Source organism: Argentina anserina, chromosome 2, assembly GCF_933775445.1.
Source record: "Argentina anserina chromosome 2, drPotAnse1.1, whole genome shotgun sequence".
NCBI lineage: Eukaryota > Viridiplantae > Streptophyta > Magnoliopsida > Rosales > Rosaceae > Argentina > Argentina anserina.
In genome coordinates this window covers 21,916,726-22,038,621 of record NC_065873.1, presented here as the reverse complement: position 1 = coordinate 22,038,621, position 121,896 = coordinate 21,916,726, and the positions used below count along the sequence as shown (strand labels likewise).

At 38.5% G+C, this 121,896-nt stretch overlaps 20 protein-coding genes, 1 long non-coding RNA gene and 1 other non-coding gene across 29 annotated transcripts; 12 read left to right on the top strand and 10 right to left on the bottom strand.

Annotated features, from left to right (window-relative positions):
* Positions 1 to 962: 962 nt before the first annotated feature.
* On the bottom strand, positions 963 to 3,645 carry LOC126785009 (endoglucanase 17). Its single transcript, XM_050510576.1, has 8 exons — positions 3,248 to 3,645; positions 2,923 to 3,129; positions 2,627 to 2,827; positions 2,453 to 2,545; positions 2,203 to 2,364; positions 2,010 to 2,115; positions 1,754 to 1,917; positions 963 to 1,663 (listed from the first exon to the last, which is right to left on the bottom strand). Exons 1-8 carry the CDS (start codon positions 3,509 to 3,511, stop codon positions 1,331 to 1,333), a joined length of 1,530 nt encoding a protein of 509 aa, XP_050366533.1. The 5' UTR covers positions 3,512 to 3,645; the 3' UTR covers positions 963 to 1,330.
* Positions 3,646 to 5,760: 2,115 nt separating this feature from the next.
* Positions 5,761 to 11,354, bottom strand: LOC126785008 (pectinesterase-like). Its single transcript, XM_050510575.1, has 3 exons — positions 10,513 to 11,354; positions 10,234 to 10,394; positions 5,761 to 6,641 (listed from the first exon to the last, which is right to left on the bottom strand). The coding sequence occupies exons 1-3, from the start codon at positions 11,343 to 11,345 to the stop codon at positions 5,947 to 5,949; spliced, it is 1,689 nt and encodes a 562-aa protein (XP_050366532.1). The 5' UTR covers positions 11,346 to 11,354; the 3' UTR covers positions 5,761 to 5,946.
* Positions 11,355 to 23,083: 11,729 nt separating this feature from the next.
* LOC126785007 (probable pectinesterase/pectinesterase inhibitor 20) lies at positions 23,084 to 25,121 on the top strand. 2 transcript variants are annotated; one of them, XM_050510574.1, is made up of 3 exons: positions 23,219 to 23,277; positions 23,899 to 24,005; positions 24,430 to 25,121. In XM_050510574.1, exons 2-3 carry the CDS (start codon positions 23,915 to 23,917, stop codon positions 25,119 to 25,121), a joined length of 783 nt encoding a protein of 260 aa, XP_050366531.1. In that variant the 5' UTR covers positions 23,219 to 23,277; positions 23,899 to 23,914. The 2 variants fall into 2 exon arrangements, with proteins under 2 accessions (XP_050366529.1, XP_050366531.1); XM_050510572.1 differs by having other exon boundaries at positions 23,084 to 24,005.
* A 3,755-nt stretch (positions 25,122 to 28,876) lies between these two features.
* Positions 28,877 to 30,902, top strand: LOC126785331 (probable pectinesterase/pectinesterase inhibitor 41). Its single transcript, XM_050510985.1, has 2 exons — positions 28,877 to 29,889; positions 30,026 to 30,902. The coding sequence occupies exons 1-2, from the start codon at positions 28,902 to 28,904 to the stop codon at positions 30,718 to 30,720; spliced, it is 1,683 nt and encodes a 560-aa protein (XP_050366942.1). The 5' UTR covers positions 28,877 to 28,901; the 3' UTR covers positions 30,721 to 30,902.
* Positions 30,903 to 31,906: 1,004 nt separating this feature from the next.
* Positions 31,907 to 33,713, bottom strand: LOC126783535 (uncharacterized). 4 transcript variants are annotated; one of them, XR_007670879.1, is made up of 4 exons: positions 33,531 to 33,713; positions 33,214 to 33,312; positions 32,389 to 33,126; positions 31,907 to 32,268 (listed from the first exon to the last, which is right to left on the bottom strand). It is a non-coding gene; the product is annotated as an uncharacterized LOC126783535 (long non-coding RNA). The 4 variants fall into 4 exon arrangements; XR_007670882.1 differs by having other exon boundaries at positions 31,907 to 32,879; positions 32,993 to 33,126; XR_007670880.1 differs by having other exon boundaries at positions 31,907 to 33,126.
* A 2,110-nt stretch (positions 33,714 to 35,823) lies between these two features.
* LOC126784177 (uncharacterized) lies at positions 35,824 to 36,360 on the bottom strand. Its single transcript, XM_050509660.1, has one exon. It carries the CDS (start codon positions 36,358 to 36,360, stop codon positions 35,824 to 35,826), a length of 537 nt encoding a protein of 178 aa, XP_050365617.1.
* Positions 36,361 to 37,711: 1,351 nt separating this feature from the next.
* LOC126784419 (RING-H2 finger protein ATL5-like) lies at positions 37,712 to 38,872 on the bottom strand. The gene has a single exon (XM_050509885.1). It carries the CDS (start codon positions 38,560 to 38,562, stop codon positions 37,855 to 37,857), a length of 708 nt encoding a protein of 235 aa, XP_050365842.1. The 5' UTR covers positions 38,563 to 38,872; the 3' UTR covers positions 37,712 to 37,854.
* A 5,434-nt stretch (positions 38,873 to 44,306) lies between these two features.
* On the top strand, positions 44,307 to 46,359 carry LOC126783176 (uncharacterized). The gene is made up of 3 exons (XM_050508592.1): positions 44,307 to 44,857; positions 45,621 to 45,859; positions 45,969 to 46,359. The coding sequence occupies exons 1-3, from the start codon at positions 44,393 to 44,395 to the stop codon at positions 46,213 to 46,215; spliced, it is 951 nt and encodes a 316-aa protein (XP_050364549.1). The 5' UTR covers positions 44,307 to 44,392; the 3' UTR covers positions 46,216 to 46,359.
* Positions 46,360 to 46,785: 426 nt separating this feature from the next.
* LOC126782425 (60S ribosomal protein L18-2-like) lies at positions 46,786 to 48,445 on the bottom strand. The gene is made up of 4 exons (XM_050507666.1): positions 48,385 to 48,445; positions 48,213 to 48,302; positions 47,823 to 48,134; positions 46,786 to 47,115 (listed from the first exon to the last, which is right to left on the bottom strand). The coding sequence occupies exons 1-4, from the start codon at positions 48,385 to 48,387 to the stop codon at positions 46,957 to 46,959; spliced, it is 564 nt and encodes a 187-aa protein (XP_050363623.1). The 5' UTR covers positions 48,388 to 48,445; the 3' UTR covers positions 46,786 to 46,956.
* Positions 47,264 to 47,370, bottom strand: LOC126785527 (small nucleolar RNA snoR100). Its single transcript, XR_007671060.1, has one exon. It is a non-coding gene; the product is annotated as a small nucleolar RNA snoR100 (small nucleolar RNA).
* Positions 48,446 to 60,415: 11,970 nt separating the features above from the next.
* LOC126784176 (embryogenesis-associated protein EMB8) lies at positions 60,416 to 65,134 on the bottom strand. Its single transcript, XM_050509659.1, has 5 exons — positions 65,110 to 65,134; positions 61,262 to 61,464; positions 61,035 to 61,163; positions 60,801 to 60,941; positions 60,416 to 60,544 (listed from the first exon to the last, which is right to left on the bottom strand). The coding sequence occupies exons 1-5, from the start codon at positions 65,132 to 65,134 to the stop codon at positions 60,416 to 60,418; spliced, it is 627 nt and encodes a 208-aa protein (XP_050365616.1).
* Positions 65,135 to 66,545: 1,411 nt separating this feature from the next.
* LOC126782178 (exocyst complex component SEC15B) lies at positions 66,546 to 70,004 on the top strand. Of its 2 annotated transcripts, XM_050507367.1 has the most exons (2): positions 66,546 to 68,967; positions 69,526 to 70,004. In XM_050507367.1, the coding sequence occupies exons 1-2, from the start codon at positions 66,571 to 66,573 to the stop codon at positions 69,532 to 69,534; spliced, it is 2,406 nt and encodes an 801-aa protein (XP_050363324.1). In that variant the 5' UTR covers positions 66,546 to 66,570; the 3' UTR covers positions 69,535 to 70,004. The 2 variants fall into 2 exon arrangements, with proteins under 2 accessions (XP_050363324.1, XP_050363325.1); XM_050507368.1 differs by lacking the exon at positions 69,526 to 70,004 and having other exon boundaries at positions 66,546 to 69,172.
* A 168-nt stretch (positions 70,005 to 70,172) lies between these two features.
* Positions 70,173 to 71,330, top strand: LOC126784813 (uncharacterized). Its single transcript, XM_050510322.1, has one exon. It carries the CDS (start codon positions 70,653 to 70,655, stop codon positions 71,157 to 71,159), a length of 507 nt encoding a protein of 168 aa, XP_050366279.1. The 5' UTR covers positions 70,173 to 70,652; the 3' UTR covers positions 71,160 to 71,330.
* A 959-nt stretch (positions 71,331 to 72,289) lies between these two features.
* Positions 72,290 to 72,789, top strand: LOC126784175 (uncharacterized). The gene is made up of 2 exons (XM_050509658.1): positions 72,290 to 72,395; positions 72,461 to 72,789. The coding sequence occupies exons 1-2, from the start codon at positions 72,290 to 72,292 to the stop codon at positions 72,787 to 72,789; spliced, it is 435 nt and encodes a 144-aa protein (XP_050365615.1).
* Positions 72,790 to 73,442: 653 nt separating this feature from the next.
* On the top strand, positions 73,443 to 74,163 carry LOC126784401 (uncharacterized). The gene has a single exon (XM_050509866.1). The coding sequence runs from the start codon at positions 73,521 to 73,523 to the stop codon at positions 74,016 to 74,018; it is 498 nt and encodes a 165-aa protein (XP_050365823.1). The 5' UTR covers positions 73,443 to 73,520; the 3' UTR covers positions 74,019 to 74,163.
* Positions 74,164 to 78,862: 4,699 nt separating this feature from the next.
* LOC126782568 (protein SENESCENCE-ASSOCIATED GENE 21, mitochondrial) lies at positions 78,863 to 79,706 on the bottom strand. The gene is made up of 2 exons (XM_050507834.1): positions 79,436 to 79,706; positions 78,863 to 79,310 (listed from the first exon to the last, which is right to left on the bottom strand). Exons 1-2 carry the CDS (start codon positions 79,495 to 79,497, stop codon positions 79,076 to 79,078), a joined length of 297 nt encoding a protein of 98 aa, XP_050363791.1. The 5' UTR covers positions 79,498 to 79,706; the 3' UTR covers positions 78,863 to 79,075.
* Positions 79,707 to 85,051: 5,345 nt separating this feature from the next.
* Positions 85,052 to 87,580, top strand: LOC126783022 (U1 small nuclear ribonucleoprotein A). 2 transcript variants are annotated; one of them, XM_050508402.1, is made up of 4 exons: positions 85,052 to 85,374; positions 85,778 to 85,871; positions 86,379 to 86,467; positions 87,025 to 87,580. In XM_050508402.1, the coding sequence occupies exons 1-4, from the start codon at positions 85,117 to 85,119 to the stop codon at positions 87,310 to 87,312; spliced, it is 729 nt and encodes a 242-aa protein (XP_050364359.1). In that variant the 5' UTR covers positions 85,052 to 85,116; the 3' UTR covers positions 87,313 to 87,580. The 2 variants fall into 2 exon arrangements, with proteins under 2 accessions (XP_050364359.1, XP_050364358.1); XM_050508401.1 differs by having other exon boundaries at positions 87,019 to 87,580.
* Positions 87,581 to 90,898: 3,318 nt separating this feature from the next.
* LOC126783281 (poly [ADP-ribose] polymerase 2) lies at positions 90,899 to 95,659 on the top strand. Its single transcript, XM_050508722.1, has 18 exons — positions 90,899 to 91,031; positions 91,113 to 91,404; positions 91,496 to 91,620; positions 91,730 to 91,811; positions 92,090 to 92,322; positions 92,566 to 92,692; positions 92,862 to 92,917; positions 93,153 to 93,226; positions 93,315 to 93,361; positions 93,512 to 93,561; positions 93,750 to 93,812; positions 94,073 to 94,153; positions 94,283 to 94,393; positions 94,524 to 94,599; positions 94,713 to 94,855; positions 95,039 to 95,112; positions 95,273 to 95,375; positions 95,468 to 95,659. Exons 1-18 carry the CDS (start codon positions 90,948 to 90,950, stop codon positions 95,558 to 95,560), a joined length of 1,914 nt encoding a protein of 637 aa, XP_050364679.1. The 5' UTR covers positions 90,899 to 90,947; the 3' UTR covers positions 95,561 to 95,659.
* Positions 95,660 to 103,147: 7,488 nt separating this feature from the next.
* Positions 103,148 to 107,467, top strand: LOC126782158 (uncharacterized protein C57A7.06). The gene is made up of 11 exons (XM_050507341.1): positions 103,148 to 103,534; positions 103,653 to 103,767; positions 103,888 to 104,369; positions 104,591 to 104,812; positions 104,911 to 105,243; positions 105,388 to 105,750; positions 105,847 to 105,927; positions 106,057 to 106,140; positions 106,233 to 106,619; positions 106,792 to 106,923; positions 107,051 to 107,467. The coding sequence occupies exons 1-11, from the start codon at positions 103,220 to 103,222 to the stop codon at positions 107,207 to 107,209; spliced, it is 2,673 nt and encodes an 890-aa protein (XP_050363298.1). The 5' UTR covers positions 103,148 to 103,219; the 3' UTR covers positions 107,210 to 107,467.
* Positions 107,468 to 109,078: 1,611 nt separating this feature from the next.
* LOC126782993 (gamma-tubulin complex component 4) lies at positions 109,079 to 114,501 on the top strand. Of its 2 annotated transcripts, XR_007670829.1 has the most exons (17): positions 109,079 to 109,333; positions 109,421 to 109,694; positions 109,785 to 109,921; positions 110,086 to 110,184; positions 110,279 to 110,393; positions 110,586 to 110,858; positions 111,035 to 111,115; positions 111,186 to 111,269; positions 111,469 to 111,555; positions 111,657 to 111,712; positions 111,797 to 111,976; positions 112,169 to 112,394; positions 112,506 to 112,594; positions 113,159 to 113,312; positions 113,704 to 113,826; positions 113,919 to 114,053; positions 114,189 to 114,501. XR_007670829.1 is itself a non-coding variant. In XM_050508367.1 (16 exons), the coding sequence occupies exons 1-16, from the start codon at positions 109,176 to 109,178 to the stop codon at positions 113,985 to 113,987; spliced, it is 2,205 nt and encodes a 734-aa protein (XP_050364324.1). In that variant the 5' UTR covers positions 109,079 to 109,175; the 3' UTR covers positions 113,988 to 114,501. The 2 variants fall into 2 exon arrangements, 1 of the variants encoding a protein (XP_050364324.1); XM_050508367.1 differs by having other exon boundaries at positions 113,919 to 114,501.
* A 157-nt stretch (positions 114,502 to 114,658) lies between these two features.
* LOC126782994 (O-methyltransferase 1, chloroplastic) lies at positions 114,659 to 117,027 on the bottom strand. Its single transcript, XM_050508368.1, has 7 exons — positions 116,742 to 117,027; positions 116,450 to 116,601; positions 116,230 to 116,350; positions 115,812 to 115,936; positions 115,552 to 115,680; positions 115,308 to 115,472; positions 114,659 to 115,068 (listed from the first exon to the last, which is right to left on the bottom strand). The coding sequence occupies exons 1-7, from the start codon at positions 116,929 to 116,931 to the stop codon at positions 114,997 to 114,999; spliced, it is 954 nt and encodes a 317-aa protein (XP_050364325.1). The 5' UTR covers positions 116,932 to 117,027; the 3' UTR covers positions 114,659 to 114,996.
* A 1,857-nt stretch (positions 117,028 to 118,884) lies between these two features.
* Positions 118,885 to 121,264, top strand: LOC126782470 (blue-light photoreceptor PHR2). Its single transcript, XM_050507723.1, has 4 exons — positions 118,885 to 119,928; positions 120,381 to 120,598; positions 120,693 to 120,779; positions 120,999 to 121,264. The coding sequence occupies exons 1-4, from the start codon at positions 118,957 to 118,959 to the stop codon at positions 121,078 to 121,080; spliced, it is 1,359 nt and encodes a 452-aa protein (XP_050363680.1). The 5' UTR covers positions 118,885 to 118,956; the 3' UTR covers positions 121,081 to 121,264.
* Positions 121,265 to 121,896: the final 632 nt, after the last annotated feature.

Sequence of the window (121,896 nt, the reverse complement as noted above, 5' to 3'; positions counted from 1 at the left end):
GAAATATCTTTTGTAAAAGTAGGAATCCATGTACTGTTTGCATCTTCATCTGAATCATTGACCTTAATGTATTGAAATTGAATGAACTTAGCAACACAACTTGAGTTCAACATGAATGCTAATGAACCCGAGCAGATTTCATATCAGACCTCTCGTCACTCAAACTATCATAACTTCCTCTTAATGTATCGAAATCAAAATATGTAAAAATCCTATAAAAAAATATACTTGTGCATCTTTCCAATGATATATGGCTCATGGTTTGATTCGATCTACAACTCTCACAGTAGCTCAGCAAAGTTAAATATTCTGCACTTGCAGATTTTGACAATGAATAATATAATTGTCATCTAATCTTTGTTAGTGTTGTAGGGAAAATAGAATTGGTCTACTCATCTCATTGATATTTCCCCTTATATAAGGTTCAGGATTACAATAGGAATAAATGGTAATTAAAACTACATAATGCTGATTGATCCGTTACATCCGTTGATCATAAACGTCATAAACTCATTTCATTATTTACTTTAATGAAGTCACAATAATGGTGTTTTTTCTTCAACAGTTGCTAATTTTAGCTTATTTTCTTCTCTCTTTGAACTAAAACCTATAAACACTAAAATAACATAAATCAACCATAAATGAGAACTAAACATATAAACTATGGATATGATGTATAGAAATATATCACTTATGGTCTTCAAGTATTTGGCTTAGGGGGTTTAGGGTAACGGAATGTCTACGTTAGAACTCGGGTTCATTTACTATGGAACAGTCCAGTACGGTCTATGAGATAAGTTTGATTTGGATATGAGATACATGGAGATTATTTGACAATTTGCTCTTGAATTATACCATTTCGAACTAGCTTTTCATGGGGCAGAACATCCGACATTTTGTAGTTTTATCTCCGGAGAACTAATTCGAGCCAATTGATTGTGAGTTAAACAGTGGAAAGCAAATAGACCAACAAGCATCCATTAGAATAGTTGGGGAGATATTAAGCAACCCCAACGGACATTAATAGAGCCCATAATCTTTTACACAATAATAAACACCGTTACAGGCACGAAGCTTTCTCTCGCGCCAAGGGTCTTGAGCTCTAAACTATTAATACTCATATTAAACCTAAAACAATATAGAACCAAGGCCACCATCTTTCATCATCTAGACCTTGACCACTGTGCTTCGTAGTTCGGGGCCTGGCTGGACCATCTTGGTCTCGGCCTCATCACCACGTGCACTTTGCATCCAAAAAACTAAAAAGAAGCGCTTAATAATATTCAAACCAAACACCTAACAACCTGGAGAACAGATGATGGGCTTTTATTTAGATTTGGCCAAATGAGTGAGCAAGGTAGGCTAATGCTCCTACGAGGGGTGCGTTAATGTAAGTCGCCGGCTCCGACTGCTCGTAATCGGACCGGTCATCGGGAAACCTGTCGTTCTGGTCCGGTCCGCCGATCACAGCTCCCATTAGGATATTAGGATTTGGAGACTGGGACTTCATCACACTGAAGCCTGAGGAGCACTGGATCTTGGCCGGGTGTGAGGCCATGCAGGGTAGTGATGATCCCCTGTGGTGGATCCTCTGTGGGTACCTTGGGCCATACCCCACCATGAAGGACATCTTCATGGGGTTGTCCCCTAGTAGATAGTCCACCTGATTATATAAATCAAAAATGTTAAGAACACAACTAAACAAATTAATTAAGGGAATAATGGTCTGGATTAGTTAATGAGGTTATGTGACCTGTCTTTTAGCCATGGCTTTGAGTTTCTTTGGGGTGATAATGTTGCCACCACAGTTAACCACCTGGTGGGAAGAGGTCAAGTACTTAGCATAGGCCAAGATCATGAAAGAAGTAGAGGTCACATATTGCATGTTGCTATCGTTCATTTTGAACAAAAGGCCTCCTGCAAACAAAGAACCAAGACTGTTACCTAGCCGTTACAAGAAAAAGGACCACTGGAGAATATCACAATAAAGTGAGAGAGAGATAGGGGACCTGGGGTGTATTGGGTCGATGCAGAGCCTGGTAGGATGGAGCATATGAAGTTATCAGAATGCCCTTTGTATTCATGGAGGGCTGGTAGCTTCTGGACTAGGAATGCCTGTAAAAAGGTCACATTTTTCATATCAGAGACTAATTAGATATGAAGGACTGGACATGAAAGAATCAAAATTTGAGAAATTTGGACCTTGGAGAGAAGAATTCTTGCTCCAACATGCTTGTTATCCCATCCGAATGTGTTATCGAACTGCGCCGCACCTAAAATCTGGCCATTGCTTTGAATATAGCCCAGGTATAATGGGTTCTTGGTGGCCTTGTGTAGCCAAGCAGCTCCCCATAGCAATTCATCCTAGCGTTATTGAAAGAGAACAAAGATATTAGCTTTAGCTACTGTTTATAGAAACAACATAATTGAGAATTTGAAAAGTGAGCCTTACCTGATAACCAGAGTAGTCACAATAGAATGGGCATACAAACTTCTTCAATCCAGTGCTGTACGCTCCCCTGTGCTTGTCAGCAAATTCAAACACCTAGTAGACCCAGAAGAAAAATCAGTGAGAGATCAAATCCACTGTTTGTGTATGAAATTTGCATTCTTAATTTAAGCTTACCCTCATAGCCCTCCTGACCAAAAGCTTGGAATAAACAGGGTCACTTCTCCTGAAGACCAATGAAGCAGCTGCAAGAGCAGCAGCAGTTTCTCCTGCTACTTCAGACCCAGGGGTATTTGCGTCAATCTTGTAAACACTTCTTGGTGTGTCCATGTCCTCTGGTCTCTCCCAACAAGCATGGTCACTGTTAGCATCTCCAACCTGCCAAACAAAACCCCCCAAAATCAACCACAGCACTCAAATTTTGCTCATTTCTGAAATATGAACAATGCAAAGCAACTGCTTTGAATACAAACCTGGACATAAATGGTGCCTGGGTGGGCTGTTGCTTTGAGAAGGTAATCAGTGGCCCAACGAACGGCTTCTTTAGCATTCTGCAACTCACCCTTCATCAACCCACCAAACTCAATCACACTCCATGAAAGCATGGTGGTCGTGAAAGCCATGGGGAACCCAAACTTAACATTGTCCCCTGCATCATAGTAACCTCCAACCAAATCAACCTGCATCGCACAAATCACACACAAAATGAGCAAAATCCCACTTCAAATTCCAAAACCAAAAACTGAAAGAACCAAAATGAGGGTGTTATTGGGTCATAGAGGGTTTGTTTTCGCTTACATGCACGGCTGCGCCATCTGAGAGACCAGAGTCTCTCCTCCAGTTAAGCCTCTGGTTAGGAGGGAGCTTCCCAGACCGCTGGCCCTCAAAGAAGAGGATAGACTTGGTGAGGGCATCTTTATAATTGTGACCGGCGACGCGGGAGTGGTGGCGGTGGCGGTGGACCGGGTTGTGGTAGTGGCCAGTGGCATTGCAGAGAAGCAGAGTGGTGAAAATGCAAGAGAGTAGGAGACCAAGTGTGAAGGAGAAAGTAGAGGAAGCCATTTTGGGTGCCCCAGAGTAATGGAAAAACCCAACCAACCAACCAACTAACAACTACCAAAGCTTTAAGCTAGCCAAGAGTGGTGAGTTGAGGAAGAAGACCTATCACTGTATTTATATACTGTAAAGCTGCAACTGCTACAGCCTCTGAACCATGCTTTCTCGTATAAAGAAGTAATAATATAAGCTCACATCCTCCAATCAAGGGTTGCCTTTTCTTATTTGATTTGTATAATTTTCACTATGAGACATTTGTCACACTGTTTTTGGTTTCTTGTGCGTTGTCCCTTTTGATATGTTGTGTTAATTTCTTCCTTTCTTTATAGTGAATAAGAATGACAATGCTGAATTACCCTAGCTCCTATTTGCGGAAGCCCTCACATGGTTACTTGCATTCCTATAGCATTTTTAGTAGTTACATCAGAAAACACTATTCTGACATGTTTGTTCATTGCAATGACTAGTTATTTGATTCGTTTTGATTGCAAAACCTCTTGTTTAGCTCAGAAAATACCATAAAACACATCAGAACTTAGTAATCTTGGATCATAAGGTTGCCATTGTTACCGAGCTCCTGGAGGAGCTGTTGCCCATAATCTGATTCAGATAAACGCAAAAACTGAGGTCAGTCACAGTGACGAACATATAAAGATGGGTGCAAATACATGAAGGGGAAATTTGCTATTGGAGAAAAGTGTTGATTGAACACCATAAACGTGGTTTGCTTCTGAAAATCTTTGAGTTCTGTGATCGAGTCACAAGACGGTCAACAAACGCCCATGCAAAACTAGTGCTCAGGAATGGAGAGCACTAGAATCTCAGATTAATAAAGGTATGGAGCACTTGGATCAAGAAGTATGGATAAGCCAAATTATTTTCCCGTTCTTATGTGAATCCCCCATTCACATAATAACAGGAAAACACACTTCAAATCACACCAAAAATTTATGGTTCCTTCTGTACTAGTAGGTCCAGTTCCATTTCCTTCTTGTATTGATACGCACCGAATAACCAACCCAATAGTGCCTCAACCATTTAGAGCTGAATACTTGGCACACGAGCCCGTATGTTTTTGCAAGGGAAAAGGAGAAAGTAGTAATTAGGCGGAACTTAGGGGTATGTAGCGAAATGAAGCAACTATTTCGCACTAAAAATTCTTTAGTTACAACTTACCAACACAGTGAACACTCACTCTCTGACTATAATGCAAGTTGAAACTATAGTCATATTCCTTCAAAACATTATCTAGTGGGGATTCTTTATCAAATACTTGGCTTCGGAAAACAAATATAGGAGCAAAGAGGAGCCGGATTAAAGCATGTTACCCAAGAAACTAGTGATTAAGTTTGTATACAGAGAATAGAACCAAGGAATAAAAAGCAGGACCCCAAAACAGGGATCGAGGGGAGGAATTGGGCATTATTAAACCCCGAGGGATAAAAGAGGCTAGGAATTAATAATGCATCGAAGAATACTACGGATTATAATCATTTCCTTGGTTGAAGTTATGCTGAGAAAGCGATGGCCCTTGAATATTTGACAATAGACCATGTTTGTGAAAATGGCCAATTCGGATCATCATGTGCTTCTCTGAGTACGTGGTGCCCAGCTCTCACATAGTCACATGCAAAGAAAGCAAAGAAAGCTTTCGTTCATGTTCTTCTTCAAGAGGCCTCTCTGTAAAATAGGGAACTAGTTTTATAAAGCAGACAATGACACCCTGCATTTGCTTATCTGAGTAATCTCTGCATTATTATGCAATCAAATTTATACCAATGGAGTCATGTGTTTTAGAAGCTTATTCTAGTCTTCATATACAGAACATTCTCCTGCATTACTAATAATGCATTTCATGTGCTATATGTGCATGTGTATAAACATAAGTCTTAGACTTCATGAGTTCGTGGATAAAGTAGAGCATGTGTTAACCCTTCTCATCACTAAGGCTTACACCCCCTTCCAAACTTTTAGGTGTCAAAACCCGACGTCCCCATATGCTCTTTCTCAGTTTCTTTCATTATCTCCGGTTTGCATATCCTTCCATTTCCGATGTTTTTGCAGAGCGCGCCATGATTATCTATGGACTAACACGTACGTGCCATTTCCCATTTAAAAAAAAAAACACGTACGTGGGAATCCAATGTGCTACCAAAACTCTTGAAAATTATGAAATTTTTCAATCCCTACGTACATATGGGATTGCCTTTCACTTTTCGAATTTACATCCTGTACGTACGAAAGCATAACATACATTCTTTTTCATTTTGAAGATACACTCAAAACCCTATCTATGTACGTAGCCGTGTATGAACGTAGGTAGGCTGATAAACGTGTCGTAACAATCATGTAGCTAGCTTATTTTTCACTGTTGCGAAGTATTTAATAACTGAATACTACTTAACAATGCTGGTACCGGAGATATACAAGAGTATCTGGCATTAAGTTAAACCGGCAAAGTACGGAATTCCGGTAGAGTTAAGCCACTCATTCCCTTGTATAAACGGCCCAACCGTGAACTGACTCGCCTCCGTGGAGCTATTAATGACCCGATAACCCGGCCACGTCACTCTCTTGGTCGTAGTCGATCCGTTTCCACGGTTCAAATACTCCCCATAATACAACGTGCTCAATGCAAACGACCCATTCCACTCCAACCAGCCGACGGGGTCTACCACGTCGTCGATATTCGACCTCATAAAAACGGTCCGGGAGTACTCCTTCCAGGGACGGCCGAGATAGGTCTTGAACGTTGATTTGACCGGAAGGAGGTCTGACGCGGCGGTGACCTTGCAGTTGAGGATGAAGATACCGGTGTTCTGGTTGGGGTCCTCGCGGCCCTGGGCCGTGAAGATGTTCTTCTGACCGTTGTTGGGTTTCCTGGCGTATAGGTTGCAGTTCTGGAAGACGACGGCGGCATTGCCGAAGATGAAATCGACGGTGCCGTAGATGTCGCATTCACGGTAGAACTGGCGGAGGGAGTGGACGTAGAGAGTGTCTTGGTAGCCGACGAAGCTGCATTGGTAGAAGGCGGAGAGGTCAGAGCCGGAACGGAGGGCGACGGCTTGGTGCTTGCTTGGTCCAGCTGAGTTCTCGAACGTTATGCCTTTGGCGATGAACCCTCCTCCCACCACGGCTGCAATTTAGTTCAGAAACATTGGAGGGATTAGTTGGGCTTCATCACCACACAAATGGGCCATTAGAAACAACAACCCGAGTCCATCGACCATAACAGCGGTCTCCGTGAGCTAAAATTGTCAGTTGTGAATATGGAAAAAAAATTTCTCCTTAAGAACCATGTATTAGTGTTCGGTGGTACTTCTCACATGTTATATTTTGACACATGAATTTATTATTTGTGAAATGTCATTCATGGGTATTGATAATTTTGAATTAGAATTTTTGGTTTAGAGTTTAGAGTTTAGAGTTTAGGGTTTTAGAATTTAGAGTATTAGAGTGTAGGTAGTAGGGTTTTAGAAAGAAACCAAAAATAGTATTTGATAAAATAGCTTAAATATGATTTTTTAAATTAAATCATAAGTGTCAAATTTTGATTATAAAATAATATCACTAGACATTGTCACGTAGTTCTCCAGAATGAGTGAAAAATTACTCATCAATATGGGAGAGTGAACTGACAATTGTAATAACAACAATTATCAGCTATTCAACAATTAATCCACCTTGTCAAAAAAATCAACAAGTTAATCTAAACTAGCCTTGCATTTGTACGGATTCAACTTCTATTTACCCACTAAAATAGGGCTAACCACAACACTTATTTTTCCTTTTCATCTCTTGAAATTTTTTTTGTTTTTTTATTACTATTTTACGTTTTTAATTATTCTGTATATTATTACTTTAATTTATCATTCTCTTTAGCATGAGAGTATTTTTGACAAACCTATTTTTTAATGTAGTTGTTGACACTAAATGAGGGTTTCTAGTTATAATAGTGAAGATGAGCGCTCCTAACTATTCGGTTCTCGTTAGACTACTTTTTTTTTTATTGATGGTTAAGATTTGAGGAGAACCTTACTAGCCTCCATTCAAAGAAGAAAAAAAGACACAGGAACGAGCTCAAAATATTTTGCGAGCTCAGCTCGTTGCTGATAGCCCTATACGAACAAATTATAAAGTATTCTTTGACAACCTACAACTGTTTGGGAGTTCATGCATGTGAGTTTCGTTTAAAAAAGTGTTACTGTCAAAGACCACGAGATTGAGTTATGCTGCAAGTGCAGGGCAATGGAAAAAAAAAAAACAAACATACGAGATGTGGATTGATACAAAGATTCTGCATAATGTTCAGTTATTGTAAACTAAATCAAGAGTAGGTAACCCTGTCTTGCGTTGAATCGTGGAAATTATTAATTGTTTCTGCTCTTAATAATAGTTGATATTATAAACACAATAATAGTTTCTTCAAGTATATATATATATACGGTTCATATCCAGAGTGAAAACTTCATTCTGAAAAATTAAATCTAGAGTGAAACTTAACTCTGAAATTAAATAGTGAAGTTCCAATTTTAACACATTTTTCATCCAAATTTTTCACCATAAGCAATTCAATATGTATGTATGTTATTCAAGATCATCTCTACAAAATTTCATCCAATTCGGACATCGTTAAGATATTAAAATTAGATTAAATCAATGAATGAATTAAAACTGTTCAACATGAACCGTTCGTGTAAATCTCAATTTTAAAAGCTCAAACCATTGTGGAGTTAGATGAAATTAGATTAAATCAATAAATGAATTAAAATTGTTTAACATGAACCGTTCGTGTAAATCTCAATTTTAAAAACTCAAACCATTGTAAAGATTGAAAAACATGTATTATTGAACCTAAACATGATTGAAATGGGAATGGGACCGATGTATCATTATATCTATATCAGAGAACATGAACTCAAGTAAAGTAAGCAGGCAGGTTAGGAGACCCGCGCGCATAGCATGTGAAAGTGCCAATTATGATTTCAATTTGGTTAGTCTAAAATCGTATGGTCATAATTGATATATCAATTATAACTAAGATCTTAATAAACTTTTCTATCTTGTATATATATTATGACATCTCAAGTTATTTTCTAATTTCAAATGTATGTTTCATAATTTTCCGATCTTAGGAGACGAGCGTGTTTACTTTGTATCAGGCTCACTACACGTGAGCTGATTATTTTGTTATGAGTTATTCATGTATGAGTAAGATTTGGTTATCCACCCATCAAATACTTATTCAACGGTATTGCAATTCTCTCATCAAATTTTGACAGTTGATCATCTAATAAATTCAACAACAAAAAAGGTATAGTTTTTAACATAATTTTTTTTTATCTTGTATGCTTGTATGCGGGTGATGTGACAATAGAACTATTAGGGCATGTCTGTCACGTTATACTATCATAACTAGGCTTAAATCCTAGTAGAAGTCTACTCTCCTCAAGCCTAGCTTATCTTTCTATTAGACCACACTCATGTTTGGTGGAGTTGGTACTAATTTGTAGCTTGGAGTTATTGACCTCATATGCAACACATCAACAGAAAAGAAGCATGAACTATAACACAACCCAGAATAACAAGAACCATAAACACAACTCCACCCACCTGAAAATAACTTGATATTTGATACCTACAATTCAATCTAAATTAATTCACCTATCAGATTCTTCTATGCCAAAATACCCTTTATTTCAGTTTCTTATATTTCACTGTTCATTATCTCCTTCCATTAGCCAATTATCTAGCTAGCTTTCAATCATTTCATTCTTCCTTTCTACTCGTCTATCTCCCTCAACAGAGAGATCCCAAATTGACCCAGCTGCCACCGTGTAGTAATCTGGCATTGGCAGCCTCAAATTGAACTCGAGCACATTGCGGTCGCACCGATCGGAAATCGGCAGCGACATTGTGGCGGGGAGAGCGGCCATGGTTGGCATGGGGAGGAAGAGGAGTGAGGCAACGAGCCTCTGGCAAAAATTGGTTTAGGTGTTGCCAGGGGAGTAATGAACCCCATGTGAATCAATCTTTACTTCAGCCAAACGTGAGTCATGTCTTACTTCAGAAAATAAGCTAGTCCAATCCCATGTATACCATATACGAGACGTGTTGTTAATAGTCATAAACAACAATACTAATGAATCGGTGTTATAAAACAGGCTAAAATAGATAGTAAAGGCGGGTGAAGATTTAACTTCGAATTAGCCTTGGTAGTGAGTGTCACCGACACAACTTTCTCCACAATATACGGGTGATTACTGATTAGTGAATCAGTCGACAAAGGATCAATTAGTCCGATCGATCGACATCACCCCTAGCCTGTATGCCATGATTCAGGCAAATGCTTTATGAAGTATGGACCATCCAACCCACTTTTTGTTCCCAATTACTTCTACACTCCGGTTCTACTTGTGGGGCATCAATTCCATTTGATACCTTATGCGAGAAAAACTTCGCCAACTTATAACCCATACCAATCTTTTATGAGATCTTTAACAGGCAATTTATAAAGCTAATCAATCTAAATCCAAGTTGATTTGTTTATATAGCAACCCTAATCCTCACGAGAGTACCAAATTAACTTGTAAGATTTGAAGGATGTTTGATTGTATGAATGGCATAATGTTCTACTTTCTTTTGTTTTTTGTGAGACAAGCCAAACATAGAGAAGCAATAAATTGAATATAAGCATGTTGAAAAAGTTGAGAGGAGATTAAACTCACCGACGGTGGCCGATCGGAAAGTAGTCCACCCATCCACAACATTCCTACTCGCTTTCACAACCGTCTTTCCTATCCCATCTCCCAAAAACATCAAATTCGTCTTCTTGCTCACAACCTCTACATTCTCAAAGTACGCACCTGCTTTGATGTATATGACAAATCTACATGTAATAATACATCCAACAAAACCAGTTAAAATTTTACCTCAATCACAGCAATGTTGAACTTGTTTATAGTATACGGATCATATTTGATAAATATATAAGGCTATAAGCTTACTTGGTTACGCTTGAATTTGGAGCCGCAGTCACTGCGTCCGTGATGGTGCTGAAGTTTCCAGTACCATCTTTCGCCACCACTAGATCATGCTTGGTCTGATTCGCCGAACTAGTCTGCAACAGTTTCCGAGCTTTGGATCCGATCCATGTAGGGAACCCGTTCTTCATGGGTCCGTACTCGTCAGTCTCACGTGCAACCACTCCCGGAATCTTCTTGAGCATCACTAGGGCATTGCTGACGTGCTTGCAGGTAGTATTCAATCTGCTCTCAAGTTCAGCCTTCACAGTTTTCGCCGTACTACTGCTGGAATCAAACCCTTCAAGGCACGTGTACTGGTTCGTCATTGCAGCGCTGAGCAGCGTCCTCAAGTGGTTGTAGTGCTTAGCCGCCGGTGACTTCTTGGAGGTGAGTTCCGACATGGTGACCTTGAGCTGGGCAATGGTGCTGTCGAAGAGCTCCAGACAGTCGTCGAGAGCTCGCTGCTGACCGGCGGCGAGTTTGTTCTTGGTGTGTTTTTTGATGCCGGTGCAGTTGGAGTCTGAGGCTATGACCTCGTACATGGTCTTGTTGACGGCGGAGGATATGATTTCCGGGACCGTTTTCGAACTCAGGTTCGGGAATGAGGCCAGGGTCGAGACGCAGAGATCTTTGTAGAGTGTCTTTTGGCATGCTGAATGGGCTACTTGGTTGTGCTTCTGGACATGGACGGTAAATTCTTTTGTGGGTTTGGGGCTATCAGTGAAATGGTTATGAGAGAAGAATATGATGACGATCAAGGCTGAAGTTGGAAGAAAGGTGAAGAAGAGCTTGGTTCTCCTTCTTAGACTATACATGGCTGTGACTTTGTGATTGTGAGCCAGGGAAATGTGGGAGGATAAGAGGTGCTGGTAGTGAGTTTATATAAAATGGTTGTTCATGAGTGTAAAAATCAGCGGTAAATAATTTAGTTTCTGGTTCACGGGCTACTTATACAGTAAACATTAGATTTCGTTTTGGTTATATAGATTCCTTACCCAAGTTAGTAATGAATCTAATCAGCTAGCACAAGTTAATACCCCGGGCCTCATGACCAATATTTCCCATATTTGGCTAAATGTTTTAAACTATATTCATTACTTCTGCTTTTGCTCTGAGTTCATGTGAGTGTTAGGTTTAGTTAGACTCGATCAGAGTGTGATTTTGGATGTTGGGACCGAAATAAAGAAAGGTCTAGATCTCTATTAAAAATAAGAAATAGCAGGGCATCCAAATTCGAAACTAAAAGAGACTAGTTGGTAGAAATAGTTACTGGACCGGTTGTATTAATGGCTACTCTATAAGATATATTTTTTGGTGATAGCTACTCTATAAGGTTTGGCATATTGATTAGTTTGTTTGATTTAGACGAACTACATAAAGCCAACTGATGCGCAGGTATGTACATTTTTTTTTATCACAACAATAAATATTTGACACAGCAAGAAGGTTAGAAGCATAACCCTAAGGCAGTACAGAGTTGAAGATTTTTAGCTATAACATTTTGCTCTATCTGATTTTATAACATGTGTTTCGTGTCCAATGGAAACTTGTAATTATTACTCTAAATTTCGGTTGAGTCCAATATATCGACATGCTGTGGTTGATCATATATATTTCATGCACGATGACAAATTTGATAATAGATCATACGTACCTAGGCTTTTTGAGTACGTAAGTATCCAGACTTCATTATTGGTTGACAGCTGCAATAGAGTTCGATCTGTATGACTGTATTATTGGAGCTAGGAGCAAGGCAACCCTCAATGCCCTTTAATTTTGCATGTGCAAATTGATTGTGTCCCAACTTAATAGAATCAGAATGTACCATGTGAACATCAATAGACCTTTGAAGAGTGAAGACCTTAAGTTGTGTGTGTATATATAAGTCGTTTCAAGTGCGGATTCGTCCGTTCTGACAACTGCGATGCACAATGACAGTGTGGATGGTGCCGGCCTTACTCCCATTCTCTCGGCGCTTCTGTCTGTGTCTGCCGGAGCTGCAACACAGTCCACGGTATCCAGAATCTTGAAATTTCTTAAATTTTCAAGTTTCTGTGTAGATTTCGGAAATTTCTAGATTATGGCCGTCATGGACAGATGCTGGAGCTCCTGCTGCCACATACAGTAGTACCGAGACAAGGAAACACGGCCGACACCATCCGCGCCGTAGTTGCGCGTTGCCGGTCATCGGAATGACGAATCCGCACCATGCGGACGTCCGCATTTGATAACCATTATAGATAGCATAATATTTGGAGCAAATGAAGAAGCTAGTTAAAATGGAATTGATCATTGGTCTTCTCCTTCCCAAACCTTAGTAGTTCGGGAGAATTTGAAGTCTATTTTGGAGTTAGTATATACTTTACTTGACTCCTACAAGCAAGGTCCAAGTTTACCGACTCCTACTTTGTGTAGTGTACGTGTACAAGTCGGGTATCTATATCTATCTGAATTCTACAAGTCAGATATTTTACTATTAGTATTATAATAGTCAATTGACCTCTATCCAAGGTAAACTAACTTCACAACAAATAAGTCACCTATGTGATAAAATATCTAAACTAAGGATGACACTTCAAATTGAAAAAACAGAAGTCGAGTTGAAGCTGAAAAAGACAACTAAATGAACAAAAATTTCGATCGAATCAAGAAAATCGAACCGAACTTAATCAATTTGATTTAGTTTTTCAGTTTCAACACATAAGAAACCAAACCAAAAAAAAAATGAATTCTCTTCAAAATAATGTTGTTTTACGTTTTTTTTCTTAATGGATCCGGATATCCGCCTCAACAAATATGTAAGAACAAAAATTATAACGATCGAGCAACGTCCCATCGTATAGGAAAGTTGGGACTATAATGATATGTTGTGAAGTGTGAACTCTATTTAACAAATAATATGGCAACCCAAACAAATGTTATACAATTATCGTACGTGGTTCCTCAACTAGACAATATTTCAATCAGTTAAATATGTACTTAAGCTAATACAAGCTGACAAATATCGGGTATATATCTATTTCTCATTTTAGAAGATCTGGCATTAGTGTTATACTTAGCTACGTACCTTAGGACTCTGGAATTAAAAGTTGATGAGATGATGATATTTTAGAAGAAAGATTGTAAACTACTTAGAATCAATTGACTGATATCTACTTAATTGATCTATACATTTTGATTTAATACTAGTCGAAATATGGATATTTTCAACTTAATTAGAATCAAACATGTTTTATGCAGTTTAATTCAAATCAATTAAGCCTAGACTAGCTCGCTCAAAGTTGATCGAAAAAGAATAGGTAGGTATGGTGCCCTGTGCTTCTCGGAGCTTTCAATCTCTGAACGCTAGGGTTTCCTGTCGGCGGCATTGCTCTTTTAAGGGCAAGGATCATGCTGGTTTGAGTTTGGCGGCAGCACGGAGGCTTCTCTGTGTTGATCGTGTTCGTGCGGCGAAGGTTTCCTCTCCTAGCGGTGTTCACCAGTTGGGGAGAATTTCTTTGTCCGTGTTTCGGCAGTGTCCATCCTTGAGGTGGGTTTAATAGAAAGTTTATTTCACACTTGATTAAATTACACTTGATTTGTAATATATATATATATAAACAATCTTAGTTTACCTACTCCCTACAAATCACGGAGGAAATCACGCCCGTGATTTCCTTCTTCAATCATGCTTAATCATGCTAACACTCCTCCTGAAGTTGGCGTATACACATCGACCATGCCTAACTTGCTAAGTGAGTCATAAAAAACCTTCTTAGACACTCATTTTGTGAGCATATCGGCAAGTTGCTCTTCTGTAGGAACAAAAGGAAAACTGATGATCATCGCATCTAGCTTCTCCTTTATAAAGTGGCGATCAACCTCCAAATGTTTTGTACAATCATGTTGCACAAGATTATGTGAAATATCAATAGCCGCCTTGTTGTCACAGTACAACTGCATAGCACACTTAGGGTTAATGCCCAAATCTTATAGCAAATTTCTAAGCCATAACATTTCGCAGACTCCATGTGCCATATCTCTCTATTCTGCCTCAGCACTAGATCGAGCTACCACTTTTTGTTTCTTACTCTTCCATGTAACAAGATTACCCCAAACAAAGTGTAATAACCCTAGTTTTTCGAACAATATTTGGTTTGATTTGGAATCTATCAAGTTGAGAAATTTAATTAGAATCAATGTGATTGTTTGCGACGTTACGAAACTAAAAAACGGAAACGTTCTTGGAACGTTTAATTCGAAAAACGTGACGTTACCACAACGTATATATCGACTTTTATTTCGTTGCTCGGTTGCGAAAACTTTCTTCACGAAAGTTGTAGAGCTCGTCGATACGAGTTTGTGAGTATGTGACGCGTTCGAATCGGACGTCGTACGTAAAAGTTATTAACGACGAAAGTTAGTTTCCGATTTTAGAGGGGGTATAAAAGGAAACTTTTGTGAAGTAGGGTTTCCATTTTCAGAAACCCACTTCCTTCATCCACCCGCGCCTCCTTTCTCTCTCTCTTACCCGATTCTCCCTCTCCCCTCTCGGCTTCACCACCGATCTCCCATCTCCGGGAGACGTGGTCCTCACCGCCGGCCTAGGAGACACCGCACCACCCCCCCCCCCCCCCCCGCAGGCAACCCCAAGGAGGACGCACCCTCTCGCGCCGCGCCGGAGCTCCACCAACATTTCCAAGTTGCTGCGTTTCCTCCGCCGTGTCAAAGCCAAACTGCGGTGGTCTCCAAGCTTGATTGAGGTGAGGGTTAGCATGATTAGGTTGTTGTGATGCTTGATTGTCGATTTGTGGTTGTTTGGTTGCGATTTGGAAGAGATTGGAGGAGGAGGGTTTTGGAGGAGATGGTGCCGCCTTAGGCGGCGCGTGTGAACGCATGGTGGTGCCTAGGCATGGTGTGATGCCGTGGGAAGGAAGAGGGGAGGAAGGAGAAGAGAATGGGCTTGGCGGTGGCGTGATACGCGCCGTGATTGGTGTCGGCGCGTGCACCCCACGCGCCGCCACGTGCGGCGGCGTGAACAATGTTTTCTGAAAAGGGTAATTTTTTAATTTATTTTTACGTACGGTAAATGTAAAAAGTGATTTACGTACGGTAAATGTAAATTTTATTTACGTACAGTAAATGTAAATTACTTTTAGTAAAGGTAAAAAGTAATTTTGGAAGAGTAATTCGGTAATTATTATTTACTGAGACAATACGTACATTTGAATAGTATTTATACGTACAGAAATACGTAAACAGTATGTAATCGTACAGAGATACGTATTGGATATGTATTTGTACGTTAATACATAAATAGTAAATACGTGAATAGTGAATAGTGAACAGTAAATTCGTAAAAACCCGAAAATTGCTGAACAGTAACCGATTATTACTGTTTCGGCATTTAAAGGGTTACAAAACGTTTCTAAATTCTTTTCTTATGTTTTCAAGGTGATCGATAAATCAAGGCAATGAATTATCTTCTGAAATTGTGGAATTACGCTCGAGTCGATAAAGTGAGTAAAATCTCACATATTTACGAATCTACCCTTGCGGTGAATTCAAGATTTTTGCAAGAGTTTTAAATATTGAAATACGACATGTATATGATATAGTGGAATATATATATTCGTATAAATGGTAAATAAGTACTTATATACATAGTTTGCTATATTATATACTGTTATGAATTCATTGGAATTAGTCATTTCGATGACGAGAATTATATGACGAGCATGTGAATTAAATTGTACAATATGATGTGAGATTATTGTACGTGATTTTAATATGTGTTTGTTAAACGTTTTGTCTTCGGATGTGTTTACGAATTTTGACATGTATACGATATAGTGGATTATATATATATATATATTGTATAAATGGTAAATAAGTACATATATATATAGTTTGCTATATAATGTACTGTTATGATTTTATCGTGATGATGTCATTTCGATGACAAGATTTTATCGAGCATGTGATTTTGATTTGTACAATTTGATGTGAGATTATTGTACGTGATTTTAACATGGAGATTGTTAAAATATTGATTTGTCTTTGGACTTGATGTTTGTACAATATGATGTGAGATTATTGTACGTGTTTGGCAAGTCGGAACCTAGCCTTTGACCGGGCGAAAGTTACGATACAATTAGAGCTCTAGTCTGTCTGCCGGAGTACTGCATGTGAGGTAACGGGTGGTTATCGGCTCATGAGTACTCAGATTGTTTTGGATGTTGGGTAGCGGGTAGTTACCCAATATCGGTGGTGTACTACGTGAGGGGTAACGGATGTGTACCAGCGTTCATTAGTACCTGTATTATAAATGTTTTTGGGTAACCAGAAGGGTTGCCCGATTTCTCATGAGCACTTTCATTTCATATATTTATTTTGGGACAACCAGATGGGCCGTCCATTAACTCATGAGGGCATTTATATTTGTTGATTTGTGATTTTTCGTATATATTGATATGCGAAGTATATTTTCATTTTACTCATACGAGCTATAAGCTTACCGGGTTTGTGTTTACAATCCCGGTGCACCAATTCGATGGTGTAGGGGATAATTCTGCAGGTGTTGATTAGTGGAGATTGAGTGACGACTCCGGAGACTCGAAGTCGTTCGTATCGTGCTTGTGGTGAGGTTTCTAGCGTGGATTTGTGTGTGAGGATTGATGTGGATTTATTTGTGAGTTTTGTGAGAGATTGTGAGGATTATTACATTTCCATCTTATGTAATGTTGAATTATAAATTTGGGTTGTAATAATTGGTTTTATGAGTTGTATTGAGAACTCAGTAATGATCCGCTGTGCATTTTAAATGATTTCGATTTCATTGAAATTGTTTAGTGTTTAACGACTTTGAAATTTTGAGTTTTTAAGCTTGAAATTTTGGGGTCGTTACACAAAGGTAAAGTACCCTGATGTGGATCTCTGATCTGTAATATTTTCAGCCCAGTCTGCATCTGTAAAGCCACAAACTTCAAGGATATTATTGTGATTAGAGAACATTATTCCTCTCCCTGGAGCTGACTTCAAGTACCTCAAAATCTTTACAACAACATCCATGTGGTCCACACTGGGATTATGCATGAACTGACTCACTACACTTACTGCATACACAACATCTGGTCTGGTATGTGATAAATAAATCAGGCGTCCAACTAGCCTTTGATAACGAGGTTTGTCAGTAAGAACTTGATCTGGATATTCTGCTAACCGATGGTTCTGCTCAATAGGAGTATCAATAGGAGTCCAATCCAACATACCTATCTCTGTTAATAGATCAAGGATGTACTTCCTTTGACACAGATAGATACCATCACTTCCCCGGGCTACCTCAATGCCCAAGAAGTACTCGAGTGTACCTAGGTCCTTCATCTCAAACTCTGTGGCTAGCTGTTTTTGTAATCTATCCACCTCAAAGTATCATTCCCAGTAACTACATATTATCAACATATATAATTAGGGATGTTACTTTCCCTTGTTGATGTTTGAGAAATAATGTGCGGTCTGAATTACTCTATCTGTAGTCAATTTTCCTCATGAATTGTGAGAATCTTCCAAACCAAGCATGAGATGACTGTTTAAGACCATATAAAGACTTTCTCAATCTGCAAACAAAGTTACTTGGAGAAGCGGCCACATATCCAGGCGGAAGATCCATGTACACTTCCTCTGTAAGTTCCCCACGAAGGAATGCATTCTTAACATCGAACTGTCTAAGTGGCCAATTTAAGCTAGTAGCAAGAGAGAGCAATACCCGAATAGTGTTTATCTTTGCAACATGTGCAAATGTCTCATTATAGTCTATGCCATATGTTTGGGTGTATCATTTTGCTACTAGACGTGCTTTTTATACCGGCTTACTGACCCATCTAGATTATGCTTCACTGTAAATACCCAACGACATCCCATAGTCTTCTTGCCATGTGGTGGAGATACAAGCTCCCAAGTATTATTATTTTGTAATGCTTCCATCTCTTCCTCTATGGTTTTCCTCAATTTTAGATCTCCCAATGCATCCTGCACTTTGTTAGGTACTGATATAGTAGATATTTGATTCACAAATGACTCATATGACTTAGATAATCTTTTGGTAGACATAAAATTTGCCACATGATACTTAGCTTTAGCCTGAAGGGTGGGTTCATACTTTTTTGTTGGCTGACCCCGAGTAGACCTATTTGGCAAGACATATTGTCTACTATTAGCCTCACTAGTATTGGCCCCAATAGGATGACTAACCTTAGATGAGTGATCTTCTGTACCAGGAGAGCGTTGATCAGGGGTATAAACAGCTGTACGGGAGACATGAGAGGCAGCTTCTGGTGCCTGAATCTCTTGAGTGACGACCTCCGGTAGTGCATGTGTGGCTGACCCATTGGTAATCTCAACGGAACCTGTTACCATATCGACTGGCTCACTTGTCTCCCCCTCTCCATGATATAGCTCTTCAAAATATGAATTGTCCCCCTGAAGAGCAGTATCAGAAGAGGGAAAATAACTCATGTCTTCAAAAAAGGTAACATTCATAATGACATAGTACTTCCGAGTAGGGGGGTGATAGCACCGGTACCCTTTATGATGTCCTCCGTACCCAACAAACACACATTTAACTGCCCGGACATCCAACTTAAAACACTGATGTGGTGGAAGATGGACGAAAACAACACAACCGAAAACACGGGCAGGAAGATTATGAAAAGATGGTAATGAGACATGAGATGCAAGCACCTCATAGGGAATTTTCCCTTGAAGGACTCGAGATGGAAGACGATTAATAAGGTGGGCGGAAGTAATGACAGCATCACCCCAAAGGTATTTCGGCATGTGGGCACTAAAAAGAATACACCGAGCCATATCAAGTAAATGACAATTTTTTCTTTCAGAAACCTCATTTTGCTCAGGTGTGTAAGGACACGTTGTTTGATGAACAATCACATGTGTGTTAAAGTACTCCTGAAAGACATGATTCACATATTGCCCCCATTATCAGAACGAAGAATTCGAATGGTGGCATTATATTGTGTTTGGATAGAGATATGGAAGGTACGAAAAGCTGGAAAAACCTCATCTTTATTTTTGAGGATAACAATCCACGAAAGACGGGTGCAATCATTAATAAATGACACATAATACCGCATCCCTGACACAGTAGACTCTTTAGAGGGTCCCCAAATATCAGAATGAATTAAGTCAAAAGGAAGGGTACGTTTATGAGAATTACTAGGGGAATATGTATCTATGACTCTTGCCCAAAACACATGTCTCACAACGTAAAAGTGACTCATCCACACTAATAAACAAAGTAGGCATAAATGTTTTCATAACACTAAAAGATGGATGCCCTAAGCGACGATGCCATAACCAAATTTCACTTAGCTTGTCAGAAGTGGAGATTAAAGCGGTCCGAGACTGTGCCCCTGGTTTCTCCCCCGCATATGTCGGATCGAGATGAAACAACTGGCCCCTCAGATACCCCCGACCAATTAACTCCCCGGTGAGAAGATCCTGAAATATCACATGCATAGGAAAAAAAGTCACAGAACACTTAGCGTCAGTGTTCAATTGGGGAATTGATATCAAATGATGAGATAAAGCAGGGACATAGAGCACATTGTGAAGCTCTATTGTGGGAGTAATGCGAACTGACCCTTTCCCTAACATGGGGAATGCCTCACCATTAGCATTAGTAACATATGGTACTGGTGGAGGAGATAATATGGTAAAATAAGATTTGTCATAAGTCATATGATCAGATGCACCAAAATCAATAATCCATGTATCAAAGCCAACAAAGTTAAAAATATTTAAAGCCATACCAATTTTACTACGAACAACTATGGATGCGGCATGTATTGCTTTTCATGTTGTGTGATGATCATGTCCAATCAGACCATAGATATTTGGTTCGTGGACGAATTGAATGGCTGCTTTCGTCTTGGGATGATAATTAGACCGCTTAGGCCTAAGGTGTGGATACAACTTCCAACATGTTTCCTGAGCATGGTTAGAATCATGACAATAAGAGCAATGAACATAATAGAACTGAGAACTCTCTGTGTCGGCTCCAAAACCCATTGAAAAAGAAGAGATCATGATTGATGCAGCGGAAATACAATAGAATAAAAAATAGAGTTGAACCTATCTCGGGTGCACCTACATTGTCGGTGCACCTACACTGACAACCCAATTTAATAGAATTCGGGTCAGACCGGATCAGGTCGAATCCGAGTCTCGGGTCGGGTCGAATCCGGATCTCGGGTCGGGTCGAATCCGGGTCCCGGGCCGGGCCAGGTTGAATGGATAAGGGCCAGGTCGGGCGAATAAGGGCCGGGTTGGATTTTCGTCCAAATTTTTCCGTCGTCGCGCTCCTTTGTTGCGACCTCCTCTTCTTCACCGAAGCTTCATGGGTCAACAGCAGCACCGGGACGAGAGTCCACGTCTTGACAGCAGGTTCGACTTTGGAAAGGGACTGGATGGATTGGCGTCGTAGCGAGTCAGCCCGGGGGTGTCGTCCTTCGCGGAGGCTCCGAGTAGCGGAGATCGGCGAGCGGAGGTACCGAGCAGTGGTGAGCAGGTTCCGGAGGTTTCTTGGAGGTTGCGAGCAGCAGCGGTGATCATGGCTTGAAGTGAACTCGGACGGTGGCGATACTGTGGCTCGACGGTTTGAAGGAGGGAAGGGCTGCGTGTGGGCAGCGTGTGAGTTGTCTCCGTTGGGCTAAACGCAGCTATGCTCCACGGGGGTAGGCAGTCTCCATTTTTTTTTGGCAAAACTGATTACAATAGAAGGAGCTGTGCTCCACAAAGGGATGGATGTGCTCCACGAAGGGATACCAGTCGAGCTTCAAACCAAACACGTAAAAACAAGGAAAAAACCCAAAAAGAACAGAGCAAGGCATGGATGTTAAAGCCTATGACGTCAGTGATGGTGGGAATTCTTGTTCAGTCTAGAATTGGATGTAGTCAGATCTTGCCGTCAAGGGTTATTGGGTCGGTGGCTGTACAAATTGGGGTTTAAAACCTAAGTGGTTATGCCGTGATTGATGGCGACGCAATGGTGGGGATGTCGGCAAGGCTAGGGAAGCGATTGATCTGAGGTTGGTATGGATGCCGGCGACGTCGGCGAAGATCAGATATGGGAAGCAAGGGAGCTCGGCTCGGGTTTGGGCCTCTCGAATTTGGGCTAGGGCTTTTTGGTCTGGGCCATGTATTAGGCAACCTAGGGTTTCCCATCCTTTTGGGCCTCGACCAAAGAAGGTGTCGGGAGATGTGCTAGCGTACCAAAAAAACCTCCAACCCCGACCTCCAAGGGGAAGGGAAAAACTTAATTTTTTTTGTTTTTCAGTTTAGTTGGCCTCGTTTTCTTTGTTTGAGGTTGAAGTCTTTTATTGTTTAAACTCTAGGTTGTTTTTAGTTTTGGTTTTGTTTGTTGTTGAAGTCATGCTTGTCCTAGTGTAGATTTTTCTTTTCCTTACATGGTTCAAAAGTAGATTTAGTAGTAGGTTATCACATGTATCACTATGGTACATATAGCATGAAGCCTTACATGCCCCTCATGTGGTAGTGGTTAGATATGTAATGACCTCTTTTATTTGAGTTTGACTTCTATAATGAATTCTCTCGTTAAAAAAAATAACATGTTTCATATATGTAAGTATATATAATTGTAACCTTTTTATTAGTGAATTTTGGTACACATGACCGACAACGTCATTCTCTCAAGCTTATCAATATTACTTTGTAAATGACATTTTCTGTTTCTCGCTAGTCATATTGGTTCAAAGAAAGATCATGATCGACAATGGTGGAGCCATGATTTTATAATGGGGTGGGCTAGAAAAAATTTATAATTATTTATGAACTATATATATAATTTTGGGATGAGCAATATTTAAAATGTAAATTTTAACACTACAATTTAGCTAGAAAGACGAGTTTTTTTTAGTAATTTGAGTTGCGTTGTAACCCGTAGATAGCTACGTCCTTGATGATCGTAGACGAAATGATAAACATACAGAAAAGATGAGTTGCCGACGTTCCTTGAGGACCCTTTAAGCTAAGGTATACGTCTCAGCTAGCGCTCGACCAAAACCTTGCTGCAAAATGGTAATAATTTACTGCTGAGTTCGTAGACTACGAAAACCTCAGCACATATGCCATCCCAGGTGTTTCAAAATTAATTTACTTAAGAAATCAAACTAATGGTAAATTAAAGACGTGTGATGCATCAGATAGTAGAAATTTAAAACTAATTTCATAACCGGACATTGCCTAACCTCAAAGGGTTCCTTAATTTCACGGTTTTTCAGTGCGCATTAGCTATCTAGATCTAGAGTTAATACTGACGTCCAGAAACTACGTACGTGCTGATCAGCATGAATCTTATCTTGCACGTCAAACAAACTCACTCAGCTTATTCAAACAACTAATCCAAATTGCCTAGCAAATTAGTCTTATTGATCACCCTTCTCTGTTTATATAATATATATATATATATATATATATATATATATATATATATATATGCAAAACAGTATCTTGTAAACTCGATTATAGCGAAGCCGATATGGATTCACAACCAACCTTTGTGTTCAAACTATCAACTTTCATTCTTCATCTGATTCCCATCCTTTTTGCCTCTGGATTTATAGCTGCAGAGCCATGTTGGGCAACTGATCCGGTCTCCAAAGAAATAATTTGCGAAAATACCCCAAACCCTTCATATTGCAAGTTCATTCTCCCCAACCAAACCACCAATGGGTATGACTACGGCCGTTATGCTGTCCGGAAATCATTATTACAATCCCATTATCTGCTTAATTTGGTGAACAAGTATCTCCAAAACAACTCGACCCTCTCTAAAACAGCAGTTCTCGCCCTTGAAGATTGCAAGCTTCTTGCAGAACTCAACAAAGATCTTCTTGCAAGCTCCTTAGAAACCCTCAACCCCACTAACCAAACACTTCCCAGATCGAAAGCTGAGGACGTTCGTACCTGGCTCAGTGCCGTCCTCACAAACCAGCAAACATGCTTGGATGGCGTACAAGCAATTTCTTCTAAATTATCTTGGAGGAGCATGAGAAATGGACTTTTGGTCTCAGACAACACGAACCTTTATAGTGTATCTCTAGCTTTGTTCACCAAGGTATGGATGCCTGAAAAGGAGGAGGAGGAGATGATTACATGGAGGAAGCAGCTGCTTCAGAATATTGGTGACGTGCCAGTGAGGGAGACTGTCACTGTGAGTTGGGACGGAAGTGGGAAGTTCACCACCATAAATGACGCTGTTGCCGCTGCTCCAATCAACACTAAAGGTCTAAATGGTTACTTCTTGATTTATATCAAGGCAGGAGTTTATGAAGAGAATGTGAACATTGCAAATAACAAAAACTATCTGATGATGATTGGTGAGGGCATCAACCAAACTGTCATAACAGGCAATCGGAGTATTGTAGATGGCTGGACAACTTTCAATTCAGCAACGTTTGGTAAGTAATAATTTCCGAGCAAATAAAGTTCAGAAATTTCTTCAAAAAAAAAAAATTCACTTGCGCAAACGTTGTCAACTTCCGGTGTAATTGGTTGCCTAGCTATGTTCTAATTTATCTCAATTTGGTGGCTTAGATTCTTAAATATATCTTTGTTAATTTATAAGTTTAACTTATACCACTGTAATTTCTAGATCTCAGATATGTAGTTTTGGTCTCTATTGACTTTGGGTGTATTCATGTATTGTATAGGGCATCATGTGATTCATGTCAAATTTATATATAGTCTCTATTGATTTTTGGGATTACTCGTGTACTGAATATGATATCCTTCCCAATTTCATATACCAAAGAGAACATCATATGCAAGTAACCATAATATGGAGGCCATGTATAGTTAACTTGTGGTTCTTTAATATTGCAGCTGTAACTGCATCATGGTTTGTAGCAGTGAACATAACCTTCCGCAACACTGCCGGAGCAATCAAACACCAAGCCGTCGCAGTTCGAAACGGTGGAGATCTATCCGCATTCTACAGTTGCAGCTTCGAAGGGTACCAAAACACCTTATACACACATTCCCAAAGACAATTCTACAGGAAATGCAACGTCTACGGAACAGTGGATTTTATATTTGGAAACGCAGCAGCTGTTTTACAAAATTGTAATATATACCCCCGGCTTCCGATGCGTGGCCAATTCAACTCCATCACGGCTCAGGGTCGAGCAGACCCGAATCAAAACACAGGCATTGTAATCCACAAGGGAACCATCAGAGCGTCCGATGACTTAGCTTCTGACAAGGGAAGAACCAGGACTTATTTAGGGAGGCCATGGAGAAAGTATTCAAGGACGGTGTACTTGAAACCCTTCATGGATGGTTGCATAGATGGAGAAGGTTGGAGTAAATGGAGTGGAGATTTCGCACTAAGCACATTGTATTACGCCGAGTATAAATGTCGGGGCCCTGGATCGAATACTAGCAAAAGAGTTACATGGCCCGGTTATCATGTGTTGAAAAACATTATGGAAGCAAAAAAATTTACAGTGTCCAAGTTCTTGCTTGGGAAAATGTGGCTTCCTCAAACTGGAGTCCCATTTACCAGTGGGTTATAGCGAATTCAAGAAAAATAATAATAATCTTGATGTTTCTAGCGGCTCATAAGTTTCAGCCAAAGTTTTAACTTTGTATGATAGCTAATAACTTTGTTATTCTGATTAATAGAATGATAACTATAGTTTGACATCGAGTTTTTATTCCTACGTAAACTGTTGACCATAATTATATATGTGTGAATGTGTGATCATTAGAGTCGCATGATGATGTACGTTAGTAGCAGAAAGCCATAAATTAACTTAATTCTTGAATTTCATGACTAGCTAGGACAAAGGCACAATACATGTGACTAGTACGTGTGCCAAATGTCACGCAAAGTTGCTAGCTAGTCGTGCAACTTGTAACATTTCCATCGATAACGATAAGCTGAGCTTAGTTAACTTTCAACATAATGTATTAGGGTTTATTAAATTTTGAGGAATGTTTACTTTGTATATATAACTCCCCGTACGCCTAAAAACATGCTGGAGTACGTGAAGACTATTATATATATTATCCCCGTCCCACTTGTATCTAGGCGTTTGTAATTAACAATTGTCCTCAAATATTAAGATAATTGATCCTAATCAAATTCTACTGCCGTGGATTGAAAGTTTGAAAATGAATTTGTGTTTCTCTAGCTTATTAGATCAAAACTTGTAATTACTTACGAGTGCATGCATGCATGCGTAGAAGCCCCAGCATTGATACGCTTGTGGTGTCATTGTAATCTTCATACCATATAGAAAACTATTAATTATGAGAAAAATTAGAAACCAATTAAGAGGATGCTTAACGAACTTAATAAATTAAATCCATTGGTGAGCCAGGTGAGGATATGGTCTATTGACTCTATTCAAATGCATGGATATATGCATCAATTCCATGCGCAATTTGCACGAACATGCAGGTCGATCTCCCAACTAAATCAAGATACGTCTCTCTGTCGACTCTTCAAAGATTAATTTCTGCATGCATTAAGCACTTGGCTCATGACTACATAACCTTATTCGACGAAGAAGTAATGAAAGATGGTACAAGTTTATCTTTAGCTAGGAGTTTGTCAATAAAACCTGCCCGCTGCCTTACATATATATATAGCCTACCTGCCGTATACGACAACGCTTCAAACCCCAAATTAAAACCCTAACGTACGTGTAGATCGAATACACGCGTTAAGTTGAATTCAAACTTCCAAAGCTTGTAAGTCAATCTCATGCATATAATCAAATTGATCGATTATCTTCTAACGACTAGTTAGATATCTCTATAATACAATTCCAGATTTGTGTAGGGTATATAAAATGCATTATCGTCGTTTTTTTCTTCGCAATCAGAATAAATTCGTGTCTAGTCTCTGCAGGAATATAGGTAGGTATAAGATCAGTAGTAATAACTATAGTTTGATATGATCAAGTAGACTTAAGAATATATAATAATCAGTAATTATTAGATTGGAGTTTCAGGAAGCTTCATTGCATTTGCAGGGCTAGTTGGGAACTAGTTTTACTTGCTGCTTCCGGAATAAACGCAAGGCTTAACTGGCCGGGCAATGTTGGAAAGTTCTGAAATCGATCATAGTGATTGACTTTGTCGATGCCTTAGATAAACCCAACTTGTAGATGGAGTAGAGTGACAAATGAAGCTAGATCGAGACAGGTAAACATTGTCATTGACCGGTCCTTGCCTCCACCGTCGTCTTCGATATGAGCTAGCTAAGCTTCACTAATTGGGGTTACATAATTCAGTGTCGGAGAGCTAGCCAAAAATGAGGATGAGCCACGCGGTTTAAGTATTTTTGGTTTTAGTCAAACTCAGAACTCAGAATTACGTAATATATAGGTGCATGTGTGAATTTGTCATGCATGTTATGTATTAGGTTTATTCCCAACTCAACTCGGGCTTTGCTGATCCTATTATCCAATGACCATTAATGATCATGCATGTTTTACCACTTGGATTTTTCATTTACTTTTAACATGATCTAGATCTATATATCGGTAATTCGGTATATATGAAATAATTGCTGTAATTAAATGACAAGTAGATATGTTCGCTGATATATAATTTCATATTAAATCATGCATGTATTAACTAGTTAATTGACGATGTCTTATTAGTGACTTCCATGATTGCTTAGACAAAAACATATACGCATAAATGTAGAATGTTGGGTTTAATTACAGGATTACTATACGAACATGAGCATATGATTCCAATCACACCTTGGTCAAAAGTCAAAACTCAGTAATTAGGTACGTTCAAACTATATCTCATAAGAACCCACCCTCACAATATATCCCAATTGATAGCGAATGAACTACATATTTTGCATTAGCTCGATCGTCTTTTCTTTTCTTCCAGACATATTAATCTGTTATGCATGTTTTTATATATCTTTCTGGGTTAGTTGTGTTGGAGAGGAAAAATCTCACATATGAAAAGTGACAAATAAAATAAAACATATAAGTAGATGAATAATGCATAATTGTACCGAGACATTTTGTGATTAAAATTCAACACATGTGAATTGACTAAAGTAAGACAATATCGGTACAGTTGGTTCATGGGCCACGTTTCGCTGTTTAACATGGTAACAGAGCCGGTTCATCTCTAGTCGCGCCTCCAATCTATCGTGAGCCCAAATTTGGATGTTACTTTGTCATGAGCCCGAGCTGGATTCCATTATGTTATATCAGAAGGTTTCTGATTTGATTGTCACTAAGTGTCCATTAGAGGCCGGCCTCGGGTTTGTTATGTCTCACATTGTCAGTTAATCAGTTTCACGTGTAGGCCTAAAAATTAGGTTGCACATGAGGGAGTGTGTTAGAGATGAAAGACTCTACATCTGAAAAGTGACAAATAAATAGAGCTTATAAGTAAGCGGATAATACCCAAATGTACAATAGTTTTTGTGATTACAACACAACACTTGTGAGGTGACTAAGTTGAGACAGTATCGGTACAGTTAGTCTACGGACCACACTTATCACTATTTAACAAGTTGATGATAATTAAGGCATAATTAATCATATTTTCATAAACTAGGTTGAAACAACGTCATCACCCACTAAAAGAATAATATCCAAACTAGAAACTGTTTAGAGATATACGACAATCATGAAGACCGTTCTTTCATTCTTAATAGAAGAACGTTCTTTCGAATTACAAGTCCGATCTATTATACAAATTAGAGCATGGAGATTGAGATATCCTACCTGGAATTTCATATCCCATTAATCCGGTTGGCTCCTAACCTACAGTTGACAAACACCTCTATTTATTGGATTCAGCTGTTGTATTATACATACATAATTGAATGGTTAATAGATGACTTTCAGAAAATACACGTGTTGTGTGTTGTGTGTTGTGTGTTGTGTGTGTATAATGGATTATACTGCGTACAACAGAAATTTCCACTACTTATCCTACCCACAACCCAATCACCGAATTCCAATGAATAGATATAGTACGTTCTTAACTTCTTATTGCTTTGAATTTTGAAACTGAAATAAGAATATTAGACAAGCAGAATTGCCTAACATGAGTAACATCCAAGTCCAAAGATCGACGCGTATTGTAATTGTTGACGGCAATTGTTGACCTCTCAAAGTCGCATACACAGACAAGAACCCACAAGAATTTAAATCAAATTCTTATTACCAACTACCTTATTATATTTTCAAATCCTCTTCCTCCCAATCCCTATAAGGCCTATATAATAAACCCACTCTCATGTAGCTAATCCACCACTACACAATATTACATCACTGATTATAGGTCTAGCTAAGCCAAACCTCATGGATTCTTCTAAATCCCTAGCGACAGCTTCATTTCTCATCCTCCTTTCTCTCCTAGCCTCTATGTCTCTTGCTGCTGATACCACTGCTCCTACTACTACGGTATCTGCAGGGACAATATGCAAGGGTACCCCGGACCCCTCTTACTGTAAATCAGTTCTTCCCAACCAAACATCCTCGACCGTTTATGACTACGGACGATTTTCCGTGCGTAAATCCCTTTCCCAAGCCCTGAAGTTTCTAAACTTAATCGATAAGTACCTCCAAAAACGATCCTCTTTGTCCGTCCCCGCCGTCCGAGCCCTCGAGGACTGCCGGCTCCTCGCAGGGTTCAACATGGACTTCTTGCAGGACTCATTTCAAACCGTCAACAAAACCAGCAGCATTCTTTCTACTATCAAAGCCGACGATGTTCAGACCTATATGAGTGCTATTATAACAAACCAACAGACGTGCTTAGACGGCATACAGTCGGTCGCTTCGTCTTGGGGACTGAAAAACGGGCTTGCTGTCCCGCTCCGCAATGACACCAAGCTCTACAGTGTCTCCCTCGCGCTCTTTACCAAGGGTTGGGTCCCCAACAACAAGAAAGGCAGTGGCGGGAGGACCGGGAGGAAGAGCGGGTTCAAAAACGGACGGATGCCGATGAAAATGTCGAGCAAATCACGTGCGGTTTATGAGGCGGCGAGCCGGAGGAAGTTGGACGAGGATGATGGGGTGTTGGTGAGTGACGTGGTGACGGTGAGTCAGGATGGCACTGGCGACTATACTACTATTACTGACGCCATTGCCGCCGCTCCAAATAAATCTGCCGCGGCGAATGGCTACTTCATGATCTATGTGAAGGCTGGAGTTTATGAAGAGTACGTGTCCATTGCAAAGAACAAGAGGTATTTGATGATGGTTGGAGATGGGATCAACCAGACGATTCTCACCGGTAATCGGAGCGTTGTTGATGGATGGACAACTTTCAACTCTGCAACATTTGGTAAGTCCTTAAAAATTATAATCAAGTCACTAGATTTAATTACTAATTCATTATGATGTTGTATGGTAACATATCATTTTGGTATATCAAAATTGGTAGGCCTGATATCTAACAATCTCTTTTGTGTGTATTCCAGCTGTAGTTGCACCCGGATTTGTAGCCGTAAACATGACATTCCGTAACACTGCCGGAGCCATCAAGCACCAAGCAGTCGCACTCCGAAACGGAGCGGATCTATCCACATTCTACAGTTGCAGCTTCGAGGCGTACCAAGATACCTTGTACACACATTCCCTAAGGCAATTCTACCGAGAATGTGACATCTACGGAACAGTGGATTTCATCTTTGGAAATGCAGCAGTTGTGTTACAAAACTGCAACATATACCCTCGGCTTCCCATGAGTGGCCAGTTCAATGCCATCACGGCTCAGGGACGAACTGACCCGAATCAGAATACCGGTACCTCGATCCACAATTGCACTATCCGAGCGGCCGATGACCTAGCTTCGAACAATGGAACTACCGAGACTTATCTAGGTAGGCCATGGAAGGAGTATTCAAGAACTGTTTACATGCAGTCCAACATTGATAGTGTGGTTAGCTCTGCTGGTTGGAGAGCTTGGGATGGAGAGTTTGCTCTCAGCACATTGTATTATGCAGAGTACAATAACACAGGAGCAGGATCGGACACCACAAATAGGGTTACATGGGCAGGATATCATGTGATTACCAACTCTAGCGATGCCTCTAACTTCACTGTGTCCAATTTCCTGCTGGGAGATGACTGGTTGCCTCAAACAGGAGTGCCTTACACCGGCGGCTTACTTTGAGAATCAAGCTCTTAAAATTTAGCTAACCAATTAATTTGTTCCTTCGTTTTTTCATTTTCTATTTCGCCATTGTTTTAAGTGAAGCAATAAGTATGTAATACCCAATTAAGCTTTCAACTATTACAAGCTTAGTTGCTGGTTTTGAAATATTGTTATACAATCCCAAAATGTCAATTCCATTATCTATAGATTCTAAATCAAGAACAGTGAAGCAGCTTTTATTATTACTCTTAGTAATTTTATATTTTTCTAAACTCATAAGACTTGCTTATGGCTGAACTCTTTGTAATTTTATATTGTTGACTGATGACCAGGTTGAATTAATTTATAAGATCTGTCTTCTGTCTATTTCTGAAACAAATATATTGAGATACGTACATTGATCAAAGTCATCAAACCTTCTAGTACGTACGTACGTAGAAGCTGCCAGATATATCAGTACTATATTGCATTCTGAATTTCTGATAGCAATGCCGATCGAGTATAAGATTAGTTATGATCAAGGCTCCGTATACACCGGAGTTTATAGTCCCCAATGTGGTTGAATTTTACTATTTTTATTAATTATTTGCTTGGGCAATCAAATTTATTAGTTTTTAAATTTCATTCATTTGTATCATACATATATATGCATGTTCATGCTTGCAAAAATTTCAAAACGTTGAAGTTTGAGCACTCTTAATATGCAACAGCTTCTTAAAATTGAATTTAGTCTTACTTGACCTAACAATGTTCGGTCCATATCGGTAAATGTGCCTAAACTTTGGTTTAGACGCATAACTCTTAGGAGATGATCATTTTAGTAGAGACATGTGATATCCCCATTATTTATATGTCATTCAGGTCTAAGTTTTGACCATGGATGGGTGTAAAATTTGACCATACATTGCTTCGTTCTACATAAAGCTCTTAGCTGTATGCATTTGAGACTGCTCTAATTAAGTTCATTTATGTAAGCCTTCTGAAAGCACAAGAATGAAATTAAAAACAAATTAGAGCGACGTCCATCAAATGAACGCGACATATGGGGTAGTAATCAAACTTTATGTTCCTATCTGAGAAGCGTGTCCGTATTGGACACAATTCGATACGCGGACACGGCACATGAAATTTTTATTGGACACTGACACGTTTTGGACACGTTAATTATTATTTTTAAAAATATATATACCTAATTAAGAAAAAAAATATGGTTTCATAAATTAGAACAAAATCATCTCGAACTTCAAATACCTCCTAACATGAGCAAGCCAAATTACAACAATGTGCAACAGCCAAATTGCATCCCTAGCTAGTTATAAATTAGCTCTTTTGATAGAAATTAAATGCATACACCATTGCAACTAAACCAATGAACTATAAAGCATACTTGCACCATTTTTACTTCATGTATAGCTTCTCTAACTGATCTGGAATTGACCAAACTTGGCATATGCATCGCACGTGCCTCCATTGGAGCAAATATGAGCTTACCTTTAGCTGCTCGCCTTCCTCAGACAGAAAGCTATGATAATTGAGAGACAGCTCTTTTTTGATAATGGGGCCTAACTGCACAAAATGTGATTGATATTGTTAATATTTACCATAGAAAAAGGCACCAAATCTAGCAAGATGTAGCATTGGTTTCCCGTCAGCTTTAGCTTTTATATTGAAGTAAATTTTACTAACATCGGAAAGGTTGTGCCTTCTGAAAGATATAACCAGTCATTTGTGTACTCATCAAACTCGGCAACAATTACGATCATGTAGGTCACACCTTTCGTGAAAGATCTTTCCTTCATTCATCAATTGTTAGAGAATACATCATTTCATTTATCATGGAAAGCAAAAGAGAGAGCAAAAAAAAGATCATAGTTTACTAAGAGCAAACCTGATATACTACAACTACTGCATATAATCCAACAAAAATACTGGAGACAACTGTGAGTATGATACTTCCAATAACCACAATTGGCCATATAAGGATTATCAAACCAACAATTGGGATGCAAGCTACTTCAAGAAATGGTCCTTCTCGACTAATCATATCGTGGATAAGTCGATACCAGCCTTTAAACAACATATATGGACTCTTCACAACAACAATTACAGTGTAAAGAGGAATCGCCACCATTAGCCCCAAAACACCAACTAGTATACATGCTGGTATATGAATCAACCTACAAGACATCTCCTAAGAAAACCACTTAGCCTATCTGAGATTACATAACAGTCTAACTCTATTCATTTTCTCCAGCATGTATCACCAGAGTACTCATTTAAATACGATTACCTTAAAGTACGAACTTCTTCTGAAGCAGGGGATTCGTGCAACTCTTTCAAGTATAGTGGATACGAATGGTAACACAAGTCTGCAATGTCTCTAACTATAGTGCAACTTCTTTTAACAGTTCCCCAAGTTCCATCCTATGTATTAATCAAGCAAGCATAGTGAGTGTTAATATTACTAAATCAGATACTGCAACAAAAGTATAACCAAACTTAAGACTTTACCGACCACTCTGAGGCATAGCAAACACATCCACAACTTTAACTAATATAGTCATCCACAAACTCTCCCAGCATCAAGCCCATCACCTCCGGGAACCCTAGCTTTTCCGATTATCCGGTAAGTAAAACACCAAATCAAATTTAGTTTCAAGTCTATAAGAATCAAACCCTAATTGAGATCTAAAATGCATAATTTCTCTACAATCTACAACCCTAACAGCTCAGATAGATTTTAAAGTCCATACATCAATTCGAAAGCTAAGCAATTATAAAACCAAACCCTAATTAGGGATTCAGATTAGAGCTAAACAGACGTGTACCGTGCTCAAGCATCTTCAACAACGCAAGTGAGGAGATGTAGACCTGTTCTGAGATATCGAGAGTAGGCGAATCGGGCAGTGGGTGACCCAGAGCTCCTCCGGCACCGACGAACATCCAATGGAGCATCTCTATCCCTGACATTTTAGAGCGAAACCGGTGGTGACAAGGAAGAGGCTCGGAGGATAAAAGCAAGGAGTCTTAGCAAGAAGACTGCGTATTGAGACGTGAGAGGATTTTGGTCCAGCAATTTTGTAAGGACAAAAATACCCCACCGTGTCCTCCTTAATTGCGTGTCTAAAGACGACACGCACGTGTCTAAAGACGACACGCACGTGTCCATTACGTATTACAGCGTGTCCGAACCGTGTCCATAATCAATTCGCGTGTCCGAGCGTATCCTTGCGTGTCCGTGTCGGACACACAATACGCAGCCTAGACAACGTGTCCATGCTTCTTAGGTTCCTATGCATTTCAATTACAACGTTCATGATTGCAACACGTACGTAGGGATTTCTGCATCTTCATTGCATAGACCCTTGTTTATAACATGGCTGCAGCCATAACAAACTCTAGAAATATTAAGGAAGCAAAAGGAAGAATATGAAGAAAGGAAGAGAACTCCGAACAAGTTTTTTTGTGATTTAAAAAAAAATGCCAAAACGTAAACTTACAAGATCACACACGTATGAATACTTGGAGCAACAAAAGGGAAATTAACTATTACAACTTGCAGTAAAATCTTGGCATTGTAACAACTTTACTACATCATTATGAACATTAGGAAGATTTTCTGATGACTTGCATACTCTTTAACACTTCTTAGTCTTTATTTGAACAAAATTAAGGACATGTAATTAATCACGATATCAAATCACTCATATTATACACTTGATCAATAGATGATGCTAGTACGTTTGTGACAACATCAACCGCTCTGATCAAGTTCAAATGGTACGTAGTTCATTCTATTAGTTTTTCATTTTCTTTCCCGTGAAACTATTATGAAATTTATTCACGTCGATCAAATACAATTACATTATGTGTGTGTAGGAGAGTCAACAATTAATAGATTAAAACATAATATAAAAGAAAAGATACACAAGCCAACTAATACTAACTAAATGTGTTTGTAGAATGAAAATCTGGAAACAAATGAGAATGCAGACACGTGTACAAATACAATCTTTGTGAACTCATCTGATTCTATCCCCGTATGTAACTTGGCTCAATGGTGATATGCACTTGATCTTGAGAATTTGAGTTTGATTTGGATTTGGATTTGGTGAAGAACGAACGATTTGGTAGCTTGATGATTATTCGTGGACTTCAGTTCGGATTTGGACTTGATGAAGAACGATCAATTTGGCAGCTTGATGATTCTTCGTGGACATGAGTTTGGATTTGGATTTGGTGAAGAATGATCGATTTGACATCTTGATGATTCTTCATGGACTTAGGAGACTTCGGGATTTCTCGAAAATGATCTTGCTCGAATGATTTTCTCTCTTATTCTCTAGTCTCATTCTCTTCGTGTTGGAAGTGTTATTTATAGTGTTAAGCCTTCTATTTTATTAAATATTTTAATGACACTAAAATAATAAATTTCTTTAATTGTATACTTAAATTAATATGTATTTTCTGATTAATTTAAAATTAGTTATTCTTATAACTAAATTAAACATAAAATAATTGACTTAATTATAACCGTTAACGAATTTATTAATTTAATCAAATGTCCGATTACCATTTCAAATCGTCAATGATATTCAATTTTTCAATTTACGTCTGAATTACGTAGCTTCAATTACGATCATCCATTTATGTGCTAACACGAGTTTTATTCGGATCAGCACCAACTTTGTTGACTTTTGGGCCACGTGTGCAATTTTTTCAGGTCCTTAGTCGATTTAATTATTTAATAAAAATGATCATGTGTGTAGGAGAGTCAACAATTAATAGATTAAAACATAATATAAAAGAAAAGATACACAAGCCAACCAATACTAACTAAATGTGTTGCGTGTAAGTGTGTAACTTCCACACTAATACAACCTTGTAGCTAGCTAGAGATAAGAAAAAGTGGAAATAGCTCTTCACTTCCTATTCTGAAAATGTCCTCATAAACAATTTATTGGGATACATTTTCATGGACAAACAATTCATGTAGAAAGTTCTTAATAACTTGGAACATCATGTGTGTGTATAAATTGATATCTATCAGGTATACGCACTAAAGCTACATGCAATTAGCATACGAAATTATGAGTACTTGATACCATTGATTGATGATGATCAGGGGTTTGGGGCCAAGGCCTTGATCACGGACAAGGCATTATCGCACAACTCTAAAAACACTTTGCTCTTGTCAGCAACCACAGTGGGCTGACCTTTGACGGCGTTTTGACAATATTCCGAATCGGCAACGGCAATCTTCACCCACGTTATGATATCATTGAAATTCTTTTCAGAAAGAGCGGCCGTCGAGTCATCTAACTGCCCGTTGGCGTCGGAGTAAGTTTCTGCACAATCCGAAACCCCCTGCTGAATCTCCGGTGACATAGGTGCGTTTTTCTGCAGCAACGTCCTCAGGTGGGATTCGACCTCAGCGGCATTCGCGGCAGCAAGCCTGAGCGCGATGAGGGCCAGGCCGGTGAGGTCGGCTCCTTGGCTGTTCGGGTCTTTCTTCAGGGTGTTGATGCACGTTTCCTTGTTTTTCGCGAACTGGCACGCTTGTTCTAGTACATTCCCACCGACGGGCTGGCCTCCGAGGGCAACATGTTGGAGAAGGCAGAGTGTTGCGAGGAAGATTAATGATGCGATTGGCTTCATTATTGTAATTCTTTATAATGGTTGGAACTTGGTGGATTGAAATTGTGAAGATGATAGAACAGTGTGAATATATAACAGAGAACTGTAAAAATCGACGAGAGTTGGATGAGAGGTGGGGAATGTTCATCAAGGGAGAACCTCTCGTTGTTACGATTTCTAAGGAACGACCAAACGTCTACGTTTTGTGCGTTCCTCCATGCAAGTTATAGTATACAAGTTTCTATTAATTACGTGAATATTTTGACAAGTCATTAATGTAAAAAAAACAAGAAAAGGAATAATTGGTTATGCTGTGAAGTTTAAACTAGCTTCGAGACCTCTTTGGTGTTGTTTTCTCGATCTAGAGGTGACTCTCTCTAGTTTGTATTTTCGTATCTAAAAAAAAAGTAAGAGACTCCAAACTAATTGCTTTTATTAAATCAGAAATGGGTAAAGACTAGAATAACACCCATATGAGAGCCAATACACTTGGTACACTTCCATTTATTCTAGTTGGTAATGATGCTAAAACGCTTGATATCTCTACTACTATAAAAGCGAGCATGAAAGTATCACTAAATTATGAGCTGAAAAATTTACATTTTTATCATAAGTTTCTCATTTAAAAATATAGGGGCTATAAAGTAAAAGACAAAATAAATATATAAATAAAATTAAGAGAGATTTGTAGAAAAGAGAATAATGGGTAATGGGTAGCGAGAAGTTATGATCAAAATTAACTTCAATTAAAATAATCACGGGTAAATGCTAGTAACATCAAAATAAACACATATCAATAACTTTTATTGAGATTGCCAAGAAGTAAGAAGTAATTAGACTAGTCGGCACAAAGACACCGAATATAACAAAAACTTTTATTGAGAATGCGAAGATGTCAGAAGTAATTAGATTAGACGGCACGAAGACACCATATATAATAAAATGATAACACATACATAGCGAAAGCTCTCGTAACTCAATAATTTGAACGAATTATTCACTAGATACACATATATATATCACATAAACAATTAGCCAAAACATAAAACGTTTAACCATTTGTTATTTAATTTGATCCAGATATACAAGTTAAATTCGATTTCTTTAATCTTTACAGTAATTATAAGAGTAATATCGATCGATCTATGGTTTTGTTGCTGTCGGAAAAACAACCAGAATGGCAAACAGCATTACATGGTGTGATAGATATACTATCAACAAAAGAGTTGGTCACACCTAGTCTTAGATCTGGTTTAATTTATAAAGTCGATAACATCAAGAAATGTTGAGAACACTGGTGATTGTTATAGGTCATTTATACATCCAGTATGAGAAAACAAACCCAATACTGTGTAAACTGTACAGCTACCATGAGTTGTCCCTAGGAGAAAAGGAAAAATAAAACCACTAGCTAAACAAAAACAAAAGAAACCGCCACTCTGTTTTGGTCACTGCAAGTAGCGCCGCCCATGCCCACACCCAAATGGATCGAGATCGATCAAAGCTTATGCTGATCTATATGCTCCAAATCCTCTTTAACGATGCAGTCTGATCTCCAGAACATTTCACCCCATGACTTTTCGCCCACCCAAAATTCCTTACTCTATCATCCGTCGCCATCCCCACTAGATCCAACGGCCTCCTCCCACACTCCTCCACCGGAAACCTCGTCGACGGCGAACCCATTTTGTCTTCACCCTCTTCGTCGCTTCTAGAACTGGCCGGTTCTCCACTCACCGTGATCACAACCTCGTGCGGAGTATCCTGCCGAACATGACATCTACAAAGCGGGCAGTTGGTGTTTGACTTGAACCAAGTGTCTATGCACTCTATATGAAACGCGTGCTTACAGTTCGGCAACACTCGTCCTCGCTCTCCGTCCTCGAACTCCGACAGGCACACAGGGCAGTCTAGCTGCTCCAGTTCGTGAGTTGACACGTCGTAAAAAAAGCTAGGCAGCGTCTTGAGAATTGAGAAATCCAAGCCCTTCTGAGATACGTTGCTAGAGAATCCTACCGCGGGCGGAATGATATTATTATGAGAGAAGACGCGTCGCTGACGGCGGCGGCGGCGGCGGCGGAGGGGCTGTTCGCGGCTGAAGCAGAGTCGGACGTAGCTGTGGAAGCAGAGGACGACGAAGATGACAGGGAAGAGAATAATAACCGAGCAGAGCATGATCTTGCCATTGAGGGCGTACTTGGCGGGTGCTTGATCGTGAATCATGTAGCTAGGAACTTAGGTTTTGGAGAAGGAATGGAAGGTGGTGGGTTTAAGGGAAATGGGGAAAGGTGGTTGAGGGTACGTTAAAATTGGTTATCTTAAATCAGCATAGGAAAATGGAGAGGAAGGTTCGTGTCTGAGGTGATGAGTTGGTGGGGGGTTCTGGTAATGTTTTTATGAGCATCGGCAACTGGGAATGGCGGGGTTTCTTGTATTATTATTCTGCTTCTGTGCTCAGCAAGGTGGTTTATATAGGAACCCGACTCGTGGATCCATTATAATATTTGTGGGTTTATAAGTTGGAAATTACATCTCATTTCTTTGAGTCTTCGTTAAATTAGAAACTCACCTTTTTCTCTGATGATAGGATTTGATTTACAATGTAAATTGGTGTTTCACAGAATGTATAGAAACATAGTCAATAATGGCAAGATCCTTTTCTTTTCTTTTCTTTTTGGAGAAGAAATGGGAAGATCAATTGCATTTGAAAAAATGGCAAGGTTACATCAGCCAAAGACAGAATTCATACGACTCTCTGGTTCATCAAATGGGCAAGGGGAAACAAAAACTGAATAAAGGTAGCTACTTGGTAAGAGACCAAGAGGTGCATTCTGTCACTATGTGCCCGAACTTTTTCCAAACTCGGTATAAGTGTGGAACACACACAAATATCAGAGATATATACATGTACAGTCTCCACTATATATTTAGATATATACAATAAATATATCCAGCTCAATAATTCATGAACCTGAACTACTGCTCCATATTGGTATTAAATTCATTGGGATGCTATTCTAATCGATCGTTTATGAGTTACATATTATATATGCTCATTTTCAGAAGAAACGTAAAAGATATAGATCTTGAGGTATATATGATAGATAGTAAATTAGTAATGTGAAATTCTTGTTGATTACGTATGGGATGAACGCAGTAGTACTAGCTAGCTAGTGGACCTTGAGGTATATATGATATGTACAGTTGCCCATGATCTAAGTCGGGTCCTATGAAGCACGGACACGGTTTATAGGGACACGGCTTATAGGGTCCGTATTGCGTGTCCGACCGTATCTGAGCGTGTCTTTGGACACGGTCCGGACATGCACCATCACATGATAAAAGTAAAAATACTTATGGTGAGAATCGAAACTTGGTCATCCGAGGCACCCAATAACTCATCAATATTCAGTTTTTGTTATATTTATGCACACTTTAATATATATAAGGAGAGAAACTCATGATAAAAATAAGAATGTTTATGGTGGGATTTGAACCTTGGTATCCAAGATATCCAACAACTCCTCAACCATTCCAACAGATTCAGTTTTTTTTATATTTATGCACACTTTAATATATATATATATATATATATATACACACACATATATAAAGAGAGAAACTCGTGATAAAAATAAGAATGTTTGTGGTGGGATTCGAACCTTGGTTATCCAAGGTATATCAAGTCATTAGTCATTCCAACAAGTTATGTTTTCATCATTATAATGCACACTTTGACATATATATACATCTAAATACTTTCAAATTTATAAATTAATTTTTTAAATAAATACATATATTAAAAATAATTTTAATTGAAGTGTCCACCACGTGTCCGTGTCTAAAAAAAATTATATATGTCGTGTCTACGTATCGAATCGTGTCCGTGTCCGTACTACTCAAGTCCTATATATTCTGTCTAATCTAGAATGTAACTAATTAAGGATATATATATATATATATATATATATAATCAGACAATTCAAATAGGTGGATTGAGGTTTGATGGCAACAAGAGCATATAGGTAAATAAGGACTCCCACATCCCCGTCCCTACCCAAAGATATAAGCTGCCGTAGCACTCGGTTTTGTAACCCATGTTGTGTACTTCAAACTGTGGGTAGTATCACAAATGGCACATACAGATAGTAGCTAGTATAACTATTATATATGTCTATTTCCAAAAAAAAAAAAAAAACTATTATATATGTCTGTCATTGGTGTGAGATTAGAGTCCTGTACTTACATATTAGTGTGATATATATCACTGATGTGTTAAGAATTCTAAGTCTAGGGTGGAGAAAGTCAGAAAACAACTGCAAAACCGCTTGATTCTAACTATCCTGGATAATCTGGAATGGATGGTCTGGGGGTACTTATTAGGTTAGTGCATCTTTAGTTTGACACAGACGCTTAAACTATTAACACACGCACCTTTGATGTGCTTGTTTATATCTACGATTAAAATCGCATTGCCTTGCATTAACTCACATAAAAAGGAACGGTACGAGCAGAAGGACATTTACTATATAACCAACTTCTGCTCAGACTGAGCGAAAATCGGAACTGAAATTGCCCAACGTAATGACAGCAGTCACCATTGTCAGCAAGTAGTGATATACTAGGTTACGATACTCGCACGCTGCCGCGGGTTGTGCTATTTTTTACACAGTAGTATATTAATTTAGGGTCTGATTGTAAGTGGATGAGAGAGAGAGAGAGAGCAATCGAATGAAAAGAAGATGAGAGAGAGAGCAATCGAATGAAAAGAAGATGAGAGAGAGCAATCGAATGAAAAGAAGATGAGAGAATGAGGCAAAAAAAAATTTATACTCAGTAGCAGTCGAGTAAATAAGCGAAAAAATAGGACATGAGCCAAACCGACAATGTTCATAAGTCGTTGAACAGTGCATCACCAATTTTATGGCATGATTGTAAGCGAATTAGAGTTTTCAAAACTGGTTTAAGTAGAAAAAATAACGAAGAAAGCGAGATAAAGAGAGAGACCAATCGAAGGAGAAGAAGATGAGAGAATGAGATAAAAAAATTATACCCAGTGACAGTCGAGTAAATAAGTAAAAAAAAGACATGAGCCGAGCTGGGTTAGGACATGATTGTAAGAGGATTAGAGTTTTTTAAAACTGATTTAATTAGCAAGAATAACAAAGAAAATGAGATATAGAGATAGAACAATCGAATAAGAATAAGAGGAGAGAATGAAGCAAAAAATATTTCTACTCAATAACAGTGGAGTAAATAAGTAAAACAAAAATAGAGCATGAGCCTAACCGACACTATTTATGAGCCGATGAACAGTGCAACACCAAATTTAAGATCTAATTGTAAGTAAATTTAAGTTTTAAAAATTGGTTTAAGTGGATAAAATATCGAAAAAAGCGAGATTTTATGTGTGAGAGAGTAATCAAAATAGAAGAATATAAGAAAACAAAAAAATTATATACAGTAACATCGAGTAAATAAGTAAAATAAATATATGAGCGGAGTCCAGCCGACACTCTTTAAAGGCCAAGCCAATGAACAGTGTATCACCAGATAAAGTAGTAAAAATATGAGAAAAAGGTCATCGATCTCTACTATTTCCTGCCACATTACTGCAGTTCAGTCACTGATTCTGCTACTTGTTTAACTATGCAGACATATATAGCTTGAGATAGATAAATGACGATAGCGGTAAAATAATAATTAGTTATTGGCGTCATTGAAAAATTTATGTAATCGACTCTTTACTAGTAGATTCAAAAGAAGTACGTAGAGTATGTGTTTTTTTTTTGGCCTAAACCCCAACCGTAAATGACAATGCTCTAGTAAAACGGTTAAGTTATTAGCGTCATGGAAATTTTGACATCATTAACTTTTATAAGTAAATCTAAAAGACATAGACTTATGAAGTAAAACAAATGATGACGCTAATATGGGATGTGTGATAAGTATATGACAATAGCGCTATTAAGTCCTCAGTGTCATTCAAACTTTGTGTGTGAATGTGTGATCAACACTTATAAGTAGATTCAAACTTCAAAGGACCTATGTTGGTCTGATCGTAAAACATGCATAAGTAACTCGTGATCTAAACTTGTAACTGTAAACTGTCGATTTCAGAGAAATCTTGTGCAGGCATTGAATTTCAGTTGGTCAGCTTATGAAACCCCATTGATTAGGGTATGGTAAGTTTCACGACTTTCACCAAACCTATTATATCCTGCTCCCCAGAATTGTAAATGTTCGTCATCGGCAAGTATTCAATGCTTTCACTTAGTTCGGGTCTCGATCAACTAACACCACCCATATCGATCGATGTAGAGTTTAAATTGGTGTCAGGCCCTCCAGTGTACTTGGTGGGTGGCTGCCCTCTTAATCTGATCGATCTGCTCCTTTTCTTTGAGACAAGGATTGGCAATCGGCGGTGTTATGTTTCTTGCTGGAAATGTAATTTGGAAATTTTGATGCCATGTTTGGCATATTGCTTTTGGAATTTAGAGGAAACAGACCCAGGTTTTGTGCTCTTGAGAATTGGAAAGAGTTGCCTAAACTTGCCTATGTTGAATACAAATCCGTTAAGACTTTCTATAGCTTTTATATGTTGAATTCAAATCCGCTAAACAATAACAATTGAAGAGATGGACGGTTTAGAAACGCTTCTTCTAGTTGGAACACTAAAGTCAGAAAGGAAAATTGTTGTTAGCAACGTAATTACTCACAATTATGTGTTTTCCTCGAGGCTAGTTGTTTGGTTCATAATATATTCAATTATGGCAAAACAATTCAATTTGCCATTATTTGGTATGAGTCTAATTTCACACACTAGCAAATAATGGACACCAAGTTGGAGTAGGAAACTAGTTAAGTTAGATACTCATTTTGCACAAAATGCTCTTATATATTATTCTTTGTCAATGAAACAACTCGTTTTAGTTTGTAACTTAATTTTATAGGAGCTTCTATTCATACCTCTAAAATCAACACTTCGACCTCCTTGGTAATTAGACCTCCAATTCACTTTAACAAACAACTAAAATGTTATTTAGACCTCCCTAATTTTCTCAAAATACCCATAGTCCAATAAAATCAATAAAAATATATTTTTTACATAAAAAATTTATTCAATTGACTCAAACATATTATAATTATATCACTCTCTCAAGCTTGAACAGAATCACAATATAATTAGCAAATAAAATTTATCTACAGTTCATAACAATGAAATGTATTTAGACGGGTGGATCATAATAAACTAGAGGAAAAAAACGTCTACAAAGTGAGAACAATATTTATGCTAGGATGTATGTGAGTTATTGAAAATGATAATATGATTGTTTAACTTGATGAAAGCCGTTTGAAATAATTATTATAAGAAAAAAATTGAGAAAATATATGTATGGTGTTGAAATATTTGTAATTTTTTGTTTATTCTTATACTTGTTCGTATTAGTAATTTTGCATCAGTTGACAAAGTACACTAACTTGGAAAAATTTGAAGATCTAAGTATTATTTTTGGGAGGTATGATTAGACGCTCACTCATTTTATTTCACTAAAAAAAGTCTTTAACGAGTACAAAATAGAACAAGAGTCTTTAACGTGTATTCAGGAAATGAGTATATACAAGTATACAACTTACATCAGTACCTTTTAAAACCTAATTACAACATCAAATAGGTCTTGATGTAACTTATATATAATCAATATCGTACAACATAACTCAGTTGGTGCATACACATTACAAATGCTCTAACTTATGAAGTGAGTCGTGAAAGGTTTTACCTGAGAGAGTGACTGCTTATGTACAAGAGACTGAATACAAAGCCACTCTGAACTATGAAGATAAGGACATTCAAATTTGAACCTTTAAAATTTTAGTAAAACCATCATCAATGTGAAAATGACATCTCACAAAATGTTCAGACGAAGTAAACAAAGACAGGCCAACGCAGTAACCAAAGCCAATCCTCCCTCTCCTATTATATAGGTAAGTACAAAGCTCTCGGGTCCAAACGAACACAGACACCAAAAGATCTCAACTGAGTTCATCAACCATGGAGAAGATCGAACACGCAACGGTACCCACAAACGGCATCAACATGCACGTAGCCTCAATCGGTTCAGGCCCACCAATCCTCTTCCTCCACGGCTTCCCGGAGCTCTGGTACTCGTGGCGCCACCAGCTCCTCTCCCTGTCCTCCTTGGGATACCGTTGCATAGCCCCGGATCTCCGCGGCTTCGGTGACACCGACGCGCCGCCGGACGCTTCGTTGTACACGGCCATGCACATAGTCGGAGACCTGATCGGGCTGCTTGACCATCTGGGGATTGAGAAAGTGTTCCTGGTGGCGCATGACTGGGGTGCTGTGATTGCTTGGTGGTTCTGTCTTTTTAGGCCGGATAGGGTTAAGTGCTTGGTCAACATGAGCGTCGCTTTCAATCCCAGAAACCCCAAGAGGAAGCCTGTTGATGGGTTGAGGGCCTTGTTTGGGGATGATTACTACATTTGCAGGTTTCAGGTAAATTTTCTGATCTTTTTGTTTGGTTTCTAATTGGGTCTGATATTCTAGTGTCATTGGAATAGTGTGTGTTTGTTCACTCAAAACTGCTGTTCTGTTTTTAGAAATTCTGTTATATGAGCTTCTTCTCTGTTTGCTCATCTGATTAGGGTCTGAAAGATTCTTAAAGCTCTGCAATTGATTGATAGTGTTAGCTGAATCTGAATATCCAAGTAGTTTATTAAGCATTCCCGATTTCAAAAAAAATTAAGCATTGCCCTATAATGAAATTGGACATGATGCATGCTATAACAGTTTCTGCCAAATGTAGTATCTAAAATAGTAATGAGATGCCTAGCGATTTTGGAGTGAAGGGAGTTCATTCATTTGGGTAGGTACAGTGTCATTAATGTTATATCTAGTATGCACAGCAACCTCCTGTAGTGTTAGATTTCTGTTGTTCAAAGCCGAACCCTGAGTAATTTGACCATTAGCTGACACTACCTGCCCAATTTATTGTGTATGTATGTGAGCTCTGGTCACACATTTCCGATTCGAAGTGTGCTATGGAGTAGCTTATTGCTTCCCTGTCGACGTAGGATGCTTATCCTCGTTCTTCAAACTCATTCTTTGGTACACAATCTTGTTTATCGACTATTTTGCTGGAAATACTTTGGCCAGGGATAAATGCATTTATAATCTTACTCGCCTGAACTGGAAATGTTTACAGATAAAATGTATGAGCATTATGTCTACAAATAAAATTGTCAATGTTGTGTCACAGGAACCTGGAGAGGCTGAAGCATATTTTGGTGGTGTTGATACTATCTCAGTGATGAAAATGTTTCTTACTGGTCGCAGTCCGGAACCTCCTAAAATATCTAAAGAACTTGGACTTACGACTTGGAAACCTAAAGAACCCATGCCCGCTTGGCTCTCAGAAGAAGATGTTAACTATTTTGCCAGCAAATTCAGCAAGACAGGATTTACTGGTGGATTGAACTACTACCGAGCTTTGAACTTGTACGTTACTACATTTTGTGCTTTCCGTCTTCTTAGTACTTGTACAAAAATTATAATTTTGGAAGAAAAACCATTAATCAACACTGAACTTATATGTTTTTGGTTGCAGAACCTGGGAGCTAACGGCACCGTGGACTGGCGTTCAAATCAAAGTACCAGTTAAGTTTATTGTGGGCGATCTGGACATCACCTATAATACTCCAGGTATCAAAGATTATATTCATAAAGGTGGTTTTAAGAGCCAGGTGCCATTTTTGCAAGAAGTTGTTATAGTTGAAGGAGCAGCTCACTTTATTAACCAAGAGAAGGCAGAAGAATGCAGTGCTCATATATATGACTTCATCAAGAAATTCTGAATTTCATTCCCGCGATAGGTTTCGAGATTATATTTCAGTATTAAATTTGTCTCGCACTTGTGAAAGAGTCCCTTTTTAAGTTTTGTTGTGTAATAAAAAAAAACCTCAAAATTTGTTTCAATCTTTCCATTGTCTTAGACATAATAAGCAGTGCTGGTCGAGATCTGACATAAACCGCGGGAAGGCTATTCCCTCTTCGCAAGAAATTGTTTCTCTCAAAACCTATTTTAAAACAGGCCACAACTAGACGACCCCAAACAATCCGAACACAATCAAGAGTTTGTCTCTCCATTTCTCCATGCCCTAATTCAAAACAGGCCACATTCAAATGAGGCCACATTCAAATGACCCGAACACCAATCGTCTTGCCACTCTACCAGGCCGTCCAAAGAGGATTGCATAAGCTAAAGCATTTTTCTTCACCAAATTCTTTGAACAACATTAGGGTTAGATTAGAAAACAGCTTCAGGCAGCTTAGTCAGGTATCCTCACTACCAATGTGTAAAGAAATTACGGAAATGCAACAAAACGGATTAAACCAGCATGTAAATAATCTTCAACAAGATCACATCAAGCAAAATTCTAGACATTAAATCCAAGCTTATAAATATCCTTCATTTGCAAACTAGATAGTCATGGCAGATGATTGGAACATAGATGCGTCCTACAAAATAAATCAGTTCCAGCAAAAACAAAAGTGATGAACAAAAACAGAAGATATGACAATTCCATTTGCATCGCTTAAACACGGAAACCACAGCTGTTTCTCTTTCCTCTGGCCTTCTCGAACTTCCTGCCCTTTGATCGCACATATGGCTTGGTGTGGCTGTGTGGAACACCAGGAGCTGGACCAAAATGCTTGACAGCTTCACGTGCATTCTTTGGTCCTCTGAGGAGCATCTGCAGACAGCACACAATTGAATTGAACTAGGCCTCAAACTTAAAAGATTTTAAACAGTAACAACATACAAACATTGATTTTAAAAGAAACCAAAAACAAATTAGCTATAGACAATCTTCAGCTCAAATGGGTCATCAGATTGGACACATATGTAGGTCGTAACCAGGCCCTCAAATCAGTAAATTATCAGAGAGAGCAGACATGCGGACCCTTTTAATTCAATTTCTGTGCACATCACCATGCTTCCTTCCTTTGAATCATCCAGAGCATCGGCTTATTGTGCACAGAAAGATGTGAACCAAATAAAACAGTGAAAGAAAAAATCTAAACTATGCATCTACTTGAAAAGATACAGAACGTTCAGTCAATTGCAAAACACAAAGGATTGACAGAACAAGTGTCATCGGCAATGTACGGACTCAAAATGTCCAAGACATTGTCCAAAAGCACAACAACCAGGACACCACATCAAACTAAATCCAATCCAATAGTCAATTACACAACAACTACCAAATACAGACCACAATCACCTTCAATTCAATCATACAAAAGCAGATACCAATCATGACTAAGATGCTTAGCTAAACAAGTAGGCGCAAACAAATTAACAACAAACACAACCCAAACAACCACAACCCAATTTCAACAAGGCAACTGAGTACAAACTAGATCAAAATCAAATTTAAACACGATCTTGTGAAATTACCGTGTTCTGTCCAAGTGGAGCCCTGAGAGCGAGCTGGTCAAATGTCAAGCACTCTCCACCAGCCTTCTCAATGCGAGCCCTAGCCCTCTCGGTGAACCTGAGAGCAGTGACCTTAAGAGCAGGCACTTCAGCGACGCGAACATCGTCGGTCACAGTTCCGACGAGTACAGCAATCTTGTCCTCATGGCCCTGCATATACCGAATCAATCGGGACAGCGACAACGGCGCCTTGTTCACCTTGCTCATGCAAAGCCTGTGACGAATCACCTTACTGAAGCGACTCTTGGTCCTCCTGTGGATGAAATCATAGAGCTGCAGACAACACAGATCCAGAGTCGTAAACAAGCAGAAAACGATCACAAACGACGTCGTGTTGTAGAAGGAGCATACCTTGACAGTGAGCTTGAGGTAGATATCTTCAGACCTAGGCTGCGTGCGCTTGGTGTTCTTGCTCTTGCCGCCGGCGACCAAATCGATACCCTGCGATGAGTAAACAAGAGGTGAGAAGGAGGTTAGAGAGAGATAAACGCAAAATGGAAGAGGCGGAGGAGAGATTAGGTACCATAGCGACTTCTCAGAAAAGAGCAAAGGAGGTATGCGGCAGAGAAGGCTTCTTCTAGGGTTTATGAAGAAGAGAGGATGCGAGGGTGAGGGATATATAAACAAGGGCTGAGGTGGCTGGGTCTTGGGCTTGTGAATGTTTTTGGGCTTTCCATCTTAAAAAATTGAAAAGTACTGTTTACACAGTCGCATAGAAGTTTGTCAACTTTAGATTTTAGAATGCCGGGTAGTGTAGCCAACTTGTTTTTTTTTTTTTTTTTACTTTTATTTAAAGAAAGAAAAAATAATTACAGAACATGGAAAATATCGGTGGGAAGAGAAATCTCACTCACTTTCCTACTACGAAAACTAGCTGTGGGTCTGTCAGCATAGATGGCATCCATGAGCTAATCGGGCCTAAACCCCAACCAAATAAAACGCCCCTCTAAACGAGCTACACTAGTTGCAACCATATGCGCATCACTATTAGCACTTCTAGGAATATGAGAAATGTCCTGCAATCCAAGAGATAACAACAAAGATTTAACAAGTTCCACCAACACCCCTTCATGAGCAAATGCAAAACAATCAGTATCCTCATTCACCAACTTGGCAGCTTCTAAGCAATCAGTCTCAACACAGCCCGGAATCCAACCCTTCTCTATCATTATCTCAAGCCCAAGAATTAAGGCCTGGAGTTCAGCTGCACAAGGATTCAGCCGTCCCATAAAATGCTCACACTACCAAATTAAATCACCAGTTATCTCTCAAGACTACACCAAGACCAACTCTATCCCCAAATTCACTACTGAGGCATCACAATTCATTTTCTGCGAGCCAACATTAGGTGTCACCCAATTTGGGTAGCAATCAAACCTCCCCAAACAGAGATACAATCTGTATATATCTCCTCAGGTGGCCTAGGTTGAGCACCATGCACCATCATATTTCTCTCATGCCTATTGTACCACATAATAATCACCAATAATTTCATTTCATCCACCGTTAACACACTAAAAGCATGCTCAAAGAACTCAATGAAATTGTGTAACGTACCCGGATGTAGCTTTCCATAAAACCCCGCCCTCTCCAACACCACAACACTATATGGGCATGACCATGTTGCATGCAAAGGCATTTCATCTGTTAGTTGACATGGAGGGCATGTTGGACTATGAGCAATATAACGCTGATATAACAATCATATGCAAGGCATGAAACCTATCGAACACTTCCACAACAAGTGGCTCATCTTAGGAGGAATCTTCAGCTTCCACAAATGCTTCCAATGCTCAAAATTATCGTGATTCTACCGCCTTCCCCTCATCCATAGCAACCCAATAACCACTTTTGACCTCATACTTTCCACGTCTAGTCTTTCCCCAAATTATTTTATCCCGACCCTGAGATCGTACCAACGGAATACACGTTTTAGCCAACTTGTAATTAATTTCTTAATGTTATAGATATATCATATAGTAAAGTAGATGGCAAGGTGCTCCTTAGTTTTGTTTTATTTCATAACTATAATTTTGATTTCTCCATTATTCCAACTAGATCTTGACGTGCTACTATCAATGTGTTGGTGACAAAATCTAACGGTGACAAAAGTTATATGTAATTGTGTTTTTGAGATTTTTCTTTCCTCCAAACTAATTGATTGTTTTTCCGAGTTAGCCGACACCCTATGCACTTGGTAATGATTTGATGAAAAAGTCATATTATGTAGTAGAGTGCACCATATACGTACTATAGATCATTTTACATGCAATCAAACATATGTATGGTTGAATAATTTATGTTGGACGGAGACGTGATTTTGGAAGGAGTGAATCAGTGAAAGGTGGTATTTCAGAGACATAAGAACTTCAGAATTACTAGTTCGCGGACTATTAAAAAGTTTTAGTGGGGTTACAAAGATTTTTGTTAGCTGATAACCCAAAGTGTAATTTCTTTTCACCACGAAAATTACATGCGATAGCACGTAATGACGTAATGATGCGTTGAACCAAATAACCATTTGCGTTGTATGACTACAGCCTAAAGAAGTAATAATGCATTGAATCATTTAATGCAAGTGAGAAGAAATATTTTATTCAATTTCATCTGACACTATTTTTGTCTATGTTATCAAATTGTTCACACACAAAGCTTTTTATATTTTTTTTTATTCTAAACCTTTGCAAGTTTTGAATATGAGTTGATATTAGAATCAATTAAAGATTGAAAATGTTGTTATGGTTTATGGTAGAGATGAACGGAAAATGGAGGAGGAGGAACAAGAGACATGCCATAGCGACTTTTTATTTTCTTAGCTGCGGTTGAGAAGAATTGTAGGTTTATCAACCATGTTCACCTAGTCAGTTGCTAACATGATTGATATGGACAAATACCCTTACACTACAAGAAAAATGGTCATTGCACGCCGTGAATTTGGTTTACAATGCGCAAAAGCACGCCGTTAAATACCGCCTCGTAAAATGTCATTTTCAATTGCGGCGCACAATACACGCCGTAAATGATTATTTATTGCACGTTTTGCACGCCATAAATTTGTCATATACGGCGTACAATGCATGTCATTAATGTCATTCTGATTATAAAAAAAAAAATTAAGACCAATTAATAGCTTGAAATCCAAACAAAATAAGAGAACAAAGGAAACTTTCTTGAAAGCTTATATTCCACTCCAATGAACTAATCCATTTAAATGTAAGGATACTTATCTAAATATTTGGTCCTAATCGATCTATATGAATCTACATTCCAAACTAATGAACCTAATATGTAAGTTTTATCATCGACGATCGACCTGGTCGAGTGGTACATCATCAATAACTTCTTTTTAAGTCATCTTTCCCAATTTTTACCTTAGTAGCTTGATGTAGATGATAGAGCCATTGTGCTTCCTTAGCTGCAACAAGCATATCAAGCTCTGGGGTTGGCTCAAACAAAGCATATAAAACTTTAATTTCACACAAATCAACAAGCATACTAAGTCATTACAAACTTAATTGTAATTAAAAAACAACTTACTGTTTTCCGTTGAGTTGTGAATTTATCTTACAAACTAATATTGGCCCTATATTTCAACCAAATACATTAGTAAGTTGAGACTAAAGACATTATTAGTACATATAGTACAATGACACTAAAAAGACTTACATTACTAAGCTTTGCTATTTTAATCCTTGACCTCAACTCATAGGTGATGGATTGTATCTCTAGTAGCTTTGCTATTTGTATTCCTTGACAGATGTCCGCAGTAACTTCACATCATGCACTGGCCTGTATTTTAAACAGAGTTGAGAAATAATGTAAATGAAAACCTCCTCAAGAGTGTACAAAATTCAGACTATAAAAAAAATACAGACTACAAATAATGTAAGCTTGTAGGATGAATTCGAAGTCTTGTGTAATCAGTAACCTGAAGTGTATAAAACGAGTGCAATTGAGAAAATGATAAGAAAACATTCTAAAATTAATAAATTTAATTACAATAAGAATACTTTGAAAAGTCTGTAGAATTGACCCCAAGTATGCAAATATGTGATGCATTTCCAAATCTTGAGAAAAAATGAAACTGAGGCCATGATTTAAGAAACACACTGACTTATTATCTTTCCGAGTATATTATCCTCGAGATAAAGGTAAGATGAACCGAAGTGCTGGAACATGTATATGCTTTCATGTGAATCAAAAACAATGCAACAAATCCATTAAATCAAGGTCAATAATCTCACTAGGGAATTAGTCAGAGTGTTGGGGCCCCAATATTTAAAGGCAGAAAGATCATAAGCTCTGGTTGCAGCCTCTTCACCATCATACGCCCCTGCAAATTACATATGCTAATCGACATATATATCCACAATAATAGCAAGCTCCTTAAGGTACTTTAGAGAACTGAAGTCACTAACTTACCCAAGTTAAACACAATTAGCAACTATAGATCAATTCACAGATCTAGAGACAGACACAAAAATAACATACAAACTAAACTTATATAGCAGAGAGAGAGAGAGAGACATGTCTCCCTTCTTATTCTGGTTGCATGTACTCTTATCCCAGAGATGAGCTTCATACTGATCTGTCCACCTGTGCCTACAGTTGCAACAACAACAAAAACCAATCAACTTCCACAATCGAAAGGTCTAATGTGCTTCTTTTGCTTGAAATTATTAACAACTATATCAAATGTTTTTCGTTTTCTGACTAATAAGCAAAAAAAAAAAAAAGTCATAGTTTTAGTTCAGAAAATAAAATTAACAAACTCAGGCTCATACATTTCGTTTTTGTGTATCTGCATGTGTCCAGTGCATCTGAAAGTCCATGTCCACCTACTTAGTTTTTGTGTATTTGCATGTGTCCAATTCATTTAAGCCATTGATTACAGTTGGAAAATTAAATTGTGATCAGAAAGCAGAAAGGGGTTGAGGTTTATAAAACACAACTTAACAAAGCATCAGAATGTGATCTTAATCGTCTTAAAACAAGAATGTGGCTTAGACTCGAACTTGTAGCATCATGCGCAGTTCTATTCCATACTGCATTGTTAAAGTTTTCTCAACAAATTAGTTTTACTTCTAGTCTTTAAGACAAAATACTCTCAGACGGTATGGCATATGAACTCTTCGTGGCTTTGGATATTTTGTAGCACTCTGGTATGTTTCTATTGAACAGTTGTACTTTCATTAATGTTGGACTTATATAGATCTCTGTGATGCCAAATCAGAAAACAGTCATATCAGCTATGATGCCAAACAAGATGATACAAGATTACACTCCACTAGCTTCAAAACATCATGAAAAATCAGAAGATTACCTCATGCAACCTCACAATATTAGGATGCCTGACAATCTTCATTATCAAAATCTCTCTTATAATATGCAACACAATTTCAACTAAAACTTAACCAAATTCATCATCACAAACAAGGATTGCATCTGAACTCAAACAGATTCCGAATTCAATATTAAGATAGAGCAAGTTAATTGAGGAAGTGACTACCTGATCAACCATCATGTGCTTGAGAATGGTGCTTTTGGCTACCCTCATACTTACTTCCTGATATGAGCACTTTGTGCGACGTTCTTAACATATTTTTACCTCAATTTGTACCCTCATACTTACTTCCTGATATGAGCACTTTGTGCGACGTTCTTAACATATTTTTACCTCAATTTGTACTTTTTTTAGCCCTTATTGTTGTACTATTGAGTCATTGAGTCGTAGTAAGACTCTTGGGCGGTATTGGATGCATTTTTGTGCTTACATGAGTTAAAAACGCAAAATTAGTCTTGAGTACTAGTTTGAGTAGGAATCCTTGAAGGACTAGGAAACCTAGTTGGATTATGAGTCTTCATCTTTCTACGTTTTTGTCGCATTAGCGATATTTGGAGAATCATATTTGCATTAGGAATCCTTTTTAGACTAGAAAACGTACAATTTGAGAAAATCTTACTTGAACTTAAACTTTTATTCCGTAAGTTTCCTAATCTTACTCTCCTATTCTAGTAACTTACTTGATTTTTTTATATGAATCATCTTGTCTTTTATTATTTTTCAGATTGTACAATGAAGAAAAAAATAGAGAAAAAGTCAAGAAAATGAGGAAAATAAAGAAAGAATGAGACACCTAGAAATGAGAAAAAGAATGAATTTAGTAAATGAGATTGCACCCACCAATGACAAAAATAAGTGAAAGAAAAAAAGAGAAAGAAAAAGGATGAAAATAAAAAGAGATAATGCAAAAGAGAAAGAGAGAGACACATACAAATGAGAAAAAAAGAAGGAATTTATCAAAAGAGATTGCACCCACCAATGATAAAAATATGTGAAAGAAATTGAGGAGAAAAAGTCCAAACTATAATATTCAAGGAGCCAAAACTCTTCTATAAATAACACATCATTCACAAATAAAAATATCACTTCTCATTTGCATTCAAGAGCCAAAACTCTACCAAAATACTACCTTAAACATCATTCACCAAAACAGCAAGCCATTCTCCCCCATATAAAAATTTCATCTTCACCGAAATCACCATTGAAGACACACCTCCAAGGTTCCTACAACGTGTGATACTCGTAACTCATCTCCACGGGTTTGTTCGTTTTTGATTTTTTACAATACTTTGTTTATGAAAATTGTAGTATGATGTTTGTGTGAGATTATTGTTTTGTATTAAGAATCGAAATTTCAGAGTGTTTTATTGGATTTTTGAATCTTTGTCGGATTGATGGTTTCCTATAATTAATGAGTTTGTATTTCTATTGTTGTGTTCTAATCATCTTTCTCATACTTTTAGATAATTTTTAGATATGTGCATATGAATTTAGTGCTTGGATGCAGTCCTTAAGATTATGTTTGAGTACTAGATTCATCAACCATATTGACACAAATCAAATCATGCCCTAAATAGGTTCGGTTTGTGTTGATTAAAAGTGGTTAAAATTCTGGAAATTTGCATGTGAAACCATGGTGGGCGACGCCACACATGAAACAGGTTTCCAATAAAGATTTGGTGCTTAAATGTAATCTTGTTTGATTTCTACTCTAAGTGTTATTGAATTCGATTGCATGCACATTTATATTAGGCCCTAAGTCAATCTAAATGTTAACTGAAATATTGCATGATCTCCTAAGGCTCTAATTGTATTGGTGTCTAAAAAGTATATAATGTGTCGAATTATAATGCATGATAGGTTCGAACTTGTAATTATGTGGTGTAATGGTAAATTTGGTTTAAGTTTGTTAAAGAGAAGTCGATCATGTAAATAGTAATTTAGGTTTTATTTTAGTAATTAATAATCAATCTCAAACCCTCATTCCCATTATTTGTTAATACTGAAAGTTTAGAGTTCCCTTCAATTCTCCGTAAAGAACGATCCATGCTTATTATATACTAACGATTATGTTTTACATGGTTTATTATAGACGTTTTAATTAACGCTCTATCACTTCCATTTACCTTCGCCTTCCTCATCATCGTCTTCCTTCAGCTCTCATTTCACCGTCAATCAAACCTCTATGAATCTTCGAAACTGAACAAAACACCTAAAACCTTAAACACAGTCACAATAAAGGTTCAATTTCCCCGTGAAAATTAATTGAAATTCTCAATCAAATTAAATTGAGATATGCAGCCTCCGAATCGACGATTGAAAAAGGACATACATATTGGCGACAACGTTGGGAATATTCATGTGAGATTCTTACCAGGAAGTGTGAATATTCCGGTTGCCGGAGAATATTTGACCTCCGAATTCGTCCGTGATAACACCACCACCTCCTCATCCTCCCTCGCACCCGACGTCATTGCTCAATTCATCCGCCGCAACCTAACAAAGTGGGAGCCGAATTGGTCAGCGCATCTGCATCGTTTTCGTTCTTGATCTCACTGTAGTTGTGCGCGACGCTTCGTAGACGACATTGTTTTCCTGGCCATTGGCGTCGGATAACTCGATCGCGGTGAATTGGTCCTCTGATAACTTAATGATCGAGTTTGGTTTCTGGTCGGAGGCTTCGGAGTTTGACTCAGAGGTCATGGCGGGCACAACTGTCGGGAGATATTTGTTGGAATTGGGGTGAAGTTGGAGAGATATTTAGGGCTCTAATCGAGTTTGAGAGAGAGAGAGAGAGAGAGAGAGAGAGAGAGAGAGAGAGAGAGAGAGAGAGAGAGAGAGAGAGAGAGAGAGAGAGAGAGAGCCTTCGGGTGAAAGAGAGTTCTTCAAAGTCTATTTTTATTATAACCCAAGGACTTTGTAAAGTAAACAAGAAGAAATAACATTAGGGAATTACGACACTTAAACACGACACGCAATAGCGCACGCCGTAAATTTTTTAAAGAAAATACATGATTAACGGCTTAATTTGAAAGCACGTCGTAAATAATACTTTTCACAGCGCACATCAATGCATGCCGTAAATTTTGCGTCGTGAAAACTCAATTTTCTTGTATTGTTAGATCAATCCATTTGAAATCCAATGGTTGAAAAAAAAAAGTCAAAATGAATAAAATATATTTTTCTTATAATCTTTAATCACTTTTAATTACTCACTCTCTTCTCCCCACACTATCTCTCTCTTTCTCCCAGCCCCTCTCGCTTTCCTCTCTTCCACCAAATTTCACAGCATCTCATTCTCATTCTTCTCTTCTCAGCCCAGAGAGGATACTCACCCTACAACCCCTCCCATTATTTGACTGGAACTGTCATGTGGAGACCATCTTCACCGCCTTTTGTCGCGACACCCCCGACATCAATCTCCGTCTCCCAACACCACCGATTAAACTTCTCCCAATCTCCCCGTCTCCATTTTTCCGGCCAAGATTAGGTTAGCTCTCCCTTCCTACACCATGTCTGATAGGAAATACAAATATATGCTTGTATTAAGTTAAAGATAAAAAAACATTGATCCAAGGTACTGGGAATAGGGAAATTTAGGGGTTTAAAGATTATTTCACAAGAGACTGGCAGAATGTGGTTGTAGTGTGACTATTTTCCAATAATGTTTCTACGAATTTAGGCTTTTAGAATGGTTATGTCATTTGTTTTATTCTTATAATAATCCAGCTTATAAAATAGTTAAATTGGAATCACATGTTGATGTTAATGATTGATTATTTATACTTGATGTTTTTTAAATCTTTGACCAGCTGCAATACTCTCGACATTATGGAGGTAATACAAGAGCCTATCCGGGCAACGTGCAACTGGTCTATGTTCTTGAAGTTGAAGATGATATGAAGCCAAAACCTGGGCAGCAATTCGATTCATTAGATGCAGCATATAAATTTTATAATGATTATGCCCGTAAGGCTGATTTTAGTGTCCGAAAGAGTAAGGAGACAAAGAAGAATGATATAGTATATTGGAAACAATATGTTTGTTTCAAAGAAGAGGAAACTGATGAGACATGGAGAAATAACAATGAAGTTGAGGAAAGAGACCGTCGAAATACTCGAATGGGGTGCAATGCAAAATTAACCTTATGTCATGATGGAAGTAATTACGTGGTCAAAACCTTCAAGGAGGAACACAATCATGCACCGACAACGCCAAGTAGAGTTCACTTGTTAACATCACATCGTACCATGTCTGCAGCAAAAAAAAATTGATAGAAGACTTGACACGGGTGGACCTTCCGATATACCAACAATTTTAATTATTGAAGCCACAAGCCGGTGGACATGAAAATGTTGGATGCATATAAAGAGATTTGAGAAATGCGGTGCGAGATGAGAAAAATTTTGTCAAGGGTCATGACGTTGACATTTTATATGAGCACTTCAAAGCTGAGCAAGAGAAGAATCCTGATTTCTTTTTTGCATTTGATACAGATGCAGAAAACAGGCTTATTAGATGTTTTGGGTTGATTCAGGTGGGAAAAAATTGTATGCACATTTTGGTGATGTTGTTGTGTTTGATACAACATACAACACCAACCGTTACAAGATGCTTTTTGCTCCATTAGTAGGAGTGAATCACCATGGCCAAACAATGGTTTTTGGATGTGCATTTTTGAGTAATGAGAATTTTGATTCGTTTGTTTGGTTGTTAAACACATGGCTTGCAGCAATGCCTAGAGGTGCTCCGAAGGTTATTATCATCAATCAAGATCAAACAATGGCTAAGGCAATTGCTCATGTTTTGCCGCACTTGCCAAACACATTTCACAAATATTGTGTGCGGCATATTCTAAGAAAGTTTCAAGATAAGACTAGTATGGAGTTTATGAACAAGTACTATGATTCTTTCAAGGCATGCATATGGGATTCAGAGTCTCTAGAGGAATTTGAAAGGAGATGGTTTGAAGAGTCAACAAACTCGTAATTCATGGTTTGAATTAATGTATAAATTGCGAGACAAGTGGATTCTAGCATATGTAAATAAGTATTTTTTAGCATGCATGTCAAGTAGCCAAAGAGTAGAATTTGCACATGCTTTCTTCAAGCGTTACTGTGATCATGAAAACTCTTTTATGGATTTTATCACATGATTCAATAGGGAAATTGATCATCAAAGACATCAAGAATTGGTTGAAGACCATAAATATTTGAATGAGGTACCTAATCTAAGATTAGGAATGCCAATGGAGGTCCAAATGGCTCATTTGTATACCAAAAAGTACTTTCAATACTTTCAGGTTCAGCTACACGATGGTAATAGTTACATTATTGATGTCATAAAGGAAGATGGTGATAATTGTGTTTACGAGACTAAAAGAGTGTTTACTCAAAACTATAGAATGTAGACGCTTGTACATGAGAAGGTATCCAACAAAGTAACTTGCAGTTGTAGAATGTTTGAATTTGAAAGAATTCATTGCAGGCATATTTTGGCTTTATTACGGGTGAAACATATCATAGAGTTGCCAAAAGAATATATTGTATGAAGATGGACAAGGTTTTCAAGAGTTCGTAGAGAAATATGTCAAAGGCAAGATGGTGTAGATAATTCATTAATTTTTAGGCATAATGGCTTGTTCAAAATTGCATCCAATTTAATTGATGAGGCTACGATTTCAGATGAGGGTACAAAACTTGTCAAGAAGGCATTTGAAGGACTTATGGAGCAAATTAATAAATTTAATTTTCTAGTGGGCAAGCGTCTACCAACAATTCCACAACAGGAACTTTGAATAAAACCGGTTCCTAGATCCTTCTCAAGCGAAGACTAAAGGTAGTGGGAAACACTTCACATCATGGAGAGTCATGAAGGGAAAAGTTAGACATTGCTCTATATGTTGAAGTAGTAAAGATATGAAAAATAAATGCACAGTTGATAGGTAATAGTCTACTTATATTCAATTGCTATAAGTCTTTATATTATGTTGTTTAGCTAATAATCAAATAATCTGCTATGTTTGCTAGATCAAATGTTGGAGAAAATGATGGTGACATGGTGGTTGGTGAACAAGATGATGTGGTGGATGAATTATAACTAGTAAGTTATTCCACATGAATCCCAATGAAGGTGTTACTTCCTAGTTCATATAGAAAAGTAAATTCAATGATTAATTTTAGTTTCTAAAATTTTGTAGTTAGTAACTTGATGGTGACTTTGGCTATATGGAATTTCTTGATGCAGTCTAGACTTTGGATTAATGAGGAAAATTTTGAAGCAAATTTTGGCTTACCAATTCCTCCACTGTTGCTATAGTTTTGCTTTATGTTTGCTCAATTTTTTGTTGTAGAAAGTTGTTCTGGTGTTGTGGTTGCAGCTAGTTAAGGAACAATACAAATTCTGCATATGTACATAATATTGCTATTAATATTGCAACTTTTATGGTGATTGTTATTAAAATCTATGTATCCAACTTATACACCATTAACCATTTCCATACATGATGACTGAAAAAAAAAAGAGATGAGAACAAACTTCTGGAATCAAATAATGTGCCTATAATATGGCTGATGTTACATATTACATATATAACACTCATGTCTGAACTGAGTATGACAGTGATAAGTGGTCACCACCTCTTCATATCTAAGTTGAGATGAAAGACAACTTACAATCATGAAATATTTATACAATCCAAAAAATGGAAGCATGTAAAAGCAAAAATCAAAGAAGAGTCGATGAAAACTTTTGTGGGAAGTTAGATTGGTATCTTTGAACATCAAAAACTTCAACTAGCTTCCACTATCATAAGCTGTTTGTTTAGACACATTTGGAATCCAACTTGTGACATGAAGAAGTTATACGAACATATTTTGACTTGTGAACACTATCATCACCTGAACCTGCATATTTAGCAACCAAGAAATCACATGCATGCACCAGTCCAGTAATCAAACAACTTACTTGCTTGGTTTAAAACACTAACACTACAAATCACAAAGCTTCTTATCACTACTCAACTAAGCTATGAATACCATGCAACACAATTCTATAAAATAATTTAAATTTTTCAGAAAGATGAAATCTTGTACAGTGAAAATGAAAACCCAAATCGAATTCAATGTTACGGAAGACAACACAAGGCTCAGGCTCACCAGCCCACCTAAAAATTTTGCAGAGTATCATGGAATTACATTTTGAAATTTTTTCAGAGAATACTTGATAGAAATTTGTCATAAATATTATTAAAGCCCTTATGGAAATCCTCATCTGCAATCACCAGATTGAAAGGATTACACAACGACACAACACCAGAGAGATGACACGCATTAAATTCCTATAAGTACCAAATATCAAAGATAAACAATATGGACTTGAAGCATATAATGCATATAAAACACACCAGTGCAAAACTAAATCCTTATTATAAGCTCCCATTTAGTAGGTCAAAACCATATCATTTATTAGGCCTAACGGCACTGAAAAATTCATTCGAGTAGAAACAACTTGTTACATTAAGACATATTGCTAAACACACTAGTGAATGGCATTAATCAATTGATCATGGTACAAAAAAATGAAGGCAATGGTACATGTCCCAAATAATGAACGAGAATGTTGGCGCCAAGAGACCAGCCTACGACATAGAGATAAGCTTCCAAATACCTCCCAACAACATGATCTACCACCTCACCGTCCTCACGTATATCTCCTAAAAATGAAGTCGAATAGAACTGCATAATCAATCTCATAAAGATAAACAAACAATCACAATGCTGGCTCAATGTCAAATTATAGAAAGAAACAGGTAAACACTAATGTAGTACCTGAGGCGTGGTTGCAGGGCTAGCACCACAGCCGCATCTGTTGAACACCACAACTCGCCATCCTCTATCTCTAGCTCTAATTAACATGTGCATCACATACGAGTCTTCACTCCCTTCAGTTACACATAGCTGCAACATTTACATTGAAAAGACTGAATTTTTATCAACTCAAAGATGAAAAAGCTTTCATTTTTATTAACTTGAGAGGATGCAAAAAATAGAATAACCAGGAGAATGAGGAGGGGAGCGTCGGCGGGGAGGAGGCGGTCGTCAACAGGCACCCAGTCGAGGGAGACAGAGCCATTGTCTTTGGTGCGGAGGCACTCGCGACGAAGATTAATGTTGGGGGTGTCGCGGTAGAAGGCGGCGAGGATGGTCTCCACGAGGTGGTTCCATAAGAATAAGGGGAAAGGGTTGTAGGGTGAGTATCCTCACTGGGCTGAGAATAGGAGAACGAGAAGGAGAGGCCGTGAAATTTTGTGGAAGAGAGGAAAGAGAGGGTTTGGGGAGAAGAGAGAGAGATGGCAAGTAAAAGTGATTAAAGATAATGAGAAAAACATATTTTATTGATTTTGACTTCTTTTTTCTCAATCATTGGATTTAAAATGGGTTGATCCAAAGATAATTGTCCATATCTCCCTTGGTCAGTTGCTGACTAGGTTAACGAGACTCGTAGCTTTATAGAGAAGTGAGGAGGCGAGGGGGAGATTTATAAACAATGTCTGGTGACCAAGTCTTGGGCTTGTCGTCGTTATTGGGTTTCGTGCTCTTAATTTGGATTTTCCTTTTTCATTTGGCATTGAAAACTTATAATAATAAACAAATTGAATGACTGCCCTAAACAAATAAAAGTAGAATTCCTTACCATTCTACTATGATTTTCAATTGGTGGTTGAGGATGTGTACAAGGAATTTATTGCCGTTGCTCCATGTTTCACTAAGGGTACTACCCTATTTATAAAATATGTACGTGGTAATATTTTGTTGAAATGGCGTAGTAGAATACACCATATTCTATGTACTTGGTAATATTTATTTATTTTTATAAAAATAGTGTACTTGGTAATATTATTTAAACAATACTCATGAATCGGTTAAAACGTGTTTGAACTCTAAAATTAAGGCTCGTCAACGGGCCGGGTCGGGTATTTTCAAAAATATAAAAATCCAAACCCGCCCACTTAAGGCGGGCCTTGCGGGCTTTTGCGGGCCGGGCCTTACGGGCTTGTATTAGAAAAACAATATAATACTCTAATTTAAGGGTTTGAAACAATAAAAGAATTATTAGAAAACATTCTAAAACAAAAGTCACAAATAAATTCTAGTTTCAAAATATTGTCGATCGACACTAATAGATGTGATCGATGTATATATTTAGGGACCGTGTAAAAATTTCATCCAATTCGGACCTCGTTTAACCGTCGGAATTTTCGGTCAACAAAAAAAAAAGACGTTTTCACATAAAAAAATCTCATTGACCGGGGCTTTACCAAATAGTTTTCTCATTGCGACAACGCACGATCGGTGAAAAAAATTAGGTGATTTCAAATATGTAAACAAATTTCCACATTCGCATCTTGGTAATTGGTCCCCCCTTAGGGCATATTAGTGTTATTTTTGGTTTACCAGAAATTCCGACGGTTAAACGAGGTCCGAATTGGATGAACTTTTAAAATGATCATTAAATATATATATTGATCACATCAGATGGTGTCGATTGATTCCGAGAAGTTTCCTTCATATAGTCGTTTCGTAATGTGATAGTTTTATTATAAACCTAATATAAAGGTTATAATACATTAGTGGACACTTCGGCGATCGACAACTCAAATTCAAAATATGGTCGATCAACACTAGTAGATGTGATCAGTATATATAATTAGGGAACCCGTAAAAATTTCGTCCATTTTGGACATGGTTTGACTGTTCGTACCTTCGGTCAACTAAAAAAAAGGCGTTTTGACATATTTAAACCTCATTGACCGGGGCTTTGGAAAATAGATTTCTTCAGTTCGCCCGCGTACGATAGGTAACAAAAATTAGGTGATTTCAAATATGTAAACAAATTTCCACATTCGCATTTTGGTAATTGGTCCCCCCTAATGACATATTAGTGTTGTTTTTGGTTTACCGGAAATTCCGACGGTTAAACGAGGTCCGAATTGGATGACATTTTAAAATGATCATTAAATATATATATTGATCACATCGGATGGTGTCGATCGATTCCGAGAAGTTTCCTTCATATAGTCGCTTCATAATGTAATAGTTTTATTACAAACCTAATATAAGGTTATAATACATTAGTGGACACTTCGGCGATCGACAACTCAAATTCAAAATATGGTCGATCGACACCAGTAGATGTGATCGGTATATATTTTTAGGGAACCCGTAAAAATTTCGTCCTTTTTGGACATGGTTTGACCGTTCGTACCAACGGTCAACTAAAAAAGAGGCGTTTTGACATATTTAAACCTCATTGACCGGGGCTTTGCCAAATAGATTTATTCAGTTCAACCGCGCACGATAGATAACAAGAATTAGATAATTTCAAATATGTAAACAAATTTCCACATTCGCATCTTGGTAATTGGTCCCCCCTTAGGGCATATTAGTGTTGTTTTTGGTTTACTAGAAATTCTGACGGTTAAACGAGGTCTGAATTGGATGAAATTTTAAAATGATCATTAAATATATATATTGATCACTACGGATGGTGTCGATCGATTCCGAGAAGTTTCATTCATATAGTCGCTTCATAATGTGATAGTTTTATTATAAACCTAATATAAGGTTATAATACATTAGTGGACACTTCGGCGATCGACAACTCAAATTCAAAATATGGTCGATCGATACCAGTAGATGTGATCGGTATATATATTTAGGGAACCCGTAAAAATTTCATCCGTTTTGGACATGGTTTGACCGTTCGTACCAACGGTCAACTAAAAAATAGGCATTTTGACATATTTAAACCTCATTGACCGGGGCTTTGCCAAATAGATTTCTTCAGTTCGACCCCGCGCGATAGGTAACAAAAATTAGGTGATTTCATATATGCAAACGGCTTTCAGCATTCGCATATTTGTAATAGGTCATCCCTTAGGGCATAATAGTGGTGTTTTCGATTTACTAAAAATTTCGACGGTCAAACGAAGTCCGAATTAGATGAAATTTTTACAGGGTCACTAAATAGATATACCAATCACATCGGCTGGTGTCGATCGATCCTGACAAGTTTCGTTCATATAGTCGCTTCATAATGCGTTAGTTTTAATATAAACCTAATATAAAAGGTTATGATACATTAGTAGACGCTTCAGCGATCAATAACTCTAGTTCAAAATATGATCGATCGAAACTAGTATATGTGATCGGTATATATATTTAGGGAACCCGTAAAAATTTCGTCCGTTTTGGATATTGTTTGACTGTACGTACATACGGTCAACAAAGAAAAATGCGTTTTGACATATTAAAATCCTTATTGACCGGGGCTTTGCCAAATCGGTTTCCTTGGTGCGACCACACACAATCGGTGACAAAAGTTAGGTGATTTCACATATGCAAACGACTTTTGGTGTTCACATTTTGGTAATGGGTCTTCCCTTATGACATATTAGTGTTGTTTTCGGTTTACCAGAAATTCTGACGGTAAAACGAGTTCCGAATTGGATGAAATTTTTACAAGGTCACTAAATATATATACCGATCATATCTACTGGTGTCGATCGATCCCAAAAATTGTCTTTAATATAGTTGCTTCATAATGCAATAGTTTTATTCTAAACCTAATAAAATATATATGTATAATATTTTATTATTTGGCGGGTTTTTACGGGCCGGGCTGGGTTTCACACCTCTAATTTAAGCCCGGCACTCTACCCACGGAAGCGGTCTTTGGCGGGCTTTCTCGCGGGCCGGGCCGAGTAAGAGCTCGTTGGGCTTGTGAGCCTTCGCGTGCTTTTCGGGTCCGCGGACTAAATGATGAGGCCTATCTAAAATTCATACACGACATCCGATACAACTATAATATTATGTATCAAAAGACACATAAATGAGGATGTACCGTCCTCAAACACATAGTTGGCCATTGCACGTTTAATTAACAGTGTAATATTAACTTTTGCAATTTGGATATAAAATCAATTGATTAAGACAATTTGTCTTATGTAACCGCAAATACTTATTGTACATGATTACTGTTGATTTATGAAACCATGTATATAGAGTTTTTATTTAAATAAAGATAAAAACAGAAAAAAAAACCTCTTTAATGCATTTTTGTTTTCTCATGTAAAATTCTACGATTATGTAATTCAAAATCATTTATCACTATTCACTCACGTGAGTGAGTGCGGTCCTTCTCCATGTATACAAAATATTTTCAAAAATAAACCTATCCTACCATGGGTTCATAACTTCATATAACTACTTATGTCTATAGTGCAAGAAGGTTAGTAAATAAAAAAAAGACAAAATTATTAAAATACATTCTAAATTTAGTTTAAATTGTTAATTTACACTCCGAACTTGTAAATGTGAAAATTTACCTCTTCAACTTGGCAAAAACTGTCGATTTACACGCTCACCGTTAAATTTAACATTTTTCATCCAATTTGTGGTCACATGTCATGCACATGATATACATTTTTATTAATATTTATTTTATTTTAATAATAAAAAAACACGAGGAATTTAATATTTGTACAATTATATTTGTTCACTTATTTACTTCATGATATTCTTTTTTCTTAATATTTTTTTCCCGCTAGTACATTTAACATTCATCATCCGCTAATTAAGTGAAGACACAAGACAAAACTCAAATCTCTGAAACGACAAAACCTTGGAAGTAAACTTGATGATTGCTAGAGACTATAGACATAATTAATTAATTTTAGTTATTCACTTATAATCGTAATTATGTATTGTTATTTTGAAAAAAAAATTATCAAAAAAGATAAATATCGTGAAGTGAATGAGTGAGCAAATATAATTGTACAAAACTTAAATTCTTTGTACATTTTTATCATTAAAAAATAAAATAAAAATTAAATGACAAAAATATTCATCATGTGAATGACATAATTTGAAAAATGTTAAATTTAACGGTGAGGGTGCAAACCGATAGTTTTTGTCAAATTGAGGAAGTAAATTTTCATATTTACAAGTTTGGAGTATAAATTAACAATTTAAATAAATTTCAAAATGTATTTTGATAATTTTGTCAAAAGAATAAAGTCGGCAGTATGAACTATGAAGTATAAAAAAGAAATAAATTTGCCGGCTAAAATACCGTAGCCCGTCTTTCAGACAAAACTCCGTATGCTCACCGCGCCGTCGTACTTTCATACAACCAGTTTACTCAAATAGCCCCAGAACTTTCATATAACTCCCCCAGTCCCCCAGTCCAGCAGTGGGCATGTTCGTCAAACACCATCTCCTAATTCTCACCCAGCTGTCCAAAATAACTACCCTCCCTCCCCCCACCGTCTCCCCCATTCCTCCTAAATCCCCTCCGCCCAATATGGCCTACACCCCCACGATGTCCTCCACCAAACCCCGCCGCAAAATCGCTCCGGCGGCGGCCACCGATAACGGTGACTCGGCCGAGAAGCTCGACCAGCTCCTCCTCTCCTCTGCCATCTCCAACGGCGAGGACGTCGGCCCCTTCGTCCGCAAAGCCTTCGCCTCAGGCAAACCCGAGACCCTCCTCCTCCACCTCCGCCACTTCTCCCGCTCCAAAGAGTCCGAAATCGAAGAAGTCTGCCGCGCTCACTACCAGGACTTCATCCAAGCCGTCGACGACCTCCGATCTCTCCTCTCCGACGTCGACTCCCTCAAGTCCTCCCTCTCCGAATCCAACGCCAAGCTCCAGGCCGTCGGCCTCCCCCTCCTGACGTCACTCGACTCCTTCGTCGAAGCTCGGAACGTGTGCCGGAACGTCAACCTGGCGCTCCAGTCGGTCCGGAGCCTGGTCCGGCTCATGGAGCTTTGCTCCCGATCCAACTACCACCTCAGCCGTGGCAACTTCTACATGGCGCTCAAGTGCGTCGACACAATCGAGTGCGTCTTCCTCGACAAAACGCCGTCGTCGACGATCAAGCGGATGCTGGAGAAGAAGATTCCGGAGATTCGGTGGCACATAGAGCGCAAGGTCATGAAGGACTTCAACGACTGGCTGGTGGAGATCCGTGTAGTCTGCCGGAATCTAGGTCAACTGGCCATCGGTCAAGCCTCGTCGGGGAGGCAGAGAGAGGAGGATCTGAGAATCAAGCAGCGGCAAGCTGAGGAGCAGAGCCGGCTGAGCCTCAGGGACTGTGTGTATGCTTTGGAGGAGGAAGATGAAGATCCAAATGGAGATGATAGTAGCAATGGAGAAGGAGTTGATTTGACTCCATTGTATAGAGCCTATCATATCCACCAGACCCTGGGATTTGAGGACAGGTTCAAGCAGTACTACTTCGAAAATCGCAAGCTTCAGCTCACTTCGGATTTTCAGGTATCTTCCATGACTCCATTTCTTGAGTCTCATCAGACTTTCTTTGCGCAAATCGCCGGGTTCTTCATTGTGGAGGATAGAGTTGTGAGGACTGGAGGTGGATTGATATCGAAATTGGAGGTTGAGAATTTGTGGGAGACTGCTGTGAGTAAAATGTGTTCAGTTTTAGAGGATCAATTTTCTAGGATGCAGACTGCGAACCATTTGTTGTTGATTAAGGACTATGTGAGCTTGTTAGGTGTGACTCTGCGGAGGTATGGATATTTGGTGGATCCTTTGCTTGATGTGTTGAGCAAGCACAGGGATAAGTACCATGAGTTGCTGTTGTCGGATTGTAGGAAGCAGATTGTGGATGCTCTGTCTGCGGATAAGTTTGATCAGATGTTGATGAAGAAAGAGTACGAGTATTCCATGAATGTGCTTTCGTTTCAGATACAGACTTCTGATATCACCCCGGCTTTTCCTTATGTTGCACCATTTAGTTCTACGGTGCCTGATTGTTGCCGCATTGTGCGGTCTTTTATTGAGGATTCTGTGAGTTTCATGTCCTATGGTGGGCAGCTTGATTTCTTTGAGGTTGTGAAGAAGTATTTGGATAGGCTATTGAGTGAGGATTTAGATGGCGCTCTTGTGAAGCTTATCAATACATCTATCAGTGCGGTCTCCCAGGCAATGCAGGTGGCTGCCAATATGGCCGTCATGGAGAGAGCTTGTGATTTCTTCTTCCGACATGCTGCTCAGCTCTCTGGTATTCCTCTAAGAATGGTGGAGAGGGGAAGGAGGCAGTTTCCGCTAACCAAGGCCCGTGATGCTGCAGAAGACACACTCTCTGGATTGCTTAAACAAAAGGTTGATGGTTTCATGACGCTGATGGAGAATGTGAACTGGATGGCTGATGAGACTCTGCAGAACGGGAATGAGTATGTGAATGAGGTGATCATATATTTGGAAACTCTGGTTTCTACTGCACAGCAGATATTGCCACCAAAGGTTCTTAAACGAGTTATAAAAGATGTCCTTTCTCACATATCAGAGAAGATAGTTGGGGCTTTGCTTGGGGACGCAGTCAAGAGGTTTACTGTAAATGCAATTATGAGCATCGATGTGGACATTCGGATATTGGAATCGTTTGCAGATAATCAAGCACCTTTACTCTCAGAGGAGGATGCAAATCAGTTGAAATCAGCACTTGCTGAGTCGAGGCAGTTAGTTAATTTACTCTTAAGCAACAATCCAGAGACCTTCCTCAATCCTGTAATCAGAGAGAGGAGTTACAATAACTTGGATTATAGAAAAGTAGTGATTATTTCAGAAAAAATGAGGGATTCATCAGAGCGGCTATTTGGAACCTTTGGGAGCCGGGGAAGCAGGCAAAACCCGAAGAAGAAATCTCTAGATGTGTTGATAAAAAGACTGAAGGATGTGAGTTAATCTGTTACATAGCTGTACGTATGATAATTGTCCACAAATGCCTATGTTGATTGTGATGGGATTTACTTCATAGCTTGTTTACTGTTCATTTTGTTCTTTCCCCTATTCCATTTATTGCCTGCTGAATCTGTTGATTTGCATAGAAAATTCTGTATGTATCAGTTTCAAAGTTCCTGATTTGTTATTTTATTGATGATTTCTCCGAGCCGTATAAGCATTTTACACATGTACATAAATAAACTGTTTGCAACCGCCTACTAAACTTGTCTTGAAAGAGAATGGATATTTACTTATTTTGTTACACATGTCAACATAGTGAGAACTGAGAAGTCAACAGAGGAGCTAGCTGGCTTTCTTATATGAATGCATGTAGGATGGTATACCATAAAGTCTCAGTATACAAGTCTGTTGTAATCAATATCCTCTAGTCTCTCGATATTGCTTTCTGAACTTCATTGCTTGCCTTTATGTTAGAGGTATTATATTTCACCTGTTACATGATTATGTTTCTTATGTCAAAATTTTGTTCCTGGTACATATTATTTGCAGATGGCATAAAACCGATGGACCTGTGTTTCTCCATTTAGAAGATCCGGCAAAGGGTGATAACCTTTGTTACCGCTGGAAAACTAATTAGCATCCGACCGTCTGAGTTTCAAAAACAGGTTTTTCTTTTCCTTGTTTCCAGAAACAGGTGATTATTTAACAATAGTTGACATATTTAGGACCGCTATTGATATGATTCCCTTGAATTTATTAAGATTTTTACCAGGTCTTTCATTCCCTTGGAAGTTTTTTGCTAGAATTTCCTTTTACCATATTGAATACTGAAACTAGTTTGTTGATGCTATATTCTTTATCGAAGAGTTGAATGTTAGCTTTGGAGAGGTGTTTGCATTTCATTGTTGTAAAGACCTTCACCAATCTTGCTTTGGTGTGATTCAAGTTAAAGAATTTAAAGTGTTTTACAAACTACAGATTTTATTCATAGTGACCCCCAATTAGCTGTATTTTGCATATTCACATCAGAACACGGGCTTTATAATATTGAATTTTCATGAATAATTTGCTACATGATCATTGGTCAGAATAAGTGTGCTGGTTCTGGATAGAGTTTCACAGCCTTCCAATAAGTCGGCTTAATTTCTGGCAAGGTTGATTGTTCATAGTTTACAATCAAAAGATAGATTCTTTTCTTTATTTTCCTTGTGCACATATATACTACCAGAAATTTGTAGCCCTATAAGAAAGCTGAAAAATCTCGTGGAAGTCTAAGAAAATTTCGTTTAGCCAAGACTGTAGTTGTACTTTTTGTAGCCCCAACTCCAATTGGTTACCATTGCATGTTCATCCTTGACTCAAAGTTCTCAAGTTCCAAATTTCCTGTCCACAATATCGTTGATTATCACTACCTGCTTGTGTAAAGTCTCCAACGATGTTAGCACGCACCTTCTGTACTCTGATGAGAAGAGATTATATACAATGCAATGAAATTGAAAACCATTAACGGGAACTTTGACAAAAGTGTCCCCTTCATTTTAGTTGTCTGAGATGCACTAGTCCTCAACCACCGCAAGTGATGAAAGTCCCTTATTTGGATCAATACATATCTCCCCTACTGCTTTGGCTCAATTTTCTACCTATCCCAACCACCTTCTTGAAGCTCCAGAGAAGAAATGGGTTCCTTTTCTTGTCGAAATCCCACATATTTGTTGATGATGTATCCCTTGCTGATCATTCTTTCATCCGTTGCTTACTGCGAAGTTGGCGAGTCATCAGCCTATGAAGTACTCCAACAATATGACTTCCCAATTGGTATTCCTCCCATAGGAGTTGCAGGCTACGAGTTGAACACAGAAACTGGCCATTTCTTGGTCTATTTCAGTGGAACTTGCACCTTCTCCATTGAAAATTCATACCAGCTTCAGTATGAGCCCACCATATCTGGTGTTTTGTCCAAAGGTAGACTCAGTGATCTGAAGGGCGTCAGTGTCAAGGTGCTCTTCTTCTGGCTCAGCATTCTCGAAGTAGTTCATGTTTGCAATGACCTGCGGCTCTCTTTGGGAATTGCTTCCACAAATTTTCCATCCAACAACTTCGAGGAGCGTCCTCAGTGTGGGTGTGGATTCCATTGTGACCAGTTGAGCACTGTCCTCCCCTCATATCCAGTCGCTACTTACTGACTGGAATGAGTGTTTTGCTGATAAGTTATCGGCTTTCTGTATATTGCTATGTAATGCAGCATGTCACTTGTGTTTTACATCGAAGGATTATTGATTGCCTGATTACAGATTGTTATCTAATTTGGAATCCCTGCCCCCGTAGAATTAGATGACAACAGAATTAGGCACCATATCATTTTGCTGCAGCTTCATGTGTCACGTCTGTTAGAGAGGAGAGATCTCACATCTAAGAAGTGACAAAGAAAATAAAGCTTATAAGTGGGTGGATATTAATTGTACCGAGGCCTTTTGTGATTAAAACCCAACACCTGTGAGGTGGCTAAGTTGGGACAGTATCGGTACAGTTGGTCCACGTGCCACGCTTGTCGCTGTTTAACATGGTATCAGAGCAGATCTCTCTCTAGTCGCGCCTACAATCTGTTGTGGACCCGAGTTGGGTGCCACTTTGTCATGGGTCCAAAATGGGTGTCATTATCATGCCATCGGAGAGTTTCCGATTGGATGATCACCAAGTGTCGTTGGTTACTGGACCTTGGTTTAAAAATTAGGTTGCACGTGAGGGAGCGTGTTGGAGATGAGAGATCTCACATCTAAGAAGTGACAAAGAAAATAAAGCTTATAAGTGGGTGGATAATACTCAATTGTACCGATGCCTTTTGTGATTAAAACCCAACACATGTGAGGTGGTTAAGTTGGGACAGTATCGGTACAGTTGGTCTACGGGCCACGCTTGTCGCTGTTTAACAACACCTAACGCCCGCCTAGTCTCGCCCAACGCCGCAACAGTTTTAGCCAAGTTTTAGGCCATTTTTTCGACTTGGGTGTATCTTTGCATACAGACTATGTTTTCCGATTAATCAAAACATCAAATGTAACTGTCCTATCGTGCATTTCATATGTTTGAGAGTCTGTTTTTGAACCTATCATACAATTTGTATGCGGTAGATTGCATAAGATGGAATATGCTTCTTTCATCTTTCAAATTCCTCCTCCCAGCTAACATTGATTAGGGTGTGATTAGAAACAATTCGACAACAACCTAACAGTCAAGTCTTCAAGCCTTCAACAAACCAAGAAGTTCTGCTTCCAACTAGCACAGAAAAACATTTCCAATCAAAATCTCATCTCTAATGGCAACAGTACTATCCTTCTTACTCTTCCTTCTGGTTTCCTTCTCAATATCAACCCCATCTGCTTCTGTCAAGGACGAGTTGACGGCTTACGAAGCCTCCAAGAGTATGACTTCCCAGTTGGCATTCTTCCCAAAGGCGTGTTAAGCTACGAGCTGGACAATTCCACAGGTGAATTCTCAGTCCACTTGAATGGCTCTTGTACATTTTCAATTGATTCATATGAGCTTAAGTATAAGTCCACCATAACTGGTGTGATAACCAAAGACAAAATCTCGAGCTTGAGTGGTATCAAGGTCAAGGTGTGGTTCCTGTGGTTGAGCATTGTCACGGTGGTTCATGACGGCGATGATATCGAGTTCTCTGTTGGTGTTGCCTCGGCGGACTTTGCCGTCAGTAATTTTGTGGAGAGTCCCACCTGTGGATGTGGATTTGATTGTGTCAATGTGAATGAAAGGAAGATCAAGGTTGATGATCAGTCACTAGTCTCCTCTGCTTAAGTTAGTTGTCCAATTTGATCTGAAATTTCTGATTGTATGTTGAGCACCCGTGATGCATTGTAACAAATTTTCATTAATGACATTTTAGTTCACTAGCGCTTGTGTTTCTTTCATAATTTGAAATTCAATGGTCAGAATAAGTTGTCCGATTTGATGAATCATGTAAACAAAAGATTGCTCAGTACTTAGTTGAGTGTGTGAAACTTACTAATATTAGGATATTATTTTATTTCAAATTACATAGTTATTCTCGTACTCTTGACAAATGATATTTTTAAAATGAAGATTATAATTATTCGATATGAAATTCGAATACGATAATTCATTTTTTTTATCGTTAGATTGAGATAAGACACATTGATAGTTCGACAACATGTTACCCTAAGTCCCCAACTCTCTAACATAACATTGATTTCTTGCATTGTAAGACACATTTTTATTAATATAAGCAGCTTTGGACAAATATTCCCGTCACTGCAGGTAATAAATCACTGCTTTTCGCCCTGTTTTGGTAAACCTTGAACTCTGTGTTGACCACGAACATGGTTTGCTAAGGTAAAACCACGTCGTCTTCCACCTACTTCTGTAAAACGTCGCCGTATGAATTAACTACCATCATTCTCTCCCTCGCTGTCAATCAACTCCAACCGACTCCCCTACTATTATTTCCCGGAACCACCCGCAAAAAACAAAAAGAAAATTCACAACAGATTTCTCCGTCGACGAAAACCATGTCTCTCCCGGCCATTCTCGCCGTCCTCGTCCTCCTATCACCATTCACCGTATCCTCCGCCGACGACGATACCCGGTCAGTCTACGACGCCATCCAGGACTTCAACTTCCCGATGGGAATTCTCCCCCAGGGCGTCACCGGCTACGACCTCGACCGGAGCACCGGCAAGTTCGCCGCCTATTTCGACGGCGCTTGTAGCTTCTCGCTCGAAGGCTCGTACCAGCTCAAGTACAAGTCCACCATCACCGGCACCATCTCGAACAACAGGCTCAAGGACCTGACCGGCGTCAGCGTCAAGATCCTGTTTCTCTGGCTCAATATCGTCGAGGTGTCCCGGAGCGGCGATGACTTGGATTTCTCGGTGGGGATTGCGTCGGCGTCGTTTCCGATTGATAACTTCTACGAGTGTCCGCAGTGCGGTTGTGGATTGAATTGCAGCCCTGCGCCGCCGCAAGTAAGGAAGATTAAGATGAAGTCTCTGGTTTCTTCTATTTGAATTCAGAAATTGGATTTGTAGAGACAATTTTTATTATGCAATTTACTGTTTGATTAAGTGGTTTAGTTCTTATGTTTTTTTGTTTTGCAATAATCATTTGTTTTCGTTTATGACTGTGGAAATAAATTTACCGGCTTTCCCTTTAGCTTTGTGGTTGTGTCCTTTGCCTTCTTCCCGAGCTAACGGGGTTCAAAAGCTGGTAAGGTGGTGGCGGTGGATGTGGAGGAGGTGGCGACTGGTTGTGGATCTTGTTTGATCCCCAAAACCCAAAATCAAACTGTGGAAATAAATTTTTAAAAAATTGATTATGATTTGTGGGTAGGAATTAGAGGAGTGTTTAATCTATGGTTGATTGAGTGTGTGGAACAGTTTATACATCAGGGCATAGTTGCAGTGTGTTTCGATTAAGTTGAAGGGAGTTGCAGGGAGGTTGAGATGTGTTGATAGTGATTGGTAACTATGAGAGCTAAAGGTCTACATGATCTTGCTTTCTGTGATTTCTAGTGTCATATATGTGTGTGGGTCATTCAGGAGTAAGTTTTCTTGTAGCTGGATCAAGATTCATGTTTGTACTGATGTATTATAAGGGAATACTGTTCAGTGCCTTGCTGTTCTATCTACACTTCTGCAGATAGATGAATATGTTTGAGTTAGGTGCTGATGGAAAGGCTGGTCACATATTTGCTCAGTTTGTTGAAATTTGAGTTTTTGGGAGTGGTTTAGGGTTTAGATCAGGTACTTAAGAGTTTATAATGACAACATTGAGTTCGGGTATAAGAATACATTTTTTTTGTGGACAATTTGTGTATATCAATGTCTACTTGGGCGTGGTTCTAATCTTTCTGCTCTCTTAATGTGGGCATAGATGCTTGCTCAAGATGTAAGAAGCCTTTAGGAACGATATGTCCTATTAGTCTATTACAAATGAGTTGAGTAATGTACACCAAGAGGGCATCTTTACTATGTTATAGACTTATAGTCAGCTTTGAAGATGCTATTTTTAAGTTGAAAGGAATGTGACGAGTAAATCTGTAGTATTTTGGAAAATTGAGTAGTAATGTACACTGAGATTTGAGAGGGTTCTGCACATGTTATAGACTTCATTCGTAGAGTTGAAGATGGAGTCAAAAGGGAAGTATGATAAATGTCTAAGCAGACTGTAGTGAATCTAGTAATCAGTGAATATTGTTAGAAATCAGGATCATATTGAGTGATTGGCCAATGAAGGGAAGGTATTTAGGTGTGCAGTTCGTTGTTTCTTTGGTATAACAGAATAAAGGTTTGCTGGGTGTTATTATGCTATTGTGCCATTGAACCTGTGGGGAAAAACAGAAATTGATCGGACTCGAGCCTATATAATTTCCAAGTGGGAGAGAATGAGAACATCTGCAGCGTCTTCTTCTTTTTTCTTTTATGTTTCCTTTTTAGCATTAGCTATTAGATTAGAGTTTATATATGACTGTATAGTTATACAGAAGTTCTGGTCTTTATTTAAGAATATGATTCCTTGTTGAATAGCCAAACAGTATAATGGAGGGAGTATGAAACAACCTGGAAAGATTTTCCCTTTATTTTTTTCTTCTCATTCCTCAGATGCAGACATGCAGTTATGCACTGATGAGTTCAGTTTAAGGTTTTATCAGGAGTTGTATTTAGTATTGTTTGGGAACCGGTATATCAACATGCTTAATCTTCTTTCTTTCTGCCTGATCAATACGCCTTATTGTTTCACTGCATTTTATGTGATGAACCAGGAGCGGGAAGTCCTGTTATGGTTTGGATGACCTGAGAAGAGCTTTGTATATACCCGTCCCATTGTGTTCATTTCTCTATCTTACATAAGAATCGTTTGGATACAACTTTCTTCTCGTGGCAGACCGCATTGTTTCTCCTATAGATTCCTAAAGGACAGTGAATACAAAAGTTTAAAATCGGAGCCGAAAGTGGTTCTGCTATTTTATACTATGAATCATTGCGTTGCTACGCATCCTTGTTTTATTCCACATACAGTTCCTCCAATCATTGGTATGGGCGGGTATAAAAAGCTGCAATCCATATCATGTCCAAAAATTCGTAGAGATTGGATGAGACGGAGGTCTAAAAACGTCTATTCCGTTCTGATTTCGTCCCGTTTCATAACAATAGGATGAGACATGAGACATATATTTTATATCCCGATTCGTTCTGTCATGTCCCGCAATTAAATAACTTCTAATTTTGACGTTGAATATCTCATCTTTAACCATTGATTTTATAATTCTAAGGGTTATGTACTTATGTCTTAAGCCACAAAAGAGAACTTCATTCTCACTTTCTCAGCTTTGGCCTCAGTCTCTCCCAAGTCTCATCTCGCCGGCCTCCCCCTCCTCCTCTTTGATCTCTAACCGCCTCTCTGTCCATCCATCCTCCGTTCTCTGACTTCTCTCCACCCCGTTCTCAGAAATAGGAGTTTTGCGGGTTCGCTTCCCACGACCGTTGCAACCACTCTCACAGTCGGAGTGACCGAGTGATTCCCTCTCCTTCCAATCTCAGTCAGAACTCTCATAATCCGGGTAAGTTCATTTCATCAAGAGATTTCAGTTTCAAATTTCGAGTTCATTCTGATTCAAAGTAGTGAGTGTGTGAGATTTTGATGCAGGCTTCTGATGATTACTAAACTTTGTTTTAGATAGATGTTTGATTGATTTCACTTGCTTGGCCTTCATTGTTAAACTTTGTTTCAATTGTTTGACTTTCTTAGTTGATTTTTGTGTTAAAAAGACTTTCAACAATTATGGGTTTCTTGTCATATTGGTTAAGGATAGCTAGATGAAAGAAATCAGGTTTAGTTCGACTTAATCTCTCTACTTCATGTTTGATTATTATTTATTAATGTTTTTGTGTGTGTAACTTATATTTTGAGATAATGGACATATGGTAATGATGTGTGTAACTAATGTTTTTGAGATGATGCATATATGGTAATGTAAGTACTGATGTTACTGTTTTGTGAGTATTGATGCCTATGGGGTGTTATTGTTATGTGAGTAGCATTGATGCTACTGTTCTGAGCTTTTGTGAGTACCATTGATGCATATATGGTAATGTTTTGAGATGTTTTGTTGGACTGATCATATATTATTGTCATCTTTTGTTAGTATGTGGTACATGTAGATGGAGGCATACACATGTTGAGGCTGCAATCTCCTAATTCTTCATCTAGTACTATTACAAGTAGAAACAACTCTGGCTCAGGCTCAGTAATTGGAAGAAGCTTGTTCAAGAAAATGAAGAGGTAGTCGCAGCTCATAAAGTTGATCGATACTTGGATGCTGCATTGGATCCAACTGATGAAGAATATCACTTTGACACCCTTGTGGAAGATTAATTGTAATTTTTAGATTTGTGATGGACTCTTTGTCAATGTTGTTAATTGACTTTATTCATAGTTGATTACTTGAAATCTTGAATGATAATTATCTCTTAGAATTGAGAAAATATGTATTTTAAAGTTATGAGACGGTGAGATTAGGCTCGTTTCCTCCAATTCCAATCGGAATTAATCACGAGTGTGATGTATTATTAAAAACTCTCGTCTTGTTCCGATATCGTCCCGATTCAAAAGAGTAGGATGTGACGTGTAATGAGTTTTCTCCCATCCCATCCTATCCTTCGTGCCCAGTCCTAATCAATGGCGACATTGCCACAAATCAAACCAAATAGCAACGCATATACAAATCAAAACAAATCGAGGTCAACCCGGAAGAACCTGTAAATTAATTATCACTTCAACATCCATGTCGACAACATCCATATCGAAGTTGCTCGTGCTTGGCCCGGCCCGGCCCTTGAGAGCTTGAATTGGACAAGTTGTTTTAGTATTGCATGACCTGTGTTCTTACACAGAGTAGAGAGTTGACAATTCACCGCATCTGGCTTAACCTTGCATCACATAAGCTATCTGGATGAGAATGGAGTTGGCTAACAAAGAGATCAGACACTACCCTATAATATATCTTCCCCTAATTAAATTAGGTCACAAACTCGTATCCATCTTTAGTTTAAAGGCCTAACACTAATAATTCTATTATCTTGGACTAGTTTATGGCCACCAAATGGCAAGGTCGAATGATTGCATCATATTATCATTGATGCTCTATGCACTGCATCCATTCTCTATTTTATAGTCGGACCTTGCCAACTTGGGAGCTACATACATGTTGCTTGTCCATCCAGATTTTATTTTAATTCTCTTAAGAAAATCGTATGAACATTTTTGTCTTTGAATTCTGAAAACTTTATTTCAAATTTGATGCCGGGTAATTATACTAACTAGACCTCTTGATTCAACCTTACCTCAAAAAGGATGATCTAAAGTCTAAACTCTAATTCCATAGTGGTCTTGAGTCTTGACTCTTGAGCGTTTTCGAACATCCATTCATGACCCCGTTGCAATTGTATAGCGTTTACGTTTTAGACTGTTCATCGGATCTAGAAGCCAATAGAGACAGTTGGTCAAGAGTCATAAACACTGTAAAATAACTATATTTGGTCCCAAACTATGTTTATGTAAAATACCTTGCTTGCTTAATTTTGCCTTGATACTTCAATTCCGTGCACGCACCAAATTAATGACTCCGAATCGCAATACAAAGTCATCAGAATTAGTGTGATTGACCTTCTCATTTGAGGAGATTGTCACTTCAATAATGTTAGACATCTAAATCTAGACGAGGATTCGAGGAACCATTTATAGCACAAATGGACATGGCCGATATGCTCAAAGAAAAGACGCGCCTAAAACTTTCCTGTCAATTTCACCACCCAGTTCACGAAACCATTCAATGATTTCAATCACATAAAGATTCATTCTGAGATTTTTTTTAAAATTTTATTGCAAAATTAAACTTAAATATTACATGGAAAACCCTAAACAGAGGCGAGAGGACGAAGAGAACCAAGCAATTACAACATTATATATAAAATCTGGCCAGGTCCGCCGACAGCCCGTTCCTCAATTTTCTTGTCGAGAAAATCTTTAATCTTCCCAGTTTCAGTTGAACTTCTCAAAATGAGAATCAGTGCTTCTTCAAAAGCGCGTTACGGAGCTCGGCTGCGTCGATCTCATCGGCGCGGTTCTCAGGTCCGTAGACGCCGGTCTTAGGGTTGGGGACCCACGAGACCTTGAAGGCGGACCCCACCTTTTCTTCACCTGATTTCTTCCCTGCTAGGTTTACGCTTCTAGCAACAGAAACGGCAGCACCCTCTCCTCTGACCGCCGCAAGCCCTGGTGACCCCGCCGCGTATCCACGTCTGCAAATAAAACCAAACACAACACCGTTAGCTTACTTATAATAGATCACTGATGAATCAATAAAGCAAAAAAAAGCTAATAGATTCGTTGTTTCTAGATCTCAGAAAAATGAAAACCTCCGTACCTGGCGATTGTGTTGGAGACGAGAGCGGAGATTTGCTTAGCGCTGGAGAAAGAACGAGCCATTGTTTTCTTTTTTTTCGAATCGGAAACTGGAAAAAACGCAAAGAGAAGCCGAAGCCGAAGGAACGCTACTGCGGAGAGTCAAAAAGCGGAAGGAGAAAGATGAGTGTTTCAGCTTTCAACTTCCACAGCAGCGAAGAAGAGGCAGAGGGATCTCTTTGTGTGTGGCTCTCTCTATCTCTTTCTCTGTGAAAAACTGAAAATGCGAAGATGGTTTCAGGGAGAGAGGAGGAAAAGGGTTTATAAAGGGCAAGGAGAAGCAGAGGGACGGGCAAGTGGGTCTCGTAGGGCCAGTCACTTGGCGCCACGTGGAGGTAGAAGAGAGGAGGGCGGTTTCGTTTCTTATTACGAAAGGGTAGTCGAATCCAACGGCTGAAATTTGGAGGGAGGATTTTTGATTTGAGGAGGGGACTTTTCTTTGAACCTTGTCAACGTCGAGGTTGTGGGGTGGGGAATTTTTTGTGGATATCAGCCGTTGATGGCGAGGGGAGAGGAGATCGGAGGCGTCCACGTGTGTGTGTAAAGAGGAGGAAAGGGTGGCGGGGTTTCTTGGTTAGGTTCTGGAAGGGTGGCGGAGGCGAAATTGGCTCGTGTAAATTGAGAAGAAGTTTGATGGAAGGTCCAGCCAAGTCAAGGGTCAATCATGATAAATCAGAAATGGAGCTTCAAATTAGGAGCAAGTCTTGTATGCGACGCGTAGATATAATGAAGCTACTATAAAGTTTTTAGAATGTAATTTGGAAATTACGTATGGTCGACTATATAGTTAGTTAGATAATCTGTCATTATTATATATGTTACGTTCTAATGTGTTGTACGAAGACAATTGGCACTTTAATAGCTGTGCAGTGTGCACCCAGGTATATAACAAAAACAAAACACTTACGAACATCATGAAGAAGTAGACACGTATTTTCCTTTGTTCTCTGGGTGAAGGTGCGGGCATGAAGCTAATATGCATTAGGCTATGGGTCTTAGATTTTTATCAAAATTGAGTGGACAATGCAATCGACGTAAACTGGAAGCTCCAGGACCTCGATCATGTGCATGCACACATGCTGTTCACAGCATATAAATCATGTCACGGCCTGGAATTGGAGGCCACTAACCTTATTATTATGATCATAAAAATGTCTTGGACGTCATATTTTACCACAAAATTTTATCATAATGTTTATATATCAAGTTTCTATAATATGAAAACCGATATATTTAACGGTTTACGTTTTTAAAATTTCACTCAAGTTTCAATATTCGAAAGCGCTAGAATGTATTGTCATGAAATAGTAAGCACCGCCATGAAGGGATGGTCTGGATTTGATATCATCCGGATAACATAAAGACGGCGGTAGTGCAACAGAAATATAGCCAACTGAGATCAGAAGGTAATCTTGTTTAATAAAACGTGCATGCAGTTGCAAGTTGGACATACCAGCTGCTCTCTGCTGCGCGCTACAGCTGCTTCATGGCATGTACACGCGGCGCGCCGCTTCAGGTCAGCAGTTTTGCGTAGATTCACTCTTGTCGATCAATGCAGATATTTTCTTACATAAAATGGTCCTGCGGTACTCAATTATATACACTCCCTCTCTACTGTAAAGTCACAACTCACAAGCCTACAAATGCGACTGTCGTTTTAACGCATAGCAGCCTCTCTCTCTCCCGGCATGCATTGGTCCTCGTTTCTCTACGTACCTCTTCTGCCTTCATCGTCGTCATGCAAGGACTACGACCGGAGTAGTCCACTGGTTCTAGATGACACACACGCCATGGTTTTTTCTTTGGTCTCTATTAATTTCTCATGTCCATCCCCCTTTGCCCGATGTGTTTCTAGAAAGAACCACAAGTAGTCGATCAAATAGGATGAAAAAGGAGAGTTGGAATTGGTGAAACATTGAAATGTTGGCTTTTCCAGATATCGTGTAATTCGTCTAATAGAGCCAATGGTCTAAATAACGGTTATCGGCATCGTATCGGTTTTGTAAAATAAGGATATAACGGGGATATATCGAGATATATCGGATTATATCGGATTTATCGTTTTTGCTAATTTTTAATTAAATTTAATATAATTATAAAAATATACATCAAAATATACCAAAAAAAACTTGAGAAATTAAAACTTATAGAAGTATATCTACTAAATAAACTTCATAAAAAAATTATTTAATTATTTTGACAATTAAAATACATAAATAATATTAATTAATAAAAATAAAGGTGATCATTCATCATAAACTCTCTCGTCATTGAATGTTATCAACGAAACTTTCATTTTTTTTTAAATTATTTTTTCAAAACGACGTGGTTTTAAAAAAATATTTTAAAAAAGGGCACCGATATATCGGGTCAAACAAAGATGATCATTCATCATAAACGCTCACGTCATTGAATGTTATCAACAAAATTTTCATTTTCTTTAAATTATTTTTTCAAAACAACGTGGTTTTAAAAAAAAATGTTTAAAAAAGGGCACCGATATATCGGGTCAAACTCGGTTTGACCCGATATATCGTCATTTGACTTGATTTTTCGGGTTGACCGATATAATAGACCGATAAGCAACTTATCGTATCGTTTTCTTAATATTAGGGATATATCAGGGATATATCGAGGATATATCGGGATATTTAGAACATTGAATAGAGCCATCAGCCACTCGATCTTCTTATTCTTCTAGATCCTTCAAGAATTTGGATTACAATCTTCAAATCTAGATCAGACATGCAGTCATGGACCAAGTCAATGTATATATTATCCTTGAGTCTGTTTTAGATTGATCCAAAGAAAATAAAACAATTGAGTACCCTTCGTACATAACAAAAAGTGTCTTGTAGACTTGTAGTTAATAATGAATTTAATGGTCAATGCATATTTAAACATACACTTGCATTTTCGATCAGTTCAAACTTCTTATTTTAAGGGTGTCGAAAAGAAACTTCTTATCTCTTAATTTAACTTTTAAGGGTAAACATAACTATAGTAAGAATTCATTCTGGTTTCAAAAAAAAAAAAATATATATATATATATATATAGTAAGAATTTCAATAGTAATCATGAAAATGATGTAGAAGAAGTAAATACTTCATATAGAAAAGTGTAATTGTCACTTAGAATCAGTCCCACGATGCTACGAATCTAGCTAAGAGTAAAACGTCCTTCTTTTAAAAATTTATGAACAGTTCGTCAATTTATCTACTCTTGATACAAACACTGCATGAACCAATTATGTTCTCCAACGTACTTTGTCAATATTATTATTAATGTAGCTAAACGGAAGTCTTCAAGTACTTATTGTAATTCAATTTTCTGACCGGGAGTATTTCCTACACATATAGGCCGTGTTTGTTTGCCCTGATATAGGGACCGGATAGGCAAACATAAATCATATCCGGCTAATTGGTCTGTTTGAAAGTTGAGATTTTTTGCTACTAGAAAACTTAAATCTTGTTTGACATTCATATTAAATCCTGCTAAAAATGTGGGAATTAAGTTATCCATCCAGATTAAATACTCAACCCAGAAACACGAGCTCGTCTCTTTAGTCTCTCTGTAACCCCAACCTCCCCTTAATCTTCCCAAGGAGGAGCTTCTCCGCCCCCGTTGCTTCCTCTCACAACCGCCGCCTTCTCTGCCCTCACCGTCAAATCCTCTATTGCAGATCTAATCCTCATTCGTAAACCCGACGACCAATTCGAACCTTGGAGACGCTCAATCGTTTTCTCCCGCCACCCATTAGCTGACTTAGCTCCCATGATCCAAGCCAGCTCTAGAGCCGACGACTCTGTCCCATTCGAGATATCAGTGGAGAACGCGCTCAAGCTCCTTGACGTTGCCAACGCAGCGTCGTTAGATGAGATTCTTCGTGCCAACATAAACATCGTCGCCATTACTAGGAGCAGGTCTCGTCTCCGCCTAAGACACCTCCTCCTCCTCTGCCTTCCTCTCCTGACCCCCACTTCCAACTACGCCTCCTCCACCTCCATTGTCTAAATTTCTTTTTCTGAATATTAATTCAAGAAATAATGAAAAATGAAATCCAACTTGTGTCTGGTTCTCCAAACATTCAATAAGATTGGAGTTCTCTAAATCCAATTTGTTTCCAATCTAATCCAAGTCAATGTTGGATACTAATCCAATCCAATTTTTTTTTTTACAGAGTCACGGTTCCCTAAAGGCGTTGTAACCCCAAGAGATTAATAGGCCGGCACATGTGAAATGGTCAAGTCCTACATTGCAGCAGCATTGCAGCAGGGCGTCTAATCCAATCCAGTCTGGTATGCCAAACACGGCCATATAGTTTACATGACATGCCAATAACCATGGCAACTCAATATCTGTGTCCCACCTTATGCGAGGTATATCAACGTCATATATATGATAGAAGGACGTGATGTTAAACTATTTACAGCATTAACTACTCTACTTGATATGAGCTTATTTCCTGTTCCTGGTTGGTTGCTTGTAGCATCTAACATCGTACAAGGTAATTAATTGAGTATAGTATATAGTATGATCTGTCATGAAAAGAGACCTTAAGTAGCATATAGTAGACCTTGTATAGCATGTAGTATATAGTATTATTATGCGACTCTAGGCTGAGCACAAGGGTTGGGGTCAAAATAATGAATTGAGGGCTTGAGGCAGAGAGAGCTGAGAGGCCGTGTTTACAAATCTTTTGGACACCTCTAAAATAATTGTGGCTAGCCTCTGGAGGTTGCAACTTGAAGAGCAACTTGAGCATCCCATGCCACATCCCAACCCTTTCGAAGTTAGTTTTTATTGTTGCAACTTTCTTCAGAACAATTTGAACCAGATACAAAAGGATCGAAGGGGACTGCTCATGCCCTCACGTTATGAACTCTGCAATCTAACCACATAGATTGTGTTCCTTGACCCTTGTGATCGATATAACACGGACTTAGAAATACCTTTTCACTTTCGATTGATGAAAAGGAAGAAATTGACCAAGAAAAATTAGTGTGGCTTTGTTTTTATTGTGATTTTTAATTGGGGGTGTCAAATCCATTGATATTACTCTTTCCAAAAAAAACCATTGATTTAAGGATTTGTATCAAAAACTATCTTTTATTTCGGAAATGGCCAATAAGGTACTCTGAAAAGGGTTTATAACTTTATATAGGAAATAAAAGTGCAAAAACAAAAATACAACTGAGGGCCCAAAGAGGCCCTAGCCTAAGCAATCCAAAACTGGCCCAACCATGGAACTGAAAACATTTAACACGCAAGGGTAACATTGTCTTTTCACAACATATCCAATCATCTCTTGCAATTATCCGAACATATCCGACCTTTTTATGACTATAATGTAAGGGTTTGAGATCTCTGAACTCAGTAATACGCTCAGAAACGCGCCGTAAAAGGCCTAATATGCGCCGAAAACGATTGAATACGTTCACGTGTATTACTGATAAGACCAATTTACCCCTATGTGTGTCTTAAAGTTGGGCATCAAAAAGAATGAGCCCAGCCCATATCAATCTCTCACTACGCCATTTGGTTAGGGCATAACAGGCAAAAGCAAAAGGCCTAAAGTGCAGTGGGTGCTTGATTCAAAGCCCTCAGCTAAATCAAAATTGGGAGAGAAAACGAGAGAAGCCATGGGAGAGAACAACAGTGGCAGCGAAGTTCCGGCGAACCAGACGATCTACATCAACAACCTGAACGAGAAAATCAAGCTGGACGAGTTGAAGAAGACGCTGCACGCCATGTTCTCGCAGTTCGGGAAGGTTCTGGATGTGCTGGCCTTCAAGACTCTCAAGCACAAAGGCCAAGCTTGGGTCGTCTTCGAGGACGTCTCTTCTGCCGCCAATGCCATTCGCCAAATGCAGAGCTTCCCTTTCTACGACAAGCCCATGGTAATTCTTAACTTTAATCTTACCACTGCTCTTAATTTTGAATTGAATTGTTATGTTTCACCCTAGCTACTGTAAATTTAGGTATCAGAGCAAGGAATTTACAGCTTCGGTTAATTTGAGGTGTAGTTCATATAGAGAAGTATTAACTTAGTTTGTTGTTGAATTAAACTGCTATGATGTGAGTTTTAGGTGTCTGTAAAATGCAGCTATAGGGATTGGGGTTGGTTGAGCACAGTTGATTATGATTGTTCATGAGTATGCACTTATTATTAAGGAAGCATGTGTGCCATGTCGTCCCATGAGACTAATCATGTGTTCTTTACAATTGTTGTATATGATTATGATCAATATAAGTACTGGTTTCGATTATCTGATATAGTTTTGTTGATGTTGGTTAATGCAGAAAATACAATATGCCAAGACAAAATCAGATATAATAGCAAAGGCTGATGGTACTTTTGTTCCACGGGAAAGACGAAAGAGGCATGAGGAGAAGGGTAAGGACATTCTGATTTTCTCTTCGCTTCCTCTGGTAGATGTGTACTTTCTTCTTGGCTATTAGTGTCTGAAAAGCTTGCAGTGAAGGTGTCAGACTGTCAGTTATGTGATTGGTTTGTTGTTCTGTTGTGTCTATCATTCTCTTCGCCTGCCACATTTTGATGATGATTGGGGGTTAGAATATCATGATAATCATTCAAATCGTCTTACTGATTAAATTTACACATCCACAATCTATGTCTTGCCACATAAATGATGCCGGGGATTTAGAATATCATTATAATCTACTTATTAGACTAACCAATTAACCATGTCAACTTTTATGGATAATGGAGTGACATATGCAGTTCCCATTCCCTGCATATTTTTGTCTGTTTTGTCTCTTGTTTGCATGTATGCATTATTTGACTATCTTATAGTATGATGTTTTGTTTAAAGAAGCAAATGCTATATATATTTATTGTGGATATATGGCTTCATATAGCTCAAAGCTCAATTTTCTGCAGGGAAAAAACGGAAAGAGCAGCAGGATGCTAACCAAGCTGGAATGGGTCTCAATCCCGCGTATCCCGGTGCCTATGGTGGAGCACCTCCGGTAAGAATCATGTCTTCTGTTTTAGGAGAAATTGCTTCTTCAAGTTATCTTTCTGTAAACCTTAATTTTTCATTTGGATATCTATCTGTTTAATGTATATATTCTTCACGTGGCCTTCTTTGAGCTGAAATACTATTTCAGTTATTTGTGCTAGTGTTGGGTAGTTTGCATGTTTATAGCACAATACACAAATCATTACAATGAGGAGAAATCAATGATTATACAATTCACACAAGTACCTCTCATAAAGAAATTAATTTTGTTCGTTGATAAAGGGTCATCTGATAAGAGAAAAGGCACGGTGATGGAATTGTGAAATCAATTGTTTAATTATAACGAGTTCAGCCTTCCCCATCTGACTGGGCTTGAATATTGTACTACCCGTTTAAATGTCTTTAGGCTTGAGCATTGCTCTGTTGATAAGTAATGAAACCTTTACCATATGTAAACTCATTAAGCTCTGTAGGTTTGGTTGAATTGTTAGCACGATGCACTTCTAGGAATTACATTATAAGCATCTTCTCATATGTGAGTTTTAACCCTTTGGCCAGGTACAGCTCTCCCAAATACCATATCCTGGTGGTGTCAAAGTGCCTGAGGCCCCTGCACCACCAAACAACATTCTGTTTGTTCAGAATCTTCCTCACGAGGCAACTTCCATGATGCTGCAAATGCTCTTCTGTCAATACCCTGGTTTTAAGGAGGTTAGAATGGTGGAAGCTAAGCCAGGTATTGCTTTTGTGGAGTATGAAAATGAGATGCAATCATCAATGGCAATGCAGAACCTCCAGGCTTTTAAGGTGACAGCGCAAAATTCAATGTTGATTACATATGCAAAGAAGTAGACAGTACGATTTAGGTCTTTGCTATTCGGATGGACGAAAGTTTCAGTCCTGGATCCACTAGTTATATTGGTTTAGTGATAAATGCTTCAAATGTATTAATGTTATTGGGATATGTTCAAGAGGGATATGTTTAGGGTGACCCTTTGACATTTCGAGTTTCCTTTGAGTTGGATTTTGTTTCATGTAATTGTAGTTAGCTTGTATCTGAAAGCAGGTTTTAAGTGTTCCTTCTTGATAATCCATGAATGGGGACAGTCTTGCCCATTAAGATGTGCGTACAATTATGCATTTAATTTGTATGTTTTTGGTGCACATCACGTCAGTCCTTTTTTTTTCTTGGTTTCTTCATTTTCTAACAAGGGAAGATCCAACCATGAAGAATCCAGTGTTCGTCATCTGGTTTGCATGGTTCAGCAAAAGTGTGAAACAATTGAACCTAGGGGTGGGACGGGACGGGGCGGGACATGATGAGGTTAATTTCACGTCTCATCCCACTCGGGATCAATCCCGGATCCGGACGGGATTGGAATAGGATCGGGCTTATCCCATCTTCTCGAACTTTAAATAATAAATACTTAATTTACTATTAATAAAATTTTAATACCAATTATTGTAATAGAAGAAACATGTAGATTGTTTCAAATATCATTTATCATCTACTTCGATATCATGAGTTTAATTATTATAAAATTAAATTAATCATTCAAATTATAGCGTTATAGATATTGTACATAAAAATTCTAGTGTTATCATACAAGAGAAACATATATAATTATATATTATATATACGATTATATAAGTTTCGATTGTTAAATTTATAGAAATTTATAATATACAAATCGTCTTTATTTATATCATATAACTCAAATCATATATTAATGATAAAATTAACTGGGACTTGTTTATCTTTAGGAAATGAAGCAAGGTCCAAGATTTATTCTTTGAAGTTAGTCATTTCCTTATCAAATGCATCCAAGATGTTCTCATAAATTATAAATGTATGATGATGATGAAATATTTGATGGTTAAAATTGAAATGAAATTTAAAGCGGGACGGGACGGGACATATGTTTTTAGACTTCTGTCTCGTCTTATCCCTATGAATTTCGGAACGGAATCGAGATTTTGATTTTTTATGCCCACCCATTGAACCTATTATGCTGCGTACAAGTTGATAAATCCAAATAGCTATGATGAAACAGATCGGTAACATTACAGAGGAAGGTACACTCAATTTTAGGAAACATTCTTAATTTGATGCACTTTCGTTCTTAATTCATAAAACCTTTATTTTAGGCCGAATTTGTTCACACACTCATAATCTCAGTATTACATCAAACTCAACGATGTCAGTTAGGTTAATTAACCAATTAGACTATGACTCACTTATAATCCTGTGATAATTCTTAAAGTTTCATTGGCTCGGATAAAATTTGTTTATATTTTTAGGATCTCCAAATTTTCTCACTTGACCTCTATGTATATTGAATTATTAAATTACATATATATATATATATATATATTAAGAGTACATATATATCTCTTTACATAATGACGATTAAGGACAATATGTATATAAAAAGAGATAATTTTATAGACTTTATTAAATTCAATAAATAACATATTGTCGTATTTATTAGTTTTCTTATCTATATTTATTTCCTAATTTGTCTTCATAATTAAATTTATATATAGAAGAACTAAAACTATACCTAAGATCGTTTATGTGACACAAAACACTATTAATAATTTAATATAATTTTTTAATTATGCAGAATAATGCAACACTAATAGTTGATTTGATTATAATTAAGAGTTTAACACAGAAAAAATTAGTATATAAACGTCAGTTTCACATGCTCACAAATAGTTCAAATGTTCTGGTCAGCTGAAATCATGTTCTACATATATCTCCAAAGCGAGGACGCTTGACATATCCGAAAACTTCAAAGAGTTGGATAAGGGTAGAGTAGCTATAAATGTTTGAGCACACATACCATAATATAAATATATAATTACAACTACTTATTGAAATAATGTACCACCATTTATAAACAAAAAAATTCACTCAAGATAAAGGGGGCTCCCGGTTTTTCAAAGGCCTCCATATACCGAAACCCTAGGTTTGGTGTGCAGACGATGGCGTAGATTCACTCAGTGCTGGCCGAAAGGCATCTTCTGGTGTAGTTTCATCTTGGGGAGTGAACAAAGATTGAGTGTGGCAATGTATGGGTCACAAAACCTCTCGGCAAAGGATCCTCTAGCGATCTCGACGTTTCAGGCAACGTTCGTCATTTGGAGGGGTGAAGCTTGAGTTTGTGAGGCGGTGGAGCGGTTATGTTTCTCTTTCAGCAAGATGACGTTCGTTAGGTATCGGCAAAGAGCGTTTTGAGGACCGCGAGGGGATGTGTAGTGAGCAGATAGGTATGCTGAGCAAATTTGACGGTCTCAGTAGCAACACTCTTATTTTTTTTTGTTCATACTCAATTTTCTTAAGGGGATTTCTATTTGCACCTCTTATTTGCTGTTTGTACCTCAATTGCTAAATAAACCTCCTAATTAATTTTAGCTTTTACAAATAACTAAATACACATCTTCTTATTTATCATAATATACACTTGTTCCATTAATTTCTACCAGGAAAAAAAAAAGCAAAGAAAGATCTAAAATCCATCTTTGAAACTCAACAACAACATGTAATTTCCCCCCAACTAATTCTTCTTCTCCTACATCGTCCAAGGGTTTCAATTTCTTCCCATTTTGAATTAGTTCTTCATCTTAAAAAAATTAGTTCTTCATAATTGTTAAATATCAATTTGCACCCATTGCAATCAAAGCTCTAATAGTCGTTGACTACTCCGATAACGACAATTCCCATCCCTGTCAAAGGGAAAATTTGACTAATAAATTTAGATTTTCATGAATTTGACAAATTTTGAGAGTTTGAAACTCAACAACGACATGTAATTTCCCCCCAACTAATTCTTCTTGTTCTCCATCATCCAAGGGTTTCAATTTCTTCTCAATTTGAATTAGTTCTTCATCTTTAAAAAAAAAATAGTTATTCATAATTGTTAAATTCCAATCTGCACCCATTGCAATCAAAGCTCCAATGATCGTTGACTACTCCAATAACGATAATTCCCATCCCCGGCAAAGGGAAAATTTGACAAATAGATTTAGATTTTCGTGAATTTGACAAATTTTGAGAGTTTTAGTTAATTTGGGGATTTGAGATAATTTGAGAGGTGAGTTTTGATCATTGTTTGATATATATATATATATATATATATATTCCGATCTGTATTTTCCACATTAATTGAAAAAATCAAACTTAAATAGAAAGATTAAAGATGTATAATCAACAATAAAAATAAAAATAGAACCCCCGCTAAATTTCTACCCCACCAAATGGCTTGTAGTGGAAGCTTTAAAAAAAAAAACTTGCTGCGGACTCTTTTAGAATCCCCGCCTCGCTAAATTTCTATCCCACCAAAGAGCTTGTAGTGGAAGCTTTTAAAAAAATAAAGCTTGCTGCGGACTCTTGTAGGTGAAAGAAATTAAAACCCCCCCACTCTTCCTCGACTCCCCTTCAAAGCCCGCCTCTCCCCATTTCATCAACCGCTTCACTAAAAATGGCGAACAAGCTCAAAGTCGAACAACTCCGAGACCAATTAGCCCAGCGCGGTCTCAGCACCGCCGGAACCCTCCCCGTCCTGGTCCGCCACTCCCTCCCTCTCCTCTCCTTATTCTCCAACACCTCACTATTTCTCCGCCACTGATTTTTACACTCCCTGCAGGTTTCGAGGCTCGAGTCCGCTCTCCTCCAAGACACCAAGCCACCGCCACACGACGGCGACGGTTCCGTCACTAGAAAGCGGGGAAGGAACTCCAATGAAGACGACGGTTCAGCCGCCGCCGCGTCGGAGAAAATCAAGGCCACTGAGAAATTCCGGAGTATGAATGTCAAGCAACTCTGCGAAGAAGCAGGTCTTCGCGGAATTCCGGCCACTGGTTCCAGGAAGGAGCTACTCCAGAGGCTTTGTGAAGATTCGGAGAAGGATTCTGATGACATTGCTGGAAGAAGTAGAGGTATTAGCTTTCGATATCTGTGTGTAATTTGAGATATGTATATACTGCTCAATTTTAGGTTAACTTATGCTTTATGCTGCTGCGGTGGTAGTTGTGGCGAAGGAAGAAGAGAATGAGAGTAAGGAGAAGATGGTTACTGCTACCAAGAAAGGTGCGGCTGTGTTGGATCAGTGGCTACCGGATCACATTAAGACACATTATCATGTTTTGCAAATGGTGAGTTTATTGAGTTATGTAATCATTGTCGTGTTAATATTTTGACTTAAGAAATCGATTGCATTTCGTGGTTGGTTGTGAGAACTGAGAAGTCGTGTTTTTGGTGCAGGGTGATGATTTGTATGATGCCATGTTGAATCAGACGAATGTTGGCGAAAATAATAACAAGTTCTTTGTGCTTCAAGTTCTTGGTGAGTATCTTTTTCCTTTCGGCATTTTGGATTCATGTAACGGTTGACAGGTTGGACATTCCAGGTTATTAGATTGTTGTAATTTGAAGTGATGTCAATACGAGTGGGGTTGGGATGGTTGATCAAGCACAGGATATCATGTTCACCAAGTTATATGTAAACTATAAATGACTTCAATACATAAACTATTATCTGCTCCAATTAGTCAATGCCCTTATGCCATTGGGATATTACAGAAGTAAATATGTATTTATCTTTCTTTCTGAAATAACATGCAGAATCCGATGATGGTGCTAGTTTCATGGTTTACTTTAGATGGGGGAGAGTAGGTGTCAAGGGTCAAAACAAGGTACTAGGGCCTTATCCCCGAGACCGTGCAATCGCGGAATTTAAAAAGAAATTCTCTGAAAAAACCAGGAATGATTGGTCCAAACGAAAAACATTCGAGTCATTCCCAAAGTGCTATGTGTGGTTAGAAATGGATTACAGCGAAAAGGAAGACCTATCAGCTGTGAGTAACTACGATCATTTATTCCTTTTTTTTTTGTCCCCTGGAGCTACACTTTTGACTGTCTACTGAGGACGTTGAGCTGTATGTTCATTCATGTTATGTTTCTAATTTTTTTTTTCAAATTAAAGTCTGCTAAGTTCATTGCCTCAATATATAAGAGTATGGGGTGAAAGGGGAGGGTTGTTAGTTTGTTACAGTAAATTAATCTGCTTGCTCCTTAATAGCACTTTCTTTGATGAACAGGTACCAGAAAAAAGTGGCTCAGCTTTAGTACCTCAACCTGTGGAAACAAAACTAGATCCCTGTATTGCAAAGTTCGTATCTCTTATCTGCAACATTGCCATGATGAAGCAGTATATGATGGAAATAGGTAGGTAATGTCGTAAGGTATTGGTGTTAGAAAAGAGTTGATCATATCCTATAAGAATTACATCCTTATAATTCTATTTTGATACATTCAATTGATCAGTATAGTCTATCCGCTTAATTGTTCTGTGTGTTGGTGCCCTTATATGGATACTTTCTTCTTCTTCGAGTAGGATACAATGCTGACAAGTTGCCACTGGGGAAGCTGAGCAAATCAACAATTCTTAAGGTACGCTGTTGGCTTATGCACTGAAGTCTCCTCGGTTATTCTTCAATTTTGGAGTATAAATATCCGGTTGTTTCAGAATCAAGAATAATTGGGTTCGACCTTTATTAATTTACACAAAAAAATTTAGAACTTTATTGTTACTGTGTTTGTTTTGCTGCTAAATTCAAATTGTGCCCTACGTTTTTTTAGTCAGAAAGTGCAATGATATGTTTTTTTCTTTTCTAATTCAATCCAGGGTTATAATATTTTGAAGAGTATTGCTGATGTGATTGGTCATTCTAATAGAAAAACACTTGAACAATTAAGTGGGTAAGTACTCTCTCTCTCTCTCTCTCCCCCTCAGATGTAAAATTAGTTTTAAAAATGTAGAATTACAATTTTGATGTACCTCTTGCAGAGAGTTCTACACTGTCATTCCTCATGATTTTGGATTTAAAAAGATGAGTAAGTGCTCTCTCTCTCTCTCTCTCTCACACACACACACACACACACACAAACACTGAGTTCACTGAGCATAGGACATACCTAGGATACGGGTAACTCTTCATTTTATCTTATTTACTTTAATAAGTCTTGGACACCTGAATGGCTCAGGCAACTTTGTCATTGATACTCCTCAGAAGTTGAAGCAAAAGTTGGAAATGGTAATCCTTTTTGATATTATCTGTTATATGTTGCTATTTTTATTGCAACTTCCATGATTTGATATTTAACATTATTGTCTTTGTACACTGCTCTTGTAGCTAATCAGCAGTTTGCTATTTGTCTATGACAATAATTTGTTGCCTTTGATGATAAAAAAACATGTTTAATTCCTTCCAACTACTTGAAGGTTGAAGCACTAGGTGAAATTGAAGTTGCAACGAAATTGTTGAACAATGATGCTGGGACACAGGTATGTCTTGTTTTATTGTTATAATTTTATACACAGAGATATTTCTATGGTTATGGTTCTGACTTACACTTGATAGCATGCCATTTGCATCTTCGATTCAAAGTTTAAAGATCCAAGCCTTTTTTACTCCCTTTCTTCTCATGTTCAAAGATTATATATCTTCGCTGGCGATGCCTTTATGTGACGACCTCTTTATCATTGACAGTTCCAAGTAGTCTTACTTTCTTTTTCTTTTTCTTTTTGTATCTTTATTATTGTAGGAAGATCCCTTGTATTCTAATTACCAGAGCCTCCGTTGTGAGCTGACACCGCTAGGCGCTGATTCAGATGAATTTGATATGGTATGTAATAATAAATGCAGGGTGCAAGGGTTGCACTGTAATGCAAAATTTAGTTATTAACTGCTCAGTGTGCTCCGTAGTTTTATCTTTTGACTCTGTTTCTTTGTCTTTTCCTCTGGCTGATCTCAGGTTTCAAAGTATTTGCATAATACCCATGCAAAAACTCATTCAGGTTATGCAGTTAATGTCGTTCAGATTTTCCGTGCATCAAGAGAGGGTGAAGCTGAACGTTATAAAAAGGTTAGGATGAGATGCTCTATAGATTCCAGTTTGGAAATTTAGCAACTTTGATAAAATTTATTATTTATCTTGAGTGTCCCAAAAGTTTAGCATTTGTAACAGTCTAACTACAATATACTTCTATGAGCAGTTTTTCAGTATGAAAAATAGAATGCTTCTCTGGCATGGTTCTCGTCTCACAAATTGGGCTGGGATTTTATCTCAAGGTGATCCTTGTTTATGTATATATTAGTATCGACTTTTTGTGTGTGAGCTTTCATGGTACATGCTGTGAATAAATTATAGATAAGTGTACAAATTACATCTCATGGCTTCCCAGGTTTGCGCATAGCTCCACCTGAAGCTCCCGTATCTGGTTACATGTTTGGGAAAGGGGTTTACTTTGCCGACATGTTCTCCAAAAGTGCAAATTATTGCTATGCTAACAGTTCTTCTTCAGCTGGTGTGCTACTGCTTTGTGAGGTTGCATTTCTTTCACACTAAAAATATCTGGTACAAAAAGGTGTACCGCATCAATTATCCAATTATCCAGCTGTCGCTTTATGTGTAAATAAGATAACAAATTGTGTAACAAGATAACATTCACTTTTTTTTGCACGGATGTTGATTATTCTAATTAAAATTTGACAACTGAATTTGCTTCAGGTTGCATTGGGTGACATGGCTGAGCTTTTATCTGCTAAATATGATGCTGACAAGTTACCAGAAGGAAAGCTAAGGTTGTTTTTTCTAGTTAATTAGTCAATATATGAATGAAACTCTCTTCTTGTCACATTATTTTGGTTATCTTCAAAATTACAAAGCTAAGTCATGTATTGCATTAAGCAATTGACTAAGACTAATCATCATTATGGATGCTTGTGAAACCTAAATTTGCAGCACAAAGGGGGTTGGTGGAACTGAACCAGATCTTTCAGAGGCTCAGTTACTAGAGGATGGTGTCATGGTTCCATTAGGAAAACCAAAAGAGAAGCCGCGCAAGGTAGAATATTCATCTTAAATTCTTTTATTCTTGCAGGGATGGCATTCCTTTACTGTTCTCAATATCTTAATTCCTTTATGTTCGCGTCGCAGGGTTCTTTACTATACAATGAGTACATAGTTTACAATGTAGACCAGATAAGGATGCGCTATGTTGTTCAAGTGAATTTCAATTTCAAGAGATAACCTCTAGATGCTGGCTCCTTGCTAGCTTTTGTTAACATATTTAAATAATTTAATGCTTTCATCATGTATAATAGTTTTCGTTCTTTGGTACGGAAAGAAGTGTACTTACCTGCGGTAATCAATTTATAATTTTGGCAAAATCCAATCTGCTTTTCCCTTTATTATCGTTCGAGAATTGGATATTGATAACGAGGATTTTATTCCTCGGTATGGAACACTATTTTTCAGATCCAGGAGCTGGACTAGGTAGTAAGTGTGAACTATTTAGCTTGCAAATGAGGGATGAGGCCTTAAAGCTGTTCTTTGGTTGCTTCTCAGTTCCAATTTAACAATTTAATGCATGAAAATTCCGTTAGATCTTTTGGTGCTCTTTACTTTGAACGCATTCTAAATAGTAAATATCATGCTTTACCAATTGTGAGATTAAGGTGCACATCTATTTGAACAAAAAATGGATTTTCATGGTTTGGCATGTATGACATATTGAAACATATTAAATATGGGTTATTGACTTATTGTTGAACATGGTTCAGATAAAGAAAGAAAATTAGCAAAATCAGAGCTGAAATGCCCCATACCACAAGTACCTTTTGTTGTCGTTCTTTTTCAGTGTTAGAAGCAGACTGAAGTCAAATATATCCATCAAGTATGTAAAAATTTAAACTTGTGGGATACAATAGCATAATTGAATATAAACCCTGCAAATCTTACATGAATGAATTATGAGTGTTTGACCAAATAAAGCATTTACTACTACAAGGTACACACCCTTTTCAAGTGCCGTGCTCACACGCCAGGATACTACTAGACTTGGCTAAGATTTCATAATGACCTCACCCAGAATCTATGTGTTCTTCTCCCTCAACTCAGTTTTGTGACCTAAGGGTGACTCCTATTTTCCATTTGCTTCACTCATAGTGCACCAATTTTCCAGAGAGATTAAATTCTTGGGTTTCAACTTAGGAGGACCAAATCTGACATTATTAACTGAGGCTCATACTTGATGAGTTGATGGTCAAAGTAAGCTGCTGAAGCAAAAGCATGGTTTACCCTGGTTAGGTTCCTTGAGAAAATTAGCTATGGCTTTAATTTTGAGGTCTGGTAAACCCAGGAGGAAGAGTGAAAGTTGAGAAAGCATGATGACTATGGGGAAAGTGACTTTCATGCAGTACTAGTTGTGCTGTCACCACATGAGATCTATGAATCTTAGTTTCTACTATATGTCAGTTTGGTTTACCCTACATCGTTGAAATGAAGGAGGAGAACATAGCAATGGTACTAGCAACAAGGTTCGACGCACTCCTTTTATCATGTCCCCTAGAACAGATTGCTAGTAAACCCGCAACTCCTGCTAAATAGATTGAACTCGCAAGTTTCATGTCAAATCTGTTGTAGCTCGGTCATGTTAGAGTGAGATATGGGGTTGAGCATCAATACCTCGATGAAGTTTTAGTCTACGTCATTCGACTAGCTCTAAAACTTTCAAAGGATCACACACTTTTTGGTTTGACATTGTTAAATTAAGCACTTATAAACTAACCAGACGAGATGCTAATCACACTTAGCGTGACCAACTCGTTGTGCAGAGTCTAGCTAGTTTCCAAAGCGAAGTGCACGCCTGCTAGCTGCACAAGCAAGTCTGCAAAATATGCACAATAGTTTCGTCTCCATAGCCTATAGTGAGCTAATGCTTACACAGGGGTTACTCTGCTCCCACATACATTATCATAAGTAGCTATAACATAATCTTGATGATGATCAGTCGAAGACCAGGAGGGAGGGCATGAGTTTCTTAATCGAGAGTCCTTATATTTATGATAGCACCATAAATTCTGGGGGGGGGGGGGGGGGGGGAAGCTGATGTCTATGATCTTCAAATAGATATGTAGGGTGAATCATGAAGAACTCGAAACTTAAATACCACACTTAAAAACTTGTGCACAACACGCAAAACCCTACGTGCACTCTTACATTATTCCATCGCTTCCTCCCCATGCTTGCATTGCACTCACTATATACACCATTTCATATCCAATCCCACACTGAATAATTTCATAGCTAGATTCTCTGAAGTATTTAAAATTCACCCAATTAAGGCCCCACCTAATAGAACATCATGGCCGTAGATTCTTGATCCAAGGATGAACAGCATTGCACTCGACACTGATCTAGTTTAGAGGGTAGTGTTTGTCACTTCTCTTTGTGCATTGAATCCTTTGAAGAAACAAATTGAGATGGCTTTTGTGATAATAGGGCAGACATGACTCCTTTTTGAGTCTCCTCAGAAATATAGGTATCACTACTTTGGATTTCTTCACGTACAAAATGATCACAATCATGATGGAACGGCATGGCCTTTGGACAAGACCTTGAATTTACTCCTCTGCTTCATCTCACCATGACATCTAATTAACACACACTGAGAGAGCCTCTCTCTCTCTCTCTCTCTTCTTCGACCTCTCTCTGTTTGCACTATAAATACGAGTGCTTCTTCCTTCTTCCAACTCACAACTCGACCATTCTTTTTCTCTGCTTCTTGAAGTGTTTTGAAGCCATGCAAGATTGTACAGGGTGAGGGTTCCTCGTTGGAGAAGCAGGGCACGTGCAAACCTCTTCGGCTAATACTTAGCTGATAAACTCTTGCACGTGCTCCCCTTCTCCAACATGGGCTCCTCGTCTAATAATGCATGTCGTCTCTACCTCGATCTCGATCCATCTCTTCCAACGTTCATGCAACTTTCCCAGAAGCTAGCAGATGCAGTCGATCACTGAAACTTTATCATCTATATGCTTAGTTAGTTAGTTTTGCCTCGCTATTTAGGTGTGTTATAACTACACTGATGCTCTGTTGTATACATACTTGATAAATATAACCTTATAACTACAGTGATCACTATCTGTGCTAACCGTACTATATATGCAGGGTACGTTATACCAGAATTGGATATATTTTCTGGGGAACCAACTTGATGAACAACTGGGTCGACGATCGCTTCTTTTACCAAATAAACAACTTTGTTCGATGTTGGAGGAAACCATTCCAAACCAGGCTTACATATACACCAATTACCAATAGGCATGTTTAGTATGACTTTCAATATGATTTCATGCATGAATTAAGGATTCAAATATATACAGCCAGGTCTCAATCTCTATCCGACTGAAACAGAATATATGAAAGTTGGAAAGAAATAAATGGCAGCGTAATGAATCATTGGAGCTAATTAATGATGAACTGATGCATTGTATTCTCAGCTGTATAGTTGTGGTAGTTTTGAAACTTTGCATGTGATTTTTGGCCTGAAAAGAAATGAAATCAAACTCTTATTTTGTACGCTACGTCCCTATTGAAATTCAACCTAATCAGTCATCCAAATCCTGTTTATCGTACGTTATTATGAATGATGAAGATACCGACTTAGCATTAAAATTGTGTGACATTTAGTGCATAAATGAGAAGCGGTGGATACTGACTTCAGTTAGTTCCTAGTTTTTTTTTTTGTGGGGGGGGGGGGGGGGGGGGGGGGTCGGGTCGGTTGTAGCCTTGTAGGTTTGTTTTGTACATGCAAAAAAGCATAAAACACAAAATATATTTGTTAGTTTAGCTGAGATGCTGGTGAAAACCAAAATGATGAATAGAAAATGCGCACCAAAATGATGAACAGAAATTGCGGAAGGTTTGAAGTGCTATTATGCATCGAGGACAATTTTTTTAATTTAAAATTAGACAAGTTCATGTAGTAAAATTCGTTTTCATGAATGACTCAATATATCTCCGTGTCAATTTTATGATAAATACGAAGTAATATGAGAGCTCTCGTTCCCAACGTTGTGCGGCAGCTAACCCTAGGATTTTTCCTATGTCTCGTGCAGTTTACGTTGTCGTCGTTTCTAGCCTCTGTCCAACGAGTCTTCTAGGCTCGAGCACCCTTTTGTTCAGCCATTTGGTTGTCTCATCCCTCATTCATTAGTGCTCTCTCGCTTTGGTGAGGAGAGGTGGATTAGAACTTTGGCAAAGAATCGTCGATCTGCTTGGTGGCATGGCGGTGCAGTTTGGGAGGCGTCAAAGTCTCGAGTAGTTAGCAAATCGGATTTGGTGTCCTGGATCCATATTTGGGATCCAAGTCGTCATCCTTTGTGGATCTGAGGTGTTGATTGGAGGAGGAGGTGGCCTCGGGTTGAGCGGCCACGGTTTCTTGTTTCGGCTGAGATGGTGTTCGCTGATGTTTAGGTTCGTTGATCAGATTATGGTAGGACGGCCCTTGCGTCGGCATTTGGTGTCTAACAGCGTGGATCTAGATCCGAGAGGCGACATCACCAGGCGCAGCTTGCCTTGCCTGATTTTTCTCTAATAGTTGGTAGCGGTGGCTCACGACGGTGGGGGGGGGGGAGTTTATGGGTGGCGGTGGATCTATATTAGGTGCCTAGAGTAGTTTGGGACACTCCATAGTGGTCCTATCAAGGTTAAATTTCCGTTTTTTGACACTCATGATATTATCCTTCCATACCATGAGAATATCGTAGTAAACATTTGAAGCTCAACATGGGCCCATTTCACCAATCTTGATTCAAAATAAGCGTAAAAGAGTGCTCATACCGGGACTCAAAGCTTGTTTACTCATGTAAATGAACTTGAGCTTTGCCAACCCTGCTATGAGAGTAACAATGGTTAACCCTCATAAAATAACAAATATAAGTAGTTCTTGTCGAATTTTAGCTATATTGATACTTTCCATATTTCTATCACAATATTCATTTTTCAGACCTTCAATAATACCTCGGTTGTCAATATTTTAGACCTTGGGGTCCTATGCTATTGGTGGCCCAATTGGGGTTTGGGCTTTGCGGCCCAACCACTTTTGGGCTCGGATCTGGGACCCTGGTGGTGGAGGCAGTGGTTGACGATTTTATCCAATAATAAGTGAGTCTCGTCTCACAATTTTTTGGTTTTTTTTTCTTGAATTGCAAGTTTAGGGGGTTTTTTTAAGGAGAGATTGTGAGGCTACCTTCGAACCTTGATTAATGAAACTGACGAATACAAGGGGGGATGTTAAGCCTAAACCCCTTATTACAAAGACCTGAAATAATATCATACATCTCTACAAACTTGTACTCAACTAGGCACCAACTAGCAAATAGTGCACTACCAGCTACTCTCTTTGCTTTATAATAGCGGTGACATACCAGAAAGATAACTCGATTACTGCGAAGATAACACAGCTTTCCCACTATGTTGCCGCCGAAAAATAAATCCGACGACACTCAACTTCACCCTGCCACTCAAATCCAAGACAAATCAGATCAGATCGATTAGATCTGAGCCGTCCCGCCACAGATCCAAGGAGCTGCATCACCACCATCTTGCCACCACCTAGAAGTTGCCGCACCTGCAACGTCAAGCTCCTCCATCGAGGCAGACCATAGTGTTTAAGCCAGAAACCAACCGCCGCCGCGCCATCTCCCTTCTGCAACCCCAACAACACCGACAAAGACTCCCTGAAACAACCAAAGGTCATGATCAAAGAGCCTCGACACATCTCCTCATACCTGCACAGTGCCGACAAGCCTAGTCTGACGACGACAAATGACACGCCGCCGGACAGGGAAGAGAACCCTATTTTTGTGTCTCAGAGCGTTTTTTAGGTCGAGATCTCTATCTAGTCTTTAGAGTTTAGATTCGTGCGCTTGTAGCAAGAAATTTGTCTATCTTTGGCTAACAAGTTTAGGGTTTATGACATTGAGATTGTTAGACTTAGTTTGGTTTATTTCACATGGTTCTTTTAATTTAACAAAACCCTAATATGGGTAGATCATGTTTATGTTGTACTTTTATATTTTCTATAAATGACAAATCGTCACTTGTTTTAAAAAAAAACTCAATATATTACATATTCTATAGCAAATTCAATACTTCTTGAAAAATCAATATTAAATAACCTGATGTTATTTGTATGGATTTTATTTGCGATCATGCACACAATGTGAAAGATGTATGACTCATTCGAAATGAGAGTAAGACGTATCATGTTATTCATGTATGTATACCAGTATACCACACTTAAACACCTGAACCCGATACACAAATCTCCAGATGCACTATTACATCATATGCTTATATCTTCACATATGTGCGTTCATTAAACTTGATCATTTTACGCAACATTCCAATCGACATTGAAATATAAAGGTACTGATTGGTGAAATATTACAAAAAATCACGAGCAAGCTAGCTCCAATTGGGGCTCCATGCATGGCTCCATATAGAATTTTCATCCAAGGATGCACATCACTGCCCTCAACCGTTGTAATATTTAATCACCTAGTTTAAAAGGGTTATGTCAGTCTCTTCTTGAAGAAACAAAGTAAAACTAATATCAACTCCAAAGAGCACAGTTCTTCAAAAGACGACTTTCTTAGAGCATATATAGTACGTATAAGATTGAGTTGGGGCAATCAACTGATTAATTAACAAGTACTCATAATAATCTTACGGCTATTTGAACTGTAACAATTAGTATTGTTTCATCTTGATCCATTTCTGTTTGGAATGTATCCGTGAATGTAATTATTGTTGTCGGCAAAAGAAACTAAATCATTCACTTCTTCTTTGAGAGCGGACTCCAAAATTGATGAAAATGATTATCATCAGGACGGTTCTTGCTGAATTAGTTGTTCTTCATACTCTTAGCCCTAAGAGCTTACCTGCACAAACATTTGCCCTCGGTAAAACTCGGTGCAACTGAAATACTGTAATCTGATCAGATCATTAGAAATGAGTGCTGCTAAATGTACCAAACAAATATCTTAATATATCTAACAGTAAAAATATAATCAGCCATTTTACATTTTTACTATTTGTTGCAACCTGCAACGGTTGATCACTCACGCTGAATTGCCTCCTCCATCCCCGCTACCTCCGTTGAAACACCAAGTTTCAATCAATCTCCAATGATTCATCAAATCGTAGAGCTTTCATTATGGGTATATATTGAGGAAATAAGTTTTGGAACATTGGGTTATGTGTGTTCTTGTCCAGTTGATCATATAGAATCTTACAGATTCATCTATACATTTCAAGCTCATCGATCGATCGAGAGAGAGTAGTGCAGGTCTAGTAATGAAGATGGAAGACACAATTTCAATTCAAGGTTAATGGTGTTATTGACTAATTTTTTTTTGATCGATCCAGTCATTAATTGAAACCGAAATAAATTTCTCTATAAGGATGCAAGTTATTGTATTGACAAAACCTGACACAATTGTTAATATTGCTGGGTCTCAAATCTATTTTTTCTTGTTAACAAAGTTGAAATTTAAGAGATAGATATTTACTGGATATATTTAACAACACCCTTATAAATAAATTAAAAACATTTGATACGAGAAATAAAATAAAACAATCAATAATGGGTCACACACACACGCGGGTAGTAACCCTACACTAGGCTCTATTGGGTTTATTATCCAAAAAAAAGGCTCTATTGGGTTTAGGCGGATCCGAATCATCTATTGGGCCTGACGGGTCAAGTTGGTATTTATAATATTTTCCAAGTTATAGTAGAGGTTTATGCAGTAGGTTATCGCAGCTCACCGTCACTTCTCTCTGAAACCAAAGCGCGAATCGCCGTCGTCTCTCTCACTCACCAACGACGAGAAGCCATGGCAGAGACGAAGCGAAAAACCAGAGACGACGGAAGGAGACAACAGCGCGGCGGCGGCGGCGGCGGTAAGAAAGGCAAGGGCGGCGATAAGGCAGAAAGAAAAGGTCCTCGCTTGCCCAACGCTCTCCGTAAGGTGCTCGACCGCCCAAACCCTAGAACCGCCGACTCCGACGAAGAGCTTGCTTCCGACGAAGAGACTTTGGCACAGGACCTCTACGAGTACGAAGAAGGACGCCCCGAGGAGGAGTCCAAGAAGAACCGGCGGTTCGACCCCGTCGATAACCTCGATTATGAATTGCCTGAAGATTTCGAGGTTCGCCGCTATCTCATTCCACTGTGCATAGTTGTTTTTTTTTCTTTTCTAAATTTTTATTTAATTTTTTATTTTTGCTGAAATGTGCAATGTGTATGTATGTATGTGTGTAATGCAGGATGAAAATGTGTCATCAGATGATGACAATGAAGCCCAGAATGATGCGGAGGATGAGTTTAAGAGCGAAAATGATGGAAGGAGAATCAGGGAAATTCCGAGTGAGCCTACTGAAGGTTAGAGAATGCTTATTTTTTTGCTTAGTTAGCTGAATTCACTTGTTTGTGGAACAAGTTATATGTATTAGAAGCGATTGTATATTTCCATAATGAGTGGATTGCCGGTAAATGTGCCAGGGAGGAAGAGGAAGATAAACAATGTTGTGGTGTCAGAGGCGTATCCCGAGTCCGAATATAACCCAACTCGTGATATGTTGGAGGGGGAAGGAATGCTTAGCATTGGAGACCTTCTGGACCCTCTACAAGGGAAACATGGTTACACCAAACTTAGGAAGAGAGTGGGAAATCTGGATAAGAAATCTGCGCCTATTCAGGCACCACGTCCGAGGCATGAGCAGGAGGAAGTGGAGAGGAAGGTAGTGCGTGAAAAAGTAAAGGAAGAGTCAAGAAAGTGGGAGCCGATTGTAAAGAAGAATAGGGAGACACCTACTTTATATTTTGATGGTGATAGGGATCTAGGGCCGTCAACTGTGGGAACAATAGCGTCTGAATTTGAACCTCGTTCAGAGTTTGAGAAGAAGATGGCTTCATTAGTTTTTGATGAAGAGGTTATAGATGCTCACAGAAAAGATGGTTCAAGGCTCCTTGAATTGAATAAGGTGTGTTTTTCTATTATATTGAATAAATCTGGGAATTAAAATTGTATGACATGATTAAAATAAAAAAAATGTGGTAATTGATATATACTCATGGCACTTGGTCATTAAGTCACCCGCCATTTGAACTATCTGCATTTGTATGACATTTGTACATTTGTACGACCTGCACCAAATTCCATTGCAAATTTCTTAAACTATTGTTTCCTGTTAATACTTGGTAGGTATCAGCTGAAGATGAAAAGGAGCGCCAGAATCGAATTGCCAAAATGCGCAGCCTTCTGTTCCGGCATGAGTTGAAATCAAAACACATAAAAAACATCAAATCCAAAACGTATCATAAAATAATGAAGAAAGATAAATTGAAGGCGAACTCGTTGCAAAGTCTAATGGATCCAGAAGCTTCTAAAGAACTTTCAATGAAGCAGGAGTATGAACGAGCAAAGGTAACTAATTACTCCCTTATTGCTGGTATATAAAGAAATGGTCTCTATTCCTGAAGCCAAACAAAATGTTAATTCTTTTCCCTTTTGATTTGATCCAGGAACGAATGACTCTGAGGCACAAAGGCGGCTCTAAGTGGATAAAGCGCATAAAAGAGCGTGGTGTAGATGTTCAAGACGATGGTACTCGAGCTGCTATAGCTGAACAGCAGCACCTGCATGCTCAGCTGACAAGAAAAATGAATTCCATGAAAGATAGTGACACCAGTAGTGATGACATTAGTGATGACGATGATGATGATGATATTGGTATTAGTTCAGATGATGAGGGTAGGGCATCAAAGTTAATAGAAAAGGCAAAGGAGAAGACACTTAAACTGTTGGATGAAGATGTTGAAGTTCCAAACTCAGGAGTGCTGAGTTTACCTTTCATGGTAAAAGATTTTGGTGCTTACACTCTGTTTCATCTTATTAAAGTTGTGCATTATTATTGTGAAAGCATTTAAAGCCCAGGTGACAATGAAAACATTTCATGTATGTATTTATGTTAAAGGTCTTTTTGGTTTGTTCTGTTATAGGAACGTGCATCTAAAAAACAGAGAGAGGCAGCTGATGAAGAAGCTAAACTTTCTCTTCAAGAGTTAGATTCATGGAAAAATCAGTTGGGGGATTCAGGTGTGGTCAAAAGTCCTGAAGTAGGCCGTTTGAGTGGTAGAATGGTTTTCAATGGAAAGGAGGTCCCCGAGTCAAGTAAGAAGGCTGGTTCAGATTATAAGAATTTTTCAGATAATTATTATGGTGATAGTGCTAGTGAAGATGACTTGGAACCCATCAATATTGCCCCTCTTGGCAAACACAAAAGTAATGGTTTGATGAAGGATGCCAAAACTTCTGTTTTACTTCATGAAGATTCTGAAGATCATAAAGATCCTCTTTTCAAGGTTATATAACTAACCCTTTTTGGTAAGTAGTTTCGTTTTGGAGGCCTCTATTTTGTTCCATCACCCTGAAATATGTTTTTTTTTTTGCTTCAACAGAAGCTTGATGGTAGTGTTGAAGACCCAGGTCCCCAGGCTACACATGAAGTTTCTATTTTTGCTTCAGGATCATGGAGAAAGGTTATTTCTAGCTTCTTTATATTGTTTGTTCATTGATATCAATGATTCACATCCTTTATAAACAATTTTCTATGATGGATATTTGCCTTTCATCCTTACTGTGTTAAATTTATGAGTGTGTTGGTACAGATGAAGAGTAGAAGTGACGCAGATGCCAATGCCAAGAAGTCTTCCACGTCACTACAATCAGCCGCTCTTGATCCAAATGTGCAGGTATGACTTTCTCCATTCATAAATTTACAGTTGTATTTCTGATTGATTTGCGCCCTTAATTTCCTTAACTTTTGAGTATGTATTCACTACAGGAAACTTTAAAGGATTTGGATGATGACAGTGATGGAGATAGTGAGGAACAAATTGCAGATGGGGTTATTTCAGCAGTCCCAGAACCATCTTATGAACTTCCTTCTCAGGATGAACTAATTCGTCAAGCCTTTGCAGCAGATAATGTGGAGGATGAGTTCAAGAAAACCAAAGAGGATATTTTGAATGAGGAAAATCCTGAACCTGAAAAGCCTGTATTACTCCCTGGGTGGGGTCAGTGGACGAACGTACAGAAAAAGAAAGGGATTCCTTCTTATATGCAGAAAGAACATGAAAGTGCAAAGAAGAATAGGGAAGAAGCCCTTAGAAGAAGGAAGGATGCAAATATCAAGCATGTTATTATCTCTGAAAAGCCTCCAAATAAAAAGGTCAGCTATTTTGGGCAATGGTCATAAATCCACCTACTTCTCATCAAATAGATATGCCGGCTCATACAAATTGAGCTTCGAATTTTCATGGAAACTTTATAATAGGGAATCATGACTATTAGATTCAAGAGTCTGTCTAAGTGGTTGTTGCCTTTGTATATGAATTTGACAGGCTCAAAAACTTTTCACGCCATCGCTGCCCTATCCCTTCACTTCCAAAGAAGTTTTTGACCAGAGCCTCCGCATGCCTCTTGGTCCTGAATTCAACCCTGCAAGCATGGTTGGAGTGATTAATCGGCCTGAAGTAAGTGCCTCCTTACAATACACTGCTTATTAACTATCCTTGTGGAAAATAAAATAATGCCTCTTACCTTCTGTATTGCTATTGGCTTTTGTGCACATCTCATTTTCCACCTTAAATGCATTTGCAGGTAATAAAGAAACCTGGTGTAATTATACAACCCATCGAGTTTGAGAAGGTGAATGCTTATGAAAAATTAGAGGGCCATAAAAAGAGTGGACAGAAACAGAAGAACAGCAAGACTAAAAGCAATAGCGGCAAAAATATGACAAAGATGAAGACCAAATAATAAGAGCTACTTGACCAGAGTTCTGTTTTTGCACTGTTTCCAAATTGTCTTCTGTGATTTCCATTTTTGAATGAGATGAGAGAGTTAATGCGTGATGTATGTGCATTTTATTGAACTGATGAGGGGAAGGATAGTATTATATGTAGGATTGATCATTGTATCGTATGTCTTTCATCACTGTGGATTACATTTTTCTAATTTATGAATGAAATTTTGTTAAATTTTATGTTTCCAATTTACTAATGGATCGAATTATGTGGGAGTGCGAGTTTTTTTTGTTTTTTGTTTTTGTAATTTCTTCTATTAAAGTGTATAATAACAGCAACATGTTTTTAAACCCCAGCTATGAGACTGTTGTATCTCAAACACGAATGAGATGAGAGAGTTAATGCGTGATGTATGTGCATTTATCGTATGTCTTTCATCACTGTGGATTACATTTTTCTAATTTATGAATGAAATTTTGTTAAATTTTATGTTTCCAATTTACTAATGGATCGAATTATGTGGGAGTGTGCGAGTTTTTTTTTTTTTTTTTGTAATTTCTTCTATTAAAGTGTATAATAACAGCAACATGTTTTTGACGGTGGTTTGGTTAGTGGTGAAGGCTTTTGAGATACGGGGCGAAACAATACATGCTCAAAAAATATTTTTGTTTTTGTTTTTTTTTCTTTTAAGAAAATATTAATGTTGAAAATTTGAAAAACCCTATGGGATCCCTCACCGTCCTCTCTTCTTTTCCCCTAGCCACCCTGTTCTCAGATGGGGTTGGGGGGATTACGGGACTGTGACGGTGGTTTGGTTAGTGGTGAAGGCTTTGACTAGATCTAGGCAACGGGTTGGGTGAGCCCACCTCTACTCTTTTCATCTCTCTCATGAATTTGTTATGGTGTGGGGTCAGAGTTAGAGCTGTAAGTAGGCTCGAGCCGTTCGTTTTGAATCATGTTCGGTTCGTTATTTTAGTCTGTTAGGCTCGAGCTTATAAAGTTAAATGAACTGAGACTGAACTCAATATTAAATCAAACCTTGAAAATGAGCTGAGCTTGAACAACAACTATTCGGCTCGTTTGACTCGTTTATGTCGTAAGTTAGTTCGGGCTCGTTAAAAGCTCAGCTCGTTTATTAATTAAACTCGACTTATTAACTATTATAGTATATATAAAGTATAGTTTTTAAATAAGAAATAATATTAAAAATATGATATTAGTTAGAATGAGCCAAAATGTCATTTTTTTGAATAATTAGTTAAAGACTGACTTTAAGTTCAATAACCAATTTAATTTGTTATTTTTTTAGTTTATTACAAATAAAATGGATTTTACGTGATGCCATGACAACATATTTTTAATTTTCTTTTTAATTTCTTAATATTAAAAATTTAGTTTTATATGATTCAAACTGACTTGATTCGAGTTTGAGTTCGTTTAATAAAATAAGCCAACCCGAGCCCAGCTCGAGCTTTATGAAATCGAGCCGAGTTTGAACATGAATGATGAAAGTCAAATATTAGCCCGATCCGAGCTCGATCGTATGAAAACGAATCAATATGAACAACCTAGTATTCAGCTCGGCTCGGTTCATTTACACCCCTAGTTAGAGACGATGTGCATTTTGATTCGGGGTTCTCCGCGTCACTAGAGGTTGGAGGCTAACATTTTTTATTTGTAGGTTTGTGCTAAAATTAGGTGTACTTAGTTCTTTAGTTAAAGTTTTTCTTTGTTTTAGTTATTTGCATAGTTCCAATCTATGCCGGGCCGGAGGGTGAACTCAATTTCGTTGCGTTTCAAACAAAAAAAAGTGAAAATTTGATCTTAAGAAAAAAAAAACAAAAACAAAAAACGTTTTTTGAAAGAAAAGCAGAAAGCGCTGTCTCCTCATTTTTCCCCAGTGTGGCATTCACTGAACTCCCAAACCCCTCCAAGTCCAGAATCAAACCAACACCCCAGCGATAACCAAAACGCACCAAATGCTACACGAGCTTCTACTAGCACTTCTGGGCTACACCGGCGATCTCATCATCGACGAGAGAGAGCACTCCGCCTCTCTCCCAATCGACGCCCCCATTTCCGACCACCCTACTTTCAACCTCGCTCCTGACATCTCTTTCATCCAACCCAGCGAAAGGTACCCTACCCCCTAATTGAACTGATACTCAAATTAAAATCAGACTCTTCTAATTCCTCTCCAAATTGTTTCCTACTTCAATTGCAGGGATCTCATACAGAGAATCGTCACCTTAGGGTTTTACTACAGGGAGCTCGACCGCTTCGCCACCAGGTCTCGCAATTTGAGCTGGATAAGGTCCGCTAAGCCCAGTTCTGTACTCGCCGGCAAGGTTGAGAAGCCGAGTGTGTACCGGAGAGCCGTCGCTAACGGAATTGTGGAGATTCTCTCCGTTTATAGGTCGGCGGTTCTTCACATTGAGCAGAAGCTGTTGGCGGAGTCCATTCCTATACTGGCAACTGTGACTCATGGCCTCACTAAGGTCTGGTTTGTTTTTTATGAAAATTTTATACTGCAATGTAGCTGTGTGTTGATGATTTGGTCTTATAATTAATTGAATTTTCGTTGCTAGTTCTTCGTGCTTTTGCCGCCTTTGTATGAGCTTATACTGGAGATTGAGAGGAAGGACATTCGTGGCGGTCAGCTGCTTAATCTTTTGCATAAACGATGCCACTGTGGAGTGCCGGAGTTGCAGACGTGCATTCAGAGGTATATACTCATCTTTCCACTAGTTCAGTGGGAAATGTGTATACTATTTACTTTTATGTGACGTGGTTTAGTGATATCTGTAATGCAAGTAAATAATAATGAGCTAAATGAATTATGAACTGATCAGTTTCGGATACGTGTTTATGTCTGTGATGGTAGCACAGGCTTCTTTGGCATGCACATCAGGTCATGTATAATCAGCTAGCAGCATGGATGGTGTATGGAATCCTTCAAGACCAGCACGGAGAGTTTTTCATTAGGAGGTGGTAACCTTGTAATTTCCTTCTGATGTGTAGCCTTCATTTTGAGTTATACAAGATTGAAGTCATTTATTTGGTTGTTTGGAATTCTTTTCAGGATGGAAGATAAGGATGCAGAGGCCGGCTCATCTAATCCAGACATATCTGAAAAGTTGGCACGTATGTCAACGGACTATACATCAGATTGGCACTTGGGATTTCATATATATTTGGTAATTTAGAGTCTATATTATTGTAGTTACGTGATAGATATGTCTGGATTCTTGATGGATCTCTCTAGTTCTGAACAAGTTTCTGGGCAGTAATGCTGCCGTATTCATACTCTTACCTCTCACTTCAACTCACTAAAGACTTCCAGGTTGTTGTCACTTATGAGTTACTTCTTTTTCCGTTTTTTTTTGTAGGATATGCTGCCCGAATATATCCAGATGCGTGTCGCAGAATCAGTATTGTTTGCTGGCAAAGCCATCAGGGTTCTTCGCAATCCAAGTCATGCCTTTCGATTTCAGGATGATGTATTACTTCAGCAGGTGCCAAGGGGGTCTCAGAAAATCCAAGGATTTTCAGGACGTTTCCCATTTCACAAAGACCCTTTTGTTGAGAAAGAATTGATTGGAGAACAAATGCTTCCACAATCTGAAGCTGACAAGATTGAAACTATGCTTCTAGAACTGAAGGTTTGTTTGTTTCTTTTCTTGTTGGGTACTGTCATTGCTTATTCTTCTTGCTGGTTTTCTGCCCTCGTGTGTAATGAGTTGTTTTAGGTGATGGTTTGGAAAAAAATTCTCTACACAATTATTACTTTCTGATAGTCATTCTTCACAGGCTTTAGTCCTTGTGTTCCTATGTGCAGGAATCATCCGAGTTCCACAAAAGATCTTTTGAATGTGCAGTCGACTCAATACGAGCTATTGCTGCCGGCCATCTTTGGCAGGTGCTGAATGTGACGAATTTGGTCCTTCCATGTTAAGAGCAAATATTTACTGTATTCTCTCAATTTGCAGCTTGTGGTTGTACGTGCTGACTTAAATGGTCATCTAAAGGCACTGAAAGACTACTTCCTGTTAGCAAAAGGAGATTTCTTTCAGGTAATGGTGTAAAATTATATAATTTTTGCTTGCTTCTGTGTTCCCAGTGACATTTAAAATTATTGTTCTCATGACACTGAGAATATAATTCTTTCCCTAAACAATTAAAAAGTGTTAAGATAGAGGTACAGGAGGCACTGACTACAATTAGGTAGAGTTTCCCATTGAGGTTTTAACTAGGAATGATTTATTATGCCAGTGTTTTCTTGAAGAGAGTCGCCAATTGATGCGTCTACCTCCTCGCCAGTCAACTGCTGAGGCTGATCTTATGGTCCCTTTTCAGCTGGTAAGATGAGTATGATTCCTCATGGACGTATTGTTCAACTAGTTGGTCCATATCCTTTATTTTCTGATTGACTTCTAGTGGTTTCAAAACTCATAATGCAGGCTGCTATTAAGACTATAGGTGAGGAAGACAAACATTTCTCTAGAGTATCCTTAAGGTTTGATTTTTATCAGCCATTTTCTTATCTGTCATTTCACTTAAGCTAAGAAAGATCACTTAACAGTCTCTCTGTACCTACCAGGATGCCTTCATTTGGGATGGCTATCAAATCTTCCCAATTAGATGGACCAAAGACAGATGGAAATTCAGGCACTGCACAATCATCTTCTGACATAACCCTTGATGGTTGGGATGGAATCGCTCTTGAATACTTTGTTGATTGGCCCTTACAGTTGTTCTTTACCCCAGAAGTGCTCTCTAAGTAAGAGTTCACCGCTCGTTCTGCTTGTGCATGTTATTGATTCTATCCTTAGGTTGTCTGTTGAACTTGGTTTTTGCTTTGTACTTGGGAGGAGGCAAACAAACAATACCAGGAAAACTTGTAGCAGTTCAATTAACTGATAGTCATGAATGTTGACTTTGTTCTACTTACAAATGCTGTGAATTTACCCAGGTACTGCCGGGTTTTCCAATATTTGCTAAGGCTAAAGCGAACTCAAATGGAGTTGGAGAAATCATGGGCCTCTGTGATGCATCAGGATCACACAGATTTTGCCACGCATCGGAATGATCGTGTAAAATGCTCAGTATCACAGCAGCGAAGGCAGCGAAGCAGACCAATGTGGCGTATTAGAGAGCATATGGCCTTCTTGATCAGAAATCTTCAATTTTATATACAGGTCATGATTGTTCCGTATACTTTCACTTCTGTGGTTGAATGTTTTTTCATTGAAAACCATGAATCGAAGTTCTCTATACTTTCATGACTCTGGTTTCATCTATCCTCCTAGGTGGATGTGATAGAATCCCAATGGAACGTTTTGCAAGCTCACATCCAGGATTCTCATGACTTTAATGGACTTGTAGGCGTCCATCTGGAGTAAGTTCAATAACTGGGTTTCTGATTTCATATCACTTCTAATGTCTAATTTCTCATGTGCATTTTGGCAGTTTTACTTGTGATAGCTGTCATTTCTTAAATTGTTTCTATATGCATAGAATAATTGTCCATGACATACATTAATAAAAACAGTTGAGGCATGTGCTTATCAATGATGAATCGACGGTAACTACAGTGAAGCCATTCAGAACCCAGTTGACAGTCTAGTTCTGCTTTCTAACATAAAGCTCCTTAGCTCCATTCATTTTTCTGGTTAGATGCTTTATTTATAATTGTGCTAAAGCCATAGAGCACAAGAGCTCCACATGCAGAAGAATTTGTTAGGGTAAAAATGGTCTTTGTGACACTTTCTCCCCACTTAATATATATTTGGGCTTACTTCTTTAGTCAGCTATCAATTGGATTAATTTACTTGTTCTGGACTTTGCCTGATATCTCACGGAATCACCATTGCTTGTTTCTACAGTGTCTGTAGTGTGATATTCAAGTTGTGGAATGGCCATGATTTAGAGTGTACTGATGTAGTTCTAATATTGCCAACAGGTACTTAAATGCTCTAATTTCACAATCTTTCTTGGACATTGGCTCTTTATCAAGGATACTTGACAGTATAATGAAACTATGCATTCGATTCTGCTGGAACATTGAGAACCAAGAAAGCAGTGCAAATACAGCTGAATTGGAACATATTATAGAGGTGCTGGTCTACAAAGTTTCTATATGATTATTATTTTTTATATTGCTGAGAAATTCTATATGATTATTTGGGTAGTCAAAACTTGGGTAAATGCAGTTGATGTACCCAAAAAAATCATCTCGTCTAATTTTTGGCAAGAATGCTTTCCACGGTCCTGTGAATTTACACCCTTGCCTTCTTTTTGTTTCTTGCAAGAGATAATTTGAGTGTGTTATATTTTTGTTTTCACGTGACTCCTTGGTTGTGTAATATGTACATATCGATACCCCTGTGCATATCTAGTTTCTTTCTGCCTTCAGAAAATCACCTAACAGAGTACTAATTCAAGTCGCCTCAGGAATGGGGCTTGCTGACTCCCTAATTCAAGTTGGCTTTCTTTTTCTTTTTTCAGGAATTCAACAAGAAATCAAACTCCCTGTACACAATATTACGGAGTAGTAGGCTTGTAGGGAGTCAGCGAGCCCCATTCCTGAGGCGTTTTCTGATGCGTCTGAACTTCAATTCTTTCTTTGAGGTAATTCCATACGAGATGTGATCTAGATACTTCACTTTCTGTCACTTTCTGTGCTGCAATTTCCTAACAGTTCATTGTTTCTCTCTCAACAGGCAACAGCTAGAGGTGTGCTGAATGTTGTTAGACCCCGCCCTGCAGTTTCTGTTTTGAATCAACAGTAGAATATGTCTTACTAAGGGGGTTCAAATTGATCCAATTATCTTCAGTACTATGCCATGTGGGAACTGGTAGACTTCATCTTCAATCCTTAATATTTAATATAAGGATACATAGAACTTCATTCTGGTCTATAACAGATCTTCTTGCGGCCTCTTTGACAGTTTGGTGGTGCACCTTACTGATCAATTTATGTTTTTTCATAGTCAATTATCCAGATTTTGTGGGGGCCCTGTGAGTTTTGGTTGTTGATGTGAAGGGTTCTAGGGTCAAATCCCTCCAACCTGAGAAAGCCGTGAAAATCTGTTAACGATTTTTTTTGGGTAGCTTGGACATGTGGGTGGACTTGTCACTTGGCTTCTTGCGAGTTGCGACTAACATCAACACTGTTGATTTATAGTTAGGGTTTTTGGTTTGGGTTTGTATTTGGTTTGATACTCGGAATGTTTGTATATACAAATGATTATAAGCTAATGCATCAGTTTCAGGAGATACTTCTTTCCACTAGTGAAGAAAAGAGTATTTATTCATCTACTATGTCCATCTTTTATGTAGTGAAGAATCTACTCCAAGTCTCCAACTGTACATATTTAAAGTTCTGTGCCTTATTGTTGCTTGCAAGCGGGACATTCGGGTCCAACCAAGGATTCAGATGCACTTCAGCATCAAAGAGCCAAAGATATATACATTCTATTAGAATCTGTCAGCAACAAACTTTCTATAACAGCGACTGTTCAAAATGAAATACAGAAGGCTTACACATCTTAGCTCTTAACAGTTGACACTGGGGCTGGGGTGTGAGATTAGCCGGAGCAGACATAAATATGGACCATTGATATTTGACACCTGATGTATACGTTATACTTTTGTATTTCTATACCAACAAGAAAATTGAGAGAGGACAACCACATTCCAAAACCTTTTATTAACAAGAATTGACAATGTGGAGGCTAGAAGAAACAAGATCGCCAAAAGAAGCGATATGTTGTTATGGCGACAACTAACCAATTTCTATCAGAGCTCTTCAAAGCCTTCTTCATCCCCTTGTTCCTCAACTCGTTGAAATTCCCTTCTCCATGTTTCCATCTGTCAACAATAATAAATGCATTAGTAAGTTGAAGCTGTAACCACTGGATTGAGGAACAATATCAGACGAAAATCAGCAGCAAAATAACCATAGTGATTCAATGCAGCAACTTCCAGGGATGACAGGGGGAGACACGAATTTCTAAGGGGACAAGTGAAAAATTGATCCTTACTCGTACAGCTACAACTAAAGCATTTGCTGATTTAATACTTACACTGAACAGTGAAGAACACCATACCTGATCATCAGAAAACCGCAGTTGTTCTGAGGAAAATAGTATATTCTTGTACGATCCTGGTGCTAATTCTTTGCCTAAACTCTTTGCAACTTCTTCATAGCGGATCATGTCTACCCGAAAGCCATTGGTCATGAACAATTTTTCCATCCATTCCTTTGCACTAGTCTACAGAATAGAGGAAAGCGGTAGTGTGAAAGACGAGCAATTATCTAAGCGCAAAGACACTTTAAATAAGCCAACTGACCTTGGTCACTAGTTCAGTCTCTGCCAGCCAAGCTGGCAATTCTCCCAAAAAGCCACATCCTTTCATTGACAGACCACTTACAGTGAGCAAAATGTCCTCAAAATTTGCCAAAGTCATCACAGGCAGTCCCTAAACATATAACATGATTGCCTTATTCACCATATCGTCCAACACAGAAAAAACTAACTATTAATTTAAAGACAAATCCACAAAGTCACTTGAATGATCATTATTGCAGAACGTCAAAACCTATAGCATACCTGCATGGCCCATATACTAGGCCGGTTACCATTAAAGCCTTTAGCACGTAGAGTTTGCTGCAAGTCGGAGGAGTCCAATGGAACATGAAGGAACAAGCAACTTTTTGGGATTTTAGCCCCAACACCTGAAATATATAAGATATCACAATGAGAAAAGCTCGTAATGCACACAAATTCACAAAAAAAAAAAAAAGGAATTTATCAAAGATGAATAATGAAACAGTATCTGCTTAAACTCCCCATGACTATTTGAAGTCATGAGAAAACAGTATTATGACATTTCAGAATACCAGAGCTCTTTAGCCAAGTGCACGGCATAGGAACTCACATATAGATATACTAAATGATGGCAACACTGACACTCAAAAACTTTTAATAATTCTTCCAAATCGACACATAATCGTATGTTTGCATCCACCTTTAAGCTTCTCAGTCGCTCCATTGAAAACCCGGTCCGGCGATATATCAAAAATTATAGTCGAAGTCGGCCAATTAAGCCTATACGGCCGAGTGTCCATTCCATCTGTTAGCAAAACAACCTGCATTCACAAGAAAAATGCCTTTAAAACCAGAAACTGTTGACATAAATTCTACAAAGTTCAACCTATTCCTTACTAAAAAAAACACACCTAAAGTACCTGCTTAAGTCCATCTATATGGTTTACTGTACGAAGCAACTTATCATCAATGTACTTAGTTGCAAGACAATAATGGTGTGACCATTGCTTCAAATCCATCTGCGCATTCGGATGAACAAAGCAACCCGCATATGGATCAACAAACAAAGGCTCTGCACATTAAAATGTTAACCAAATACTTACACATCTCGCAAAGCCAAACAAAAATGTAAAACAGTAAATGCATATGTCAAACTGAATTGCCTATCAATTATAAAATGCCCGACTGAAAAATAGAGTGAAATGAAATTACCAGGGCGATGGGTCTCTCGGAAACGAAGAGAAGCAGAATTAATGGCGTCTTGGAGTAATGGGTCAGTTTCGTCGTTGGGTTTAGCTCTGAAGCTCAACCCGCCATTTCTGATTGGTCCTGAAGTGGGGGTTAGCGGACGGCGCAAGACAGCAGTAGCCGGGGATTGTGCGAAGCCGAGTAAAGAGTCCATATACAATTCCGATGAGTAGTGTTTGTCACCGATGATGATGATGATAAGCCGTGGGAGTCAGAATTGGCGAAATCATCGTCCGCCCATTCAGCTCCGTAAAAGGTTGTTTACTCTGTGAGACGGCTTTCCCTCCGCTCATGCTGAACGACACACCGTTTTATTAAGCTTACATTCTGAACGACACACCGTTTTATTATTTTATTTATTTTCCTTTTCGGAACGACCCAATCTTTATCAATTTTTATTGATTATAAATTAAAATTATATAGTATAATCTCCAATTCTCCATTGTTCTCCCAAACATAACCTAGGCTCATATTCGACATTAAGCACATGCGGGACCTAAATCTCATGACCAACCTGAGAGATATACCTACATGTAAATCGAGCCCGAAACTCTACACGAATTCTAATTTTCAACCAAGTTAGCATCCGCTCATTTTTTTTATATCATTCGAATCTAAACATGAAAGATAGTAATCTTACAAAGTCACAATCCTCAAGACTTCACTGCTTAAAAGTTTCAGCTACAGTTCATTTTGAATTATACTAGCTAGTAAGAAGTCATTCCAATTATCTGACTAATTATGTTTCTATCATATATGGGTGGACTTTTAGACACCGAAAAACTGAAAACCGACTAAAACCGTATCGAACCGACACCGAGAAACCGAAATTGAACAAAACCGATCTATCGGTTCCGATTTTAACATCAAACTGAATAGTTCGGTTTCGATTTGCGGTTACGTCCGTGTAAAAAACCGATTAAACCGAACCGAACCGAATCGACATATATGTATTTAATTATTAATATTTAATATAGTAATATGTGTACATTATGTTTTTATTGATTAAGAGTTACATACAATATACATGATTTTATATGATTACGGCCTCAAAATGTCTAACTTAATTACTCACATTCTTTAACTCATTAAAAATTACGTTTTGGTTAATACTCTATCGTAACTTTGTTGATTTTATTTGTTGTTTCTAACTTATCGCAATCTAATTTACTTATTTACTAATTTGAAGTACTAAACTTGTAGCTTACTACTTTATTTTGATTTTAACTTTTGTTTTAAGTAAGTATGAAAAGTTATTACAAATGGTAGGTTATATAACCGAAATTGAACCGAACCGAATTATAAGTTAACCGAAACCGTGGTTAATAGATATTTTTTCCGGTTTCGGTTTAAAAAAAATTCAAAACCGAGACCTCGATTTCGATTTTTCAGTCAGTGTTCTTAAACCGAACCGATAGAACCGAGTTCACCCCTACTATCATGTGTGATAGTCTATTATAATTGAGTGAAATTGTTGGTCCATGAAACAATGTCACATCGATTCCTTCTCAGCAAGAAAGTAGATAGATCTATTTATTCCAAATGTCACAATGAATATAATATGCACTTGGCGGTTACACTGGCTCGAGAAACTATTGGTAGACCTATGGTATTTGTCATATGATGTTATGAAAAGAAGATACGCTCCTACTCTAGTTTCCCATCTATTTTCACTTCATACTATATGCCAATGTTATGTTATGAGCGACAAATATATAGTTTTAGTTTTATTTGAAATCCAATTCAAGAATTCTTTTCAGTTATAAATAACCGAGACATTCATTGACATTACTCATTCTCTCAACTTTGTGTTACAATGGTGATCATCCAAAAATACATAAAAAGGCTAAGAAGCCCCATTTCTGTAGGATAATTGAACTACCCAACATTCCAACAATTTCTTGTTTCAGTTTACCTACCTAATTTAAATAATTCAAGTAAAATATTCATATATAAAATTGAAAAAGGGTCTTGAAATGGAGCTCTAACAACCCCCATCTAATCATCTGAAGGGCTATGATGGAAGTTGAAATGTTAGTACAAAATGTTAGGTGCCGGAATTGCCTAGCCTTTTAAAACCCCCCAAACCAATTTCAAAGCCCACCAATAAAAACAATAGTGAGAAGGCTAGTCAAGCAAACCTCAAGAATCAGCTTATCTTCAACCTCCTCCCCCAAAAATGGACCCCAATTCCCAAATCTCAGAGAACAACCCAGAATCCTCACCAGAAGAGCAACTAGCTCTTGTCCCCTCTTCCTCTTCTTCTCCATTTGCCACAGTCTCTCTCTCACTCTCCTTAGCCTCAATCCTCCCCACCCACCACTTCTTCCACCAACCCAAACTCACCACCCTCTTCTCCTCCAAAGCCAAAATCCCAACCCAAGCCTCCTCCCTCTCCCACCTCTCCCTCTCCGCCGCCGTCCCCTCCACCCCCTCCAAGCTCTCCTTCAACTCCTCCATCTCCGCCAACCCCCTCCAAAGCCCCCTCACCCTCAACCCCCGCCGCCCCCTCGACCCCAGCAACGCCGCCGGCCTCCGCCGCGCCTCCATCGTCTGGTTCCGCAACGACCTCCGCGTCCACGACAACGAGTGCCTCAACTCCGCCAACAACGAGTCCATCTCCGTCCTCCCCGTCTTCTGCTTCGACCCGAAAGACTTCGGCAAATCCTCATCCGGGTTCGACAAGACCGGCCCGTACCGGGCCCAGTTCCTCGTCGAGTCGGTCTCCGACCTCCGCAAGAATCTCCAGGCCAGGGGCTCCGATCTGGTCGTCAGAGTCGGGAGGCCCGAGACTGTGCTGCCTGAGCTGGCCAAGGCTATCGGAGCCGATGCGATATATGCGCACGGGGAGGTGAGTCATGACGAGGTCAAGGCCGAGGAGAGGATTGAGGCGGCGATGAAGGAGGAGAATGTGGAGGTTAAGTACTTCTGGGGAAGCACTTTGTATCATATGGACGACTTGCCGTTTAAGCTGGAGGATATGCCGACGAATTACGGAGGGTTTAGGGAGAAGGTGAAGGGTTTGGAGGTGAGGAAGACTCTTGAGGCTTTGGAGCAGATGAAGGGGATGCCGTCTAGGGGTGATGTGGAGCCTGGAGATGTTCCTTCCTTGATGGACTTGGGGCTTAGCCCCTCTGCTTCCATGGCTCAGGTTTGTGCTTCATGCTTGCATGTGTTTTATACTTTTATATGTTGTGTTGGTATAGTTTTCATCGATAATGTTGGTTTATTGGATGGACTGTTGTGTGGAAGTAGATTGTTTAGTTGAGAGTAGAAATGGAAAGTGAAACTGAATAAATAATGTAGAATGTAGAATGAAAAGTAGAGATTAGAGAAGCTGAGCAAGCGTATAGATCCCGCGATTAGAGAAGACTGTTTACATGGCTGTGTTGTTGGGATGTTAAATAAACAGATTTATGAGCAGCATTGTAGCTGTAGTTGTGCTTGGTGATCATGATCTGGTCTTCCGTTTCTAGTTCTAGCGTTTAGTTTTGAATATCGGATTGAAGGAAGAAATGACTACCAATCCACCTTTAGCGTTAGTTGTCTACTTGTCTTGTCCCTGGGGTGAAGTGACAATATTTGTCGTCTACTGTTGTGTAGGATGGGAGGCCTTCTATGGTGGGAGGAGAAGCTGAAGCTCTAGAGAAGCTTAAGAAGTTTGCAGCTGAGTGCCAAGCACAGCCTCCCAAGGGCAGCAAAGAAGGAAGTCAGGATAACATTTATGGTGCAAACTTTTCATGCAAAATCTCACCATGGTTGGCCATGGGATGCCTCTCTCCCCGCAGTATGTTTGATGAGCTAAAGAAAACTGCTAGCAGGTGGGCATATCCTTTCTTTCAAATTGATATTATAGCACCTAAACTCTGTATTAGAATGTTCTTCTCACTCGCAAATTAATATTGTGTTTGATAGATCTGTTTCTGCTTCCTCAAACCCGGATGATGGTGGCAGTGGAACAAACTGGTTAATGTTTGAGTTGCTGTGGAGGGACTTCTTCAGGTACATTGACTGGCCATGGATTTTTTCATATTTTCTTTTTCAGTATTTAGTATTACTCAAATGGCTTTTACAGTCTTGCATGTACAAACTGCCATGATTTAGTTTGGAATAAAACATTATCAAGGCTTCCTGTGATGCCAAAGGTTTCGGTTTGGACCTTGAAGAAGATGTTCATGCAGATATCAGTGCACTAATATTTTGTTCAACTCTTAAATGCAGATTTGTCACCAAGAAGTACAGCGCTGGAAAGAAACAGCTTGATGCTGCTCCAGCAACAGCATGCACGGGTGCACTTGCCTAAGCAAGTATGTAGCTCGGTCTTTAAATTTGTTGAGATCTCGGTGACCTTCATCACCTTCTTTAAGTTTTCAAAATGTAGTGGTTAGATGTTGTAGGGTTCCTCTTAAATGAGTTGTTACATGTTGAACTTTGATTCTATTGCCAAATAAGATGGTTGAGTATGGTGTTTTGCCTCACGCTTGAGACGTGCTCTTGTGAATAACAGATCTTCTTCTGCTTTGTAATCAGTGTATTTGTACACTTAATTAAAAAAAGTCTCAATTGCACCAACTAGACACTCTAGTCCATACAAGATTAATCCATAGAATAAAAATGATTCATCCTCATAAAAGAATTGCATCAGATTTCAGAATGTATAGCACCAAGAAATGACGAAGAATGTGCTTGAATAGCCTCCCCCATTTCAACGCAACCTCCTTGCTCCTCCTCCTAGACTAGAGCCAGGTGAGCATATCCCTCATTCCCCCTCCCTCACTGGCCCTTTGACATACCTCCTGATTTGCATTTCCGATCGTCCACGAACTTGACTCTAACCTGAGTCACTGTCGTTGGGTTCCACTACGACCCATTACTTTCACTACAACTTCATGTTTTACTGTCTTTCCATCCTCCTGTTCGACCAAACATAATAACGTAGTGTAAATTACGTAATGCCCAAAGCCAAAGAGAGAGGGTTGAGAATGAATGATCGCACAACGAGAAGTGATCGCTCACAGTAGGGTAAGTTTTATATCGTTTTAAGACGGATCAAAGTAAAAAGAAACCAAGACATTGTTTGAATTTGTTAGGAGAGAAAATTTTATTTATTTGATTCTGC

Bases quoted from the DNA above. Each gene is read 5' to 3' on its own strand.
- LOC126785331 (XM_050510985.1), top strand. From the start codon at position 28,902: ATGGATTCTTCTAAATCCCTAGCGACAGCTTCATTTCTCATCCTCCTT. The intron at 29,890-30,025 runs GTAAGTCCTTAA...TGTGTATTCCAG, and splicing joins TTTCAACTCTGCAACATTTG to CTGTAGTTGCACCCGGATTT.
- LOC126784419 (XM_050509885.1), bottom strand. From the start codon at position 38,562: ATGATTCACGATCAAGCACCCGCCAAGTACGCCCTCAATGGCAAGATC.
- LOC126783176 (XM_050508592.1), top strand. From the start codon at position 44,393: ATGGAGAAGATCGAACACGCAACGGTACCCACAAACGGCATCAACATG. The intron at 44,858-45,620 runs GTAAATTTTCTG...GTTGTGTCACAG, and splicing joins ACTACATTTGCAGGTTTCAG to GAACCTGGAGAGGCTGAAGC. The intron at 45,860-45,968 runs GTACGTTACTAC...TTTTGGTTGCAG, and splicing joins TACTACCGAGCTTTGAACTT to AACCTGGGAGCTAACGGCAC.
- LOC126785009 (XM_050510576.1), bottom strand. From the start codon at position 3,511: ATGGCTTCCTCTACTTTCTCCTTCACACTTGGTCTCCTACTCTCTTGC. The intron at 2,828-2,922 runs GTTTGTATTCAA...TTTGTTTGGCAG, and splicing joins CAGGCACCATTTATGTCCAG to GTTGGAGATGCTAACAGTGA. The intron at 2,116-2,202 runs GTCCAAATTTCT...ACCTTTTTACAG, and splicing joins CAAGAATTCTTCTCTCCAAG to GCATTCCTAGTCCAGAAGCT.
- LOC126784813 (XM_050510322.1), top strand. From the start codon at position 70,653: ATGGGTTCCTTTTCTTGTCGAAATCCCACATATTTGTTGATGATGTAT.
- LOC126782470 (XM_050507723.1), top strand. From the start codon at position 118,957: ATGGACCCCAATTCCCAAATCTCAGAGAACAACCCAGAATCCTCACCA. The intron at 120,599-120,692 runs GTGGGCATATCC...TGTGTTTGATAG, and splicing joins CTAAAGAAAACTGCTAGCAG to ATCTGTTTCTGCTTCCTCAA. The intron at 120,780-120,998 runs GTACATTGACTG...TCTTAAATGCAG, and splicing joins CTGTGGAGGGACTTCTTCAG to ATTTGTCACCAAGAAGTACA.
- LOC126782425 (XM_050507666.1), bottom strand. The intron at 48,135-48,212 runs GTATGCTCCTTC...TGTTGTCTGCAG, and splicing joins ACCTCAAGCTCACTGTCAAG to CTCTATGATTTCATCCACAG. The intron at 47,116-47,822 runs GTAATTTCACAA...TGCTGTCTGCAG, and splicing joins CTCCACTTGGACAGAACACG to ATGCTCCTCAGAGGACCAAA.
- LOC126784176 (XM_050509659.1), bottom strand. From the start codon at position 65,134: ATGGCCAACTATGTGTTTGAGGACG. The intron at 61,465-65,109 runs GTACATCCTCAT...CAGCCCAGTGAG, and splicing joins CAACTATGTGTTTGAGGACG to GATACTCACCCTACAACCCT. The intron at 60,942-61,034 runs GTACTACATTAG...TTGATTATGCAG, and splicing joins GCCCTGCAACCACGCCTCAG to TTCTATTCGACTTCATTTTT.
- LOC126784175 (XM_050509658.1), top strand. From the start codon at position 72,290: ATGGCAACAGTACTATCCTTCTTACTCTTCCTTCTGGTTTCCTTCTCA. The intron at 72,396-72,460 runs GTATGACTTCCC...ACAATTCCACAG, and splicing joins GGCTTACGAAGCCTCCAAGA to GTGAATTCTCAGTCCACTTG.
- LOC126785007 (XM_050510572.1), top strand. From the start codon at position 23,084: ATGGATTCACAACCAACCTTTGTGTTCAAACTATCAACTTTCATTCTT. The intron at 24,006-24,429 runs GTAAGTAATAAT...TTAATATTGCAG, and splicing joins TTTCAATTCAGCAACGTTTG to CTGTAACTGCATCATGGTTT.
- LOC126784401 (XM_050509866.1), top strand. From the start codon at position 73,521: ATGTCTCTCCCGGCCATTCTCGCCGTCCTCGTCCTCCTATCACCATTC.
- LOC126782178 (XM_050507367.1), top strand. From the start codon at position 66,571: ATGGCCTACACCCCCACGATGTCCTCCACCAAACCCCGCCGCAAAATC.
- LOC126782994 (XM_050508368.1), bottom strand. From the start codon at position 116,931: ATGGACTCTTTACTCGGCTTCGCACAATCCCCGGCTACTGCTGTCTTG. The intron at 116,351-116,449 runs GTACTTTAGGTG...TTGTGAATGCAG, and splicing joins ATATAGATGGACTTAAGCAG to GTTGTTTTGCTAACAGATGG. The intron at 115,937-116,229 runs GTGGATGCAAAC...TATATATTTCAG, and splicing joins AGCGACTGAGAAGCTTAAAG to GTGTTGGGGCTAAAATCCCA.
- LOC126784177 (XM_050509660.1), bottom strand. From the start codon at position 36,360: ATGAAGCCAATCGCATCATTAATCTTCCTCGCAACACTCTGCCTTCTC.
- LOC126783022 (XM_050508401.1), top strand. From the start codon at position 85,117: ATGGGAGAGAACAACAGTGGCAGCGAAGTTCCGGCGAACCAGACGATC. The intron at 85,375-85,777 runs GTAATTCTTAAC...TGGTTAATGCAG, and splicing joins CTTTCTACGACAAGCCCATG to AAAATACAATATGCCAAGAC. The intron at 86,468-87,018 runs GTAAGAATCATG...CCCTTTGGCCAG, and splicing joins CCTATGGTGGAGCACCTCCG to GTACAGCTCTCCCAAATACC.
- LOC126785008 (XM_050510575.1), bottom strand. From the start codon at position 11,345: ATGTATAGTCTAAGAAGGAGAACCAAGCTCTTCTTCACCTTTCTTCCA. The intron at 10,395-10,512 runs GTAAGCTTATAG...TATTACATGTAG, and splicing joins CCAAATTCAAGCGTAACCAA to ATTTGTCATATACATCAAAG. The intron at 6,642-10,233 runs GTGAGTTTAATC...ACTAAATTGCAG, and splicing joins TTTCCGATCGGCCACCGTCG to CCGTGGTGGGAGGAGGGTTC.
- LOC126782568 (XM_050507834.1), bottom strand. From the start codon at position 79,497: ATGGCTCGTTCTTTCTCCAGCGCTAAGCAAATCTCCGCTCTCGTCTCC. The intron at 79,311-79,435 runs GTACGGAGGTTT...TTTTATTTGCAG, and splicing joins GTCTCCAACACAATCGCCAG to ACGTGGATACGCGGCGGGGT.
- LOC126782993 (XM_050508367.1), top strand. From the start codon at position 109,176: ATGCTACACGAGCTTCTACTAGCACTTCTGGGCTACACCGGCGATCTC. The intron at 109,695-109,784 runs GTCTGGTTTGTT...TTTCGTTGCTAG, and splicing joins TGACTCATGGCCTCACTAAG to TTCTTCGTGCTTTTGCCGCC. The intron at 111,713-111,796 runs GTTTGATTTTTA...TGTACCTACCAG, and splicing joins TTCTCTAGAGTATCCTTAAG to GATGCCTTCATTTGGGATGG.
- LOC126782158 (XM_050507341.1), top strand. From the start codon at position 103,220: ATGGCAGAGACGAAGCGAAAAACCAGAGACGACGGAAGGAGACAACAG. The intron at 103,535-103,652 runs GTTCGCCGCTAT...TGTGTAATGCAG, and splicing joins AATTGCCTGAAGATTTCGAG to GATGAAAATGTGTCATCAGA. The intron at 103,768-103,887 runs GTTAGAGAATGC...TAAATGTGCCAG, and splicing joins TCCGAGTGAGCCTACTGAAG to GGAGGAAGAGGAAGATAAAC.
- LOC126783281 (XM_050508722.1), top strand. From the start codon at position 90,948: ATGGCGAACAAGCTCAAAGTCGAACAACTCCGAGACCAATTAGCCCAG. The intron at 93,227-93,314 runs GTAAGTACTCTC...TACCTCTTGCAG, and splicing joins ACACTTGAACAATTAAGTGG to AGAGTTCTACACTGTCATTC. The intron at 94,856-95,038 runs GTTGCATTTCTT...AATTTGCTTCAG, and splicing joins GTGTGCTACTGCTTTGTGAG to GTTGCATTGGGTGACATGGC.